The 121896-nt window shown below is 42.5% G+C and overlaps 3 protein-coding genes across 12 annotated transcripts; 2 read left to right on the top strand and 1 right to left on the bottom strand.

The window, feature by feature from the left end:
* The first annotated feature begins 12370 nt into the window (after window positions 1-12370).
* Window positions 12371-33587, top strand: LOC110502587 (atlastin-2). 4 transcript variants are annotated; one of them, XM_036960182.1, is made up of 15 exons: window positions 12371-12773; window positions 17997-18364; window positions 26800-26940; window positions 27105-27209; window positions 27396-27446; window positions 27558-27614; window positions 27729-27821; window positions 28284-28422; window positions 28617-28744; window positions 28858-28914; window positions 29031-29102; window positions 29174-29605; window positions 31741-31755; window positions 31872-32121; window positions 32344-32486. In XM_036960182.1, exons 1-14 carry the CDS (start codon window positions 12695-12697, stop codon window positions 31980-31982), a joined length of 1848 nt encoding a protein of 615 aa, XP_036816077.1. In that variant the 5' UTR covers window positions 12371-12694; the 3' UTR covers window positions 31983-32121; window positions 32344-32486. The 4 variants fall into 4 exon arrangements, with proteins under 4 accessions (XP_036816077.1, XP_036816076.1, XP_036816079.1 ...); XM_036960181.1 differs by having other exon boundaries at window positions 26797-26940; XM_036960184.1 differs by lacking the exon at window positions 31741-31755 and having other exon boundaries at window positions 26797-26940.
* Window positions 33588-39211: 5624 nt separating this feature from the next.
* On the bottom strand, window positions 39212-104804 carry LOC110502586 (equilibrative nucleoside transporter 1). 7 transcript variants are annotated; one of them, XR_005039169.1, is made up of 14 exons: window positions 104349-104803; window positions 58010-58085; window positions 56261-56342; window positions 55678-55859; window positions 49147-49286; window positions 48466-48600; window positions 48276-48373; window positions 47145-47229; window positions 46788-46873; window positions 46563-46671; window positions 46246-46331; window positions 40608-40807; window positions 40046-40319; window positions 39212-39911 (listed from the first exon to the last, which is right to left on the bottom strand). XR_005039169.1 is itself a non-coding variant. In XM_036960179.1 (14 exons), the coding sequence occupies exons 3-14, from the start codon at window positions 58036-58038 to the stop codon at window positions 40208-40210; spliced, it is 1344 nt and encodes a 447-aa protein (XP_036816074.1). In that variant the 5' UTR covers window positions 58039-58085; window positions 63937-64033; window positions 104349-104804; the 3' UTR covers window positions 39212-40207. The 7 variants fall into 7 exon arrangements, 6 of the variants coding, with proteins under 6 accessions (XP_036816074.1, XP_036816073.1, XP_021436406.2 ...); XM_036960179.1 differs by adding an exon at window positions 63937-64033 and having other exon boundaries at window positions 39212-40319; window positions 104349-104804; XM_036960178.1 differs by lacking the exon at window positions 104349-104803 and adding exons at window positions 63937-64033; window positions 70416-70557 and having other exon boundaries at window positions 39212-40319.
* Window positions 104805-115018: 10214 nt separating this feature from the next.
* Window positions 115019-119511, top strand: LOC110502585 (F-box only protein 5). The gene is made up of 5 exons (XM_021580729.2): window positions 115019-115170; window positions 116034-116692; window positions 116800-116890; window positions 118488-118685; window positions 118879-119511. Exons 2-5 carry the CDS (start codon window positions 116061-116063, stop codon window positions 119134-119136), a joined length of 1179 nt encoding a protein of 392 aa, XP_021436404.2. The 5' UTR covers window positions 115019-115170; window positions 116034-116060; the 3' UTR covers window positions 119137-119511.
* The last annotated feature ends 2385 nt before the right edge of the window (window positions 119512-121896 follow it).

The raw sequence follows: 121896 nt of genomic DNA, 5'->3' as shown, positions 1-121896 counted from the left end.
TGACAATTGTTTTTGGTGTGCCAGGACTTTTCACAGTTGAGCTCAACACTGATTGGCACATTTTTTATACTTTTGTCAAGGAAGGCCAGATGCTTGCCAGCTTCCCTTGCCTTCAATGCTATGGGCGGCAACTTGCTTGGTCATAGTCGTTTGGACCTGACAGCATCAAATAGATGTCTTACACATAGAAAGACAGAGAGGCGCTGTATTGCTTTTTCCTGTGAGATACATTCAATATCTTGTGAATTGTAGGAAAATTATGAAACACAGAGAGACAAAAGAAAAACATTATTATTTTTGTATTGGTACATTTTTGGGGAAGCCTGGCTTTCTTTGGCATCCATGAATGCACACCACTGCTGATTTCCATCTTTCTAGATAAGATAGGTGTGTTGTAACTGTTGCCAAATAATGATATAAACATATATTACTAAGAATGCAAGAGTAGGGTGACTCCCCTAGCAGGTCTCAAACCCAGGCCACCAGCACCAATGACCTAACCACTGTCCCAAAAATAGTTATCTTTAGGTCATGTGCTTATCGGGCCAGTATAGTTAGGCCCTGTCTAGAAGAAACCCTAACCCCTCCCCCCTAGGCACATGTTGAAGAATAGTGATTGTATAAATGAACATGCAGAATGTAATCATGTGTCAAATATGTCAAGTTAAAAGCACTGTGTGTGAGTATTCCTAACCTTGCCAACGTGCAAAAAGAGCTGTGAATGGATCAGTAGTTCACCATTCAAGTCCTTCATGGCTGTGGCAACAGTAACAAGGTGTAATGTAATTGTTTGGGAGGAAGAATATTTATTTGGGACTGATACAAAGAAATGTTTTTATGAAACGTGTCTAGAACATTAATATCTTATATTGTGAAAACATGACAACCATGTCCTGTGTATGTTTGATGTGACGTTGATGTAATGCTCTCCTAACCCCCAGAAAACTGATGTATTTGATACCATTCCACTGATTCCGCTCCAGCTGTTACCACAAGCCTGTCCTCCCCAATTATGGCGCCGCCAACCTCGTGTTCTTGCAACGTCCCTTAAACGTGTTTAGGACATTACTGTTGTATATTCTTAGAAAATGGTAACCACGTTGTAGATCATTTATGTTTGACAATAAGGCAATGTTCTCCTAACTTTACCACCAAAACATGCTACAAATGTTCTTAGAAGGGTTTTGCTAACATAGATAGAATGTTCCACCTAACTAACGAAAAACTGGACACTCAAACATTAGGGGAACATTATGTGTTACATTACAAAAATGTTGTTAGCTGGGTAGCTTTTCTGCACACTCATTTTCTTTTATTATTATTATTTGTATTATTAAAATCCCCCCTGGTACCCAGTAACCCATTGGGGGGTGCTGGTCTCTCTAGTGACCCTCTAAATTAACAGCGCCTGTTGCTCTCCCTGTGTGGGTCTCTCATATTTCTTTAGCCTGCTGCGACACTCTAAGAATAGAAGTAGAACAGATTAGTCCAGCCTGAGCCTCTCTCTGCTGAGGCCTTTTCCAGTTCCCTGATTTTCTTTATTTAGCCACTGACCCACTCATCATTTCTCTTTGGAACGCAGTGCAGGTCAAAGACTCATTAGCATATTAAGGCTGTATGCATGTTTTTATCATCACTGTGTCTTATGGTCAGCACTTAAAGTATTATGAGTGATATAAACCAAGAGCAAGGATTTAGGAGGAAGATATTAGCTATGAACTTACACAGACTTCACAAGAGCGCAGAGAGGGACTCCAATGAGGAAGTCAAAATTAGCACAGATGTCCTTCAGCTCTATGTGGCCCAGTTTTATAGGGGAGCCAGACCTATCTACGTAAACAGGTGCCGTTGAGCCCAGAGATACACAAAGAGATCCTTGTCTCTTCATACAGTAGATTCCCAGTAACAAATCCATTGTGATTCTAGCCTCATGTACAAGGCTTGATGGCTCTCCTGTAAGCTGACATTTTACAACGGCAGAGGAGCATGTTACACATGGGAAAAGTCCTTCAGGAGAACCAAAATGCCACATTTAATCCTGGCTCAGTTGTCCTGGCCTGTGGGTGTGTGTGTGTGTGTGTGTGTGTGTGTGTGTGTGTGTGTGTGTGTGTGTGTGTGTGTGTGTGTGTGTGTGTGTGTGTGTGTGTGTGTGTGTGTGTGTGTGTGTGTGTGTGTGTGTGTGTGTGTGCGTAGGCATATGTGTGAGTTTATCACATGTGTGTGTTTACTGTATCCTGAGAGTGTGTGTTGGTCCAGTGCCACCTGCCCGGATACCCGACCGCAGCCTTTATCTTGGGTTGAGTAAATCTTTTATAGCACTGTGAGAGGTTATTTGAGGGCAGCTGTGAATCCCACCTTGAGCCATCCGGCGGACAGTCATACCACGCCAGTCCAGCATCACTCACCAGTGAGCTCTGGTCAGGAAGTTCATTCATTTCAGAGGCAAGCCGCACAGCTGCGACTCATCTGCCAGGTTGTGGTGTGTGCAGTATGTCGCAGGTGTTGGGTTTTTCCAACTTGTGCGTTGCTTTGCAGTGTGGTATCAGAAACAAAGTAGATAAGCCACTGCAGAAGGTGCTAATGTGTAGCGTGATCCTTTTTGTTGTAATGCGGCACAAGGATTGCGACAATTACGCAAAATGTACCGTACGCCAATGTAATGAGCATCCTGTGTGCACGCAGCGTTACAGTGTGTGCGGCAATGCAGACTTTGTATGGACAGGGTCAAGCTGGGCCCTAGTGTCAAAGAGGACTACTGGAGGTAAGTGAATGGGTTGATACAGCTTTAAGGAGAAATATTCACTTCCTAATAACCCTCTGCCCAACTTTTAATGAACTCATTTATATAACTCCCATGAACCCTGGGGAGAGAGCCAAGTTCAAGCCCTGCCAATACAAACACACTATCTGACAAATTAGGCTACGAAAGCAAGTTTGTGGATGTCTGACTAGCTGAAATTAATCAAATAGAGGGTTATCTTGTGCTTGTTATTTTTATTGTGTCAGTGTTGAAGGATTATAATGCATATGTCTCACATTTTGCAAAACACTCACAGCTATTCATTACATTATGGACCTCCACTTACTGTACAGTGACTGATCATCACATTTAGCATGCCCTTCTGTGTCACCTCTCCTATTCAGAATGAATTTATGACAGAGGTTTGTCCTTGCCCTTGAAGAAATCGAGCGTGAACACGAACAATAGCCTCATAAAATTCAAGATAGTTGGGAACAGATTTTCGATATCCCAATACCATGGCATTTGGTCTAGGAACTGATAAACAAAACAACAATTGATGGATCAATTTGTTATTTTCAATATAAGCTATTATATGAAATTACCGCTACAAAAAGAACGCTCAGTATGGGGGGCATCAAACAGTCAGACCGGTGCAGACTCTGTCAGTGGAAACAGAATCAATAGAGCCTCTCTTTTGGTAGGCTACTGTCCATAGGTTGCTTTTTTTTGGCAGTCAGCTCCAAGAATGATTGTTATGTCATCACATCAGGACCTCCAAACTGTATTGTTGGGGGATTTGAAGACCTATAGTCAGTTAATAGGAAATATTGTGATCTTGGGTAAAATGTTTATTTTCAGGGCATTTTCGGCAGAAATGTTGCAGATGGGGAGATTCAAGTCCTTAGCGAGACACCATGGTAGAATGGAGGGATGTATTGCAAGAGGAAATATTAGAATGATGATTTACTGGGAAAGATGGTATTTATCTGTGGCTGTCTGAAGGTTAGAATTAATGAGTGTTGGGATAAATGCATAGCCTACACATACACTACAAGTCAAAAGTTTTAGAACACCTACTCATTCAAGGGTTTATCTTTATTTTTACTATTTTCTACATTGTAGAATAATAGTGAAGACATCAAAACTATGAAATAACACATATGGAATCATGTAGTAACCAAAAAAGTGTTAAACAAATCAAAATATATTTTATATTTGAGATTCTTCAAATAGCCACCTTTTGCGTTAATGACAGCTTTGCACACTTGATGACAGCTTTGCAAACAAATGTTAGAGGTCCTCCAATCAGAGGTGAAGGTGGGGCTGTGATTATTGTATGTTTTGTGTTTAGTTATTTATGTTTTGTGCTTTTGGTTTGATACTGTGAGCGGTGTGTGTGCTGGTCCTGGTGGTTATGGGTGCCCTTGCTTCCATGTCCACCCGGGCGTCGGGCAAGGTATTTTTTTGTGAAGAATCAACAACAAGTGGGACACAATCATGAAGTGGAACGACATTTATTGGATATTTTTAACTTTTTTAACAAATCAAAAACTGAAAAATTGGGCGTGCAAAATTATTCAGCCCCTTTACTTTCAGTGCAGCAAACTCTCTCCAGAAGTTCAGTGAGGATCTCTGAATGATCCAATGTTGACCTAAATGACTGATGATGATAAATACAATCCACCTGTGTGTAATCAGGTCTCCGTATAAATGCACCTGCACTGTGATAGTCTCAGAGGTCCGTTAAAAGCGCAGAGAGCATCATGAAGAACAAGGAACACACCAGGCAGGTCCGAGATACTGTTGTGAAGAAGTTTAAAGCCGGATTTGGATACAAAAAGATTTCCCAAGCTTTAAACATCCCAAGGAGCACTGTGCAAGCGATACTATTGAAATGGAAGGAGTATCAGACCACTGCAAATCTACCAAGACCTGGCCGTCCCTCTAAACTTTCAGCTCATACAAGGAGAAGACTGATCAGAGATGCAGCCAAGAGGCCCATGATCACTCTGGATGAACTGCAGAGATCTACAGCTGAGGTGGGAGACTCTGTCCATAGGACAACAATCAGTCGTATATTGCACAAATCTGGCCTTTATGGAAGAGTGGCAAGAAGAAAGCCATTTCTTAAAGATATCCATAAAAAGTGTTGTTTAAAGTTTGCCACAAGCCACCTGGGAGACACACCAAACATGTGGAAGAAGGTGCTCTGGTCAGATGAAACCAAAATTGAACTTTTTGGCAACAATGCAAAACGTTATGTTTGGCGTAAAAGCAACACAGCTCATCACACTGAACACACCATCCCCACTGTCAAACATAGTGGTGGCAGCATCATGGTTTGGGCCTGCTTTTCTTCAGCAGGGACAGGGAAGATGGTTAAAATTGATGGGAAGATGGATGGAGCCAAATACAGGACCATTCTGGAAGAAAACCTGCAAAAGACCTGAGACTGGGACGGAGATTTGTCTTCCAACAAGACAATGATCCAGAACATAAAGCAACATCTACAATGGAATGGTTCAAAAATAAACATATCCAGGTGTTAGAATGGCCAAGTCAAAGTCCAGACCTGAATCCAATCGAGAATCTGTGGAAAGAACTGAAAACTGCTGTTCACAAATGCTCTCCATCCAACCTCACTGAGCTCGAGCTGTTTTGCAAGGAGGAATGGGAAAAAATGTCAGTCTCTCGATGTGCAAAACTGATAGAGACATACCCCAAGCGACTTACAGCTGTAATCGCAGCAAAAGGTGGCGCTACAAAGTATTCACTTAAGGGGGCTGAATAATTTTGCACGCCCAATTTTTCAGTTTTTGATTTGTTAAAAAAGTTTGAAATATCCAATAAATGGTGTTCCACTTCATGATTGTGTCCCACTTGTTGATTTTTCACAAAAAAAATACAGTTTTATATCTTTATGTTTGAAGCCTGAAATGTGGCAAAAGGTCGCAAAGTTCAAGGGGGCCGAATACTTTCGCAAGGCACTGTATATATATATATAGACAGAGAGAGATATAGATAAATAGAGAGATATAGATAGATAGATAGATAGATAGATAGATAAACAATAGACATCATTCCATACATTTTATTTATTTTGCCATGCCATGACTTTGTTGACTTTCAAACAACTGAAGCAGAATTAGGTGAAGACCTGAACAATCTTGAGGGCCAGCTCCTGTTTTATTGTGTTTGTTCTGTTCCACAAGGAGACCATTTCCTCAATCAACGTTACTAGATGTTTACTGCTCTTATCCAAATAGTGATAGCAGGAAGCAAATTATATGAAGTGAGGTAAATAGCAGAATGCACCTCTAAACCAAAGAGTTGTATTGGTTTTTAATGTGCTTCAATGTGTACTACTGCTAACAATAATGGCTAGACAAAGATAAACCGATACAGAATCCAGTCAGCGCCATGGGCTATATACAGTATACACATTTTTCAGTAGACTATGTGATTTCCTTAGTCCCTCTATGGTAGGTCTATGATGGGTCTACAGAGCTCTCAAGTTCCCACCTCATCCTCTCTGACCTAATTTTCTCCTCTAATTGTCTAGAGAGCAGTGTGAGCAGAGGACAGTGATGTAAGTAGATCTATCAGTTTCTCTCAAGTGCACTGCGGGTACTAGCAATCCTTGGTCTACTCTTTGAAGAATACAAAATGGTTTCTTTCTCTCTCGCCCTCACCACAAACCCCACCTGCCACTGCTGCTAGAATCAATAGGCCAAGTAAAAAATATGGGTACATTTAGAGACAACTTCAGCTTTTAAGTCTTCTCTGGGTGTATATACAGAAGGAACACCTACATACTGTGGTGGTTATGCTATTAGCTGGCCAAAATTTGACTACATGAAGAGAGCAATACTGCTCATATAACCGCATGTCAGCAACAAAAGAGTGATCAAATTAAGATCCCACACTTGTAGCTTACAGTGCACTCATTTCATTCTCTCCTCTGCCTCTAAAAATGCTCTGCTAAGCCTGAAGCATTATTCAACCAAACCGAGACTTAATTTCTGTGTGGCCTGGTTTGAATGACCCAGTCTCCTTTGCAACTTCTCATTTGAGAATCACCTCCACATCTGATATTTATGAATGCGAGAAAGGCATTTGGAAACTTAAATAACTAAAGCTATCGGTGTGTAGAGTCTAAATTATTTGTATTTTTTAGGAGACTCTTCTATAGACATTAGCCTATATTAGAAATGAGGTATTTCAAATTAAAGCTAACCAAAATAAACAAATAAAGTTCAATTGTCAAAAGCAAATGCTATACCCTACATCAAATTCCTTATAAGAAGCAAACTAGTCAGCACAATTATTATTATAATTTTTTTTGGGTGTAGATCAGCTTTAATATTGCAGATAGATTGAAGCCTCTATCAATGTAATTGTTTGCATCATTTCCAATGTCCCGTATATTTTTGGGGAAATATATATACACATACAGTGCCTTCAGAATGTATTCACATCCCTTGACTTCTTTCACATTACAGACTTATTCTAAAATGGATTCAATTGTTTTTTTAAGTGAAGTTTGGGTTCACTTAGAAATTAATGTCCTTGTTTTTGAAAGAAAATACATTTTTTTGTCCATGAAAATAACGATCAGAAATAAAGTGTAGACATTGTTAATGTTCTAAATTACTATTGTAGCTGGAAATGGCAGATTTTTTATTGAATATCTACATAGGCGTACAGAGTCCCATTATCAGCAACCATTGCTCCAGATACTCAACCAGTTTTATTGCTTCTTTAATCAGAATAACAGTTTTCAGCTGTGCTAACATAATTGCAAAAGGATTTTCTAATGATCAATTAGCCTTTTAAAATGATAAACTTGGATTAGCTAACACAATGTGCCATTGGAACACAGGAGTGATGGTTGCTGATAATGGGCCTCTGTACGCCTACGTAGATATTCCATTAAAAATCAGTCGTTTCCAGCTACAATAGTCATTTACAACATTAACAATGTCTACACTGTATTGCTGATCATTTTTATGTTATTTTAATGGGCAAAAAAATGTATTTTTCTTTCAAAAACAAGGACATTTCTAAGTGACCCCAAACTTTTGAATGGTAGTGTATATACAGTGGCAAGAAAAAGTATGTGAATCTTTTGGAATTACGTGGTTTTCTGCATAAATTAGTCATAACATTTTATCTGATCTTCATCTTAGTCACAACAATAGACAAACACAGTGTGCTTATACTAATAACACACAAATTGTTGTGTTTTTCTTGTCTATATTGAATAAATTGTTTAAACATTCACAGTGTAGGTTGGAAAAAGTATGTTAATCCCTAGGCCTCGAACAAAACAGATCTCAGAAGACCTAAGACGAAGACTTATTGATTTGCATAAAACTGGAAAGGGTTACAAAAGTATCTCTAAAAGCCTTGATGTTCATCAGTCCACGGTAAGACAAATTGTCTATAAATGGAGAAAGTTCAGCACTGTTGCTATCGTCCCTAGGAGGGGCCGTCCTGCAAAGATGACTGCAAGAGCACAGAGCAGAATGTTCAATGAGGTTAAGAAGAATCCTAGAGGGTCAGCTAAACACTTACAGAAATCTCTGGAACATGCTCACATCTCTGTTGACGAGTCTACGATACATAAAACACTAAACAAGAATGGTGTTCCTAGGAGGACACCACGGAAGAAGCCACTGCTGTCCAAAAAAAAACATTGCTGCACGTCTGAAGTTCGCAAAAAAGCACATGGATGTTCCACAGCGCTTCTGGTAACATATTCTGTGGACAGATTAAACTAAAGTTGAGTTGTTTGGGAGGAACACACAACACTATGTGTGGAGAAAAAAAGGCACAGCACACCAACATCAAAACCTCATCCCAGCTGTAAAGTATGGTGGAGGGAGCATCATGGTTTGGGGCTGCTTTGCTGCCTCAGGGCTTGGAAAGCTTGATATCATCGATGGAAAAATGAATTCCCAAGTTTATCAAGACATTTTGCAAGAGAATGTAAGGCTATCTGTCAGCCAATTGAAGCTCAACAGAAGTTGGCTGGTGCAACAGGACAACGACCCAAAACACAGAAGTAAATCAACAACAGAATGGCTTCAACAGAAGAAAATACGCCTTCTGGAGTGGCCCAGTCAGAGTTCTGACCTCAACCCGATTTCCAATGCTGTGGCATGACCTCGAGAGCGGTTCACACCAAACATCCCAAGAATATTTCTAAACTGAAACAGTTTTGTAAAGATGAAAGGTCCAAAACTCCTCCTGACCATTGTGCAGGTCTGATCCGCAACTACAGAAAATGTTGAGTTTATTGCTGCCAAAGGAGGGTCAACCAGATATTAAATCCAAAGGGTCACATATTTTTTCCACCCTACACTGTGAATGTTTACAAGTTGTGTTCAATAAAGACATGAAAACATATCATTTTTAGTGTGTTATTAGTTTAACCAGACTGTGTTTGTCTATTGTTGTGACTTAGATGAAGATCAGATCAAATTGTAGGACCAATTAATGCAGAAATCCGGGTAATTCCAAAGGGTTCACATACTTTTTCTTGCCACTGTATGTGTATATATACAGTGCCTTGCGAAAGTATTCGGCCCCCTTGAACTTTGCGACCTTTTGCCACATTTCAGGCTTCAAACATAAAGATATAAAACGGTATTTTTTTGTGAAGAATCAACAACAAGTGGGACACAATCATGAAGTGGAACGACATTTATTTTATTGCACTGTGCAAGCGATAATATTGAAATGGAAGGAGTATCAGACCACTGCAAATCTACCAAGACCTGGCCGTCCCTCTAAACTTTCAGCTTATACAAGGAGAAGACTGATCAGAGATGCAGCCAAGAGGCCCATGATCACTCTGGATGAACTGCAGAGATCTACAGCTGAGGTGGGAGACTCTGTCCATAGGACAACAATCAGTCGTATATTGCACAAATCTGGCCTTTCTGGAAGAGTGGCAAGAAGAAAGCCATTTCTTAAAGATATCCATAAAAAGTGTCGTTTAAAGTTTGCCACAAGCCACCTGGGAGACACACCAAACATGTGGAAGAAGGTGCTCTGGTCAGATGAAACCAAAATTGAACTTTTTGGCAACAATGCAAAACGTTATGTTTGGCATAAAAGCAACACACCATCCCCACTGTCAAACATGGTGGTGGCAGCATCATGGTTTGGGCCTGCTTTTCTTCAGCAGGGACAGGGAAGATGGTTAAAATTGATGGGAAGATGGATGGAGCCAAATACAGGACCATTCTGGAAGAAAACCTGATGGAGTCTGCAAAAGACCTGAGACTGGGACGGAGATTTGTCTTCCAACAAGACAATGATCCAAAACATAAAGCAAAATCTACAATGGAATGGTTCAAAAATAAACATGTCCAGGTGTTAGAATGGCCAAGTCAAAGTCCAGACCTGAATCCAATCGAGAATCTGTGGAAAGAACTAAAAACTGAAAACTTTTATATCTTTATGTTTGAAGCCTGAAATGTGGCAAAAGGTCGCAAAGTTCAAGGGGGCCGAATACTTTCGCAAGGCACTGTATCTACACTATACAAGCAGTATTTAGTTAACATATATATAGATATATGAACTCAGCAAAAAGTCCCTTTTCAGGACCCTGTCTTTCAAAGATCATTTGTAAAAATCAAAATAACTTCACAGATCTTCATTGTAAAGGGTTTAAACTGTTTCCCATGCTTGTTCAATGAACCATAAACAATTAATGAACATGCACCTGTGGAACGGTCGTTAAGACACTAACAGCTTACAGATGGTAGGCAATTAAGGTCACAGTTATGAAAACTTAGGACACAAAAAGAGGCCTTTCTACTGACTATGGAAAAACACCAAAAGAAAGATGCCCAGGGTCCCTGCTCATCTGAGTGAACGTGCCTTTGGCATGCTGCAATAAATTGCAATGTCCGTACTGTGAGACGCCTAAGACAGTGCTACAGGGAGACAGGACGGACAGCTGATCGTGTAACACGTGTAACAACACCTGCACAGGATTGGTACATCCGAACATCACACCTACAGGGCAGGTACAGGATGGCAACAACAACTTCCCGAGTTACACCAGGAACGCACAATCCCTCCATCAGTGCTCAGACTGTCCGCAATAGGCTGAGAGAGGCTGGACTGAGGGCTCGTAGGCCTGTTGTAAGGCAAGTCCTCACCAGACATCACCGGCAATAACATCGCCTATGGGCACAAACCCACCGTCACTGGACCAGACAGGACTGGCAAAAAGTGCTCTTCACTGACGAGTCGCGGTTTTGTCTCACCGGGGTGATGGTCGGATTTGCGTTCATCGTCGAAGAAAATAGCATTATACTGCGACCTGTTGGATCGGAGGGTGAGGGCTAGGGCCATTCCCCCCAGAAATGTCTGGGAACTTGCAGGTGCCTTGGTGGAAGAGTGGGGTAACATCTCACAGCAAGAACTGGCAAATCTGGTGCAGTACATGAGGAGGAGATGCACTGCAGTACTTAATGCATCTGGTGGCCACACCAGATACTGACTGTTACTTTTGATTTTGACCCCCACTTTGTTCAGGGACACATTATTCAATTCCTGTTAGTCACATGTCTGTGGAACTTGTTCAGTTTATGTCTCGGTTGTTGAATCTTGTTATGTTCATACAAATATTTACACATGTTAAGTTTGCTGAAACTAAACGCAGTTGACAGTGAGAGGACGTTTCTTTTTTTGCTGAGTTTTGTACCAGTCAAACGTTTGGACGCACCTACTCATTCAAGGTTTTTATTTTTTTTAAATTATTTTCCACATTGTAGAATAATAGTGAAGACATCAAAACGTTTAACACCTTTTTGGTTACTTCATGATTCCAGGAAGAGCAGCAGCTAATGGGGATGGATCTATAATACATATAAATATGTATTATTTCATTGTTTTGATGTCTTCACTATTATTCTACAATGTAGAAAATAGTAAAAATAAAGAAAAACCCTGGAATGAGTAGGCTGTCAAAACTTTTGGCTGGTACTGTACATATTACGGACACAATCTATTTTACAGTAGTTATATTTTGTTTGTTATTACTCCTATCCTTCTGCTACCCTCACAATTGTATTGTTTTTATTTTATGGACAGCCAGGGGCACACTCCAACACTCACAGGATTTTGTGTTTAGAGTCCACAAGAGGCCGTATACTGATATATTGATAACATTAGTGGTGCGCGGGTTGACTCAACCTGCCGCAGGGCAGGCAGGTTTAGGATCATTACATATTGTGTGGACGAAGGGAAGGTGGGATGCGGCCGGGTTGAATAAAGAAAAAACAATACCTTAAAACAATCCATAAAGGTATCATTCTTGTGCATTTAAGTTTTTCTTTCGTTATTTTAGGCTATATGGCAATTGCGGAGCCTTTGAAGGCATGCAGAGGCCAAATTGAGCTCCCTACCGCGTCGCTGTGCGCCTCCCGTATTTTGTAACAAAGAGGAGGGCTCTGTATAGCTCCTTAAAAACTGGGTGGTTCGAGTCCTGAATGCTGATTGGCTGAAAGCAGTGGTATATCAGACCGTATACCACCAGTATGACGAAACATGTATTTTTACTGCTCTAATTGCATTGGTAACCAGTTTATAATAGCACTAAGGCACCTCAGGGTTTGTAGTATATAGCCAATATACCACGGTTCCCTTTCTTTACTGATGTAGTGGAGTAAAATTAGACCTAGTCAAAATATAAATAGTAAAGTCAAGTACAGATACCCCCAAAAACGACTTAAGTAGTACTTCAAAGTATTTTTACTTAGTTACTTTAAAACACTGATTGGACATCAGCCACTGATGGTGTACTGCACTGGATCTTTCTTAGGACCCTGCGGATAACCATCAGGCAACGTGAACTTCCTAAAAGAAAGCAGCGAAACGGGGTTCTTTGACGTCAGCTACGTGTGACTATTTCAATTTAAACAGGACAAGATGGCGGAGGTGAGATTGAGCGGGCTGAGTAAGAGGAATCATTTCGAACAAAACCACAAAAGACACGTCTTTGACGAAGGTAACGTTTTATATAACAAGAAAATATGGAGTTGGATATGTGCTTGAGACTGACGAACTGAAATCTACCTCGTTTGGCGTTGCTTCTCCTGAGTGTCGCAACCTCCAGTAGCCAAGCTATGTTTTTACTTTTCAGGGACCCGGCCAGTGAAAGGTGTATTGTGTAGCTTTGCTGGCTAGCTATTTCGTCCCCGCTTGTGCAGACCAGCCGTCACTCACCTCACCTGGTCTGTCATTTCAGACTGCGCGTGTTGCCCGCTGTTCCGTGGTTCAGCCCCAGACATTGGGGTACTTTTTGCATTTCATACGAGAGTTGTAATTGACATGCATCTATGGTTGTAGGGACATGTTGGCTAAATAATGTAACGTTATCGAACCAGCTGTCAGTAACAGTTTCCTTGCAGCAAGCCCTCTCGAAAACCGTTTTCTCCATAGGGTTTTCAGCGGTTAGTTTCGCTGGGGTTCAACGTTTATAAACGTCAATCACTTGCAAAGCTGTTTTCAAAAGCCCCGACTTTCCGACCTGAACATCACTGACTTTATTAAAATGTATATTTTTAACCTAGTTGTTTTTCTTGAAAAGCACCATTACCATCCGATGCAGGTAACATCAGACCAGTATAATAAAAAAGCAAATTATTTCAACTTATACTCAGCTGTGCATTGCAAGTGCTACACCAACTGATCGATTTTGTTATCATAGCTTGAGTTTTGAAATATGATCTGAGAAGAACGATATTGTCAGACCAGGCATATAGCCAATATGCTGTGATAATGTATTAGGCCTGCATGCTGCACAGAACTGAACTGTTTTAATTAGATTCATGTCAAAATTTAAGACTAGTTAAAAATAAATGTTGAATGGTAGATCTGTTTGCTTTTTGACTGCAAAAGTCCTCTACACAGGTTGGTGACCACTTGTCTGAAGGCTTGATTATGTCATACTCGAGGCACTGTTTGTTCAGATAGGAGAGGAAAGGTAGTGCCTGTTGTGCACCGCAACATCGATCACCTCGCCCTAGAGTCAAAATGTTTACACTATTGAAACGTAATTGTATAAAACCTGGATGTTTTTGAGGTATGTCTTACTGTGTTCCGACCACAGGCATGTTAATAGGATTATTTGAACACTTCCTCATACCATTGACGCCAGTATTTCTCATGTTCTCAGCATTCTTTCATTGTCCAGCAGCCAAATACACACTCCTAGTCATATGAACAACCCATGGTAGTTGCATCTTTAGATCTTCCCATTTTTAACATTTAGAAATTATATTTTCATCTCTCATGAAACAGTTGTGCGCATTGGAGAACGGTGTTTTCCCGCCAGTTGCATTTTGGAACCTTCACGCTTAGCCAGCCGTGTGCATTGCTGCCCTTTATGTTTTTAATTTTAAGCTAAATGTTTTGATCTGTTGCATCAGCCTCATTGCTTTTAAACATTCTTATTTTTTGTATACTGTGGTTGTATTAATTTGGGATCTGTCCCAGAGTCTGTTTGGAATATTTATTTCTCGAATAGAACAATATACTAAGTACAAAAGTTGACCTATTCTATATGAGGATAGTAGACTGACATAGGCTGCTGCTTTTGCTGTTCATTACTCTTGTTTGCTGACAATGTGGACAGTTCTTCTGTCTTCAATATGTGCCTCAGAAATCGAGAAGGACGCACGCCGTTGCATCACCGACGTGTCGGTCTTTACTATTAGCCTACTTCGAAGCTGTGATCACTGTGAGAATGAACCGATCACGTGACTGACATTGGCTAATAAGATTTGACATCTGAGAGAGCATGATGCTGCTTTTAGACAAGGGCCGCAAAAACGTCCTACCAGTCGACATAACAGGACAAGAAAGATGGTGATGGCACGACGCAATGCGCTGCTATGGTGATTTCAGTAAACACAGTGCAAATCAACATCCAGTAGAAAACAACGCTGCAGCAAAAGTTGAAATATTTAAAGTCTGGCGGCAAGTCCCATCTACCTTAGCGTCTGACTGCATTTACCGCCAGCCTCCACGGCATTTGCTGTCATGCTCTAATTGAAAACAATGACAACAATGACATCCCTCTTCAGGCTAGCTTGGCACAACAAGCTTTCTTTTCTTGCTAGCTAACATTTTCTAGTTATTAACTCTGCTGTTTGGGATATTAAAAGTGGGGTGTTATTAGTTTGAACTCCTTTTTGATTTAGACAACCAGGCATTCTTAAGTTATTTGTGTAAAGTTAGGGACCCTCTGGCTTTTCTTTGAATCTAATGTTCCCCTCTTGAAATAGCCAGTGACGACTTTAGTCTTCTTGCAGTGCAACTGAAACCCAGTTCAACTAGGCCTAATGTTAACTGGTCACCAAAGTAGGCTTAATATATAGAAAAGGAAAATCTTTGCCTCTCTGGTTTTGTATGCCCATTCTGTGTCCTTACGTCAGATTCCTTGATTGAAGCAAGGAGAAAACATCAGATGCGTTTTCTCTCCCCCTCTGGTGTAACGGCTGTCAACTCTATTGTAACGTGATAGATGTGTAGCCTTAACTAGATTTTCTCAGCTGTTCTAATCTATTGGTTACACATGGGGAAAATTCCTTTCAACCCTACCTAACATCTTCCTCACTGAACAGCACTCACAATCTGGCACAATTATTTGTGTACCAATGTTGATGTGTACAGAAATCAGTCAGCAGGAAAATGGAAGATTCTGAAGAGAACCCAGGTTATTTTTGACATTTCAGTAATGTGTGTCTCTTAAATCCTTTTAGCCTTGTGACATGCCACTTGTATTAGTGCAAAATACAGCTGGCTTTGTTTGTGGCAATATTTAACACTCACTGGGGCTGCACTTTGTCCTTGAGTTAAATGAGCTTCATTTTATAAGCTGTGCGTATGTATAAAATATAGCCCAAAATGTGCATGCGCCAGTTTTCACGCAAAAGTTGGCTTTTATAACAATTTAACTTGAAGTGAGAATGTGCTCACCTCACTGCAAACTTTAGACCATGCGTATGCACATCTGCTAGTGGTTGAAATATTGTATTGCGTGTTGGAAAGTAAGTATTTTGTGCAAAAGGGGGATATGATAGATTATTCATAAAAAAAAATAAAACAAGAATGCAGTTGAGCATTTACCCTCCTTGACTCCAGTCCAGAGAGGGAGTAGTCTCCTGGAGTTGGCAACAGTCCGCAGTGTCGCCAAAAAGGAGAGTGGGACTGGGGTTTTGCGTTGTATGAAATGTTCCTTTCCTCTGAAGAAAATTCCCACAGACACGTGGCTAAGTGTGTTGTCGTGGCTTTTCAAGGCTTCAGATGTAGTAAAGGGGAGAGAGCTGTTTCACATACTGAACTGAGATGTAGACCTCCACTGCCTGCATACATGGCCTGCCAATAGACCCTGATCAGGGCTGATACGATGCAACAGGAGAACTGTGGAAATATAAAAGTAATGATAAGCCTGCACATTTTTGGATACGTCTCAGTTTGCTCAAAGGTAGAGGGATTGGACTGTATTAGCCTGACCTCTAGCTTCCCTCGGCAGCACTCGCAGTAAATGGTTTCTTCCCATCAGCCCTATAGGAATTCTCAGCAGCCCAGTCCCTGTAGAGTAGTGACTGTTTTGTCTATCTCCTATGGCTCCTATAACATCATTGGCACTTCATTCTGCTGACTACAGCTACTTATTCCACTGCCTTGATAGATGCATAGAGGGGCCTAATCCTTGATCATGACTCGGTTACATTACTCGAGTCATTGGACGAAGGCGTCTTCTATAGGGGGGAGTTTTGTCAAGAGCTGCGACGCTCGGTCTAAACATTAACACACATCACTTGGGCTACTCTGCAGGTGATTAATTATCAGACTGGTGTTAATTGCTTGTCTGCCCATGTGTGGAAATACTGAGGTGTCAGGAGCTGGAGCTTTCGTCCTGACTTGTTTGTATATAAATTCAGCTTTACTGTCACTGAGGCTAAAAAACAAACTCTGTGATATGGATGTCTGTCTAGCTGTAGAATACATTCATAAAACCACTGTTAGTCTCTGGCTTATTGTTTGGTGTGATTTTAGTGTCTTTTTTTTTTTGTACAGCGTTTATCTAGCGGTCTCAAACCCACAGTGAATGCTGTCTGTTGGCAGACGAGACAGTCATTATACCAGAATCAGCAGGATGCCTCTTCGGTGTAAGCTCTGCTCCGGAGAATGCTCCACAGAATGCTGTCCTGTTCTCTCATACCTTCTGTTCGGCAAACCCTCTCCTGGCATCAGCCATAGTTCCCAGTCAGCCCACTGCTGTTCGGCAGAGGACAGCCCAGCACCCAGCGTTCAAATCTGCCTTACACCAAATCCTCACTCTGAGCTTTGGATGGGGTTGTTATTAGGTATGATGGTTTTTCTTCGTGTTCAAATCACACACGTCTTGTAAGACTGTCAGCTCTGAGGAAAATGTCAATGGGCAGATTGATGTTTTCCTTGGAGTCTTGCTTGGTGTTTCTGGTATGTTGTGAACAATACTTTCCAAAGGTCTCCTTGAAACAACTTTTTTTTTTTGTCTAATTGCGATGGCAGTTGTAGGATGCTTGTTTGCATGAGCACTAGCAGTCCCAATTACCTGTCATACCAGTTCCCAGGGTGTTGGTTTAGGTGTTTGTCTACTGTGATAATGTGACGTCTCTGATGTAGAGCGATTCCTACACGTTTCTAGAAAGGGAATGCCTTCCATTAGACACCCTTTCCGGGAAATATTGGTAAAGGTAAAACTGAAAGCTGTTTGAAATGCTTTCATTTTGTGACGTTGATCTCCCTGAGGTCATAGCCTTGATACATAAAATATACTGCGTAGTGTAGGTGGTATAGACACGGGGCCAAATATAAAGGCCTAGTACATTCATCTCACAATACCCCTGGCTTTTGTCTCCCTTTCGCCAATACGTTTCCTAATACCCAAGTGTGCCACAGGCCTGCCCTGCACAATGTACTGGCAGCATGCAACAAATACCATGGCCAGGAATTGCCATGGAATGTTCAATAATATGGAAAATGTCTTGGGGTGATTTGAAGTTCAGATGCTGGAATCCTCTAAGATAAGACTAATGACTAACTTTTTTTGAGAGGACAGACTACACTTCTCTCTGAAACCTTTCCTTGTGATGTGTAAAGTTTAAACTATGCCATGTGCACTGTTGACCTCTCCCTGCTCTTAACAGCATGAAACCTGTGTGTCCTGTTCTGTCAGGTGCAGGTGGTGTGGAGGATGTTCCTCTGTCCCTGCCAGATCGGAGGCCTCATTCCAGGATAGCGCCTCGGGCAGAGGCTGACGGCGAAACAGACGAGTGGGAACAGGCCCCAGAGCTGAGTCATGTTAAGGAGCAGCCAATTGAAGAGGAGCCTGTGGTGGGGTTGGCCGAGAAGGCTCGGCCCATCCAGATAGTCCTGGCCCACGAGGACGACCACAAATTTGAGCTGGACACTGAGGCCTTGGAGAAGCTCCTACTGCAGGAGGATGTCAGAGACCTCAATGTGGTGGTGGTGTCTGTCGCCGGGGCCTTCCGCAAGGGCAAGTCCTTCCTGCTGGACTTCATGCTCCGATACATGCTCAACCAGGTATAACCAGGTTCACACTCATACCTACAGTACATACAATTCACTGTATTTATATAGAATACTGATATTTCTGACCACGTGACCTGACCTGGAAAAAAAACTCTGGCCCTACTTCTAGATTAGGCTAAATAAACTCAGGGCAGGTCCGGTTGACGATTTTGTTAAGCAAGGACCAATTTAACAACTTTGTTGATACTGCTAGCAAGTGCTTTTAACCACAGTTCACAGCGAAAAGACAATCTATTTTCAAGTCATTAACATAACCCTGAGGGTCGTGTGAATTAAAACGTGTTATGTAACGCTGCTCACCTTTTCAGGGTAATCTCTCGGTTGTCGGTTCAATACTAACATTTGTAAAGAAGTTTGGAGATCCTGAATAAACCCTTTATTAGAGTCCTGTATTCCCAGATTAATGAGACACTTACACACCTTATTGTCTGCTGCACATAATGTCCATCTAGGGGTTTATAAAACCGCTGTAAACGGAAAGTCAGCTAATGGCTCTACATGGATATTATAAAAATAAAAATAAAATTAATTGGATTAATTTAGTGGTGTGAAATTCCTTCAGGCTCTTTACTTCCCACAAAATACATCTTCCATTCCTAGACTGCTAGATTATTGCTATCTTCATGTCATTTCACACACACTATATATAAAAAAGGATGCGGACACCCCTTTTTTAAATTAGTGGGTTCGGCTATTTCAGCCACATGCGTTGCTGACAGGTGTATAAAATCGAGCACACAGCCATGCAATCTTCATAGACATTGAAAAATATTGGCAGTAGAAGGCCTTACCGACAAGCTCACTGACTTTCAGGTGGCACTGTCATAGGATGCCAAATTTCTGCCCTGCTAGAGCTGCCCCGGTCAACTGGAAGTGCACATTTAGGAGCAACAACGGCTCAGCCGCAAAGTGGTAGACCACCGAGTGCTGAAGTGCATAGCACGTAAAAATCGGTTGTCCTCTGTTGCCGCACTGACTAGAGTTCCAAACGGCCTCTGGAAGCAACTTCAGCACAATAACTTTGTCGGGAGCTTCATGAAATGGGGGTTCCATGGCCGAGCAGCTGCACACAAGTCTAAAATCACCATGCACAATGCCAAGCTCCGGCTGGAGTGGTGTAACGCTCCCTGCCAGTGGACTCTGTAGCTGTGGAAGTGCGTTCTCTGGTTTGATGCGTCACGCTTCATCTGGCAGTCCGACAGACAAATCTGGGTTTGGCGGATGCCAGGAGAATGCTACATGCCCGACTTCATAGTGCCAATTGTAAAGTTTGGTGGATGAGGAATAATGGTCTGGGGCTGTTTTTTAAATGTATTTTATTTTTATGGTTTGGGCTAGGCCCCTTAGTTCCAGTGAAGGGAGATCTTAACGCTACAGAATACAATACCATTCTAGATTCATGCTTCCAACTTTATGCCAACAGTTTGGGAAGGCACTTCCCTGTTGCAGCATGACAATGCCCCTGTGCACAAACCCCATCGAACACCTTTAGGATGAATTGGAACGCTGACTACAAGCCAAGCTTAAACGCCCAGTATCTGTGCCCGACCTCACTAATGCTCTTGTTGCTGAATGAAAGCAAGTCTCCGTAGCAATGTTCCAACATCTAGTGGAAAGCCTTCCCAGAAAAGTGGAGGCTGTTACAGCAACAAAGGGAGGGCCAACTCTATATTGATGTCCATGATTTTGGAATGAGATGTCTGATAAGCAGGTGTCCACATACTTTTGGTGATGTAGTGTATGTCAGGGAACTTGGGAAAGGGATATTGTTATATTCTGCTCTATAAATACTTTTTTCATACTCCAGTCACCTTATCAGCTGCTACCCCTAAGCCATAAGACTGCTTAAAAATGAATAAAATGGCCACCCGGTCTATTTTAATTGATTTCTCCCCGCCCCCTTGTTTTTACACTGCTGTTACTCACTGTTAATTATTTATCCAATTTACACATACCAACATGTACAAATTATCTTGACTAACCAGTACCCCTGCATATTGACTCGGTATCGGTACCCCCACCCCCCCTCCCCCTGTTATTGATAGTTTATTTATTTTTAAATATTTTCTTGACCATTTTTTTTAAACTGCATTGTTGGTTAAGGGCTTGTAAGTAAGCATTTCACGGGAAGGTCTACACTAGTTGTATTCAGTACATGTGAAAAAACATTTGATTTGAAGCTGCCTCACACTCAATGTCACTGTAGACTCCTGCTAGATTCCCTGCCTGGGTCTGTTCATCTCAAGTCTGAGACACTGACTGAGCTGAGGACAGAAGTAAAGTCTGAAAAAACGGCTCACAGTGGGCTCAGAGGAGCAGTGATTGCTTATTGTTTCTTTGAGACGACGATGCACTCAATCTCATCCAGGGTCAGGTTTTCAGGATTGCTCTGTGTTGCACTAGTTCCAGTCCAGAATGAACCGAAAGAACTCCAGAGATCATGGAGTGTCCCCCATGTTATTCTCCAGCAGGTTATAACCTTTAGATTAATCATTTAATTTCCTCCTGGTCTCTGCACATCTGTGCTCTTTTTACGGCCTACAATTTGAACACAACCAGTCCAGTCACGTTTCCTGCTGGAGAGAGTCTGCTCTTCTGTGTGTGTGGCAGTTAGATTGACTGACTGGACTGGTTGACATACACAGAGGGAGGAGACCGAGAGACAATATAACTAAAGCTTGTTATCTAAAGTCTGCTCTTGCACACACTGTAATATCCTTGTTTAATTGCACTGTAGGATCTCTTTTTAACCCTCAAGTCAATATCTGCGGTCCTGTTGAAATCACGGGGGGTACACAATGCAAATAATCCGGGTAGGCATTTGATTACCAGTTCGGGAGTCTTATGGCTTGGGGGTTAAAACTGTTGAGAAGCCGTTTTGTCATAGACTTGGCACTCCGGTACCGCTTGCCATGCGGTAGTAGAGAGAACAGTCTTGACCATTTTTAGGGCCTTCTTCTGACACGGCCTGGTGTCGAGGTCCTGGATGGCAGGCAGCTTAGCCCCAGTGATGTTCTGGGCTGTACGCGCTACCCTCTGTAGTGCCTTACGGTCAGAGGCCGAGCAATTGCTGTACCAGGCAGTGATGCAACCATGTTCTCGATGTTGCAGCTGTAGAACCGTTTGAGGATCTCAGGACCCATGCCAAATCCTTTTTAGTTTCCTGAGGGGGAATAGGCTTTGTGGTGCCCTCTTCACGACTGTCTTGGTGTGTTTGGACCAGTCTAGTTTGTTGATGTGGACACCGAGGAACTTGAAGCTCTCAACCTACTCCACAACTGCTCCGTCGATGAGATTGGGGGCGTGCTCGGTCCTCCTTTTCCTGTAGTCCACAATCATCTCCTTAGTCTTGGTTACATTGAGGGATAGGTTGTTATTCTGGCACCACACGGCCAGGTCTCTGACTTCCTCCCTATAGTCTGGTCGTCTGATCAGGCCTACCACTGTTGTGTTGTCTGCAAACTTAATGATGGTGTTTGAGTCGTGCCTGGCCATGCAGTCGTGGGTGAACAGGGAGTACAGGAGGAGACTGAGCACGCACCCCTGGGGAGCTCCAGTGTTGAGGATCAGCATGGCAGATGCGTTGCTACCTACCCTCACCACCTGGGGTGGCCCATCAGGAAGTCCAGGATCCAGTTGCAGAGGGAGGTGTTTAGTCCCAGGATCCTTAGCTTAGTGATGCACTTCTAATTAGCATAATACAAAAATCAGTTTAACATAGTTTTTTTTAATTTTTTAATGGGTGCCCACAAGCCGCACGACTTGTCTGAAAGTAGCCCAGTACCAGTTATAAAAATATGGAAGCGTGTGTTTTCCTGATCTTTCATATCTGAGGATATTTGTAACTAAACCAAGATGGTTAATCTGTGTTTACAGTGGGAGCAAATGAAGCACTGTGGGAGCAAATTAAGCATAGTGGGCAGAACAAGTAAGGTGGGCCAAGCACGAGCTAGCACATTGTTGCGGCTGGCTTCCGGGTTGAATGCGCGCTGTGTTAAGAAGCAGTGCGGCTTGGTTGAGTTGTGTTTCGGAGGACGCATGGCTTTCGACCTTCGTCTCTCCCGAGCCCGTACGGGAGTTGTAGTGATGAGACAAGATTGTAACTAATAACAATTGGATACCACGAAATTGGGGGGGGGAAAGGGGGTAAAAATAAAAAACGGAAAAGTGGTGCGGCAATATGTATTCACCCCCTTTGTTAAATAAGATCTGGTGCAACCAATTACCTTCAGAAGTCACATAATTAATTTGATTTCACATTCACATGGTCTGTCTCTCTCAGAAAAAAACAAACGACCCTGTCTTTCAAAGAATTTGTAAAAATCCAAATATCTTAATTGTGAAGAGTTTAAACTCTGTTGCCCATGCTTGTTCAATGAATCATAAACAATTAATGAACATGCACCTGTGGAACGGTCATTAAGACCCTAACAGCTTACAGACGGTAGACAATTAAGGTCACAGTTATAAAAACTTAGGACACTGAAGAGGCCTTTCTACTGACTCTGGAAAAACACCAAAATAAATTAGGTACCCTTCCTGCAGGCTGACATGACCCTCCAGCATGACAATGCCACCACGCACAGAACGAGTAGTATGGCTGATTTTCCTGCAAGGAAGGAATGTCAGTGTTCTGCCATGGCCGTTGAGCACGTCTGGCTAGGGCCGTTCTCCCCCCCCCCCCCCCCCCCCACAGAAATGTCCGGGAACTTGCAGGGTCCTTGGTGGAAGAGTGGGGTAACATCTCACAGCAAGAACTGGCAAATCTGGTGCAGTCCATGAGGAGATTAAGCACTGCCGTACTTAATGCAGCTGGTGGCCACACCAGATACGGACTTTATTTTCCCCCCACCCCTTTGTTCAGGGACACATTATTCCATTTCTGTTAGTCACATGTCTGTGGAACTTGTTCAGTTTGTCTGTTGAATCTTATGTTCATACAAATATTTACACATGTTAAGTTTTCTGAAAATAAACGGTTGCCAGTGAGAGGATGTTTCTTTTTTTGCTGAGTTCATGTATATATCTCTGTTCTGAAAGGCCCCAGAGTCTGCAACACCACTAAGCAAGGCACACCACCAAGCAAGCGGCACCATGAAGGCCAAGGAGCTCTCCAAACAACTGGTCAGGGACAAAGTTGTGGAGAAGTACAGATCAGGGTTGGGTTATAAAAAATAAAAAAATCTAACTTTGAACAGCCCACGGAGCAACATTAAATCCATTATTCAAAAATGGAAATAATATGGCACCACAGCAACATACCAAGAGGGCCACCCACCACAACTTAGACCAGGCAAGGAGGGCATTAATCAGAGGCAACAAAGGGATCAAAGATAACCCTGATAACATGTTTGGTGTTTTCCAAAAGCCATGTGGGAGACTGCCCAAACGCATGGATGAAGGTACTCTGGCCAGATGACACACATTTAGCTTTTTGGCCATCAAGAAACTCTGTCTGGCGCAAACCCAACACCTCTCATCACCCTGAGAACACCATCCCCACAGTGAAGCATAGTGGCAGCATCATGCTGCGGGGATGTTTTTCATCGGCAGGGACTGAGAATCTGGTAAGGAATGATGGATGGCCCTAAATACAGGGAAATTCTTGAGGGGAAACCTATCAGTCTTCCGGAGACTTGAGACTGGGACGGAGGTTCACCTTCCAGTAGGACAATGACCCTAAGCAGAGTGCTAAAGCATCATCCGAGTGGTTTAACTTCTTGCGTCGAGCAATCCCGTATCCGGGAGCGTAATCATAGCCTCAAGCTCATTACCATAGCGCAACGTTAACTATTCATGAAAATCGCAAATGAAATGAAAAAATATATTGGCTCACAAGCTTAGCCTTTTGTTAACAACTGTCATCTCAGATTTTCAAAATATGCTTTTCAACCATAGCTACACAAGCATTTGTGTAAGAGTATTGATAGCTAGCATAGCATTAAGCCTAGCATTCAGCAGGCAACATTTTCACAAAAACAAGAAAAGCATTCAAATAAAATCATTTACCTTTGAAGAACTTCGGATGTTTTCAATGAGGAGACTCTCAGTTAGATAGCAAATGTTCTGTTTTTCCAAAAAGATTATTTGTGTAGGAGAAATCGCTCCGTTTTGTTCATGTTTGGCTAAGAAAAAAAAACAAATTCAGTCATTACAACGCCAAACTTTTTTTCCAAATGAACTCCATAATATCGACAAACATGGCAAACGTTGTTTAGAATCAGTCCTCAAAGTGTTTTTCACATCTATTCGATGATAGGTCATTCGTGGCAGTTGGGTTTCTCCTCTGAAGCAAATGGAAAAATACACGCAGCTGGAGATTACTCAATAATTGCAACTGAGGACACCAAGCGAGCACCTGGTAAATGTAGTCTCTTATGGTCAATCTTCCAATGATATGCCTACAAATACATCACAATGCTGCAGACACCTTGGGGAAACGACAAAGTGTAGGCTCATTCCTTGCGCATTCACAGCCATATAAGGAGACATTGGAACACAGCGCCTTCAAAATCTGGGGCATTTCCTGTTTGAAATTGCATCTTGGTTTCGCCTGTAGCATCAGTTCTGTGGCACTCACAGACAATATCTTTGCAGTTTTGGAAACGTCAGTGTTTTCTTTCCAAAGCTGTCAATTATATGCGTAGTCGAGCATTTTTTCGTGACAAAATATCTTGTTTAAAACGGGAACGTTTTTTTTTTAATCCAAAAATTAAGAGCGCCCGCTATATCGAAGAAGTTAAAGGAAAACATTTTAAATGTCTTGGAATGGCCTAGTCAAAGCCCAGACTTCAATCCAATTGAGAATCTGTGGTATGACTTAGATTGCTGTACACCAGCGGAACCCATCCAATTTGAAGGCACTGGAGCAGTTTTACCTTGAATGGGCAAAAGTCCCAGTGGCTAGATGTACGAAGCCTATAGAGACATAACCCAAGAGACTTGCAGCTGTAATTGCTGCAAAAGATGGCTCTACAAAGTATTGACTTTGGGGGGGTGAATAGTTATGCACGCTCAAGTTTTTGTCTTATTTTCTTGTGTTTCACAAAGTTTTGCATGTTGTGTAAATCAAATGATACAAACCCCTCAAAAAAATATAATTTTAATTCCAGGTTGTAAGGCAACAAAATAGGAAAAATGCCAAGGAGGGTGAATACTTTCGCAAGCCACTGTAGATTTCAAATGGATGCTTTAGCATTATAGCCTTGTGACATGGCTGGGTTACCCCTTTTGTCTGTGGTATACATCTCAGATATAGTACAGACACTTCAAAACAAACTTCCTTTTAGAATATATATATTTTTTACTTCTGTTTTTCCGTGCATGAATCTGTTATTCAATGCGTTATGTGCTAATAGCAGTGAGGCTGAATGTTTAATCAAATAGAAAATGCATACAATTATCTACTTAAAGGGGTCCTAAAATTCCAAATCTTATGTCTAAATGTTCCTTGGTCATACCATCTTAAAACAATTCAGTGTGTTAGCTTAGAAGGGGAAACACTGGGCCTCATACTCTTGTCGTACCAAGGAGCTACAGTTTTGTATAATTAGTTACTTTGTCAGTCAAATCACATTGTAAGCCTACTACTCCTGCAACATTGCAGTACTCTTCCATTTTCTACAGGGATTTGTCGGCACTTGTAGAGTAACACGCACACTTCTAATGGCCTTGTTTTCTTAACAGCAGCTGTTATCCTGTTGGTGTTCTTCAAACGTAAGTTGTTGTTTTTTGGACCGGGGGTTCAAATGAATTCCATGGAAGGCCTAGTGTCTGTATTTTTTTTAAACTTAAGACCTAGACAACCAGGTCAAATCAAATGTTATCACATGCGCCGACTACATCCGGTGTAGACCATACCGTGAAATGCTTACATACCAGCCCTTAACCAACAATGTAGTTAAATGCCTTAAGTAAGAATAACAAATAAAGAGCAGCAGTAAATAACAATAGCGGGGCTATATACAGGGGGTACCGGTACAGAGTCGATGTGCGTGGGCACAGGTGTTGAGGTAATATGTACGTGTAGGTAGTTATTAAAGTGAAGGTGAGGGGAGTTCTTTAATAATTAGTGGACTTAATTCATCAATCAATTACACGGGATGACTGTGGACACTCAGCCCTCTGTGGAATGGGTTTGACACGTTTGCCTAGACTGAACGGAGTCTGACATGTTGCATTCAGTACAGGCTGTTCTGTAAAATTACCCCGATATCTCGGGCGGACTAGTACTAAGAATGATACTAGTGTGACCTCCGGTGGTAATTTGCAAATGCATGTACTAAATTCCTTTTTATTTATTTTTATTTATAAATCTGTAGGGCTTTCACCACTACCTACATGACATACACTTTCCCACAGAAATCAATAACTTATTTATTTGAGGTTTTATACCTATGACTGTTCATGTTGTCCTCTCACAGCAGCAGGAGCAGTCAGACTCGTGGGTGGGGGGTGATGATGATCCTCTGACAGGGTTCAGCTGGAGAGGAGGCTGTGAGAGGGAGACCACAGGGATCCAGGTCTGGAGTCAAGTGTTTGTTGTCAACAAGCCAGATGGGAGCAAGGTGAACCTTACTCTGACACACAACCATTGAAATTGAGAGGAACCGTCTTAATATGTTTATGATCTTATGTCCATCTCTGCAACTCATATTGGCTGTACTTTAAGTGGATTTCCATCATGTCTTGATCATCTAAAGGTGACTTGCAGTATCCTAACCCTCGACAGGTTGCTGTTCTGTTAGTGGACACACAGGGAGCCTTTGACAGCCAGTCCACCATAAAGGACTGTGCAACAGTTTTTGCCCTGAGCACCATGACCAGCTCTGTACAGGTGAGTCTATGGGATGGACCTGCCTGTGACTGAGTTATTAGTGTTTTACTGATCATGTACTCAGAGTGCACGCACACACATTGTGCCAGTTGAGTTCCTGATTTGTTCGTTGCTGATTTGAAATGGTATGTTGTCATGAATTGGCTTATGTACAAAATATATTTAATGGTATTATTGTGTTTTCAGGTGTATAACCTGTCTCAGAATATTCAGGAGGATGACCTTCAGCATCTTCAGGTATGTTTGTCATTCCTCACCTCAATAAGAAGGTTACACATTTGTTAGTGTTTGAAAACAATGTTGGTGCTATGATGACTAACATCCATTGTCTTTACTCCATATGTTTAGCTCTTCACAGAATACGGCCGGCTTGCTTTGGAGGAAATCTATCTTAAACCCTTTCAGGTATGTTACTGTCCTGAAAATGGATATGCTTTCTTCAATATACTCAACAGTTTTGACGAGCACATTTGTCCTTTCTGAGCACTGATTCTCAGTAACCCTGTGTTTGTGTTCCAGTCACTCATGTTCCTGATCCGAGACTGGAGCTATCCATACGAACACAACTATGGACTGGAGGGAGGGAACCGCTTTCTAGAGAAGAGACTGCAGGTATGTCTGGATGAGAGAATGAGGCCTGTGAAGGAGAATTTTAAGATGGGCTGCTCTAAATTTAAACATAGTATCTAGTCCAGTGTGGCTTTTCAGGAGAGGAATTTCCATTACAGTTTTGAACAAAATTAGTTTACAATTCGTTCAAGATTTTGAATTCAATTAGTAATTTTGTTCAGTTTAGCTCTGAATGGAAGGAGACTTGCAGTATCACTTCTTAGAGGAGGATCTGGAAGTTTAGCTATCATACCACCTTATGCCATGTGTTGGGTAGCATGTAACAGCTGAGCCGTCTTATTGGGTAGCATGTAACAGCTGAGCCTTGTGTATGGAAGCGTTGACTTGTGTTATGTTTGGTATCATGTTCCAATTGGGCCAACGGCTGCTTGTGGGGTAGCATTGGACAGAAGACCAGTGTCTGTCTTGGATATTATGTAACAGCTGTGTCGATTGGTTCTGCAGGTGAAACAGAACCAGCACGAGGAGCTGCAGACCGTGAGGAAACATATCCACTCCTGCTTCTCCAACATCGGTTGCTTCCTACTGCCCCACCCTGGCCTCAAGGTGGCCACCAACCCCATGTTTGACGGAAGATTAAAAGGTGAGGCCTTGCACTACAGAGAATTATCCTTTCCACCCCTGACCCCTGTCCATATGACATCCCATCCACCTGACATTATCCCATCCTCAGTGACTCCCTGACCCTTTTCTGAAATACTGAAGTGGAGAGGAAGCTTAGTTAACCCCGGCAGGAGACCGCTCTGGGCTTTACGATGCTTCTGACTGTTTGTGTAGACATTGATGGTGACTTCAAGGAGGCGCTGGGCAATCTGGTGCCCTTACTGCTGGCTCCTGAGAACCTGGTGGAGAAGGAGATTGGAGGGGTGAAAGTGACCTGCAGAGATCTAGTGGAGTATTTTAAGGTGAGTAAGCGCTCTGCCTCTCCCATGGCGACAGGAATACTGGAAATGCCTGAAAGTATTCTAAAAATGTCTTCTCTTTACAACAAATTAATTTCTCTACATTTACTTCCCAGGCCTATATAAAGATTTATCAAGGGGAGGAGCTTCCTCATCCCAAGTCCATGTTACAGGTCTGTATTGGTTTGTTCAACATTGATGTTAATAGTTTTGAGCAAGCCTGTGGAGTCTCTTATTCTGCTCAAACCTTCAGTTTGACTTTGCTCACATTTTCTTCCATGTTACCTAGGCAACGGCTGAAGCCAACAACCTTACAGCAGTTGCTGGAGCAAAAGACATGTACAACAAAAGCATGGAGATGGTAGGTTTGTTCACCCCTAGTTTGTCAGTGTAATATTGTTTGATTTCTGAACTGTGGCGTTTTGCTGGTAGGTGTGTGGAGGGGACAAGCCCTACATCGCCCCTGCAGACCTGGAACGTTGCCACGAGGAGGTCAAGGAGTGCTCGTTGCGTCAGTTCCGCTCCGTGAAGAAGATGGGCGGAGAGGACTTCTGCAAGAAATACCAGGAGCAGCTGGCGGGTGAGCTGGATGAGGCCTACTCCAACTTCCACAAGCACAACGAGGGCAAGAACATCTTCTATGCCGCACGCACACCTGCAACGCTGTTTGTCGTCATGTTCGCCACCTACATCGTCTCAGGGCTGACCGGTTTCATCGGCATGAACACTATTGCCATGCTGGCCAACCTGGTCATGGGCGTGGCCCTCATGATGCTCTGCATGTGGGCCTATGTAAAATACTCAGGGGAGTTCAGAGATGTGGGCACCATCATAGACCTGTTGGCAGAGACACTCTGGGAACAGGTGGGTGTTTTCATGTTAAAGATAGAAGTATGGATAAGTGAATTAGAGTACTGTAAGTGTTTTTATTTAGGACGAGTGACTTTGCAGAATTCCTCGTTGTCTCCCCTGTCTGTGACGTTGATTCCCTTCCCTCAGATTCCAGATTTCTAGTGGCCCTCTAGTTCCCCATTGGCCCTGAACTCGATCTAGCTAACAAAATGGCTACATGGACTGAGTTGACCCTTGTATTTTTGTTGTTGTTGCCCTGTCTCTATTCACACATTCAGGACTCTACGCACACACATACTCCCATACAATCATATATGCTACTGCATCTCTCTGTTTAGCCTTGTCACATCACCCCCCCCTATACATATCTACCTCTAGCTGTCCAGTATCCCTGCACATTGTAAATATAGAATTGAAACTGACCCTGTGTGCAGTCGGAGAGTATTCAGACCCCTTCACTTTTTCCAGATTTTGTTACAATGCAGCCTAATTATGACATCTATTTTAAAAAATAAATAAAACATCCTCACTCTACAAACAATACCCCAATAATGTCAAAGCAAAAACGGGTTTAGAAGTTTTTAAAAAATGTATTAAAAATAAAGTATTCAGACCCTTTGCTATGGGACTTGAAATTGAGCTCAGGTGAATCCTGTTTCCATTGCTCATCCTTAATGTTTATACGACTTGATTAGCGTCCACCTGTGGTAAATTCAATTGATTGGACATGAGTTGGAAAGGGGCACACCTGTCTATTTAAGGTCCCACAGTTGGCAGTGCATGTCCGTGCCAAAACCAAGCCATGAGGTCGGTGAAATTGTCCATAGAGCTCTGAGACAGGATTGTCGAGGCACAGATCTTAAACATTGCAGCATTGAAGGTCCCTAAGAACACAGTGGCTTCCATTTATGAATGATGGAGGAAGTTTGGAACCACCAAGGCTCTTAGAGCTGGCCGCCCAGCCAAACTGAGCAATCGGGGGAGAAGGGCCTTGGTCAGAGAGGTGACCAAGAACACAATGGTCACTCTGACAGAGCTCATCTCTGGAGATGGTTGTTCTTCTGGAAGTTTTTCCTATCTCTGCAGCACTCTCAACAATCAAGCCTTTTATGGTAGTGGCCAGACGGAAGCCACTCCTGACTAAAAGGCACATGACAGCCTGCTTGGAGTTTGTCAAAAGGCACTTAAAGGACTCTGACCATGAGAAACAAGATTCTCTGCTCTGATGAAACCAAGATTGAACTCTTTGCCCTTAATGCTAAGTGTCACGTCTCGAGGAAACCAGGCACTGCTCATCACATGGCCAATACCATCCCTACGGGGAACTGTGGTGGCAGCATCATGCTGTGGGGATGTTTTTCAGCGGCAGGGACTGGGAGACTAGTCAGGATCAAAGGGGAAATGAACGGCGCGAAGTACAGCGAGTTCCTTGATGAAAACCTGCTCCAGAGTGCTCAGGACCTCAGACTGGGGCAACGGTTCACCTTCCACCAGGACAATGAACCTAAGCATACAGCCAAGACAACGCGGGAGTGGCTCAGGGCAAGTTTCTGAATGTCCTTGAGTGGCCCAACCAGAACCGGACTTGAACCTGATCTAACGTCTCTGGAAAGAACTGAAAATAGCTGTGCAGCGCCCTGACAGCCCTTGATAGGATCTGCAGAGAATGGGAGAAACTCTCCAAATACAGGTGTGCTAAGCTTGAAGCATCATACTCAAGGCTGTAATCTCTGACAACAGTGCTTCAACAAAGTACTTAAGTAAATGTGATTTCATTTTTATACATTTGCTTAAAATTCAAAACCTGTTTCTGCCTTGTCATTATGGGGTACTGTGTGTAGATTGAGGGGGGGGTGCAATTTAATCCATTTTAGAATAAGGCTGTATCGTGAAAAAATGTGGTCTGAATACTTTATGGCTTACTACTTGTTTTTATTAACTTTATTTTTGTTGTACTTTATTGGTTACTGCATTGTTGCGTTTAGAGCTTGCAAGAAAGACATTTAAGTATACTTGTGCATGTGAGGTTAACTGTCTTTCTTTACTATCCAATCAGCCTTCAGCCTGCCCTTTCCCTGTCCAATCAGCTGGTGATCTGTTTTCTTCTTTAATCTGATCTTGCTCTCCCTCTCCTCTCTGCCTCACAGAGGACTTCCAGAAAGGTGAGGTGGAGGTTTCCAATCCTGCCCATGTACCTGGTGCAGTTCAGTGTACTCTGTGTTTGGTTGTCTCTGCTGACATTGCTCTTCTCTGCTAATTCCTTACCTCCCGTCTCCAGGTGCTTTCCAAACTCTTCGAGTCGACCAAGAGTCAAATCACATGGAGCTTTTTCCTACCAGCAGCACAGAGAAAGAGACTATCCTCAAACAACAATGACAAGACTGACTAACTAGCCTTTCTGGCTAGCTGCTTGGCTCTTTATTTCCAAATGCATCTGCATTCCGCTCTTGTCATTCCTTGTGGCCTATGGGGCTGGTCTTAATTATAGGGATGCTGTCTGCCTGGTTCACCCTACATGTAGAGCGCAGGTTGGCACTCTACCTACTCTTCTGATTGTAAATACAGCATAAATTATCTTGACACTTCATAGATATTTTTTCAGTTGCATTCTTGTTTTAAACGATTGTTTTCGGTCTGCATGTTGGATGGTAAATATTCTCGCTCCTTTCTTTCGCTCCCTTTGTCCTTATTGTCATGTTCTTTTCTATTGATTTTGATTGTCATGTCCCCCTGTGCTCTCTCCTCTCCAGGTGTTGAAGCCTCTGAGTGAGCAATATATGGAGGATAACGTTAGACAGACTGTGGTCAACTCCATCAGAGCCAGTCTGACAGAACAGGTCACGCAGCACGTCAAGTCACACTGACCCCCCCCCCCTTCTCCCTGCCATCCGCTCACCCACTCAGTGTGCTAAGTCCTAGAACTGTGCAAACCAAAGTATAGCCAGCCTCGTCTGCTGTAGTGTCCTGTATTACTGCTGGCTTCTCTATCAGATCCCTTCTGTTGGGAGGTGGACAATCAGTGAGTTAAGTGGAGTTGCCAGTCTTCTCCTGCCTTTACCAAAATTGGACCCATTTCTCAAATGTGCCATTTTGTAGATGCAACCCCACCCCTACCCAGGATTTTAAATTATGAAGAGTTGTCAGTTTTGCTGGCCCGGTTTTAGTTTCTAATACTGTAATTAAACTGCTTTGGTTTCAAGGGAAATTCAGGGAAATGCAGCTCTGACGCTGTGCCTTTGGAAGCAAGCTGAACTATCTGCATGGTCATATACTGTAGCCAAGCCAGTCTGTTCCTCCCTCTCTTCTGATATTGTTTGGTTTTTAACTGTGGTGGATTTAGGAAGCATTTTAGTCTCATTGTTAAGGTACTGAACTTGCTTTAGTGTCTACCTACCAGTATTACCCACTGCATGGTATTAGGTCAACATAGCATAGTGCTAGAATAGGTCCTAGAGTTCAAGCTATTGGTTAGCGGGGAAGTATTCAGACCATTTAACTTGTTTTTCTAAAACCCACAAGTATAGTGGGAGTGATCAAAGGTATTGCAAATCTAGCATGTTTTTCTCGTAATACAGCACTGATCATTTATGCCAACACCCTAGTACAAATTCCATCCACAGCTGTCTCGCCTAGGAACGTGCCAGTTTGTACAGTCTTTTTTTTTGTTTTACAAATAAGGCATGATGTTTTTGACATTGCAACTTTATATACATTTTTCTGGTGTTATGGCTTTTTTTGGGGGGGGGGGGAAGTTGGCCTAAAAGTGACTTGTTATGGAATGTTTTGTGATTGGTCTTACATGTAAAATTGCGTATATTCTTTCTACTATACCAGTATGTATACAAACTTGAGGCTAGAGCACTTCAATTCCACCTCGGACAACGCTTTCTGGAATTTGAGTGGGCCGAATGTCTTTTTTGCATTTTAAATTCACTGTAATTTATTTTTCAATAATGAGTACATTGACCTTAATGATTAAAATCAATATACTGTTCATGACTTTTTGTTTATTGGGACAAAGGCAGATTTCACAGCAGTCCAGTTGACGTTGTCAATACACTAAGTAGGAAGCTGTGGAAGTTCAACACCAAAGTGAGGTTTACCATCGTAGAGCTTTGTTTTTGACCTACCTCCCACCCAATTTACACTGGTTTTATTGATACATAAGTAAAGAACAAATTCTTATTTACAATGATGCCCTACCCCGGGCAAACCCTAACCAGGATGACGCTGGGATAATTGTGCGCCACCCTATGGGACTCCACTCATGGCCGGTTGCGATAGACCCTGGTTCGAATCCAGGCGGTAGTGATGACTCTAGCACAGATGCAGTGCCTTGGAGTCCAAAGTTATGGTTTTTCTTTCAGTTTGCGATAGACCCCACAATTCAATCCACTGTCCCTTTTAGTGTCTGATTCTCAAACTACCACAACAGAGACTGCTTTGTATGAAACAGGGTGTGTGTGTATACAGTCAGTAGCCAGAGAGCATTGTCACAAGAAAAGAGCTGTCCTTGTCCAGGCTGGGACAATGTTAGTGACACTGCTGCACAGGGAAAGGTCTGCCCTTAATGTCAATAGTTGTGGTCTAACAAATGAATGATGCACTTGGCTCTACAATGTTAGTTTGTCTGCAGACTGGACAATTAAGGAAGTCCAAAAACACGAAGCAATGTTCTGGCATCGACTATATTCGACATTGTTTAAACTTCAATCCCTTTCCATGTCAGTGTGGGTATGCAATACCTATTAGGGCCAAGAGAGGGAGACCAAGTCGTACGTAAAAACATAATTACGGGACTGCTTCATGTTGTACAGTAACTATGGTTGACTTTAACTACATTCAAGATGAGAAGACATTGTGCTTTTGAAATGGTTCTGTTTGGATGCACACACCTGTTAATAATGCAAATTGGAGAAAAGGCTTCTTAAAGTATGAGAACCTAATTTACCACGTCAAACATGGGCACATTACAATTTTTTTATTAATAAAAACCTGACACGATCCAAGCAAATTCAACTTGTACCAACACGGTTTGAAAAGAACTACACAGAACAAACTAGGGCTTACCCCAATTAGTCAACTGTTTGGTCTAACGACATTGTTTTAGTTGAGCAGTAACAAATACACTGCTCAAAATAAAGGGAACGCTTAAACACAACGCAACTCCAAGTCAATCACACTTCTGTGAAATCAAACTGTCCACTTAGGAAGCAACACTGATTGACAAATTTCACATGCTGTTGTGCAAATGGAATAGACAACAGGTGGAAATTATAGGCAATTAGCAAGACACCCCCAATAAAGGAGTGGTTCTGCAGGTGGGGACCACAGACCACTTCTTAGTCCCTATGCTTCCTGGCTGATGTTTTGGTCACTTTTGAATGCTGATGGTGCTTTCACTCTAGTGGTAGCATGAGACGGAGTCTACAACCCACACAAGTGGCTCAGGTAGTGCAGCTCATCCAGGATGGAACGTCAATGCGAGATGTGGCAAGAAGGTTTGCTGTGTCTGTCAGCGTAGTGTCCAGAGCATGGAGGCGCTACCAGGAGACGCGTAGGAGGGCAACAACCCAGCAGCAGGACCACTACTTCCGCCTTTGTGCAAGGAGGAGCAGGAGGAGCACTGCCAGAGCCCTGCAAAAGGATCTCCAGCAGGCCACAAATGTGCATGTGTCTGCTCAAACGGTCAGAAACAGACTCCATGAGGGTGGTATGAGGGCCCGATGTCCACAGGTGGGGGTTGTGCTTACTACAGCCCAACACCGTGTAGGACGTTTGGCATTTGCCAGAGAACACCAAGATTGGCAAATTCGCCACTGGCGCCCTGTGCTCTTCACAGATGAAAGCAGGTTCACACTGAGCACATGTGACAGTCTGGAGACGCCGTGGAGAACGTTCTGCTGCATGCAATATTCTCCAGCATGACCGGTTTGGCGGTGGGTCAGTCATGGTGTGGGGTGACATTTCTTTGGGGGGCAGCACAGCTCTCCATGTGCTCGCCAGAGGTAGCCTGACTGCCATTAGGTACCGAGATGAGATCCTCAGACCCCTTGTGAGACCATATGCTGGTGCAGTTGGCCCTGGGTTCCTCCTAATGCAAGACAATGCTAGACCTCATGTGGCTGGAGTGTGTCAGCAGTTCCTGCAAGAAGAAGGCATTGATGCTATGGACTGGCCCGCCTGTTCCCCAGACCTGAATCCAATTGAGCACATCTGGGTCATCATGTCTCGCTCCATCCACCAACGCCACGTTGCACCACAGACTGTCCAGGAGTTGGCGGATGCTTTAGTCCAGGTCTGGGAGGAGATCCCTCAGGAGACCATCCGCCACCTCATCAGGAGCATGCCCAGGCGTTGTAGGGAGGTCATACAGGCACGTGGAGGCCACACACATTACTGAGCCTCATTTTGACTTTTTATCAAGGACGTTACATCAAAGTTGGATCAGCCTGTAGTGTGGTTTTCCACTTTAATTTTGAGTGTGACTCCAAATCCAGACCTCCTTGGGTTGATACATTTGATATCCATTGATAATTTTTGTGTGAGTTAGTTGTCAGCACATTCAACTATGTAAAGAAAAGTATTTAATAAAAATATTTCATTCATTCAGATCTAGGATGTGTTATTTTAGTGTTCCCTTTATTTTTTTGAGCAGTGTATATTTGCCCATCTCTGTGAACTAATCCATTGCGGAGGACTAGACAAAAGACAATTGATGCAATTGCGAAGCCTCCAGGGCCAAATCAAGCACCGTACCACATCGCCATGTGCCTCCCAAATGTGACAATGCGGAGGGCTCTGGATAGGTCCGCATTAACATGATTGGTTGACGGTAGGTGGGGGCGGTACATCCATTAGAAAACACAATCCCTTAAACAGCTCTACACTATTCCGTCAAGCACAAGAAGTATGAATGCCCGGACTTCTGCTCAGGCGGCATCAATTTAAATTTTGAATGGCCAATGCAGATAGATGCACTTTTCTACTGAATGCGGCCTCTCCCGCCAATTTGTGCACATTCATTGTTTCACACCTTCGTGTCAATTGTTTGCATTTGATTGTTAGTGTATATCAATTCCCCATTACATATTACCAGTAGTACATTTACCATTAATTCCTAATTTACAATGTTTGTTATTTTGGTTATGGTCATTTCTATTAATGCGTTCAATGTTATTATTCTAGTCTTTCTGTTATTGTCTGGGTGGACTAATTGTTTTCAAAGTGCACAACCTGTGCTACACTTGTGAGAAACAAGTTTATTTAATTTAATTTACGAGTTTCGTTAATTTAGCCATTGTCTTTTGTTTGGGGCGCTCCTGCCAGTGTTGAATAAGGACGTGCAAGCATTGAAGTAGGCCTATAGGCTAACTGGCCTGCGTGCAAATGTGAAATGTGCCCATTTGGGGATTTGATAGTATTTCTGATTGGCTTAACACACCACCACTACTGACATGTGGAGCTTCTTAAAGTAACGTTTTCTTCACCTCAAAACAGCACGTTAATGATGTCTGTTTTAACATCCATTGAGAACTACAATAGTTACTGAATGTATTTGAAATGTTTTCCTGCCCTCTCCTTTCGTTAACCTCTCAGCATGAAAGGTTAAAACGCCATGCTCCGATCCAGTGGAAACACAAGAAGTAATCAGGTAGGCCCATTTTATCAGTGCTAGACTGATTTAGGTTCCGGTAATCATTTTGGGTGCTGGCACTGTTTATAATATATCATTTGAACAGGAGCTCAAGCAGTTAAACATTTGAGGTGCTCTGGTGGGCGCCGGCTAAAATCAAGCACTGCTTATGCCATGCGCAAATAGCCAGCTGTGTCCCGATGTTACTGTCACCGGAAAATGAGGGCCCAAAATATTTTATACAATGCAGCAAGTTCGCTAGCGCAAGCTTCGGGCCTGACCCAAATTAATAGTTGATACGTTTCAGGATTTTGAAAATGAAGACGTTACTATAAAATGAAATTATTCAAGAAAATATGCATATTTAAACCATAACTGGCAAGCAGATCGGTATAAATAGTCAGATAAATTGGCATTACACATGATAAAAGTTGCTTAGAGAATAGAACAAACTGGTGTAAAGTACTACAGTAAAAATACTTTAAAGTACTTAAGTCTTTTTTGGGCTCTGTACTTTACTACCTTTCTAAAGAAAAAAGTACTTTTGCTCCATACATTTTCCCTGACACCCAAAAGTACTCGTTACATTTTTAATGCATAGCAGGAAAAGAAAATGGCCCAATTCACGCATTTACCAAGAGAGCAGAGAGCATCCCTAGTCATCCCTATTGCCTCTAATCTGGCGGACTCACTAAACACAGATGCTTCGTTTATGAATTGTGATGAATCTGGTTTCCTTAATATAATGAATTTGAAAATATTTACTTTTAATGTGTGAATATATCTAAACACAATACTTAATTTGAATAAAATAGTATTTTGCTGGGTGACTTTTACTTGAGTTAAAGTAAAGATGCCTTTAATAATAGAAAATTACCCAAGTATGAAAATGTTGTATTTTTTCCACCACTGTGAAGAAAAATATAAAACGCAACATGTAAAAAGCGTGTTGGTCTTGAGCTGAAATAAAAAGATGCAAGAAATGTTCCATATGCACAAAAATATTATTTCTCTCTAATTTTCAGCACACATTTGTTTACATCCCTGTTAGTGAGCATTTCTCCTTTGCCAAGATAAATCAACCAACTGACAGGTGTGGCATATCAATAAACTGACTATACAGAAATCATTACACAGGTGCACCTTGTGTTGGGGACAAAAGGCCACTAAAGTGTGCAGTTGTCACACAACACCATGCCACAGATGTCTCAAGTTGAGGGAGAATGCAATTGGCATGCTGACTGCAGGAATGTCCACCAGAGCTGTGGCCTGAGAGTTGAATGTTAATTTATTGACAGAGGCGGCTTAAGAGAATTTGGCAGTACATCCAACCTGCCTCTCAACCGCAGGCCCAGGACCACCACATCAGTTTTCTGATCAAACTGTGGGTTTGCACAACTGAAGAATTTCTGCACAAACTGTAGAAACCATCTCAGGGAAGCTCATCTGCATGCTTGTTGTCCTCACCAGGGTCTTGACTAGTCTGCAGTTCGGCATCATAACTGACTTCAGTGGGTAAATGCTCACCTTGAATGGCCACTGGCACACTGGAGAAGTGTGCCCTTAATGGATGAATCCCAGTTAACTGTACCGGGCAACTGGCAATGTGGTGTCGTGTAGGCGAACGGTTTGCTGATGTCAACGTTGTGAACAGAGTGCCCCATGGTGGCAGTGGGGTTATGGTATGGGCAGGCATAAGCTATGGACAATGAAAACAATTGCATTTTATCTATGGCAATTTGAATGCAGAGAGATACCTCAATGAGATCCTGAGGCCCATTGTCGTGACATTTATCAGCCACCATCACCTCGTGTTTTAACATGATCATGCACGGCCCCATGTTGCAGGGATCTGTACACAATTCCTGGAAGCTGAAAATGTCCCAGTTCTTCCATTGCCAGCATGCTCCACTTCCCGCCAATATCCAGCAACTTCACACAGCCATTGAAGAGCGGGACAACATTTCACAGGCCACAAGAAATTAGTTGAAGTACTTTATGCAAATAATAATTTAAGTAGGCCTTAGACACTCACTGTATATAAGACAAATAAAACCCAACATTTTACCACTGATCAACTCTATACGATGGTGCTATCTGCATATCTGTATTCCCAGTCGTGAAATCCATAGATTAGGGCCTAATTAATTAATTAAAATTGACTGATTTCCTTATATGACCCGACTCAGTAAAATCTTTGACATTTTTGCATGTTGTGTCGGTATTTTTGTTCATTGTAGTTCTGATGCAAAATGTTTTGATGATGAACCCGAAAAATGGCGCAAACTGACAGAACAAATGAACAGGTGAGTTTACAAAAACTCTCCTCCCCTCACGTTCACTAGCACAACGCATGTAATTAGTAGCTGCATATTTGTTGTAGCTGTGCTTAAAAATAGCTTTACATGTCAGGGCAAAGCGCTACCATAATGAGCATTTACACACGGACGTAGGCTGTTAAAACAACTTCATTGAAATGTAAAACCTATTCTAAACTAGAGGGCCCATACAACTCAATGATAACACATACTAAGACATTAGAAGCTGCACAGTTTCACAATCATTTTGCAATCCATATAAATACATGTCCTGCACCATTTACGTCTCATAGCGGCATTTTGGCCTAAGAGCTGAAATACTCCCTTGAGCTGAGAGCGCTTCTCCAGTCTTCTACCATGTTCCCTGCAGGATGAGAGACATGTTGGCAACTAGAGCACGAGATGAGAGCAGTTACATAGGCAGCTGAACTAGATTAACTTTGCATTCTTTCAAAATGGAGAGTATTATAATTCAGTGGGAAGAGCGGAAGCACATACACTCAAGCTCTGAGGCTGGCTGCATCTGAGTGGTGTAGTGTTGCTGCCGTGTGACAGTCAACACAGCAAAGTTCACCACCTCCTCCACCCCTCGTCATGCACGGCGGGTAGAGGAGCAGACAGTGTTCTGAGGGGTGGGGTGGTGTTGTGAGGACTCCAGGTCTAGATAATGATTCTGAAAACAAAGGACAAGGCAGCTCCAAGAGCCAAACCCAGAGACAGGAAGAACGCCATGATGGTCCCGGCCGTCTCCGCTTCGCGTTGTGCCACTTTCCTGTATGGAAATAGGAGGGACAAAACACATGACCAGGAGAAGAAAACAGGACTGTATACAAATGATGAACCAGTGCAATGTCTTTTTCGTCATGAGAAGACTGTGAAAGTACAGTGTTTCTCAACCTGTGTTACAGGAACCGGCAAGCTATGGTTCCCTTCTATGGAGTACCGCTTGCAAACTGACTATAATTAGTCAGCTTTCCAGCTAAGGAACCAGTCAGCAGTGCCGGTCCCTGATACAGAGGGTTGAGAACTCTGCTGTAGTTGTCACTGGCGATGGTCTTACTTTGGTCCGAAGCACATGCAGAGGCTGGCCAGGTATCCATTGCTGAAGGAGAAGAAGATAATGAAGACGATGTACCAGGCGTCGTGGGCGAACAGCACGGGCAGGTTGTTCCTGGGCTGGACATTACACAGCATAAAGAGAGGCACAAAGACCACACGGAGACCCACCATGACGGGCAGGATGACGCTGTCCTTACCGGGCTGACAGGAAAAAGAGACATCGTACATCAACACATCGTACAGATGTCAACACATCGTACAGATCCACTCCAATCTTATACTGTATACCCTGTTTAAAACAGATCACTTATGAATGTGAACCCTGATTGCAATCACCTCTCTTCATACTGAATTTTGTCAACAAGAAAGTTGCTGGTCAGGTGTGTTGAAATGTCAGGTTGCTGAGGGTTTTACACACTTCCTGTGTAGCTTCAGTAATGTAAACTGAGGGGGGGACAGTAGTGCAAGGTTATGTAGCCTGAGACAGAGCCATGCCCTGGATAAGACGGGGTCTGAAACCCACACACATTCAAATGAAAAGCTTAGACAAGGAGCCTGTGAACTCAGGGAATTCAGCAATGGCCTCCAAATGAAACCTTGAGTTAAAGAATTCAGAGCAGGCAGGAGAAATAAACAACACACTATAAACACAATTAGTTACATTATAATGAGGCCTACTATTTGCTTCAGCATGAAGTGAGGCTAATAAAACACAGCACTGTAAAAAGGGATAGTGAAAAATGTTCTCTGTGAAATCATTTAACTATTCCCCCCATGGCCAAGCTTAATTGCATTTGATTATTTCAATTGGATTGGATAGCAGTAGGGCCTGGAGAATAGAACACCACAGAGCATTGAGTGGTGTGAGGCTGACTAGGGTTCAGGGCAGGTTTTCAGATGGGCTGGAGATTAGATTAATGAGGTACTCACAGCTGGCTAAGGGATGTTCTAGGGTCAGCAATGTGTTATCAAGGCTGTATCTCAATCTAATGGTTTAGATTGTCTGGCCAAAATATGTTGAATCACGGTATAATGGTAGCCATATTGTAGTCAAAGCAATTTCCTTTAATTTAAATTAGTCAGAATCACAGGAGGTTGGTGGCACCTTAATTGGGGAGGACGGGACTGTTCTAAAGTAATCATAGGGGTCATGATGCGGAAGGGAGGGGGCGGAGGTAGAATTAAATATAAACAGAACACCATCTAGATCTCTATGGGGAAACCTCTCAGCCAATGAATTACAGACTCCAGAGCTGGGAGCTGTTACAGCCCCAGTCATGAGATCTAGTTAAAAACAGGAAGCTACTCCAAATCAATTTTTTTAATTTCACCACTCCTCAACCACCCACCTAAACCGACTTCCTTTCAGCAGTCACACAACCTCTTCATCCTAAAACCACAAGGGTTTTTTTCCAATACAAACCACTGGCCTACACAGCAAGTGTTCTGTTCCCAACCAGATTTTTCACAGAATTCTGAACGATTGATAATACATTTAATTTGTAAAAAGCTTCACACACAAGGCGCAAATATAAAATAATCCAAAAACAGACAACAAACAAAGATATATACCAGGTGACATCAGATCCAGAGGACATGAACAGAATTAGCAGAATTAGCAACTGCACGGTCTTGAGCTGTGCCATAAAAGGAGGACAGTCCTACTAGTGTCGAAGTGCATTCCACAGCCGCAGAACAGCGCAACGGATAGCCCTGTCACCCATAGTTTTTAGTTTGCTACGAGGCTGCTGAAGTTAGATGGAGGAGCAAAGGGTGCGTGTGGGGAAAAATAGTATAATGAGGTCAGACAAGTACTTGGTTGCAGAATTGTGGATACCTTGGTAGGAGTGTAGCCTATGGAGAGCCCGTGGAGTTTGGATAGCACTGGAGTGATGTGCTCGTGGGGGGTGTGGGTGAGGACACGTGCACCACAGTTCTGGAAATATTGTGTCCTGTTTCAGAGCTTGGCAGATGCGCCAACAAACAGGGTGTTTACAATAGTCCAGAAGGGATTAAATAAAGGCGTGGATGAGTCGCTCAGATGCAGGATGTAATCCCATAGGTCGTAACCTGGCAATGTTCCGTAGATGGAAAAATTTGACTTTGGTCACACTCTTGACATCAGCCTCAAACGAGAGCCGACTGTCAAATATCACACCCAGGTTGCGGACCTCACTGACACCATGCCAAAGCAGCAGCTACTCTTCCTGGGGTCCAGCTAAATTAAGGCAGGTTATACCATTTTAAAACATTACAATGCATTCCCAGATTTCACAACACACTGTGTGCCCTCAGGCCCCTACTCCACCACTACCACATATTTACAGTACTAAATCCATATGTATGTATAGTGTGTATGTGCCAATGTTTGTGTTGCGTCCCAGTCCCCGCTGTTTCATAAGGTGTTTTTTTAATCTGTTATTTTAAATCAAATTTTACTGCTTGCGTCAGTTACTTGATGTGGAATAGAGTTCCATGTAGTCATGGCTCTATGTAGTACTGTGTGCCGCCCATAGTCTGTTCTGGACTAGGGGGCTGTGAAAAGACCTCTTGTGGCATGTCTTGTGGGGTATGCATGGGTGTCCGAGCTGTGTGCCAGTAGTTTAGACAGACAGCTCGGTGCATTCAACATGTCAATACCTCTCATAAATAAAAGTAGTGATGAAGTCGATCTCTCTTCCACTTTCAGCCAGGAGAGATTGACATGCGTATTATTAATATTAGCTCTCTGTGTACATCCAAGGGCCAGCCGTGCTGCCCTGTTCTGTGCCAATTGCAATTTTCATGAGTTCTTTTTTGTGGCCCCTGCCTACAAGACTGAACAGTAGTCAAGGTGTGACAAAACTAGGGCCTGTATGACCTGCCTTGTTGATAAGAAGGCAGAGCATCACTTTATTATAGACAGATCTGGCATGGGTCCTGAGATCCTCAAAAGGTTCTACAGCTGCAACACTGGTTGCATCACTACCCGGTACGGCAATTGCTCGGCCTCTGACCGCAAGGCACTACAGAGGGTAGTGTGTACGGCCCAGTACATCACTGGGGCTAAGCTGCCTGCCATCCAGGACCTCTACACCAGGCGGTGTCAGAGGAAGGCCCTAAAAATTGTCAAAGACCCGAGCCACAGACTGTTCTCTCTACTACCGCATGGCAAGCGGTACCGGAGTGCCAAGTCTAGGACAAAATGGCTTCTCAACAGTTTTTACCCCCAAGCCATAAGACTCCTGAACAGGTAATCAAATAGCTACCCGGACTATTTGCATTGTGTTCCCCCCCCCAACCCCTCTTTTTACACTGCTGCTACTCTCTGTTTATCATATATGCATAGTCACTTTAACTATACATTCATGTACATACTACCTCAATTGGGCCGACCAACCAGTGCTCCCGCACATGGGCTAACCGGGCTATCTGCATTGTGTCCCACCTGCCAACCCCTCTTTTACACTACTGCTACTCTCTGTTCATCATATATGCATAGTCACATTATCCATATCTACATGTACATACTACCTCAGTCAGCCTGACTAACCGGTGTCTGTATGTAGCCTCACTACTTTTATAGCCTCGCTACTGTATATAGCCTGTCTTTTTACTGTTGTTTTATTTCTTTACCTACCTTTTGTTCACCTAATACCTTTTTTGCACTATTGGTTAGAGCCTGTAAGTAAGCATTTCACTGTAAGGTCTACCTACGCCTGTTGTATTCGGCGCACGTGACAAATACACTTGATTTGATTTATCCCCATCTTAGCTACTACTGCATCAATATGTTTTGACCATGACAGTTTACAAATTAGTGTTACCCAAGTAGTTTAGTCATCTCAACTTGCTCAATTTCCACCTGATTTATTACAAGATTTAGTTGAGGTCTAGGGTTTTGAGTTGAGGTTTAGGTTTAGTGAGTGTTTTGTTCCAAATACAATGCTTTTAGTTTTAGAAATATTTAGGGCTAACTTATTCCTTGCCACCCACTCTAAAACTAACTGTAGCTCTTTGTTGAGTGTTGCTGTCATTTCAGTCTCTGTAGTAGCTGACGTGTATAGTGTTGAGTCATCCGCATACATAGAAACTCTGGCTTTACTCAAAGTCAGTGGCATGTCGTTAGTAAAAATTGAAAAAAGCAAGGGGCCTAAACAGCTACCCTGGGGAATTCCTGATTCTAACTGGAATATATTAGATAAGCTTCCATTAAAGAACACCCTCTGTGTTCTGTTAGACAAATAACTCTTTATCCACATTATAGCAGCCATAACACATACGTTTTTCCAGCAGTAGACTATGATCGATAATATCAAAAGCTGCACTGAAGTCTAACAAGACAGCCCCCACAATCATTTTATCATAAATTTTTCTCAGCCAATCATCAGTCATTTGTGTATGTGCTGTGCTTGTTGAGTGTCCTTCCCTATAATCATGCTGAAATTCTGTTGTCAATTTGTTTACTGTAAAATAGCATTGCATCTGGTCAAACACAATTTTTTACAGAAGTTTACTAAGGGTTGGTAACAGGCTGATTACTTGCTGAAATAGCCAAAGGGGGCTTTACTATTCTTGGGTAGCGGAATTACTTTAGCTTCCCTCCAGACCTGAGGGCACACATTCTCTAGTAGGCTTAAATTGAAGATGTGGCAAATAGGAGTGTCAATATCGTCTGCTATTATCCTCAGTAATTTTCCATCTAGATTGTCAGACCCTGGTGGCTTGTCATTGTTGATAGACAACAATAATTTTTTCACCTCTTCCACACTGACTTTGTAGTGGCATTGGCAACATCAGTGCTTGTGGAAACAGAGCTTTTTATGTCGTCAGCATAAAAGCGAAAGCCCTGTCTGTTTCCTCAAGATGTTTCCCAGTGGCAGCATTCAGATATAAAACATTAGTAGCCCGAGGACAGAGCCTTGAGGGACTCCCTGTCAGACCACAACTGTCTGACCTACTAGGATGGCTACAAACTAGTAGCGATCAGTGAGATAGGACCTGAACCAGTACAGGACAGTGTCTGACAGGCCCCAAGAGCTTCTCCATGCGGTCCAGCAGGATGGGGTGGCTGACCCTGTTGAATACTACACAGAGGTCCAGCAGTGTGAGGATGCTGGCAGCCCCAGAGGCAGTATTCATGAGGAGTTTATTGATGACCCTTACCAGGGCAGTCTCGGTGCTGTGTCTAGCTCTGTAAATCCGACTGGAAGGGTGTCTCAGCATGATTTCACTCATACTCCCCAACAAGGTTTCCAACTATAATTCCATTCTATTCACTTTGATGGTGTGTGGAGGAGGGGTTACAACCCCTATAACGTCATGTAATCACCAGGCAGTAATCTGGATCAGATTTGGATTAACATTTTTGAGAAGTTAAGGTATTTTTAAACAAAAGTGTTATGTCATTGTATGTTATACTGTTGTATGGGAATCATTAGCCTATCCTTCTCCTCTCCCTTTTAGATTGATGAGATGCCAAGACATTCTGATCTATGGTCCAGTGAAACGTCAAAGAAGTTGGCCAAGGGGAACAATTGGTCAGGCCAGGGGGAACCATTTTAAGGGAGCACAGATGTTGAGTAGGAATCTACACCAACAAGCCTTTGTCTGTTTGAGACAGTGTCAGTGGAACTAGTGCTCAGGGCCTCAAGACTCACCCACATACACACGGCCGTCAGACTCCTTCCTGCCCAGTCCATCACGTTGAAGAGCAGGAAACACGACACAGGGATGAAGTATGTATCTGTGGCGACAAAGGGACAATAAACCGCATGGTGAATAACTGGAACCTATTTGAGCAAAATCGCAAGGGCAGATGTTTGGCATTGTCCTTGCTAGTTTATTTTTATAGAGGATGAATGCTATGAGCCTGTATGCTGGTCACTCTCTTCACACACCATTTATACAGCAAAACACAGGTGAATAAAGACTTGTGTAATCATTTACAACATAAACGCTCCCTCAGCACACTCACCCCAGGCACCTCCGTCGGCCATGGTGGATCTGACATCAACTGTGACTGCAGGAAAAATTCCGATGGTGATGGTGAACACGAAGCACACAGAGAGGGCCATTACCCAGATCTACAAACACAGGACAAAATAAGTCCAACATAAGTGGCTGGTTTTAGGCCCCCCCCACCAATTTCCTCACTTGGGAGGACCACTTAGTCGATATTATCTTTGTGCAGGTCCCTTGCCTGTTTAAAGATGGCAAACACAGATATCGTGGGCTTGGCTTCCTCCTCTGTCAGACTGACCACTGGCCTCTTCTCTGCTGGGCTGTCTGTCACACAACGCAAAAGTCTGTATGATTCCTCACATCCTCTTTTGTTGTTAGCTTTACACAGATAAGAGATGCAAAATAAGCTAATTTAAAGAAGAACTGAGAATTAAATCAAGAAACATACATAAACACGCAAACTATAGTTATTCTATAATCCAGCGAGCCCTGGGCTGAGTACACTACTACACACAAAAGGAGAAACACATTTCTCAATGGCTTCAGGTTTTATAAGCCGAGTCTTGTTACATGTCATTCCAGCTGCTGACTGTACCTTTTTTCAATAGGTTCATCTTGTTCTCCTCATCTCCGCCGGCTGGCTTGGATCCATTACTTTCCAGGTAGTACTGGAAAAACTCCTGCGAGGTAGGGAGAGACTTTAAGACAATTCAGCACATTTGCCAACCCATGTGATTTATTTATCCTTATTATACCAGGTACGTTGACTGATAACATTGTTTTTTTTTTACAGCAACAACCTGGGGAAGATTTACAGGGGGAGGAGATGAAATGAGCCAATTGGAAGCCAGGTGGCTATGATGGTATGAGTGCCAGATTGGAAATGTAACCAGGACACCGGGGTTAACATCCCTACATATTATTATCAGGTTACTGAATCTGTCCATATAGCTGAGTAGGAGGACACATTATGGATACAGGCCAGGGGGCTTTATAGTGCTACACCCTGCTAACGACTTCCCTCAGATAACCTTGTTGAGCCAATGACGACTTCCCTCAGATAACCTTGTTGAGCCAATGACGCCTTCCCTCAGATAACCTTGTTGAGCCAATGACGACTTCCCTCAGATAACCTTGTTGAGCCAATGACGACTTCCCTCAGATAACCTTGTTGAGCCAATGACGCCTTCCCTCAGATAACCTTGTTGAGCCAATGACGACTTCCCTGACAAAGTATTTTGAGGTCAGAGCATCCCATTAGGAAGACCAGATCAGTAGGGGTCAATGTTCTGTGTAGATTAGAGCAGCTATTCCCAACTGGTGGGTCGCAACCCAAATGGTTTTGAATGGGTCACAAGTTTTTTAAATGAAAAATACTCCAGTCTGAACTTAAACAACTAAAACCAGGTAGAAAGTGTGTAGAAATCATAATGATTTTATATTTTAACCTCAACTATATTTCTTGTGGTCTCAAACCAGTGAGCTTAACATTCTTCATCAAGAACATGGACAAAATTGAAGGACTGAAAATGAAAGGTGAGACTTGTTCCCTTGTCATATAATTTGTACATTTACTAGCATTAACCACAGTTTTCCAGATTGAAAAAAATAATACAAATCAACATGTTAATATTGGATTGAGGCAGACAACTTGGTTCAATTTGGGTCCCGAGGACAAAATCAGTTGAAAGCCACTGGATTAGAGTGTGTTAGTTGGAGGTTTTACCATACTGGGCAGAGCGAGGTAGGACAGGATGGCCAGGAAGATGACCACACACGCAGTGATGAAGTAGCCAAAGGCACTGTCCTGCAGGGCTGAGCCACCTACACACAGAACACAGGGTCATGACCAGGAAGTGCTTACTATCCTCATCCTGGAATAGAAGTTATAGACCTGCTGCGAGTGTTAGACATACTGGCCAGGGCACAGATCATGGAGAAGGCAGCGAAGGTTCCAGCGAGACCCTGTCCACTCATGATAGGTGCGGTGTAGGAGGCCGGCAGCATTGCAGCCAGGCCAAACAGACTGCCTTGCAGCACTGCCCCAAACGCTGGGTAAAGAGAGAGAGGGGGGAGAAAATTAAGTCAATTTAGAGAGAGAATGAGTGATTGTAGATGTTGGATAGAGGGAGTAATACATTTGAAGGCAAGAAAGGGAAAAAAACTTTATTGGAAGAAAAGGTCATGATATACTCAAAAGAGGACGATCAAGAGAGGTAGGGTTGGCACATCACAGAGACATAAAGCAAAAACAAATGAGAACATCACAAGGGTTGTTTTACATAAAACATTATTTCATTCACCCCCCCTTCCTAGTATACACAGTCTTCACAGGGGGAGTGTGCATATCAACATCAAAGCGTTCCAATTGGGTCACCCAATCCTCCCCTCTGGCGGAACCTAAACAGCCGGAGAAGCTGCTCCTCATCAGGCATCAGGATCAAACCAACAGGAGAGCAAAATGGGGGTGAGCGTATCCTGTTTTACGTCCCATTTTAAACAAGCCAACTCCATAGCAGATGGTGTGAGTGGTGAATGAGTTGTGTGTGTGTGTGAGCTTGGTGTGTTAGGTATGAGGTAGGTTGGGGTCCACTTACAATTGATGCAGATGATTTTGATGATGGTGAGAGAGAAGAAGGGGAGAGGGCCCATGTCCACTTTGACCAGCACCGCCGTCAACAGAAACACCACCAGGATCACAGACAGGCAGCCGGCGATACGCCAATTCTGAGGAATCCTGGGGGAGAGGTGAGGTAAGAGTGAGAAAGGAGGATAAAAACAGATGACATTCCTACGACTATTTAGACCGAAGCGGAGGTCATCGATGGACGACTAGGGCTGGGAATCCCCAGGGACCACACAATACTTTGGTTCCAAAACGATATGCATTGCGATTCTCACAATTCTATGTATTGTGATTCGATACTGATTTTATTGCTATTCGATGTTCCAAACATATTGCTCACCATATGTCTGCTGTAGAGGGACAAGAGAGCCATGAGAAAACCAGTTTTGATCAGTCATGGAAATAAGTGCTGAAAACAAATTGGCTCCCTATTTAAAAAGATAGAGAACAAGCTATGAAGGAAAAATAGTGGAGTTTTGGTGCAGGAACAGCCAAGTAGCGCAAAAATAATGTTGCGATTTTGTCAAAACTATACATTACTCAGGGTTGAAATGAGAGGGAGGGTTACAGGTCTTTTCCTGGATCAAAATGGGGATTAGGTGGTGGGCGTGGAGCGGCGTGGCCAATGTTGCAGTCGCAGACCAACATTTTGAGGCCCTTCTGTTGGCCGCAGTGACAAAATGATGCAGTTTAAAAGCACATTTTCTGCAATTCTACACATCTTGCCATGGGGCTAGGGTTGGCGACCCCTATTGGCAAACCTCCAAACATAAAACAAAAAAAATGAATCACAAAAAACAAGACGACTAAAAAAGGACCGCCAGCATGAGCTTGTTGGAGCTGTGGCACAAAATCAGTGTGTGTGTGTGTGTGCGTGCGTGTGTGCGTGTGTGTGTGCGTGCGCGTGTGTGTGTGTATATATGGTGCGTTTGTCCGACGCGCCAGAAATCATGAAGGCCCCAGCTGCAGAGCATGCAACTCTGCTGTCCCAAGAACTGGATAATTATTCAATGATTTGCATTTTTGCCTAATCTTCCTCTCTTTTTAGACCTAGGCTTTTATACGTTGCATGTAGGTTCTATAAATGGCTAATAATAGGCTATGGAAATAGGCCTACTGTACACCGTTTCTTTCATAAGCTTTGCTCAGCTGTAAGTTCTCTTTGGACTTTTCCCATCTTGATATTGTTTGCTCAATTTGTGATATTGTTTGACAATATTGGTAATTTAAAATAAAGCTGATGGAAAATCACCTAGAGACTGACTTTCACAATTGCTCCCATTTGAAAACTGCAACTTTAGGACAATAAACACTATTAGAATAGCGAATTTGGGAAACACTTCAACTTGTCTTCATGCTTTTGACAGAACATTTTAAATTGGTATGATTTGTTTTTTTGATTCGCAGCAAGGAGGATGCATGAATAATTTATTTTAGACTAAGCTTTGCTCAACTGTAAGGTTTTTTAAAACTACTCATTTGTTTTTTCTATTTTGCTAATGTTTGTTCTACCTTGCTCATTATTGTCAAACTTTGCTTTTGTCAAAGAATCCTCAATTTGCAGCAATTACAGCCTTGCAGACCTTTGGCATTCTAGTTGTCAATTTGTTGAGGTAATCTGAAGAGATTTCACCCCATGCTTCCTGAAGCACCTCCCACAAATTGGATTGATGGGCATTTCTTACATACCACACGGTCAAGCTGCTCCCACAACTGCTCAATAGGGTTGAGACCCGGTGACTGTGCTGGCCACTCCACTATAGACAGAATACCAACTGACTGCTTCTTCCCTAAAAAATAGTTTTTGCATAGTTTGGAACTGTGCTTTGGGTCATTGTCCTGTTGTCGGAGGAAATTAGCTCCAATTAAGCGCTGTCCACAGGGTATGGCATGGCAAAATGGAGTGATAGCCTTCCATCTTCAAGATCCCTTTTACCCTGTACATACAGTGGGGAGAACAAGTATTTGATACACTGCCAATTTTGCGGGTTTTCCTACTTACAAAGCATGTAGAGGTCTGTAATTTTTATCATAGGTACACTTCAACTGTGAGAGACGGAATCTAAAACAAAAATCCAGAAAATCACATTGTATGATTTTTAATTCATTTGCATTTTATTGCATGACATAAGTATTTGATCACCTACCAACCAGTAAGAATTTTGGCTCTCACAGACCTGTTAGTTTTTCTTTAAGAAGCACTCCTGTTCTCCACTCATTACCTGTATTATCTGCACCTATTTGAACTCGTTACCTGTATAAAAGACACCTGTCCACAGACTCAAACAGACTCCAACCTCTCCACAATGACCAAGACCAGAGAGCTGTGTAAGGACATCAGGGATAAAATTGTAGACCTGCACAAAGCTGGGACGGGCTACAGAACAATAGGCAAGCAGCTTGGTAAGAAGGCAACAACTGTTGGCGCAATTATTAGAAAATGGAAGAAGGTCAAGTTGACGGTCAATCACCCTCGGTCTGGGGCTCCATGCAAGATATCACCTCGTGGGACATCAATGATCATGAGGAAGGTGAGGGATCAGCCCAGAACTACACGGCAGGACCTGGTCAATGACCTGAAGAGAGCTGGGACCACAGTCTCAAAGAAAACCATTAGTAACACACTACGCCGTCATGGATTAAAATCCTGCAGCGCACGCAAGGTCCCCCTGCTCAAGCCAGCGCATGTCCAGGCCCGTCTGAAGTTTGCCAATGACCATCTGGATGATCCAGAAGAGGAATGGGAGAAGGTCATGTGGTCTGATGAGACAAAAATAGAGCTTTTTGGTCGAAACTCCACTCGCCGTGTTTGGAGGAAGAAGAAGGATGAGTACAACCCCAAGAACACCATCGCAACCGTGAAGCATGGAGGTGGAAACATCATTCTTTGGGGATGCTTTTCTGCAAAGGGGACAGGACGACTGCGCCGTATTGAGGGGAGCATGGATGGGGCCATGTATCGCAAGATATTGGCCAACAACCGCCTTCCCTCAGTAAGAGAATTGAAGATGGGTCGTGGCTGGGTCTTCCAGCATGACAACGACCCGAAACACACAGCCAGGGCAACTAAGGAGTGGCTCCGTAAGAAGCATCTCAAGGTCCTGGAGTGGCCTAGCCAGTCTCCAGACCTGAACCCAATAGAAAATCTTTGGAGGGAGCTGAAAGTCCGTATTGCCCAGCGACAGCCCCGAAACCTGAATGATCTGTAGAATGTCTGTATGGAGCAGTGGGCCAAAATTGCTGCAGTGTGTGCAAACCTGGTCAAGAACTACAGGAAACGTATGATCTCTGTAATTGCAAACAAAGGTTTCTGTACCAAATATTAAGTTCTGCTTTTCTGATGTATCAAATACTTATGTCATGCAATAAAATGAAAATGATTTACTTAAAAATCATACTATGTGATTTTCTGGATTTTTGTTTTAGATTCCGTCTCTCACAGTTGAAGTGTGCCTATGATAAAAAAATACAGACCTCTACATGCTTTGTAAGTAGGAAAACCTGCAAAATCGGCAGTGTATCAAATACTTGTTCTCCCCACTGTATCTCCCACTTTACCACCACCAATGCACCCCCGGACCATCACATTGCCTCCACCATGCTTGACAGATGGCTTCAAGCACTCCTCCAGCATCTTTTCATTTTTCTGTGTCTTACGAATATTATTCTTTGTGATCTGAACACCTCAAACTTAGATTTGTCTGTCCATAACACTTTTTTCTAATCTTCCTCCATCTAGTGTTTGTTCTGTTGCCCATCTTAATCTTTTATTTTTATGGGCCAGTCTGAGATATGGCTTTATCTTTGCAACTCTGCCTAGAAGGCCAGCATCCCAGAGTCGCCTCTTCACTGTTGATGTTGAGACTGGTGTTTTGCAGGCACTATTTAATGAAGCTGCCAGTTGAGGACTTGTGAGGCGTCTATTTCCCAGACTAGACACTCTAATGTACTTGTCCTCTTGCTCAGCTGTGCACCGGGGCCTCCCACTCCTCTTTCTATTCTGGTTAGAGACAGTTTGCTCTGTTCTGTGAAGAGAGTAGTACACAGCATTGTACCAGATCTTCAGTTTCTTTGCCATTTCTCGCATGGAATAGCCTTCATTTCTCAGAATAAGAATAGACTGACGAGTTTCGGGAGAAAGTTTTGTTTTTTGCCATTTTGAGCCTGTAATCGAACCCACAAATGCTGATGCTCCAAATACTCAACTAGTCCAAAGAAGGACAGTTTTTCAACTGTGCTAACATAATTGCAAAAGGGTTTTCTAATGATCAATTAGCTTTTTACTGATAAACTGATAAAACTAGATTAGCTAACACAACATGACATTAGAACACAGGAGTGATGGTACAGACAGTACCAGCCAAAAGTTCAGACACCTAGTCATTCCACGGTTTTTCTTGAAAACTATGAAAAAACCCATATGGAATCAGTAGTAAACAAAAGTGTTCAACAAATTAAAATATATTTAAATTTGAGATTCTTCAAAGTAGCCACCCTTTGCCTTGATGACAGCTTTGCACACACTTGGCATTCTCTCAACCAGCTTCATGAGGTATTCACCTGCAATGCATTTCAATAAACAGGTGTGCCTTGTTAAAAGAACATTTGTGGAATTTCTTTCCTTCTTAATGTGTTTGAGCCAAATAGTTGTGTTGTGACAAGGTAGGGGTGGTATACAGAAGATATCCCTATTTGATAAAAGACCAAGTCCATATTATGGCAAGAACAGCTCAAATAAGCAAAGAGAAACATCCATTACTTTAAGACATGAAGGTCAGTCAATCCGTAACATTTCAAGAACTTCGAAAGTTTCTTCAAGTGCAGTCGCAAAAACCATCAAGCGCTATGATGAAACTGGCTCTCATGAGGACCGCCACAGGAAAGGAAGACCCAGAGTTACCTCTGCTGCAGATGATAAGTTCATTAGAGTTACCAGCCTCAGAAATTGCAGACCAAATAAATTATTCAGAGTTCATGTAACATACACATCTCAACATCAACTTTTCAGAGGAGACTGCATGATTCAAGCCTTCATGGTTGAAGTGGCAAAGAAACCACTACTAAAAGGACACCAATAATAAGAAGAGACTTGCTTGGGCCAAGAAACACAGGCAATGGAGATTAAACTGATGGAAATCTGTGATTTTTGGTACCAACCGCCATGTCTTTGTGAGACACAGAGTAGGTGAACGGATGATCCCTGCATGTGTAGTTCCCACCATGAAGCATGGAGGAGGTGTGATGGTGCTTTGCTGGTGACACTGTCTGATTGATTTAGAATTCAAGGCATACTTAACCAGCATGGCTACCACAGCATTCTGCAGCGATACGCCATCCCATTTGGTTTGCACTTAGGACTATCATTTGTTTTAACACAGGACAATGACCCAACAAATCAAAATCAAATCAAATCAAATGTATTTCTATAGCCCTTCGTACATCAGCTGATATCTCAAAGTGCTGTACAGAACCCCAGCCTAAAACCCCAAACAGCAAGCAATGCAGGTGTAGAAGTACAGTGGCTAGGAAAAACTCCCTAGAAAGGTCAAAACCTAGGAAGAAAGAGAGGAACCAGGCTATGAGGGGTGGCCAGTCCTCTTCTGGCTGTGCCGGGTAGAGATTATAACAGAACATGGCCAAGATGTTCAAAGATGTTTAAGATGTTCAACACAGCTCCATGCTGTGTAAGGGCTATTTCACCATGAAGGAGAGTGATTGAGTGATTCATCAGATGACCTGGAATCCACAATCACCCGACCTCAACCCAATTAAGATGGTTTGGGATGGGTTGGACCGCAGAGTGAAGGAAAAGCAGCCAACAAGTGCTCAGAATATGTGGGAACTCCTTCAAGACTGTTGGAAAAACATTCCAGGTGAAGCTGGTTGAGAGAATGCCAAGAGTGTGCAAAGATATCACCATGGCTAATTTGAAGAATCTCAAATGTATTTTGATTTGTTTAACAATTTTTTGGTTACTACATGATTCCATGTGTTATTTCATAGTTTTGATGTAATCACTATTATTCTACAATGTAGAAAATAGTCAAATAAAGAAAAACCCTTGAATGAGTAGGTGTGTCCAAACTTTTGACTGGTACTGTATATAGGTCCATTATATTTTCCACATACTATATCTGGTTTTAGTGATTTTAAGATAATACTGAACCTTTTACATCCCAAAAATGATACTGTCTGGACATAAGCTCTGCCGCCAAATACTTTGGCGGCCCATACAAGACTTTTCATGCAGACAAAAACCTTGATTAGCAGAGATAAGTTAGGTTTACATGAGGCACCATTCAGGGTTAGGGTGAGAATTATGGTTGTTTAGGGGACTGTGAGGAAAATGCATTGAGTGAGGATAAGGGGACATGTAAACAGGCAGGGATTGAGGATAAGAGTGGGGTATCAATTCAATGTGCTTTTAAGATGAATGAGGTGTGGTTTGAAGTGAGTCCTGGAGGTTACAGTATGTTATAGTGACCATTAGTTCTAACTATACCTCTGGTGGATGAAGGAGTTGAGGCAGGTGAAGATGAGCAGGGGCACCATGGCGCACAGGGTCATCACGTTGTTGAACTTGGACTCTAGGATGCTCCTCGTGTCTCCCTCCACCACTGTGGTGTTGGCTGTCAGAATGGCTGAGCCCTCAACGGCCGGGTCCTTCAGTCGGTTGGTGAAGTACTAAAGAGAAGCAACAGGGTAAAGGAGAGAGAGACTTGGGGGTCGGCTCGTGACCAAAACTAATGAGAGTCAATGTTTTCATAATGCTAGCCTGCTGTCCAGGGCCAGTGCAGGGATTAAGGATATTGCTAAAAGTTTGAACTCCCCCTGCGAAGAACCAGGGGTTTGTAGCTGTTTACAAAAGTGGCCTCAATAAACATGTACTCCCTCGAGGCAGCTCCAGAAGCTCCCTTTGGTTAGAGTAGGTGTATTATTTAAGACCAGTTCTATTACCCTTTTAAAGGAATAGGAACTCAGTCTGTGTACCTTAACAGCATATTGTTCTACTAGACTACAGCTCCAAGTCTGATTTCTCATGGTTATCATTAGGAAACAGTTGTAGAAGAATGAAGAACAGTTACCATGGTTGCAGTCATGAAGAAATTCCATGGCAGGAGGGTTCCCAAGCCAAGGATGAAAAAAATGATCCACACTGCATTATATCTGACAAAAACAAATTTACACCAGTAATGTTAGTACAGTGGGGCAAAAAAGTATTTAGTCAGCCACCAATTGTGCAAGTTCTCCCACTTAAAAAGATGAGAGAGGCCTGTAATTTTCATCCTAGGTACACTTCAACTATGACAGAAAAAATGAGAAAAAAAATCCAGAAAATCACATTGTAGGATTTTTAATGAATTTATTTGCAAATTATGGTGGAAAATAAGTATTTGGTCAATAAAAAAAGTTTATCTCAATACTTTGTTATATACCCTTTGTTGGCAATGACAAGAGGTCAAATGTTTTCTGTAATTCTTCACAAGGTTTTCACTCACTGTTGCTGGTATTTTGGCCCATTCCTCCATGCAGATCTCCTCTAGAGCAGTGATGTTTTGGGGCTGTTGCTGGGCAACACAGACTTTTAACTCCCTCCAAAGATTTTCTATGGGGTTGAGATCTGGAGACTGGCTAGGCCCCTCCAGGACCTTGAAATGCTTCTTACGAAGCCACTCTTTCGTTGCCCGGGCGGTGTGTTTGGGATCATTGTCATGCTGAAAGACCCAGCCACGTTTCATCTTCAATGCCCTTGCTGATGGAAGGATGTTTTCACTCAAAATCTCACGATACATGGCCCCATTCATTCTTTCCTTTACACGGATCAGTCGTCCTGGTCCCTTTGCAGAAAAACAGCCCCAAAGCATGATGTTTCCACCCCCATGCTTCACAGTAGGTATGGTGTTCTTTGGATGCAACTTAGCATTCTTTGTCCTCCAAACATGACGAGTTGAGTTTTTACCAAAAAGTTATATTTTGGTTTCTTCTGACCATATGACATTCTCCCAATCTTCTTCTGGATCATCCAAATGCTCTCTAGCAAACTTCAGACGGGCCTGGACATGTACTGGCTTAAGCAGGGGGACACATCTGGCACTGCAGGATTTGAGTCCCTGGCGGCGTAGTGTGTTACTGATGGTGTGGTTCTGGGATTTTTGTTCACCGTTCTTGTGATCATTTTGACCCCACGGGGTGAGATCTTGCGTGGAGCCCCAGATCGAGGGAGATTATCAGTGGTCTTGTATGTCTTCCATTTCCTAATAATTGCTCCCACAGTTGATTTCTTCAAACCAAGCTGCTTACCTATTGCAGATTCAGTCTTCCCAGCCTAGTGCAAGTCTACAATTTTGTATCTGATGTCCTTTGACAGCTCTTTGGTCTTGGCCATAGTGGAGTTTGGAGTGTGACTGTGAGGTTGTGACAGGTGTCTTTTATACTGATAACAAGTTCAAACAGGTGCCATTAATACAGGTAACGAGTGGAGGACAGAGGTGCCTCTTAAATAAGAAGTTACAGGTCTGTGAGAGCCAGAAATCTTGCTTGTTTGTAGGTGACCAAATACTTATTTTCCACCATAATTTGCAAAAAAATTCATTTAAAGTCCTTCAATGTGATTTTCTGGATTTTTTTTTCTCATTTTGTCTGTCATCGTTGAAGTGTACCTATGATGAAAATTACAGGCCTCTCTCATCTTTTTAAGTGGGAGAACTTGCACAATTGGTGGCTGACTAAATACTTTTTTGCCCCACTCTATATGTATAGCAGTTGTATCCATAAAATACATATCATTGAATGATTGCAGGCAGAAGCTAAATGTTCTAAGTCAGTGCACTCACTTGTCCCGTGGAGCGTTGGTGGCCGTCATTTTCCTGAAGCAGGAACCAACTGTTTAGTCAAAATGTGGCACGGATTCTGAAAACGAGACATTTTCATAAATTAGCCTAGTATTTTTAGAGGCCCCTTCCTAAAGCAACGATATTCAAGCAAAACAGGATAAAGTTCAGGAGAATGAAATCAACCTGTTTTTTCCCCTGGTGATCTATATTTTTTTATTTAATAAAATCTAACAAAATGCATTGTTATATTTTCATAACTTTTCCACATCGTATCTCTAATAATTGATTTACATTCCACAGGTTCATCACCAGCCAGTTACAATTCAATTTCCTGTCTAACTATTGTAGTTTGCCTAAGGGATACTAAGGAAAACCCTACAGATTCAGCAGGCATTTGTTCTCAAATATCTGTTTATGATTAGGCTACTTTAAAAAGAAAAATGTATGACCAAATAGACAGAAGCGCATGTCACCAATATGACATTTCAGACAAACATCTATTTCTATTTTCTACCAACTACATTTGTAACCTAAAGATAAACCAAGTCCTTGCTTACCAGGAAAATGGTCTTAATTTAAGATAAGCAGCATATGTAGGCAACAATAGAAATGCCAGTGGTTATAACAGCTGACATTATACCAAACCACAAAGTAGCCTATGCAGCTCCAGCATTTCATATGATAAAAAAAAGCCAGAAGACGACCTTCAAAACCTTATCAAGCACAATACTGTCATCAACAAACTAAAACATTGTAGCCAAATATGCACATAACTCAAATGTATCATACAAGTCAGCCACAGATTCAGTGTACTGTAATCAGCACTATTTTCTTCTGAGAAACATTTATTTTGAATTACACTTGGTTAGAGAAGTGCAGGGTTAGCCTAAATCGAAGATTTGATTTACTGAAAGGGTGGAACTATGAACAGAATTTAATTTTATACATGGAAGAAAAACCTGGTTAAGAGATGGTCTCCAAATAACATCCAAACGTCCTTCCTTGATTCCCTCTTAAACAAAAAGCCCAAGTTCACTGTACACACAGATGGCTGTGCAGAACTCCAAGCATCCCAACAGCCCAAACAGGTTTAGGCTATCTCACAATGGATCTCATAAGCATTGCCATAAGTTATGGATACCATCAAGGAACAGACTAAGCCTCTTTTAGATGAAAATGTGCCTAATAGATAATGGAGTTGTCATGAGGAAATGGTCATGGGAATGCACTGTCATTGGTTAAGAGTATTGAATGCAGCTCATTGTGAGTGTTCTACACTGGACAGTATTTTAGAATGTCTCACTGGGATCACATGGGAACCCACAATCCACTGGACTGTGTGTAATGTAAGCTATACATGTGAGCATACTTATTGTTAGGGACCATTGTAGAGGAAGACAAACACAGTAATGGGTCTGCTGCTGCGTTTCATTATGATGTTACCAAGTGGATTCTCATCGTGTGCTTGGTTCTCAGAGAATGTGGTCTCCAAGGTTGTGAACAGTACAGCGGTGCACACTAGATTTTTATTTTGGCTCTTATTTTGCTTAACCCCTAGAGTCAAAATTGAATTAGCATAATAAAAACATCCACCTAATGTTTAAGCTGTTTGTTGCATGGTCTGCATCTCAATCCACCACGTCCACTGATGCTAGCCATCCCCACTTGTGGGAAAAGGTGGCAGAGCTAAAGCAGTGTTTGTAAGACCATGAGACATCCTGAAAAATCTGTCTTCTCATGAATGTCTGGCCTACAAAACACTATATTTTTGTTCAAATGCAACAATTTCAAAGATTTTACTAAGTTACAGTTCATATCAAATTCAGTCCATTTAAATTTATTAATTAGGTGTAGCCTAGTGGTTAGAGCGTTGGACTAGTAACCGGAAGGTTGCAAGTTCAAACCCCCGAGCTGACAAGGTACAAATCTGCCGTTCTGCCCACTGTTCCTAGGCCGTCATTGAAAATAAGAATTTGTTCTTAACTGACTTGCCTAGTTAAATAAAGGTAAAATAAAAAATGTCACATGACTGGGAATACAGATATCTTACAAAAAAAGGCAGGGGCGTTGATCAGAAAAACAGTCAGTATCTGGTGTGACCACCATTTGTCTCATGCAGCGCGACACATCTCCTTCGCATATAGTTGATCAGGTTGTTGATTGCGGTCTGAGCCAATGACACTTCATTGGTGCCACTCAAAAGAATATATGTGAAAATGATTTCCAAGATGTGTACTTTCCGTTTTTTTGTACTCAATACCTTGTTTAAAATCACTTGCGCTGCTCGTGCATTGACGTCCACAATGTAGGGGGGAAGGTTCTAAGGGATATGCAAGATGGTGATGGACTGATATCAGCCAATTAAAACAAGCGGTTGTTTCGTTCGCTTCTGCCATAGACTTCCAGTCAAGTTCCACTCTGAGGCTCTGTGAAAACAGATGGTTCGACAGAGAGCCGCCTGGTGGACAACATTACTATTGCAGTGGAAATTGGGCTTTATGACTAACATTTTACCCTTATGTCAAGTTGTAAAACTCATAAGCCAATCATAACTACTTCTGGCCCTAAGGCAAATACGGACTGACAACTGTTGAGATTAGAAGTTGCTTTGCCCTTGTAGTCACCCTATAAATCTAAAGCCGTCCCATTACCATCATTCCCAAGAGATCAGACAGTAGTGAGAAAGCATTTTGAAGTAGTGCAGCGGTCAGCCTTTACGTTAGGATAGAATGGGGTCTATATGATCTTGATTACACCACCAAATCCAAATTGAAGTGGACATAAGGGCATTGTACTGGAATAGCTCTGTGACTTACATTCCCAGACTGTGTTCTCTGGCTATAGCGTATGGGTCATATGACAAGATGATAAGAACCGCGCTCTTCACCATTTCCCAGAAGTTTATATAGTACTCTTATCACGTGGCGACTGTCATAACTTCATCAAGATTTTAAAAGACATGCTCAGGAACTTGTGTGCAACTCTAGCAAGATGCACACACAGCAGAGCCAGAAAGCAATGACGTGGTGCACATGTCATTCGGGGACCACTTTTGGCTCGTGAGCGCTACTTTCAAAACTACTGCCTAGAAAGTATACAAAAGTACCGGTTAATCTCTTTAAGGGAAAAATCAATACTACTCCTAAGAGAAATGGTCCTATCCAAAATTATCAAAACATTCCTGCAAAGTAGCAACAGATACCTCTTCAAAGAATATTAAATCATCCCCCGTGCATTGGATAAAAAAGGTGTAGCAACAGTATCAATGTTTTTCCACATGGTGCAAGTCATCCCTCTGATTTGTGAGCAGTTTGCGAGCAGTTCTGCTCAGGGGATAAATCTGGTGGAACTATCAGAGCTTCCCCTGCCTTCACCCCACTACCCAAACTGCCTTCACCCCACTACCCAACTTTGGTGACAGGACACACTCCCGCTCACCAACGGACTGACAACTGTTGAGATTAGAAGTTGCTTTGCCCTTGTAGTCACCCTATAAAAAAAGACATGCTCAGGAACTTGTGTGCAACTCTAGCAAGATGCGCACACAGCAGAGCCAGAAAGCAACGCTCCACGGGACATGCTCTGCAAGCATGTACTTCAACCCTTTACAATCCTGTTTAAACAGCCAAATGGTGCACACTCACATTTATCATCCAAAATCAATTTCCTTCCTTTCCAGGGATCTGGTTGCTGAATCTGAAATGGGGTGGATCATCATGTAAAAAACAATGTGGGTTCTCGGAATAGTCTGAGGGCTGGGTATGAGGGTTGGTTTATAACAGTCACGGCTGGGCCTGTAATAGTCTGAGGGCTGGGTATGAGGGTTGGTTTATAACAGTCACGGCTGGGCCTGTAATAGCCTGAGGGCTGGGTATGAGGGTTAGTTTATAACAGTCACGGCTGGGCCTGTAATAGCCTGAGGGCTGGGTATGAGGGTTGGTTTATAACAGTCACGGCTGGGCCTGTAATAGTCTGAGGGCTGGGTATGAGGGTTGGTTTATAACAGTCACGGCTGGGCCTGTAATAGTCTGAGGGCTGGGTATGAGGGTTGGTTTATAACAGTCACGGCTGGGCCTGTAATAGTCTGAGGGCTGGGTATGAGGGTTGGTTTATAACAGTCACGGCTGGGCCTGTAATAGTCTGAGGGCTGGGTATGAGGGTTGGTTTATAACAGTCACGGCTGGGCCTGTAATAGTCTGAGGGCTGGGTATGAGGGTTGGTTTATAACAGTCACGGCTGGGCCTGTAATAGTCTGAGGGCTGGGTATGAGGGTTGGTTTATAACAGTCACGGCTGGGCCTGTAATAGTCTGAGGGCTGGGTATGAGGGTTGGTTTATAACAGTCACGGCTGGGCCTGTAATAGTCTGAGGGCTGGGTATGAGGGTTGGTTTATAACAGTCACGGCTGGGCCTGTAATAGTCTGAGGCCTGGGTATGATGGTTGGTTTATAACAGTCACGGCTGGGCCTGTAATAGCCTGAGGGCTGGGTATGAGGGTTGGTTTATAAAAGTCACGGCTGGGCCTGTAATAGTCTGAGGGCTGGGTATGAGGGTTGGTTTATAACAGTCACGGCTGAGCCTGTAATAGCCTGAGGGCTGGGTATGAGGGTTGGTTTATAACAGTCACGGCTGGGCCTGTAATAGCCTGAGGGCTGGGTATGAGGGTTGGTTTATAACAGTCACGGCTGGGCCTGTAATAGCCTGAGGGCTGGGTATGAGGGTTGGTTTATAACAGTCACGGCTGGGCCTGTAATAGTCTGAGGGCTGGGTATGAGGGTTGGTTTATAACAGTCACGGCTGGGCCTGTAATAGTCTGAGGGCTGGGTATGAGGGTTGGTTTATAACAGTCACGGCTAGGCCTGTAATAGCCTGAGGGCTGGGTATGAGGGTTGGTTTATAACAGTCACGGCTGGGCCTGTAATAGCCTGAGGGCTGGTTTATAACAGTCACGGCTGGGCCTGTAATAGCCTGAGGGCTGGGTATGAGGGTTGGTTTATAACAGTCACGGCTGGGCCTGTAATACCCTGAGGGCTGGGTATGAGGGTTGGTTTATAACAGTCACGGCTGGGCGTGTAATAGCCTGAGGGCTGGGTATGAGGGTTGGTTTATAACAGTCACGGCTGGCTGGGCCTGTAATAGGAGACTGGTACATACGGTACTGTGGAGTGTCTGTGGGTTGCTCATGCAACCAACACACAGCCAGTCACCCTGACAGGCAGCACCTCCAAACATCGAGCCCCTTTATTATGACAGTTGGCTAGGAGTGGTGTGAACATAAAAATCCTATTGATGGCGAGTTCCCAGTAAACTCCCCATTGCTAGTTTCTCTCCTGCTTCGGATGGGGTACTTTGGAAATAAAAGCCTGGGCGAAATATATATTCAGTTCATCAGTTCCACATGACTGAAATAGCATTTAAATCAGCACAGCAGGCCTAGGTAACACAGTTGGAAGTGTTAGATACTTTGACAGACAAAGGCGTGGAGATGAACCCAAGTCTTTGGTCTTTGGCTGAGAGAACAGAGAACATGTTATGAGAAAGCCAGGGAGAAAAAGGAATACTAAAAGTTGGCATGTGTGTATAGTGCAGTTAAATTCAGCTTTGTGCAGATAATTCAGAAGCATGTGATAGTATCAGTGTTCTTTCCCACCTGGACTATAGACACAAAAGCCATTACTGAACTGAAGCTCTTCAAATCCAACTTTATTTTCATAAGCATTTAGGACCGATAGGAAACCTGATGGCATTATTTTCATACCTGGAGGATACTCAACGTTTAACAGCTCATAACCATGCAAAAATACATTATTTAAGCTCAATCCCTTTTGATAAATGTATCCTTTGTATACTACCTAAACTGACAACATATTAAACCTACTAGTTGATATTCTGGTTAATTATAGACTTCAAAAGGTTGGTGGCAGTTACCTCTGAAGAGTGGAAGGCAGGTGAGCAGTGCACTGTGGTGCCTAACCAAAGCAATGTCCTTTCCTTTGGCCACAGACAGGAGAACTGAAAAGAAAAGCTGCTCACAGAAAAGGAATACCAGGGTCACCAATGGCATTGATTTCAATTACCCTCCCTTTTTGCTACCAATTATTTCCTGCCCCTAAAAAAAATACTAATTGAGCAATGCTACTCTATTTAGCTAAATGTTGAAATAAAAATTAACTGTGTGGCACTCTTTTGTCTGTGAAGCCATTTCACGCAGGAGTGAAACGCTGTTGCTGTCTGTTTTAGCTCACTCAGTTTAGCTGCAGTTCATCAGCTGCTCATTGGCAGTTCTTGCTACAACAAAGAAGCCATTCTTGTGCTCCACAGCCAGGACTGTCAGGATGACACAGAAATAGCACTGACACATGTGAACGACAGCACGCACAACGACAAGCGAGGAAACACTGGGCTAACCATGCTTCTATTGTTAGCCATGCTATTAGAACAGGGTTTCCCCAAACTTGGTCCTGGGGGCACGTTTTGGCTTTTGCCTTAGCACTAGACAGCCGACTCAAACAATCAAAGGTTGATGATGAGTTGGTTATTTGAATCAGCTGTGTAGTGTTAGGGCAAGAACCAAAACGTGCACGGGCGGGAGCATGATGACCGAGTTTGGGAAACCCTGCTATAGAAGACTTGGCTATGGTCTATAGACAACTCTTTTGGGAATCATTTAAAGTAATGTTTGTCATGATCAATACACAATTATAAACTGGGTGGTTCGAGCCCTGAATGCAGATTGGCTAACGGTCATGTTATATCAGACATATACCACGGGTATGACAAAACATTTATTTTTACTGTTCTAATTGCATTACTAACGAGTTTATAATAGCAATAAGGCACTTCTGGGGTTTGCTAAGGGCTGCGTCGTGCTTAAGAACCACCCTTAACCGTGGTATATTGGCCATATACCACACCCCCACACTTTGCGACCTTTTGCCACATTTCAGGCTTCAAACATAAAGATATAAAACTGTATTTTTTTGTGAATAATCAACAACAAGTGGGACACAATCATGAAGTGGAACAACATTTATTGGATATTTCAAACTTTTTTAACAAATCAAAAACTGAAAAATTGGGTGTGCAAAATTATTCAGCCCCCTTAAGTTAATACTTTGTAGCGCCACCTTTTGCTGCGATTACAGCTGTAAGTCGCTTGGGGTATGTCTCTATCAGTTTTGCACATCGAGAGACTGACATTTTTTCCCATTCCTCCTTGCAAAACAGCTCGAGCTCAGTGAGGTTGGATGGAGAGCATTTGTGAACAGCAGTTTTCAGTTCTTTCCACAGATTCTCGATTGGATTCAGGTCTGGACTTTGACTTGGCCATTCTAACACCTGGATATGTTTATTTTTTAACCATTCCATTGTAGATTTTGCTTTATGTTTTGGATCATTGTCTTGTTGGAAGACAAATCTCCGTCCCAGTCTCAGGTCTTTTGCAGACTCCATCAGGTTTTCTTCCAGAATGGTCCTGTATTTGGCTCCATCCATCTTCCCATCAATTTTAACCATCTTCCCTGTCCCTGCTGAAGAAAAGCAGGCCCAAACCATGATGCTGCCACCACCATGTTTGACAGTGGAGATAGTGTGTTCAGGGTGATGAGCTGTGTTGCTTTTACGCCAAACATAACGTTTTGCATTGTTGCCAAAAAGTTCAATTTTGGTTTCATCTGACCAGAGCACCTTCTTCCACATGTTTGGTGTGTCTCCCAGGTGGCTTGTGGCAATCTTTAAACAACACTTTTTATGGATATCTTTAAGAAATGGCTTTCTTCTTGCCACTCTTCCATAAAGGCCAGATTTGTGCAATATACGACTGATTGTTGTCCTATGGACAGAGTCTCCCACCTCAGCTGTAGATCTCTGCAGTTCATCCAGAGTGATCATGGGCCTCTTGGCTGCATCTCTGATCAGTCTTCTCCTTGTATGAGCTGAAAGTTTAGAGGGACGGCCAGGTCTTGGTAGATTTGCAGTGGTCTGATACTCCTTCCATTTCAATATTATCGCTTGCACAGTGCTCCTTGGGATGTTTAAAGCTTGGGAAATCTTTTTGTATCCAAATCCGGCTTTAAACTTCTTCACAACAGTATCTCGGACCTGCCTGGTGTGTTCCTTGTTCTTCATGATGCTCTCTGCGCTTTTAACGGACCTCTGAGACTATCACAGTGCAGGTGCATTTATACGGAGACTTTATTACACACAGGTGGATTGTATTTATCATCATTAGTCATTTAGGTCAACATTGGATCATTCAGAGATCCTCACTGAACTTCTGGAGAGAGTTTGCTGCACTGAAAGTAAAGGGGCTGAATAATTTTGCACGCCCAATTTTTCAGTTTTTGATTTGTTAAAAAGGTTTGAAATATCCAATAAATGTCGTTCCACTTCATCATTGTGTCCCACTTGTTGTTGATTCTTCACAAAAAAATACAGTTTTATATCTTTATGTTTGAAGCCTGAAATGTGGCAAAAGGTCGCAAAGTTCAAGGGGGCCGAATACTTTCGCAAGGCACTGTATCTACACTATACAAGCAGTATTTAGTTAACATAAATCTCCCCTTTTTATGGTGTTATTTAAGTTACGCTTGTATGTGTTGTTTTTCTCTTCCCTTTCAGAAATAGAGTACATTTAGCTGACCAGCTCACAGGAAGGACAGGAAGAGGAGAGGAGTTGTCTGGTTGTTTTGACCTCCCTCATTGTACCTTTCTTTTCACACACGTCAGTTCCGTTTAAATTCAGTCAATTCATAAAGTAATTTGTTTATAAAGTCTTAGGATAGCATTCATTATTAGTGTTACATAGATTTCTGAATTGACAGAATTGAAACTCATACAACGGAGAATTCACAGATGCTCTTGTTGGTCTCTTACAAGACTAAAGGTGAATACATTTATTTCATTTAAAACCACTTGAAAACCAGGGTGTTGAAACTGTTTGCTAAGTTATGTTCCATCGACTGGTCCATGACGTCCAGGGGCCATTTGTTTGTTTTAGCTGTGTTATGGCTACACATTTTATTTTTTTCAGCGACAGAGAGACACACACACACACACACACACACCTCTTCGTACCTCAGATCCAGTGCCCTGCCCTCTCTCTCTTTATGGCCATGTCTGAAGTTCCCATACTACGTCTAGGCTTTATGAGTAGTCCCTGTATCGGTCTGCAGTTGTGCCAAAAATACATGCTCTTGTTGTTCTGTTACAGGTTACACATACATTTATTTTTACACGCACATACACAACACACATACTTGTCATGTTCTTTCCTGTACTTGAATACTTATTAAATTATGTTTTCATAGTCAGTTGTTTCAGTTGTTTATTCATATCTCATTTAGACTTAATCTGCTTATTTCTTCCCTACACCTTTGCAGATCTAAAACAAGATGAAAGTAAAAACACATTCTCTTAATAATTCGTTTTTTCCCCACCTGTATTTTGTCAGGCCAGTGAACATGGTGGTAAACTGTACTATTTATATGGACCCTAGGTTACCTAGGTTACCCTTTCCCTTTGTTATCATACTAACTGTATGTCTTATAACCTTAATTAGTGCTCCCGCTCACCTGGTGTACCATGCCAGGTGTGTATAATACTGACGTTAATGGGAGAGGGAAGGGGTTAAGGTGTGGTCTTTACTCCCACATTTCACTTAAATATAACTTCCAAATGAAGAGAGACAATGACACAAAGTAATCTGGGAAAAAAATTCAATTTTATGGACAACGGTGGATGGTTCTTAAAATAACCTTTGTGTTAGGGCACTCTTAAAAGAGCAGTTTCACTCCACGGCATACTGCCATGGGACTTCACCTGCTGGTGATGACAAGTAGGTGGTCAGCTTCTCCATCACCTGGAGTGCCTGTCTGGGGGCGTTGTTGGCACCTGCCCTGGTGACATCAGGTAGGTGACCATTTGGCGTGCCCATCTCCATCCGGAGCAACTCCTGGAATGACCTCCGCAGGTAGTTATAGAGAACACATGTGGCCTTCACGCAGGCATTGACATTTGAGGGGCTGAGACCAAGCACTCACCAATACATTCTCCACCGGGCTGCCAGAATCCCAAAGGCGCATTCAACAACTAACCTTGCCCTGGACAGTCGTTTGTTAAAGATCCTTAAAGGCTTTGGCAATGGCAACTGGTCTCCAGCGTAGGGCCTCATGAGGTTGGGCCTTAAAGGGAAGGCCTCGTCGCAGACGAAGAAATGGGGAACAGGTCCCAGGTCTTCAGCTCCAGGGAGTGATGCAGGTGGTGGAATCTCCAGGATGCCATCATGAAGTTCCTGGCCGAAGGCAGAGTCCCGGAGGGTCCCACCATCACTTCCCTTGCCGTAAGCACCAACAACACAGAAATGGCATCTGCAACAGCCAAGAGTACAACTTAATATGTACCGTTGTTGTAGAATTGCGAGCCTGAATTACTACATGTTTCCCGTCAATGGAGCCAAGACCGTTGGGGAAATTCCACCTCTCCAGGAACTCAGCAGCGATGGCCCACCAGTCTTCCTCCTTGGTGACAGGCATGTATTCACCAACCAGACAGTCTAAAATGGCTTGCGCCACAGAGGAGACAATGCCTGCCACCGTGGACCGTCCAACTCGGAAGCTGAATCCAATGGTCCTGTAGGAGTCCCCTGTTGCCAAGAATCTAAAATATAATTCCAAATAATGATCAATATTGTGTGTAACTTGAATTCCACCCACATATGATATGTACTCATATAGCTACCACATTACTGTTTATTATGCTCTACTAATTATATTGTAATACTCATCAACCATCATTAACAATGCCTTGAAACAGTACAATTCAGTCTATGACTATATCATTAAACTGTAGCTCAGGCCAACTCTACTCTTAGAAAGAGTGGTACTATCTACTTAAAAGGGTTCTCCGGCTGTCCCCATAGTAGAACCCTTTTTGGTGCCAGGTAGAACCCTTTTGGTTCCAAGTAGAACTCTATTGGGTTCCATGTATAACCTATTCCCCAAAGGGTTATACCTGGAACCAAAAAGGGTTATCCTATGTGGAAAGCAGAAGGACACTTTTGGAACCTTTTTCTCTAAGAGTGTATGTGAGTCCAATAAGAATGTAATGAATGACTAACTGTCTTGAACAACAATGGGTCCTGGAGAAGACTAGCCTACCTTCATCAGGGCTTTCTTTTCATTTGGTAACATTGAATAATTAAAAAAGGATTATAAACCAACTTCTGGAAAAGTTATAGTCCTAATGAACATTCTGTAAAAGTACATCTGATGTCAATAAGGACTATTAACTAGAGCCCTTTAGCTAGCTAGGTTGCACATAAAAACAATGTATCCAATATCAATCAATTATGGTATCAAAGGCTTTAAAAATGTACTTGAATGTAGCTTACCGGAGACAAATCGCCAGGCGTTCAACGGCTGGTGGACTCCCGAAGTTGGTATCCACCCGGGCGATCCTGGCTCCAACCATCTGGAGCAGATGATCGAACTGGCTTTGGTCCAGACGAAAGTAACGTCGGAATTCCTCTCCAAACAGTCAAAGCTCTTGAATGAGACGGTGGAACTCCCCTGCCTGCTTTCAGGACTTTAATCATATCTGGACCCAAACAGACCTGCGCTTTTGGCGGGGCTGGTCCCGGTCCAACAGCGCGATCAAGACCACCTTCCTCAACGTTGGTCTCATTGTTGAAAGAGCCTACTCTGCTATCTTGACTGCATTTTGGTGGGAAATTATATTATAGGCTCTCATAATTAATTTGTGGATGTCATCGAATAAATAATATACTTGGCAAATAAATGAATAAAACATGTAAAGAGACTGTACAGTCTAACTGTTTTTATTATGTTATCCCACATGTTTTTACTGGATATGTGTGCAACAAAAATTCAACATTCACATTTTGCTACTTTCTGTCAAGTAAGTCTACACATACAATTTGATGCATACGTTCGATAAATCCAGCGTATGCACCACACAGAACGCACTACAACTGCCCTGCAACGCAATGCTGAAAGGCAAACGTTCATTGGAAATGAATGTACTCCTGGTGTATCGAAACGCAAAGCACAGTTGGTGTGTTCGAAGCGTAAAAGCTGGCACTAAATTGAAATCCAAATCACGACGAAGAGTTTCCTCCAACAAACATAAGCGTTTGTCAGCACCAAGGCGCAGAAAAAAAGGTATAAAAACCCGAACAAAATTACAATGTAAGAGAATGTTTCAGCTAACCGTTGCTAACCGTTGCCATCACTCATTCGTAAACAATAAATTGTAGCCTAATCGGACGCTATACAAGTTACTGCAATATTTTACTCATTTGTAAACTATTCTACAACTGAGCTATGAATGTATAAGTAGTTTTCAACAAAATGTTAAACAGTTCAATTCTATTTCTACTGGAACAATACCTTAGCGCGAGAAGAAGAGTACCAGTAGTCTGTCCTCAACCCGGTCAAAATTCAGGATGTAGTGAGGAGCCGCACATGCATCCCCCCAACTCGTGACATGCAGCTGCACTGATTGATGGCAGAGTGGTTCCCAAACTTTTTTTAAAAGAAACTTAGTCAGGTTTTCCTCTCGTCGTGTCAGTCATTGCAGACCCAAGAGTGCTATTTATAACTTGTCAGAAATGTCCAGTTTAATTTGCCCATGCCAGCTAACGTTTTTTTAGGCCATTGATTTAGTTGTAATGTTTGAGCCACTCATATCACATGAGCACACAAGACATGGCTAAATGTGTAGAATTACAGGACATTTGCTTTAAAACTGCACAATATTGTCTAAATTGACACAGATATTTCAAACTTAAAAGTAATAAAGAAGACTTCTACAATGCAGTCACCGAGAGATTCACCCTGAAAGACGGATGAATGGGCAGAAGGTAGCCTAAAGTTAGTGGTTAAGGGTGGCCAATAACCAAAAGGTTGCAGGTTCAAATCCCAGAGTCGGCTAGGTGAAAAATCTCAATGTGCCCTGGAGCGAGGCACTTAACCCTAATTGCTCCGGTAAGTCTCTCTGGATAAGAGCATCTGCTAAATGACTAAAATGTAAAGCAATGGACTTCATTTACAAGTTAAAGGGAAATTCTCCCACTTTTCAACATCATATTCATTATCCCCAGGACAATAACAGGTTCTACATATGTGAAAACGGACGTTTCAATGATCTGTAGTTAAAAATTAAAAATGTCCTAAAAAAATGCGTATTTTTTACATCATAGGGTAGGATTAAAAAGTAAGAAATACTGTGATTTTCTATATCTGCAGTTTCTAGCCAGAGGGAGGGTATTTTCTTGCTCCCCATGTCACTGTGAATTTCATGAAGTTGAAAATCACTTTTTTTTGTTTTAACTTTTGATGATGTCATCGGGTAGAACTTTCTAACTTTATATTTCTTTCTACAAAATCTAGTCATGCGCCGCTTTCACATATGTAGACACTGGCGTTGTGCTGTAGATAATGAAAATGAGCTGGTAAAGTTGCCCTTTAAGGCAGGTCTAAATGCCTTTTTTTAGGGTTAGACTACTGTTGAATGAACATGAGAAGAACAGTGCTGTTGTCCATTCAGGACCATATAGTTAACCTGTAGGCTATCAGATGAGCGGCCACTGAAGTATGTGTAAAATGAGTAAGCTCAAGTAAGCTGTTCTAATTGAAATCGGCCTTCATCACATTGGGGAGATGTCGAGGTCAGTGAAACCCTTGGTGAGGACCAACGGCCTTGCAGTTTTATTCACTATGTCCACATCTATGTTTATGCTAGAGAGCGAGCAAAAGTATTTGTGGTTGAACAAACAGACTTATCATTCCTCTTTATCCAAATAAGAAAGGCACAATCACAAATGGCAAATGTGAAACCATCTGCTTCGATGGAGTCCTCGCCAAAAACCTGAGAGTGTTGAACTGCCATAGTACAAGCTTGGCTGAGCATGCACAGGATCTACACGAACTAAATCACTCTATTTTATGTCTTGATAGTGGATGATGTTTAATCATTGCCCATTATCCAGCAATCAAACGAGTTGAAGAAAGAATGAACGATGAAAGACCTCCCATTGGGACAGTTTACACAAAACTACATGGAGTGCAGAGTATAGGGCCCCCACACTCAACTGGCGGACCATGGTCCGGAACCGGACCCAGAAGGGGTCAATGTGGACCACAGGTCCCGACTACAAGTTTTTTTTTGTGTGTGAGGGGGGGGGGGGGGGGATCTCGGTCGGAATTCAATCTCTGGTATCATATAAACACACACAGGACATGGGAACATTTGTACAATTGCAGAAAATTAGCTTTAAAACAGAAAATAAAATAAAACGCCCCATGGCAATATGTGTAGAATTGCAGAAAATTCACTTTCAAACTGCTAAAATGTCTGCCAACAAGAGGGTTGTGTAAAACATGGGTTGTGAGGTGGGGGTTTGTTACTATGGCAATAAATTACAATAATATTGAGTACCCTGGTGTAGGGTATGTCCAATAACATTATCTCATTACATAAAACATTTTTTCTTGTTCTCCAGTTGCATCAAGTTTCGCGTGGACTTGGGTTGATGGGTATCACTATGTTGGGTTTGTGTGTGTCACAAATTCTACATTTCATGTCTGATTGATTTGATTGGCAGCAACACATACAGTTGAAGTCGGAAGTTTACATACACCTTAGCCAAATACATTTAAACTCAGTTTTTCACAATTCCTGACATTTAATCCTAGTAAACATTCCCTGTCTTAGGTCAGTTAGGATCACAACTTTATTTTAAGAATGTGAAATTTCAGAATAATAGTAGAGAGAATGATTTATTTCAGCTTTTATTTCTTTCATCACATTCCCAGTGGATCAGAAGTTTACATACACTCATTTAGTATTTGGTAGCAATGCCTTTAAATTGTTTAACTTGGGTCAAACATTTCGGGTAGCCTTCCACAAGCTTCCCAATAAGTTGGGTGAATTTTGGCCCATTCCTCCTGACAGCGCTGGTGTAACTGAGTCAGGTTTGTAGACCTCCTTGCTCACACACGCCTTCTCAGTTCTGCCACATATTTTCTATAGGATTGAGGTCAGGGCTTTGTGATGGCCACTCCAATACCTTGACTTTGTTGTCCTTAAGCCATTTTGCCACAACTTTGGAAGTGTGCTTGGGGTAATTGTCCATTTGGAAGACCCATTTGCGACCAAGCTTTAACTTGGTTTAACTTAACTGATGTCTTGAGATGTTGCTTCAATATAGCCACGTAATCTATTTTGTGATGTTCACCAGTCCCTCCTGCAGCAAAGCACCCCCACAACATGATGCTACCAACCCTGTGCTTCACGGTTGGGATGGTGTTCTTCGCCTTGCAAGCGTCCCCATTTTTCCTACAAACCTATCTATGGTCATTATGGCCAAACAGTTCTATTTTTTGTTTCAACAGACCAGAGGACATTTCTCCAAAAAGTACGATGTTTGTCCCCATGTGCAGTTGCAAACCGTAGTCTGGCTTTTTTATGGCGGTTTTGGAGCAGTGGCTTCTTCCTTGCCGAGCGGCCTTTCGGGTTATGTCGATATAGGACTTGTTTTACGGTGGATATAGATACTTTTGTATCCGTTTCCTCCAGCATCTTCACAAGGTCCTTTGCCGTTGTTCTGGGATTGGTTTGCACTTTTCGCACCAAAGTACATTCATCTCTAGGAGATCGACCGCGTCTCCTTCCTGAGCGGTATGACGGCTGCGTGGTCCCATGGTGTTTATACTTGCATACTATTGTTTGTACAGATGAACGCGGTACCTTCAGGCGTTTGGAAATTGCTCCCAAGGATGAACCAGACGTGTGGAGGTCTACAATTTGTTTTCTGAGGTCTTGGCTGATTTATTTTGATTTTACCATGATGTCAAGCAAAGAGGCACTGAGTTTGAAGGTAGGCTTTGAAATACATCCACAGGTACACCTCCAATTGACTCAAATGATGTCAATTAGCCTATCAGAAGCTTCTAAAGCCATGACATAATTTTCTGGAATTTTCCAAACTGTTTAAATGCACAGTCAACTTAGTGTATGTAAACTTCTGACCCACTGGAATTGTGATACAGTGAATTATAAGTGAAATAATCTGTCTGTAAACAATTGTTGTAAAAATGACTTGTGTCATGCACAATGTAGATGTCCTAACCGACTTGCCAAAACTATAGTTTGTTAACAAAACATTTGTGGAGTGGTTGAAAAACTAGTTTTAATGACTCCAACCTTAGTGTATGTAAACTTCCGACTTCAACTGTACATCTGTGTCAGTCGATCACGAGACCATGAAATAAAGTGACACATACAATGCATTCGGAGTATTCAGACCCCTTAACTTTTTCTAAATTTTCTTACGTTATAGCCCGGAGTTTTTCCCCTCATGAATCTACACACAATATTCCATAATGACAAAGCAAAAACAGATTTTTAGAACTGTTTGCAAATGTATTAAAAATAAAAAACGATCACATTTACATAAGTATTCAGACCCTTTACTCAGTACTTTGTTAAAGCACCTTTGGCAGCAATCGAGTCTTAGGTATGACGTTATGAGCTTGGCACACCTGTATTTGGGGAGTTTTTCCCCATTCTTCTCTGCAGATCCTCTCAAGCTCTGCCAGGTTAGATGGGGAGCATCGCTGCACAGCTATTTTCAGGTCTCTCCAGAGATGTTCGATGGGGTTCAAGTCCGGACTCTTGCTGGGCCACTCAAGGACATTCAGAGACTTGCCCCGAAGCCACTCTTGCGTTGTCTTGGCTGTGCTTAGGGTCATTGTCCTGTTGGAAGGTGAACCTTCACCCCAGTGAGGTCCTGAGAGCTCTGGAGCAGGTTTTCATCAAGGATCTCTTTACTTTGCTCTGTTCATCTTTCCCTCAATCCTGACTAGTCTCCCAGTCCCTGCCACTGCAAAACATCCCCACATCATGATGCTGCCACCACCATGCTTTACCGTAGGGATGGTGCCAGGTTTCCTCCAAGACGTGACGCTTGGCATTCAGGCCAAAGAGTTCAATCTTGGTTTCATCAGACCAGAGAATCTTGTTTCTCATGGTCTGAGAGTCTCTTTAAGTGCCTTTTGGCAAACTCCAAGCGGGCTGTCATGTGCCTTTTACTGAGGAGTGGCTTCCGTCTGGGCATAAAGGCCTACCATAAAGGCCTGATTGGTGGTGCTGCAGAGATGATTGTCCTTCTGGAAGGTTCACCTATCTCCACGAGTGACCATCGGGTTCTTCGTTACCTCCCTGACCAAGACCCTTCTCCCCAGATTGCTCAGTTTGGCCGGGCGGCTAGCTCTAGGAAGAGTCTCGGTGGTTCCAAACTTATTCCATTTAAGAATGAAGGAGGCCACTGTGTTCTTGGGGACCGTCAATGCTACAGAAATGTTGTGGTACCTTTCCCCAGATCTGTGCCTTGACACAATCCTGTCTCGGAGCGCTTCGGACAATTATTTCGCCCTCGTGGCTTGGTTTTTGCTCTGACATGCACTGTCAACTGTGGGACCTTATATAGACAGGTATCTGCCTTTCCAAATCATGTCCAATCAATTGAATTGACCACAGGTGGACTCCAATCAAGCTGTAGAAACATCTCAAGAATGATCAATGGAAACAGGATGCACCGGAGCTCACTTTCGAGTCTCATAGCAAAGGGTCTGAATACTTATGTAAATAAGGTATCTGTTTTTTTATTTTTAATACATTTGCAAACATGTCTAAACCTGTTTTCGCTCAGTCATTATGGGGTAGTGTGTAGATTGATGAGGGGAAAAAATTATTTAATCCATTTCAGAATAAAGCTGTAATGTAACAAAATGAGGAAAAAGTATAGGACTGAATACTTTCCAAATGCACTGAAGCTTTGAGTCTAAATGTAGCACTCTGACTGACCTTTTCTTTGGACAACACTATAAAGCATTACTCTAAGTGTTGTTTTCCAAATACTCTCTAGATTGTCTGCTGTGGATGTTAAATTTGTATGTTTGAATGGAATTGGCTGAAGCATTGTTTATGTTCGGCTTTGACAGTATGCATCTGGATATGCTGAGCGTGAGACTGTTGTTTGCTCTTATGTTCCAACTGCATTCACCCACACCCTGTCTAGTCTAAAATAAGGCTGCTGGGGTTTGGACACAGACCATCGGAGGAGTTGTAGTCTGGCAACTTCCACTCAATACACACCCCAGATCCCAAACCCATGAAGGAGTTGGGCTGGCTGATGGATACTCCAAAACCAGTCCTCTAAATGGTACGTCGTCGCCCAACACCATATTACACTTTATAGAAGTAGACCTGATTACATTCATGAAACAAGCACAAAATGAAGATTTTTGTCTCATATAATATTTGTCTCTGTCACGCCAACCTCGGCCACGTGTTTTTTTTATTTCCTCCAGGAGCAAAAACTCACTCCGCACACAGAGCAGAACAGCTCTGACTGTATTTTTCCAGGGCCGTAGTACAGGAAAGAGTGGCAGGGTTAGACCTGTGGTGGTTGTCTACATTTGTACATCTTGTCCTGCCACCCCCTTTCCATTTATTCCATTACTCGACCAGTCAACAAACTGTATTCTGGTCAGTAACCCCATCTTATATTCAATCATGATGTGTCAAGATGTTTGTTTACCAAAATTGGTTTGAATTCTGGCTGATGTCATCTACCCATTTTAGTAACGACAGGCAATAATATGCAAATACGAAAGTAAACATGTCTATTCTATAACTGTTGAATTTGTGGCACAAAAATAAATAAAAAACATTCACAAAAAAGGGTGGAAGTGGTGTTTTTGACCAAATACTGGAATTATTATTTTTTATTATGAAAATGTATGTGCTCACTACTGTAAGTCGCTCTGGATAAGTGACTAAAATGTAAATATAAAAATTTAAGACTGAGAACCGAAACAAATTCCAGGGGAAAGCCTTTTTAACTCTTAGTTGAGAGAGCTCTGAACCCCATGTAGGATTAGAGGCTTTGTGGGGAGCAAAGCACAGAGTACGGGATACATGCTCACAATAATGCGATTTTTGTGGATAGCCAGAATAATATAATCATTTTATTTAAAACATTTACAAGCTTTGCAAGAAGAACGAATTCCCTAACAATCCTGTTTAAATCCTGACACATCTAAAATCAGTATGTGAAAAGTACCTCATTCCGAATTTACTTCACTCGCGCTGAAGAGGGAGGCTCGCTCACATGCGCAGATCAAATTCACAGATGGAACGCTGATTAAGATGTTTACACGTCCTAATAATTTGAAAGCTCAGAAAAGGTGTTTTAAATCGGCATATGCTTACTTCGATTTTGGCCTTACACTGATTAAAATAAAGAGAGTAAGGTGTTTAAATAACTATTGCATAATCTGCCATAATCAGTTTATTATCAAATTATTACTGTGCATGTAAACATACTCAGTGTCACCAACACTGTGATTAACCTATGAACTGCTAAAGAAGTTTAAACAAAGACAGCACTAGGCAACCTGGTCTCAGAGCATTTTGTATTATTCTGTACGGAAATCTGAGACACTTCATTTAGTATGATACGTTATATTGCATATGGTATGTATTCATTTTTTTATTTGAATTTTCGATTTGACCTTTTATTTAAAGGCCTATGAACAGTGGGTTAACTGCCTTGTTCAGGGGCAGAACGACAGATTTTTACCACGTTAGCTCGGGGATTCAATCTAGCAACCTTTCGGCTACTAGTCTAACCACTAGGCTACCTGCCGCCCCAATGGATGTCCATCACCCATTTCGTATGATATGTTACGAATTACAATTCATATAATATGTAACGAATTTGCTAAACGTACAATGTGTTACAAATTTACTAAACATGCTATATGTTATGACGTTGCAAAACGTATAATATGTCACAAATTATAGCTTGCAAATGGTAGCTAGGGTAAGGGTTAAGGTTAGGGTTAGGGGAAAGGTTAGCTAACATGCTAAGTTGTTGCAAAGTAGCTAAAAAGTAGTAAGTAGCTGAAAAGTTGCTAAAATGCTAAAGTTGTCTGTGAACAGATTTGAACTCGCAACCTTTGGTTCGCTAGATGTTCGCGTTATATGCACACCCATCAGTCCCGACCAACCATCCTACTTTTAGTTTTTGCCTTAAGTAACCATATGTCTTATACAGTTGGAAGTCGGGAGTTTACATACACCTTACCCAAATACATTTAAACTCAGTTCTTCACAAATCCTGACATTTAATCCTAGTAAAAATTCCCTATCTAAGGTCAGTTAGGATCACCACTTTTATTTTAAGGATGTGAAATGTCAGAATAATAGTAGAGCGAATTTTTTATTTCAGCTTTTATTTCTTTCATTACATTCCCAGTAGGTCAGAAGTTCACATACACTCAATTAGTATTTGGTAGCGTTGCCTTTAAATTGTTTAACTTGGGTCAAACGTTTTGGGTAGCCTTCCACAAGCTTCCCACAATAAGTTGGGTGAATTTTGGCCCATTCCTCCTGACAGAGCTGGTGTAACTGAGTCAGGTTTGTAGACCTCCTTGCTCGCACATGCTTTTTTCAGTTGTTATGCCGACAAATCTTCTATAGGATTGAGGTCAGAGCTTTGTGATGGCCACTCCAATACCTTGACTTTGTTGTCCTTAAGCCATTTTGCCACAACTTTGGAAGTATGCTTGGGGTCATTGCCCATTTGGAAGACCCATTTGCGACCAAGCTTTAACTTCCTGACTGATGTCTTGAGATGTTGCTTCAATATATCCACATAATTTTACTTCCTCTTGATGCCATCTATTTTGTGAAGTGCACCAGTCCCTCCTGTAGCAAAGCACCCCCACAACATGATGCTGCCACCCCCGTGCTTCACAGTTGAGATGGATTTCTTCGGCTTGCAAGCCTCCCCCTTTTCCCTCCAAACATAAGGATGGTCATTATGGCCAAACATTTCTATTTTTGTTTCATCAGACCAGAGGACATTTCTCCAAAAAGTACGATATTTGTCCCCATGTGCAGTTGCAAACCGTAGTCTTTTTTATGGCAGTTTGCTGAGTGGCCTTTCAGGTTATGTCGATATAGGACTCATTTTACTGTGGATATAGATACTTTTGTACCCGTTTCCTTCAGCATCGTCACAAGGTCCTTTGCTGTTGTTCTGGGATTGATTTGCACTTTTCGCACCATAGTACAGTCATCTCCAGGAGACAGAATGCGTATCCTTCCTGAGCGGTATGACGGCTGTGTGGTCCCATGGTGTACATACTATTTTTTGTACAGATGAACGTGGAAAAATGACTTGTGTCATGCACAAAGTAGATGTCCTAACCGACTTGCCAAAACCATAGTTTGTTAACAAGAAATTTGTGGAGTGGTTGAAAAACAAGTTTTAATGACTCCAAACATATCAAACGTAACACATCGTACCACTTTGAGTGTCCTGGATTTGCATTTACAATGTTACGTCTAATCTATGAAACCAGGCTGCTAGGGGTCTCAGTTGGGCAAATGATGAATTTCTTCCATTTTATTCCTGTGACTCTTTCATACTCTTGCCTGTCATTTTCCCCGTTAACGTTATGACCACGGAAATGTTTGTAATGACCTGTCAAACACACCCCGGTAATGGCTGAAATGGGCTCAATGTGATACATTGGCTTTCTGAATTTGACAGCTTTGCATACTCTTGGCATTCTCTCAACCAGCATCACCTGGAATGCTCGTCTTGAAGGAGTTCCCTCATATGCTGAGCACTTGTTGGCTGCTTTTCCTTCACTCTGCGGTCTGACTCATCCCAAACATCTCAATTTGGTTGAGGTCGGTTGATTGTGGAGGCCAGGTCATCTGATGCAGCACTCCATCACTTTCCTTCTTGGTAAAATAGCCCTTACACAGCCTGGAGGTTTGTTGGGTCATTGTCCTGCAAACCAGATGGAGTGGCGTATTGCTGCAGAATGCTGTGGTAGCCATGCTGGTTAAGTGTGCTTTGAATTCTAAATAAATCACAGATGGTGTCACCAGCGAAGCACCCCCACACTATAACACCTCCTTCTCCATGCTTTACGGTGAGAAATACACATGCGGAGATCATCCGTTCACCCAGACCTTGTCTCACAAAGACACAGTGGTTGGAACCAAAAATCTCCAATTTGGACTCCAGACCAAAGGATCAATTTCCACCTGTCTAATGTCCATTGCTCGTGTTTCTTGGCCCAAGCAAGTCTCTTCTTATTATTGGTGTCCTTTTAGTAGTGGTTTCAAACAGTCTCATCTGAACAGTTGATGTTGAGATGTGTCTGTTATTTGTACTCTGTGAAGCATTTATTTGGACTGCAATTTCTGAGGCTGGAAACTCTAATGAACTTATCCTCTGCAGCAGAGGTAACTCTGGGTCTTCCATTCCTGTGGCGGTCCTCATGAGAGCCAGTTTCATCATAGCGCTTGATGGTTTTTGCAACTGCACTTGAAGAAACGTTCAAAGTTTTTGAAATGTTACGGATCGACTGACCTTCATGTCTTAAAGTAATGATGGACTGTCGTTTCTCTCTGCTTATTTGAGCTGTTCTTACCATAATATGGACTTGGTATTTTACCAAATAGGGCTATCTTCTGTATACCACCCCTACCTTGTCACAACACAACTGATTGGCTCAAAACGCATTAAGGTAAGAAGTTACACAAATTACATTTTAAGAAGGCACACCTGTTAATTGAAATGCATTCCAGGTGACTACCTCATGAAGCTTGTTGAGAGAATGTCAAGAGTGTGCAAAGCTGTCACCGAGGCAAAGGGTGGCAACTTTGAAAAATCTGAAATATAAAATATATTTTGATTTGTTGAACACTTTTGGTTACTACATGATTCCATATGCGTTATTTCAGTTTTGATGTCTTCACTATTATTCTACAATGTAGAAAATAGTAAAAATCAAGCAACACCCTTGAATGAGTAGGTGTTCTAAAACTTTGGGCCGGTAGTGTATGTAGTAGAGAAATAATGTTATATGATGTACTGTTTTATCTTTTAATTTATATGTAATGTAAGCGTTGTATGTTTGGACCCCAAGAACAGTAGCTGCTGTCTTGGCAGAATCTAATGGGGATCCCTAATAAGTACAAATATAAATAAATACAACATTTGGGGGGTTTCTCCCATTCTTCTCTGCATATCCTCTCAATCTCTGTCAGGTTGGATGCTCCGTTAATCTTTCCCTCGATCCTGACAAGTCTCCCAGTTCCTGCCGCTGAAAAACATCCCCACATGCTGTCACCACCATGCTTCACCGTAGGAATGGTGCTATGTTTCCTCCAGACGTGACGCTTGACATTCAGGCCAAAGAGTTCAATCTAGGTTTCATCAGACCAGAGAATCTTGTTTCTCATGGTCTGAGAGTCTTTAGGTGCCTTTTGGCAAAGTCCAAGCGGGCTGTCATGTGACTTTTACAGAGGAGTAGCTTCAGTCTGGCCACTCATCTCCCTTGACCAAGGCCCTCCTCCCCCGATTGCTCAGTTTGGCTGGGCATCCAACTCTATAGGAAGAGTCTTGGTGGTTCTAAACTTCTTCTTTAAGATCTTGGGGATCTTCATGCTGCAGACAGTTTTTGGTACTCTTCCCCAGATCTGTGCCTTGACACAATCCTGTCTCGAGGCTCTACCAACAATTATTTCGACCTCATGGGTTGGTTTTTGCTCTGACATGAACTGTCAACTGTGGGACCTTTCATAGACCGGTGTGTCCAATCAATGTAATTTACCACAGGTGGACTTCAATCAAGGGTGATCAATGGAAACAGGATGCACCTGAGCTCAATTCCGAGTCTCATAGCAAAGGGTTTGAATACTTATGCAAATAAGTTATTTCTGTTTTGAATTTATAAATTTGCAAACTCCAACTTGCGTGCTACAGAAACACTGCTAACCAAACAGTGCTAGGTGCCTGCACACTTGCATTAAAGGATAACTAAACCCTACATTTCTTCGATTTTTCACAGACCTCAAAAGTGGTCTCCTAATGTGGTTTAAGCATTGTTATGGACTTAGAACATACAATTTTGTTGTTTTTCTGATTTAAAAAGCGTGACTGAGAGTGTATTACCTGTATTAAAAATTTAAAATTAACTTTAATCTGTTTTAATGGTAGGCTTACTATTAGCCTACTTACACAGTACAGCTTGGGTTGGCCTGACTGTGAAATACCAATATGGGATTCATCATTTTTGATATATCAATGTTTCTCATAGAATATTTCACTCAGGGTGCCTTTCCTTTGCCTGGTGGGGCGCATGGACATTTTTGGGATTTTTTTGGGGGAAAAATGTGAGTATACCCAGTTCTCCAGACCACTACACATCTGCCTGAAGGCATGTTGATATCTGTGAGTGTGCTCTCTATGCAGTGCTAATTTCATCAACAAAAACAGTGACTAAAATAAAATGACCTATTTTTTAGTGGCAAATGATGAAACTATAAGTGACTAAATAGACTCAGGAAAAACTATAACTAAACAAAAACATTTTTTTATTTCAGTTTAACACTATAACTAAACTTTTTTTTTTTTTTTTTCAGTTTAACGAGACAAATTTATCTCTGTGACCGAAATCTGACTTAGTGGGCTGGACAAGTTTTTTGAGAGATTGAGAGCTTTTCAGTGATAAGCACCAATAATATTAGCAGCACAGATGCGCAATGCAGTTCTGTTCAGCAGTGGGAAGGATGGGCACACAGCCTACATGAGCTGGTGAGCTGCAGGGCACTTTTCTAGACTCCCTTGAGCAGGCTGTCTTTGAATTTCTAGTCTTTCACTACCGCCCCACTTTCCCCACTGCATTTCATAGCCAGGTTCTGTAGCCAAAGTAGCCAAGTCTTCCTCTTTTCCTCTAAAAAAAACGTATTGATTCTAGCCCTCACCGTTCAAAAGATATGACCCGCAACACTGGCACTACGTTTTTTTCTTTCTATCGTGCATTGGTGGCCCGCATTTTACATTTATAAAGCGTTCTAAAACTAGTCTACTTGCGGACCAGACCGTTAACCATTTGTTTAGGCTACACCTTGTTCAGTCATGTTATCTCATTAGCTAGCTATAGCTAACAACCTGGGCGTGTTCAGCAGGACGCGACGCTTTGGACTATTCAGATAGAAACATGCTATGTAGAACAAACATGCTTCTCTGACATGTTGAGTAAGGAATAACGTTGGCTCTATTCATGTAATGCAACTGAACGTGGCCCTGGTAACATTACCAGTAGCCAATATACAAACATTTGGTTACACAGAAAGAAAGAGGGTAACCAAACAATTTATTTTAAACAATTCCCCTTGCCACTACATTATATATGTATGGGTGAATAACTTTATTTTGAGTTAATGTAGACCCAGTGACTCAGACTTGACCACTTGGACCAGATCTTGAGCACTGGGACTAGGACTTCAGCCATAGGGACTCCTGACTTGACTCGGGACTCGACTACGTCACTGGGCAAAAGAGTCATTAGCTCCTGTTCAAAGTCATTAACCCCCGTTCTAGTTTTGGACACCAATGTGGCTGTGGGACGTTGATGAAGGGACCGAGTGATGGAAGTGCAACCCATACTACTTTGCAGGACCATCTTGTGATTGTAGCCTCTCTCTCTCTCGCTCTCGTTTGTTTTGAATGTAATGTGTGTATCTGTGTAGGCTGAATTAGGGATTTACATGGCCAGGTAATTGTTATATGTTTATATTTCTGCTGTTTGGAAAAAAAATAGGATTAATTAGTAGGACATGGAAGTCAGTGATTGTTTGCTATAGGTTAATGAGGCAATACATTACAGATGACTAAAATGAAAGGGCATTTAGTTGACAAAAATGGCCCACTGTTTTCGTCATTTTGACAATGACTAGACTAAATCATTATTTGAATGACTAAAATGTGACTAAGACTTAATGATATTTTTGCCAAAATGACTAAGACTAAAAAAGAGTGCCAAAATGAACATGGTCTCTATGTGACATACCTGGCACAGGAATGGAGCTTCGGAAAGAAGTCATCACTAGGGCTGCCCTATGACACTGACGAAATTGCATCACCATATGCTTGGTTAGTAAATCTGAACAGCCCCCATCTCTGTTCTGGTCTTACACAGATCTTAACTGCTTCTTCTTCTGTGAATTTTGTATGGCGGTTGGCAACCATTACTGCCACTGGACTGGAGTGTGGACCAGAGACAGTGAAGGTATAAATTCTACCCAATAATCTCGTCTCCCTAAGGAAACAAAATACATAATTAAATACTACATCCCATGAAGATTTCCCCAGCAGTTCACTTCATCCTGGCTCTTCAACCCCATTACTCCTCAAATCTAATAACAAAGAACAGTGGTTAAAAATAAGTGGCAAGAGTTGTGGAACAGGGAGAGTAAAGGAAGACACTTGTATAAGATCCAGGAAAAGGTGGGGGCAGGGAGCTCCCTTTCTCTCACATATTTCTGCCACTGAAATAGAACATGTTCCAATGTCTCCATCTCCTCCTGACAATCACACCTCCCAGTCGAATGTTTCCCCACCACTTTCAATGTACTATATAGCCTTGTGTGTCCCAGTCTCAGCCTTGGGACTACACATTCCTCCCTTCTCTCTCAGTCTGAGGACCTCCCCGCCCCCACCTTTTCCTGGATCTTATACAAGTGTCTTCCTTTACTCTCCCTGTTCCACAAAACTTGCCACTTATTTTTAACCACTGTTCTTATTGATCCCTTGGCTTCTGCTTTACTGATTGACAATTCCATCTCAACATTAGGATGTTTAAGAGCCTGCTTGGCAATAATATCCACTTCCTCATTCCCCTCTACTGTCACATGAACTGGTACCCAGAGGAATATCACAAATACCCCCATCTGTTTCACCCTATACAAACACTGCAAAAACTCATACAATACTGTACATCCTGTCTGGTCTGAGACACATGAATTTAAGCTCATCAGTGCTGCACAGCTGCCAACAACTCCATTCTGTAAACAGGCAAATTATCCGTTTCTCTTTTTGTCACTGCCACCTTAAACTCAGGAACACTAAACGCTGCTCCTGTTCTCCCTGTTTGTTTCTGTTAATATATTCAAGAAAGCATAGTATTGTGTTCTTAAATGTTCACTTACAACTGAATCTACTCCTTCCTCAACATCCCTTACCCTCTCAAGCAACCCTAGATCTATCACTGGTTGAGGGAGAAACCAATGTGGGATAGCAGGAAGATCTACAGAGGGGCTAAACTTCCTCCCAAACAACCCCATCTCTCTCGCCATGCAATTGCCTATCCACCCAAAGCTTGTATTCAGATATTGTTTATGATCCCAGCACTCTAGGTGCACCTTTTTTGTAGGATGTGTAACCTTATGTCCTTGTAGATTTACCCAATATGTAATGGCTAGCTGTTGTCTTCTTAACCTTAACGGCATCTCTCCCAACCCTACCTGCATTGCTGCCACCGGGGAGGTCCTGAGTGCTCCACAACATATTCTTAGGACTTGGGCCTGGATAACATCAAGCTTTTGTAAAGATGTCTGAGCTGCTGATCCATATGCTATACTTCCAGAATCCATTGATGACCTCAACAGCACTATATATATATATATATATATAACTTCAACACCATTCTATCTGCCCCCCACTCCATTCCTGACAAGCAACGCGTCACATTTAATATTTTCTTTCCTTTGAGAACAACTCTGTTAATATGCTCCGCCCATGTCATTCGAGTGTCAAACCAGACCCCCAGGAACCTAAATCCTCCCACTATCTCCAGATTCCTTCCATACAACTTCAAGTATATTTCCTCCACAACCTTCCTTCTAGAAAACTGAAAACTTGAAGCCCCACCTGAGGAACCACTGCTCTACTTCACTAATCGCTTCTTGAACTCTTCTTGCTCTATGGGTAATATTTCTCCCTCTCTTCCACAGCGCTCCATCATCCGCAAATAATGACCTATCAGGTCTCACCTGAGAGAATACATCGTCAATCATAATGGAGAACAACTAAGGACTAATGACACTTCCCTGGGGGGTACCATTATCCACCTCATAGCTTTCTGATAGAGCTCCCCACCCTCACTTGTATTGATCGCCCAAAAATAAAATAATTTATCTGGTTAAAAACCCTTCCTCCAACCCCCATGTTATCCAGCTTGATAAGTAGGCCTTCCTTCCACATCACATCAAAATGGCTACCACCACCTCCTTATTTGCCTATGCCTTCCGTATGACTGACTCAAGGCACAGTACAGGATCCTTGCCTTTCCTGAACCCACTTTGATCTGGTGACATTAGTCCTCTTCTCTCCAGAAAGTAAGTCTGCCTTTCCATTATCATTCTTTCCATTAATGTACATACGTGAGATGTCAACGCTATCGGCCTATAGCTTAAAGGACTAGTAGGGTCTTTCCCAGGTTTCCATATCGGCACCACTACCACCTGCATCCAACTTCCAGGCAGTTTCCCTTCCTGCCACACCTTATTGTAAAGGTCCAATACTTTCCCCATTGCTGTGTCACTGAGATTAACCATCATGATGTAACATATCTCATCCTTCCCAGGAGATGTTACCCCAGCTTTAGCTGATGCTCTTTTTATCTCAATGTATCCCCCACCATCATTCTCTGATCAAGGACTCCCGGATGTTCTCCTCTGACCCTCTCTCTCCCAAGCTGCCTCTCTTCTGTCAGATTATTTGAGCTGTGCACCTTCACAAAGGCCTGGGCTAACATCTCTGCCTTCTCCATATCTCTCATTGCAACAATCTCCCCACTTTTCAGCACAGGGAGATCCAAATCATCCTCCTAATCATCCCCCTCCCACAGGAGTGGTCCTGCCTATGTTTCCACAGAACCGGCTACAATACTCAGCTGTCCTTGTGATCCTCCTTACTACTGCTTGTGCTTGTTTATTCTGAACCAGGTGCTGGTAATTATGGGACCGTTTCAACATTCTGAATGTTCTTATTCTTCACGGCACCTCTACACTCCACCGGAGGACTGCATTACTCTTTCTCCCCCCTGTACCCATAGGAATCACATGCCTTGCACTTGAGATCTTGAGATCAAAATAAGATCCAGAGCAGATTAATTTTCAGTTACTGGGTCAATCCTGGTCCCCCCGCCTTCATTAAGACTCACAAGCCCTTTCTCACCTAGTTGTTCCTCCAACACAGTTCCATTTACATCAGTCCATAACCCTCCCAAGAGCATACTATGGGGATTAAAATCCCTACACCACATTACCAGTCTCCTATCTTGACCTTCTACATTCCCAAGGGCCAGCAACTCCATTCTCTTACACGGGTTGTAAAAATTCCCTATTACTATATTCCCCCCTCCCAACCACACCTCTACCACTACATACTCCCTCTCCCACACACCTATATGGGATCCCCCACTTTATAAAGGTAGCACCACCTCCTCCTCCTGCCACCTTATCTCTACGGACTGCTTCATAACCTTGTAATACAAAATCTAGAGTAGGTTTTAGCCATGTCTCCTGGAGACATATCACACCAGGTTTGGCTGGTAACTCCTCAAGAAACCGTTTGAACTCTTGCCCATTAGCCATCAAACCTCTGGCATTCCATTGAAGGATTAACACCATAAAAAAGGCAAATTAACCAATACATGATTCCTGGCTGGACTGATTCTCAGTCTTATTGTGGTCATCCTGTACATTTTTACATGTCAGTCCTGTGAGCCCAAGATACCGCACTGCCTGCTCCACTATGGTCTTAATCTTCTTAGTCCTCGGTTGTAATTTTTCTGTGTAATTGATTGTTGGTGTCACAAATGTAACAACCTTCCTCATGTCTTCTACCAGTCTTGTGTTCGCCACCATTCTGCTCCCTCCATCACACCCAACCTGCATCTCAATCTGTCCTGGAATACCTGCTCTTCTAGGTGCCCAGATTTGTTAATGCGTTAAATACCTTCCCTGCATACGAGATGTTACGCTCACTCCTTACCTGCTGCACTTCCACCTGTCTTTTCATCACTGACTTACATTAATCTGATTTATTTATTGAATCAACTAACTATGTTTAATTGTTTACCCAATTTAAATTAATCATGTAACAATTAAGTCATTAGGATTTGGGGCACCACAGTAGAAGTTGTTTATAGAGTTACCATCTCCTGAATTCAACTGTAAAATATGTATGTATGTGTGTTATATAGCGATAACTTATTAATCATTACCTCATATGTCTCATTCTGAACATCGCAGACCACTTGAATCCGCAAGAACCCCAGCCTTTTCTGATTATTCAGTTCTACACAAATTTATTTAATTATTTATTTACTAACTAACTAAATAATAACACAGAATACACTTACACACTTACATGAGACAAAAGTCCCTAGTGGACTGACAAGATATGACGGCTTATTACACAGAGATGAAAAGGGGGGGAAAATAGATAGGGAGAAAGGGACATTTATCGTACATTTGGTAAAGACGCTCACAGTAACCATATACCTTGCACATGAACCACCGCCCACTTGGGTAAGAAATGCAATGTATTTACTTAGATGTCTATCTGTTGTCTCTCTGTTGAAACTACTTTGGGGAATGGCTCGATGGGTGTAAGGCTCTGGTTGTCCACCAAAGGTCACAATGTCCTTCTTCTTAGTTATGGTCTTGTAGTGTAGTGTTCAAATAGAACAGATACTCAGCGATTGTCTTCGATGGGATTTTTTTCCTTCCCTCCTCGTGTAGTTAGTCAACGTTCTAAATCCCTTCACAGGTCTCGTGAGTTTTTCTTCACCTCGTGTTGAGTTTCAGAGTTTCCAACATTTTCTACGTGTAGTCACAGCTTCACGTCTGCTGGTCTGAATATGTTCATTCTTAGCGAGTCTTTTTAAGCTCTGGTCGAAAATGGCGGTTCCATTACACTGACACACTCTTCTGACCTCATTTGGGGTGTGGCTTAGTTAATGTGCAAGGGACATGAAAACAATGGTCCCGTTAGAAAACTAAAATCACATTGCTAACAAAAATAGTTTAATCGTTCTTCATATTGTATTAACATCATATTGGATGTAAATTTAACAGCCAAAGGGGGTTTCCTTCCTAAGTTACAGTATATGGTTCATACAGTACAGTTAATAACATCACAAAATGAAAAGCAATATGACATGATTATTCTTTAGATCACCACTGACCATTCTTTACATTTCTACCTTAAAAATATTGTTCCAATATTAACTTTTTGGGACGTAATAGTTTTGGCAGCAAAAGTTTTCTGGAGGACAAAGGCATTCTTTGGTTGGTACTGAAGAGCAGGAGAGGGTTTTCTGCTGCATAAGATTTACGATTGGCGTGAGGTGTCATAAAACCGGCCCAGCCACCCGTCCGTCTTCTCTCCTCTGGGAAAGGGGTCTGGCTGTCAGCCATTTGCCAAGTTAATCTGAGGCCATGGATCCTCGACCAGGAGAGTCATGACATCACTGAACAACCCCCATACGCTACACTATGGGCACCCCCACAGTTACAGCACTTTAACTGGACCCCAACCCCGTCGGCCATCTCCTTTTGCCTTTACACACCGCCGCCACATGCCCAAATATTTGACAGTTATAGCAACGCTGTCACACCCTGACCATAGTTTACTTTGTATATTTCTATGTTTTGGTTGGTCAGGGTGTGAGCTGAGTGGGCATTCTATGTTTCATTGTCTAGTTTGTCTATTTCTATGTCTGGCCTGATATGGTTCTCAATCAGAGGCAGGTGTTAGTCATTGTCTCTGATTGGGAACCATATTTAGGTAGCCTGGGTTTCACTGTGTGTTTGTGGGTGATTGTTCCTGTCTCTGTGTTGTTCACCAGATAGGGCTGTTTCGGTTTTCGTTACGTTCATTATGTTCTTTGTTTTGTAGCGTTTGTATCGATTAGTGTTTTACGTTTGTTTATTAAACATGGATCGCAATCTACACGCCGCATTTTGGTCCGACTCTCCTTCCATTACAGAAAACCGTGACAGAATCACCCACCACAACAGGACCAAGCGGTGTGGTAACGGGAGACAGCAAAGGCAGCAGCAGGAGCAGCGTGACAAGAATTTCTGGACTTGGGAGGAAATCCTCGACGGGTGAGGACCCTGGGCTAAACCAGGGGAATGTAGCCGCCCCAAGGAGCAACAAAAGGAGGAATGGACATGGGAGGAGGAATTATTCGGAGAAGGACCCTGGGATCAGCCTGGAGAATATCGCCGCCCCAAGGAAGAACTGGAGGCGGCGAGAGCTGAGAGGCGCTGGTATGAGGAGGCAGCGCGGCGACGCGGATGGAAGCCTGAGAGTCTGCCCCAAAAATGTCTTGGGGGGGGGGGCTCACAGGGATGATGGCTACGCCAGGTAGGAGACCTGGGCAAACTCCCTGTGCTTACCGGGGGGCTAGAGAGACCGGGCAGGCACCGTGTTATGCTGTGGTGCGCACGGTGTCTCCAGTGCGGGTGCATAGCCCAGTGCGGTACATTCCAGCTCCGCGTATCGGCCGGGCTAGAGTGAGCGTCGAGCCAAGTGCCATGAAGCCGGCTCTACGCATCTGGTCCCCAGTGCGTCTCCTTGGGCCGGCTTACATGGCACCAGCCTTGCGCTCGGTGTCTCCGGTTCGCCTGCATAGCCCAGTGCGGGCTATTCCACCTCGCCGCACTGGCAGGGCGACCGTGAGCATTCAACCAGGTAAGGTTGGGCAAGCTCGGTGCTCAAGAGCTCCAGTGCGCCTGCACTGTCCGGTCTTTCCAGTACCACCTCCACACCCCAGCCCTCCGGTAGCAGGTCCCCGCACCAGGCTTCCTGTGCGTGTCCTCGGCCATGTACCACCAGTGCCAGCACCATGCATCAGGCCTACAGTGCGCCTCGCCTGTCCAGCGCTGCCAGAGCCTTCCTCCTCTCCAGCGCTGTCGGAGTCTCCCGCCTGTCTAGCGCTGTTAGAGCCTTCCTCCTCTACAGCGCTGCCGGAGTCTCCCGCCTGTTCAGAACTGCCAGTCTGCAAGGAGCCGTCAGTCTGCATAGAGCTGCCAGTGTGCATAGAGCTGCCAGTGTGCATAGAGCTGCCAGTCTGCAAGGAGCTGCCAGTCTGCATAGAGCTGCCAGTCTGCAAGGAGCTGCCAGTCTGCAAGGAGCTGCCAGTCTGCAAGGAGCCGCCAGAGCTGCCAGTCTGCAGGATGCCGCCAAAGCTGCCAGTCTGCAAGGAGCCGCCAGAGCTGCCAGTCTGCATGGAGCCGCCAGAGCTGCCAGTCTGCATGGAGCCGCCAGAGCTGCCAGTCTGCATGGAGCCGCCAGAGCTGCCAGTCTGCATGGAGCAGCCAGAGCCGCCAGTCAGCATGGAGCAGCCAGGGCCGCCAGTCAGCATGGAGCAGCCAGGGCCGCCAGTCAGCATGGAGCAGCCAGAGCCGCCAGTCAGCATGGAGCAGCCAGAGCCGCCAGTCAGCATGGAGCAGCCAGAGCCGCCAGTCAGCATGGAGCAGCCAGAGCCGCCAGTCAGCATGGAGCAGCCAGAGCTGCCAGTCAGCATGGAGCAGCCAGAGCCGCCAGTCAGCATGGAGCAGCCAGAGCAGCCAGTCTGCATGGAGCAGCCAGAGCTGCCAGTCAGCATGGAGCAGCCAGTCAACCAGACTCTTCCAGATCTGCCAGTCAACCAGACTCTTCCAGATCTGCCAGTCAACCAGACTCTTCCAGATCTGCCAGTCAACCAGACTCTTCCAGATCTGCCAGTCAGCCAGGGGCCGCCAGTCAGCCAGGAGCAGCCGCCCCTCTGTCCCGAGCAGCTGCCCCTCTGTCCAGGGCTTCCCCTCTGTCCAGAGCTTCCGCCCCTCTGTCCCGAGCTGCCGCACCTCTGTCCATTGAGAAGAGTTGCCATGGTGAGGAGGCCACGGAAGAGGACAAGGTGGGGGAAGACTAAGGTGAAGTGGGGGCCACGTCCAGCACCAGAGCCGCCACCGCGGACAGATGCCCACCCAGACCCTCCCCTATTGGTTCAGGTTTTGCGGCCGGAGTCCGCACCTTGGCGGGGGGGGGGGGGGTGTACTGTCACACCCTGACCATAGTTTACTTTGTATATTTCTATGTTTTGGTTGGTCAGGGTGTGAGCTGAGTGGGCATTCTGTTTCATTGTCTAGTTTGTCTATTTCTATGTCTGGCCTGATATGGTTCTCAATCAGAGGCAGGTGTTAGTCATTGTCTCTGATTGGGAACCATATTTAGGTAGCCTGGGTTTCACTGTGTTTGTGGGTGATTGTTCCTGTCTCTGTTGTTCACCAGATAGGGCTGTTTCGGTTTTCGTTACGTTCATTATGTTCTTTGTTTTGTAGTGTTTGTATCGATTCGTGTTTTACGTTTGTTTATTAAACATGGATCGCAATCTACACGCCGCATTTTGGTCCGACTCTCCTTCCATTACAGAAAACCGTGACAAACGCAATGGTTTCGGAACACACACTACTATTCAAAAGTTTGGGGTCACTTAGAAATGTCCTTGTTTTTGAAGGAAAAGCACCTTTTTTTTGTCCATTAAAATATCAAATTGATCAGAAATACAGTGTAGACATTGTTAATTTTGTAAATTACTATTGTAGCTGGAAACAGCAGATTTTCTTTTTATGGAATATTATTATTACACTTTGGATGGTGAATCATTATACCCAACACATCCCTGAGTACCACTATTCATATGTTCAATCATGGTGGTGGCTGCATCATGTTATGGGTATGCTTGCCGGCAAGAACAAGGGAGTTACTTTTTATAAAAAGAAGAGTAATAGAGCTAATTTTGCACATGCAAAATCCTAGAGGAAAACCTGGTTCAGTCTGCATTCCAACAGACACTGGGAGACAAATTCACCTTTCAGCAGGACAATAACCTAAAACACATTGCCAAATATACACTGGAGTTGCTTACCAAGACAACATTTAATGTTCCTGAGTGGCCTAGTTAGTTTTCACATACACTTGAAGTCGGAAGTTTACATACAGTTAGGTTGGAGTCATTAGAACTCCTTTTTCAACCACTCCACAAATTTCTTGTTAACAAACTATAGCTTGGCAAGTCAGTTAGGACATCTACTTTGTGCATGACAAGTATTTTTTCCAACAATTGTTTACGGACAGATTATGACTTATTATTCACTGTATCACAATTCCAGTGGGTCAGAAGTTTACATACACTAAGTTGACTGTGCCTTTAAACAGCTTGGAAAATTCCAGAAAATGATGTCATGGCTTTAGAAGCTTCTGATAGGCTAATTGACATAATTTTAGTCAATTGTAGTTGCACTTGTGGATGTATTTCAAGGGCTACCTTCAAACTCAGTGCCTCTTTGCTTGATATCATGGGAAAATCAAAAAGAAATCAGCCAAGACTTCAAAATAAACCACCACAAGAGTCTGGTTCATCCTTGGGAGCAATTTCCAAATGCCTGAAGGTACCGCGTTCATCTGTACAAACAATAGTACGCAAGTTTAAAACCATGGGACCACGCAGCCATCATACTGCTCAGGAAGGAGATGCGTTCTGTCTCCTAGAGATGAAACAAAAATAGACCTGTTTGGCCATAATGACCATAGTTATGTTTGGAGGAAAAAGGGGGATGCTTGCAAGCCGAAGAACACCATTCCAACCGTGAAGCACGGAGGTGGCAGCATCATGTTGTGGGGGTGCTTAGCTGCAGGAGGGTCTGGTGCACTTCACAAAATAGATGGCATCATGAGGCAGGAAAATGATATGGATATATTGAAGCAACATCTCAAGACGTCAGTAAGTTAAAATTGGTCGCAAATGGGTCTTCCGAATGGACAATGACCTCAAGCATACTTCCAAAGTTGTGTCAAAATGGCTTAAGGACAACAAAGTCAAGGTATTGGAGTGGCCATCACAAAGCCCTGACCTCAATCCTATAGAAGATTTGTGGGCAGAACTAAAAAAGCGTGTGCAAGCAAGGAAGCCTAATCTGACTCATTTACACCAGCTCTGTCAGGAGGAATGGGCCAAAATTCACCCAACTTATTTTGGGAAGCTTGTGGAAGGCTACCCGAAATGTTTGACCCAAGTTAAACAATTTAAAAGCAAAGCAACCAAATACTAATTGAGTGTATGTAAATTTCTGACCCACTGGGAATGTGATGAAAGAAATAAAAGCTGAAATAAATCATCCTCTCTACTATTATTCTGACATTAAAACATTCTTAAAATAAAGTGGTGATCCAAACTGACCTAAAACAGGGAATTTTTACTAGGATTAAATGTCAGAAATTGTGAAAAACTGAGTTTAAATGTATTTGGCTAAGGTGTATTTAAACTTCCGACTTCAACTGTATATTATTTTGTATATGTAAAGACAAGATTAAATCAAGAATAGTCTGAGCGACAATATTAGCCTATCAGTTGTTTATTATGCTGTGGGGCAAAAAAGTATTTAGTCCGCCACCAATTGTGCAAGTTCTCCCACTTAAAAAGATGAGAGGCCTGTAATTTTCATCATAGGTACACTTCAACTATGACAGACAAAATTAGATTTTTTTTCTCCAGAAAATCACATTGTAGGATTTTTTATGAATTTATTTGCAAATTATGGTGGAAAATAAGTATTTGGTCAATATCAAAAGTTTATCTCAATACTTTGTTATATACCCTTTGTTGGCAATGACAGAGGTCACACGTTTTCTGTAAGTCTTCACAAGGTTTTCATGCACTTGCTGGTATTTTGGCCCATTCCTCCATGCAGATCTCCTCTAGAGCAGTGATGTTTTGGGGCTGTTGCTGGGCAACAGGGACTTTCAACTCCCTCCAAAGATTTTCTATGGGGTTGAGATCTGGAGACTGGCTAGGCCCCTCCAGGACCTTGAAATGCTTCATACGAAGCCACTCCTTCGTTGCGGTGTGTTTGGGATCATTGTCATGCTGAAAGACCCAGCCACATTTCATCTTCACTGCCCTTGTTGATGGAAGGAGGTTTTCACTCAAAATCTCACGATACATGGCCCCATTCATTCTTTCCTTTACACGGATCAGTCATCCTGGTCCCTTTGCAGAAAAACAGCCCCAAAGCATGATGTTTCCACCCCCATGCTTCACAGTAGGTATGGTGTTCTTTGGATGCAACTTAGCATTCTTTGTCCTCCAAACACGACGAGTTGAGTTTTTACAAAAAAAGTTATATTTTGATTTCATCTGACCATATAACATTCTCCCAATCTTCTTCTGGATCATCCAAATGCTCTCTAGCAAACTTCAGATGTACTGGCTTACGCAGGGGGACACGTCTGGCACTGCAGGATTTGAGTCCCTGGCGGCGTAGTGTGTTACTGATGGTAGGCTTTGTTACTTTAGTCCCAGCTCTCTGCAGGTCATTCACTAGGTCCCCCCGTGAAGTTCTGGGATTTTTGCTCACCGTTCTTGTGATCATTTTGACCCCACGGGGTGAGATCTTGCGTGGAGCCCTAGATCGAGGGAGATTATCAGTGGTCTTGTATGTCTTCCATTTCCTAATAATTGCTCCAACAGTTGATTTCTTCAAACCAAGCTGCTTACCTATTGCAGATTCAGTCTTCCCAGCCTGGTGCAGGTCTACAATTTTGTTTCTGGTGTCCTTTGACAGCTCTTTGGTATTGGCCATAGTGGAGTTTGGAGTGTGACTGTTTGAGGTTGTGGACAGGTGTCTTTTATACTGATAACAAGTTCAAACAGGTGCCATTAATACAGGTAACAAGTGGAGGACAGAGGAGCCTCTTAAAGAAGAAGTTACAGGTCTGCGAGAGCCAGAAATGTTGCTTGTTTGTAGGTGACCAAATACTTATTTTCCACCATAATTTGCAAATAAATTCATTACAAATCCTACAATGAGATTTTCTGGATTTCTTTTCTCCTTTTGTCTGTCATAGTTGAAGTGTACCTATGATGAAAATTACAGGCCTCTCATCTTTTTAAGTGGGAGAACTTCCACAATTGGTGGCTGACTAAATACTTTTTTGCCCACTGTATGTTTAAACCCAGACAGCTTTTAGGGAAACACTTGTGACCTTCTCTCGTTGGGTTAAGCCACAGAAGAAGAGTAGCCAGCAGTTAAAGCTTACATTTTTCTGTGTCGCTAGGCCTACTCTGTCCGTGGTGGAAAGGTAGGCCAAACATTTGAAAGTACCACGCTCAGATTCCTAATGTCAGATTCCTAATTATTTGCAAACAAGGCACACTGATTTGGCATTGGACAAATATGATAAAATGTGTTCATCCCTCTGCCTGTAATTTCGGTAATTTGTGGGGTATTAAAAAATATTCTGCTAATATGTAAAATGACGTATGTTTATAAATTATTTCTAAAAAGGCCCTTTTTTCTCGTATCTGCAAATACAATGATAGATTAATTCAATTCCTTCACTATAAAGGAGATATTTCCACCCCTACTCTTTCCACGGTGGTCTGTGAAACCACTATCAATCTTCCTGCGCTCCTGATGGGCCGTCCCCAGGTGGTGAGGGTAGGAAACAACATCTCCACTTTTCTGATCCTCAACACTGGGGCCCCACAAGGGTGCGTGCTCAGCCCCCACCTGTACTCCCTATTCACCCATGACTGTGTGGCCATGCACCCCTCCAACTCAATCATCAAGTTTGCAGACACAACAGTAGTAGGCTTGATTAAGACTACAGGGAGGAGGTGAGGGCTCTCGGAGTGTGATGTCAGGAAAATAACCTCTCGCTCAACGTCAACAAAACAAAGGAGATGATCGTGGACTTCAGGAAACAGCAGAGGGAGTACCCACCTATCCACATTGACAGAACAGCACTAGAGAAGGTTCCTCTGTGTATATATCACTGACAAACTGAAATGGTCCACCCACACAGACAGTGTGGTGAAGAAGGCGCAACAGCACCTCTTCAACCTCAGGAGGCTGAAGAAATTTGTCTTGTCACCAAAAGCGCTCACAAACTTTTACAGATGCACAATCGAGACCATCCTGTCGGGCTGTAGCACCGCCTGGTACGGTAACTGCTCCAGGACACCTACAGCACCTGATGTCACAGGAAGACCATAAAGATCAAAGGACAAAAACATCCCGAGCCACTGCCTGTTCACCCCGCTATCATCCAGAAGGTGAGGTCAGTACAGGTGCATCAAAGCAGGGACCGAGAGACTGAAAAACAGCTTCTATCTCAAGGCCATCAGACTGTTAAACAGCCACCCCTAACATTGAGTGGCTGCTGCCAACATACTGACTCAACTCCAGCCACTTTAATAATGTAAAAATTGATGAAAAATGTATCACTAGCCACTTTAAACAATGCCACTTAATATAATGTTTACATACCCTACATTACTCATCTTGTATGTATATACTGTACTCTATACCATCTACTGCATCTTGCCATCTTGATGTAATACATGTATGTATCACTAGCCACTTTAAACAATGCCACTTTTATATGTTTACATACCCTACATTACTCATCTCATATGTATATACTGTACTCGATACCATCTACTGCATCTTGCCTATGCTGTTCTGTACCATCACTCATTCATATATTTTTATGTGCATATTCTTCATTCCTTTACACTTGTGTGTATAAGGTTGTTGTGAAATTGTTAGGTTAGATTACTCGTTGGTTATTACTGCATTGTCGGAACTAGAAGCAGAAGCATTTCGCTACACTAGCATTAACATCTGCTAACCATGTGTATGTGACAAATAAAATTTGATTTGATTTGACTATGCATAGATTATAAACAGAGAGTAGCAGCAGCGTAAAAGAGGAGTCTGGGTCGCCCTTTGATTAGCTGTTCAGGAGTCTTATGGCTTGGGGGAAAAAGCTGTTTAGAAGCCTCTTGGACCTAGATTTGTCGCTCTGGTACCACTTGCCGTGAAGTATCAGAGAGAAGCTGTTGGGGGTAGAAGCTGTTTAGAAGCCTCTTAGACCTAGACTTGGCGCTTGCTGTGCAGTAGCAGAGCGAACAGTCTACGACTAGGGTGGCTGGAGTCTTTGACAATTTTTAGGGCCTTCCTCTGACCCCGGCTGATATGGAGGTCCTGGATGGCAGGAAGCTTGGCCTCTGATGTACTGGGCCGTTCGCACTAGCCTCTGTAGTGCCTTGCGGTCGGAAGCCGAGCAGTTGCCATACCAGGCAGGATGCTCTTGATGGTGCAGCTGTAGAACCTTTTGAGGATCTGAGGACCCATGTCAAATCTTTTCAGTCTCCTGAGGAGGAATATGTTTTGTCGTGCACTCTTCACGACTGTCTTGGTGTGCTTGGACCATGTTAGTTTGTTGGTAATGTGGACACCAAGGAACTTGAAGCTCTCAACCTGCTCCACTGCAGCCCCGTCGATGAGAAGGGGGGCGTGCTCGGTCCTCTTTTTCCTGTAGTCCACAATCCTCTCCTTTTGTTAGATATTGTTAGATATTACTTGTTATGAATTTGCTGCACTGTCGGAACAGGAAGCACAAGCATTTTGCTACACTCGCAATAACATCTGCTAACCATGTGTATGTGACCAATAAAATGTGATTGGATTTGATGCTTACAAGACGAAGAACAGTTTCTAAAATGGCATATCTAGTCATGTTCTCTGCTATCCACCTTATGTTAGAAATTATTATTTTGGGTTTAGGGGAGGGTCACTTGCTTTTTTTCAAGCATTCAGGGAAGGTTTAGGTAAAAAATATTTTGCTGAAGGGAGTGCCATCTGTGATGGAACATTTTATGTTGGTGCTTTTCTATTTACCAATTTCTGTGTTCAAGCAAGTGACTGATCAAGCAAGTGACGAATCCTCACTATCAGTGTCTACAATTTGGCAGTATGCCCAGAACCTTGTGTAGAGAAAGTCATATCTTATTTTCAAGGTCTCAACTTAGAGAGAAGAACTCTCGTGAGGTATTGGTCTGTCACATGCATGATCCAGTATTGGTCGGTCACATGAATTAAGCAAACGTTAATGATTGATTTATTATGAATAAGCTAAATTATGCAATTATGACTTGTCTGCAGTATATAAGAGAACTGACAGATCTTCAATATGGTGCATCAAGTTTGTTGGAACCTCTCCAGCATGCTGACAATAAACAATGATTCATTTAAGACTGACTTCGAGTGTCCCTGTGTAAAAATGTCCACAACACATCCATTTTCATTTCAGAGAAAAATCATAAGGAAGAGAAACATTTTGACAATGTAACATAATGTCACTCAAACACACATGGTATCAATACAGAAAGCATCTGCTGAGTTTATATGACCATGCCAAGATTGTATTGCACAAACTCAAAACTTCTACATTCACTTATTTTCCTGAAACTGGGTGAAATGACAAGGGTGTGGTCCATATTAAGCAAGCAAAACATTGTGCTCAGCAGAGGAAAATAACTACACCACCAACGTGGAAACTCAATGTGAGCAAGACACAGGAGCTGACCGTGGCCTACAGGAAAAGCCGGGCCGAATAGACCCCCATTAACATAGACAGGGCTGTAGTGGAGCGGGTCGAGAGCTTCAAGTTCCTTGGTGTCCACATCACCAACAAACTATCATGATCCAAACACACCAAGACAGTCTTGAAGATGACACGACAAAACCCTTTCCACCTCAGGAGACTGAAAAGATTTGGTATGTGTCCCCAAATCCTCAAAATGTTCTCCAGCTGCACCATCGAGAGCATCCTGACCGGTTGCATCACCGCCTGGTATGGTAACTGCTCAGCCTCCAACCGCAAGGCACTACAGAGGGTAGAGGTCGACCGATTATGATTTTTCAACGCCGATACCGATAATTGGAGGACCAAAAAAGCCGATACCGATTTTTTTACATTTATTTGTAATAATGACAATTACAACAATATTGAATGAACACTTATTTTAACTTAATATAATACATCAATAAAATCAATTTAGCCTCAAGTAAATAATGAAACATGTTCAATTTGGTTTAAATAATGCAAAAACAAAGTGTTGGAGAAGAAAGTAAAAGTGCAATATGTTTCATGTAAAATATGTGCCATGTAAGAAAGCTAACGTTTCAGTTCCTTGCTCAAAACATGAGAACATATGAAAGCTGGTGGTTCCTTTTAACATGAGTCTTCAATATTCCCAGGTAAGAAGTTTTAGGTTGTAGTTATTATAGGAATTATAGGACTATTTCCCTCTATACCATTTGTATTTCATTAACCTTTGACTATTAGATGTTCTTATAGGCACTTTAGTATTGCCAGTGTAACAGTATTCCTTTCGTCCTTCTCCTCGCTCCTCCCTGGGCTCGAACCAGCAACACAACGACAACAGCCACCATCGAAGCAGCATTACCCATGCAGAGCAAGGGGAACAACTACTAGAAGGCTCAGAGCGAGTGACGTTTGAAACGCTATTAGCGCGCGCTAACTAGCTAGCCATTTCACTTCGGTTACACCAGCCTAATCTCGGGAGTTGATAGGCTTGAAGCCATAAACAGCGCAATGCTTGACGCACAAGGAAGAGCTGCTGGCAAAATGCACGAATGTGCTGTTTGAATTCATGTTTACGCGCCTGCTTCTGCCTACCACCGCTCAGTCAGATACTTGTATGCTCAGTCAGATTATATGCAACGCAGGACACGCTAGATAATATCTAGTTTTATCATCAACCATGTGTAGTTAAGTAGTGATTATGATTGATTGTTTTTTTATAAGATAAGTTTAATGCTAGCTAGCAACTTACCTTGGCTTACTGCATTTGCGTAACAGGCAGTCTCCTTGTGGAGTGCAACGAGAGAGAGGCAGGTCGTTATTTGCTTTGGACTAGTTAACTGTAAGGTTGCAAGATTGGATCCCCCGAGCTGACAAGGTGAAAATCTGTCGTTCTGCCCCTGAAAGAGGCAGTTAACCCACCGTTCCTAGGCAGTCATTGAAATAAAGAATGTGTTCTTAACTGACTTCCCTAGTTAAATAAAGGTATAAAAATAAAATAAAAATTGTCAAATCGCCGCCCAAAAATACAGATTTCCGATTGTTATGAAAACTTGAAATCGGCCCTGATTAATCGGCCATTCCGATGAATCGGTCGACCTCTAACAGAGGGTAGTGAGTACGGCCCAGTACATCACTGAGGCCAAGCTTCCTGCCGTCCAGGACCTATATAACAGGCGGTGTCCTAGGAAAGACCATCAAATTGTCAAAGACTCCTGTCACCCAAGTCATAGACTGTTTTCGCTGCTACCGCACAGCAAGCGGTACCCGGAGCACCCAAAAGGCTCCTTAACAGCTTCTACCCCCAAGCCATAAGACTGCTGAACAATTAATCAAATGGCCACCAGACTATTTACATTGACCCCAAATAAAGTTTGATTTGAATATTCAAGCGGCAGTGACATTTTCATGTGTTCTCATACATGGTACATTACACCTATTTTTGTTGAATAGAGGTGGCGACTTAGTTAATTATTTCACCACCCTAAGATGCTTAAGGATTCGACTGGAGCTTACAGTGCATTCGGAAAATATTCAGAACCCTTGACTTTTTCCACATTTTGTAGACAAGTTCCTGAATGTCCTTGAGTGGCCGAGCCAAAGCCCAGACTTGAACCCGATTGAACATCTCTGGAGAGACCTGAAAATAGCTGTGCAGCGACACTCCCCATCCAACGTGACAGAGCTTGAGAAGATATGCAGAGAAGAATGGGATAAACTCCCCAAATGCAGGTGTACCAAGCTTGTAGCGTCATACTCAAGAGCACTCAAGGCTGTAATTGCTGCCAAAGCTGCTTCAACAAAGTATTGAGTAAAGGGTCTGAATAATAATGTAAATACTATTATTATTTATTTTTTTACAAACCCGCTTTTGCTTTGTCATTATTGGGTATTGTGTGTAGATTGATGGGAAAACAATTTAATACATTTTATAATAATGCTGTAACGTAACAAAATGTGGAAAAGTCAAGGGGTCTGAATACTTTCCAAATGCATTGTATTTCCTGACTTTTCTCTCCATCCACTAAGTAAGAGGGTCTGCAGTGCCAGGTGGGACACAGGGTGAAAAAAATGCCATTACTCAGGAATTTTGAAAGATCATTGTTTCTCAACCGTGAATTTCTTGGCTGTCCACCACAGCATACGTAAGAGGATAGTGAGTTTTAACCACCCTTAGGCAAACACTCAAATACCTCAGCAGACCCTCCCTGGCAGTGTGGCTGTGATAAAGGGATGATTTTGTGAAGCAGTCAGAAGTTGGCAGCTTGCTCAGTAGGGTAGTCCCTTAGCTGACTACTGCACAGCTAGACCATGGAATGTGCCTACATAACAAGCTGATACCAAAGGCACCTGGTCGGCGAGAGGTCAAGACTGTAATTCAAACCTGAAAATATCCGACTTAATTAAAACCTATGACACCCCTACCCTCGTCTGAGGGCTTATTGAACCAATTGTTTTTCAGTCAATTCTATCCCTTTCCGTTTTCAAGGAATATGACGAATAACTGCAATTGATTACAATTTTGCAATATCTAAATATCACAAAATCTAGCCCACAAAGACAATAAATATCAGATGGTAATAAACTGCATACATTAAAACCAGGCTGAGCCCTGGCAGTATGTGCATTTTCTATCTGAAAAACAACCTCAAGCTTTGGGTCTTCTTGGGTATGACGCTACAAGCTTGGCACACCTGCATTTGGGGAGTTTGTCCCGATGCCACTCCTGCGTTATCTTGGCTGTGTGCTTAGGGTTGTTGTCCTGTTAGAAGGTGAACCTGTAGCCATTGTGTTCTTGAGGACCTTCAATGCTGCCAAAATATTTTGGTACCATTCCCCAGATCTGTGCCTCGACACAATCCGGTTTCGGAGCCCTATGGAAAATTCCTTCAATCTCATGGCTTGGTGTTTGCTCTGACATGCACTGTCAACTGTGCAACCTTATATAAACAGGTGTGTGCCTTTCCAAATCATGTCCAGTCAATTGAATTTACCACAGATCGACTCCAATCAAGTTGTAGAAACATCTCAAGGATGTTCACTGGAAACAGGATGCACCTGAGCTCAATTTCGAGTCTCATAGCAAAGGGTCTGAATACTTACGTAAATAAGGAATTTCTGTGTATTATTTTGAATATATTTGCTAAAGTTTCAACAAAAACTGTTTTCACTTTGTCATTATGGGGTATTGTGTGTAGATTGCTGAATATTTGTATTTATTTAATCAATTTTAGAATAAGGCTGTAACGTAACAAAATGTGGAAAAAGTCAGGGGGTCTGAATACTTTCCAAAAGCCCTGGACATCATATAAAATATATAATATTTGTACTGTGTACTTGAGCTTGTGTCCTCAAAAGTGACTACACCTCAGCAATTTATAACTAGAGTATGAAGCATTACTAGCTATTGTTTATGGTCCTCTCATAATAAATCATTTATTTTGGGGATTACGTAGATTACAATTTAGATTAAATATAGTTACATTAAATTAAAGGCAGTGAGGTACTTTGTGTTATTTAGGATGTTGCAGCTGAACATTTAGAAATGGCAGCATCCTGATCCCCAGGACTGCTGATATAACATACAGCTGAGAATGCTATCTCACTACAGATTACTTTGAGCAAATGCTTATCAGAGAGAAGCACATTATAAAAGATGGAGAGGTTTGAGTCAATAGGAAATGTCTACAGTCATGCTCATGGAGATCCTATTAAATTACTAGAGAGGACATGTCATAAACCCTCAAAGTTCCAGAATGGGGTGGAAATGGCAGCCATGTTGGCCAGGGAGAAATCCACACCAGTCCAATTGGAATTAATGGCAGTAGAGACATAATACTGATTATATGGTCGTGTTACTATGTCATGTATTCTATAGGGGATATTTTGTTAACTCTCGTTCTCCCACTGTAAAGATCCCCCCCCCCCCCACACACACACACACACACACAGTATGGGAATGTGTCATTGGGTTGTGTGGCCTCTATGCAAAGTTTTGTTTAAAATAATACAATATCCTACAGCTAACCAAACATGATTCCTGTCTCTCGCTCTCTCTCACACACACACACACACACACGTGAAATCCTAAATTATAGGTTTACTAATGCTTACTAAGGTAACGGTGCATTCGCATGTCATTTCGAGGTAGCGCAGTGCATTGTAGTTACCATTAGAATTTTAGCTATAAACATTTGCTATTTGTGATCTAGGCTAATCCGCGCAGTTTACATGCATTGTGTTTGGTAAATTCGTTTGTTAAAATAATTTAATCCCAAAAACTGTGCATCCAAATTATTAGAAGTTTCTCTGACAAACGCTTGGCTACATCATTCGGATTCTACTCATATCCTCTCCCCAATTAGACTCTTAAGAGCTTTTGGCATGTGCAGTTTCAGAGTTCGTTATGTGAGTAAAACGATTTACTTACATGAAATGTGGTGGGATGTTATAACAGTCAAACGCGCTCAATTTTCGCCACATACAGTTGGTGGGTGTTATTCTTTTGACCCAACAGACTTGCTCCAGTTGTCGACTCGAGTCATTTGTCCCCAAAAAACTTGCAAACTGGGTCTGCATTCATTCCTAAAGCGGTATGGTGGTGGCGGCGCGGGCACATGCAAATAAGCAGGGGACCCGGATGTTCCAAATTCCACCAGAAATAGGGATTTTTACAAATCCAGGATTTAAATAATTTTGCCTACCTACTATAAGAATTTGCATCATAATAACATGTACTGAAGTTTATTGGCTTCCAATGGAACGTTAGCCTACACAGATGTGGTATTGAACACTATCCATTCTGATGATAAGCATCCTAATAACGGGAAAACAAAGCCAGAGCAAACTCAATGTTTGAAGCAAACGTCCCTGTGGACACTGGCGGATTTAGCATTAGACAGAATATGCAATTGCCGTAGGCCTCATCAAGGGGCACATGAGCTGGGCATTAAAAAAAACATTAAATCAACACTTTTGTGTTTGTTTTACTCATTTCTCCGCTTGAGCCAGAAATGTTACACATTTGTTTATATACCTGTTAGTGGGCATTTATCCTTTGCATTTATCCTTTGCCAAGATAATCCATCCACCTGACAGGTGTGGCATAACAAGAAGTTGATTAAACAGCATCATCATTACACAGGTGCACCTTGTGCTGGGGGACAATAAAAGGCCACTCTAAAATGTGCAGTTTTGTCACACAACACAATGCCATGTCTCAAGTTTTGAGGGAGCATGCAATTGGCATGCTGACTGCAGGAATGTCCACCAGAGCTGTTGCCAGAGAATTGAATGTTAATTTCTCTACCATAAGCCGCCTCCAACATCGTTTTAGAGAATTTGGCAGTATGTACAACAGGCTGATGGAGTGCTGCATCAGGTAACCTGGCCTCCATAATCACCCGACCTCAACCAAATTGAGATGGTTTGGGTTGAGTTGGACCACAGAGGGAAGGAAAAGCAGCCAACAAGTGCTAAGCATATGTCGGAACTCCTTCAAGACTGTTGGAAAAGTATTCCAGGTGAAGCTGGTTGAGAGAATGCCAAGAGTGTGCAAAGCTGCCATCAAGGAACAGGGTGGCTGCTTTGAAGGATCTCAAATATACACTTTCATTTGATTTGTTTAACACTTTTTGGTTTCTACATGATTCCATATGTGACTGGTACTGCATTTAATGTAGCATAATGGATGTTTAAATTTTCCTCCTTGTTCATTTCACTCTCCATTACTGACATGACTCAGTACCTCCCAAATAGGAAGCCACATAACACACTGACACTGGGGGAAACTCACAAAAGTCTGACATAAAGATCCACTTGAGGGGCTATTTTGGTGGGCCTTGTTTATTTCCCTCTCCTATACAACTATGCTAGTCCATCAAGAATATCTAAGCAACTGCGACAGCGTCACGTTGTCCTGTTTTAATAGCAGTCACTCAGCCAACCCTAACAGTAGTGACATCTAGGGTAGCAGGTGTGACCTCTAATTATATTGTTTATGCATTATAAATTAATGCAGGCTCATGCAGTCAAGGGCAAGGAATTCCAGAGGAGATAACTAGTTTTGTCTTGCTACTGAGCTGATGTGTAAATACCACATGAACTTCTCCATCAAGCAACAGTTGTTTTGTTTGAGTAGGCCTATGTGGACTGAAGTTTTTGAACTACCTTACCCTACTATGCATTGTGACAAGAATGTAGAAGCACTTGTGAAATCCTCTTTAAATAAATGTTTTATTGTGGATTGCAAGTAAATCCCATTTCTTTGATAACTTTATGGTTTTGAAAAAAGTTTAAAATGTTTTTTTTTCCATTCACATAAGAATTGGATGATGAGTCAATCGAGTCTAGAATACATATGAGGAACTTGGTCATTTCTCCTTGTCAGACCTTCCTCCCCAGAACACCACTCCCTAGTCATGTCTCACCCTTCCTCCTTAATCCTCACCCTATTGGTGAGATTGACTGATGCACGGGTGAGAGAGGTGAGGCAAATGGGTGATACCTGACCAATGCAGGGGTGAGGGTTGAAGAGGAGGAGTGACACTTGACCAGTGCAGGTTTGAGACTTGACTAGGGGAGGGGTGACGTCTGACTGGGAGGAATGACAACATTTATATGTATTCTATAATCCAGACCTCATGTCTGCCTCATTCAACAAGTCATTCTGTTGTGTATGGGAGGTTGTGAAGTTTCAATTAAATACTTTTTTGAAACAGTACTTCTGTTTCCAGATAAGTTTTGCAGCTGTCTACTTCCTCTGTCTCCCTCTCTCACCTCTGGCTAAAAATACCACAACATGGGTGTGACATGACCGCCCAAATGGCCAGATGGTTTTTGGCTCTGGTTGTGTGGGCGCCAAACTCCCCTCTGAAAGACCCCAAATCCTGGTAATCTATGGTGACATTACAGTCCCTGGCCTGACCCATATAAAGACATTCCTTAAAATTCTCTTGAATAATTAGCACATAATTTAACTTTGCAGGAGATTAACTTTTTTTTCTGAAACATGTGTGATGGAAGCCCTGCAGCCAGAAGTTATTTAATCCACTGGAATACCCTAGTCTTGTATGAAGAATTTTAGCAACCTGGGGGGCAGACAGTGAAATATGATTTTAAACCAAAGCCAAAACCAAAGAGCTCAATCTTGGTTTCATCAGACCAGAGAATCTTGTTACTCATAGTCTGAGAGTCTTTTGGTGCCTTTTGGCAAACTCCAAGCGGGCTGTCATGTGCCTTTTACTGAGCAGTGGCTTCCATCTGGGCACTACCATAAAGACCTGATTGGTGGAGTGCTGCAGATATGGTTGTCCATCTGGATGTTTCTCCCATCTCCACAGAGAAAATCTAGAGCTCTGTCAGAGTGACTATCGGGTTCTTGGTCACCTCCCTGACCAAGGCCCTTATCTCCTGGTTGCTCAGTTTGGCCAGGCGGCTAGCTCTGGGAAGAGCCTTGGTGGTTCCAAACTTCTTCCATTTAAGAATGATGGAGGCCAATGTGTTTTTTTCGGGACCTTCAATGCTGCAGACATTTTTTGGTACCCTTCCCTAGATCTGTTCTTCGACACAATCCGGTCTCAGCGCTCTACAGACAATTCCTTTGACCTCATGGCTTGGTGTTTGCTCTGACATGAAATGTCAATTGTGGAACATTATATAGACAGACAGGTGTGTGCCTTTCCAAATCATGTCCAATCAGTTCAATTTACCACAGGTAGACTCCAATCAAGTTGTAGAATCATCTCAAGGATGATCAATGGAAACAGGATGCACCGGAGCTCGATTTGAGTCTCACATAGCAAAGGGTCTCAATACTTGTGTAAATAAGGTATAAAAAACTGTTTTTGCTTTGTCATTATGGGGTATTGTGTCTAGATTGCTGAGAATATTTTTTTATTTAATCCATTTTAGAATAAGGCTGTAAAGTAACCAAAATGTGTAAAAAGTCAAGGGATCTGAATACTTTCCGAAGGCACTGTATGCTGTATGAAACTGTTACTAGTAACACATTACTCAATCTGTAAGTAGGCATATTCAATTAACTGCAAAGTTAGATGGATGTTTCCTCCCATCTTCTGGTCAAACAGGGGATTGGTCTCGGGTTTCTTTCTATAAACCAAGGGTTTCCATGGAGGGCCAAGTGTGCTGGTTGTTGATTTCACCTTTCAATTTGTGTCCAATTAAGACCTATACAACCAGGTGAGGGGAGTACCTAACTAATCAGTGACCTTAATTCATTAATTAGGTACAATGGAGTGAAAACCCGCAGACACTCGGCCCTCCATGGAACGAGTTTGACACATAAATAGTAAACACAACAGTCAAAGTGGTCAGTAGGACAGTCCTGTGCAGCGACACATTAATGTTTTGATATTTTGGTGAAGTTTTATACAGATTACATTTTAACACAATGCAATACTATACTACTGATAAATGTTTGTTTTGGCTACATGTATTTGTTTACTTATGGTAATCTACATTTTGAGAATGAAAATAGTCTGCTACTTTTTTTTTTTACCTTTAGTTAACCAGGTAGGCCAGTTGAGAACAAGTTCTCATGTACAACTGCGACCTGGCCAAGATAAAGCAAAGCAGTGCGACAAAAACAACAACACAGAGTTACACATAAACAAACTACGCATGTGCGTGCGAAAAGCAACATGTCAGTGCCCTTGAGCATGAAAAATTATAATAAAAACAACGCTCTGTCTTTGGTGATGGCTAGCTAGCTAGCTCGGATAGGGGAACATCCAGACATAAATGTGAATGGAAAATAGTCGTTATGGTAGGGTGACCAGACATCACCACAAACAAACAAAGTTACGCTCGTTTGAGATACTAGGTAATGATGTTATAATGTCACAATTTATTATATAGATAGATGCTCTGCTTTATAAGGTTTTAAGTAGGTTATGCTAGCTAATGGGAATATGTTAACCAAAGTATTTTATCTAATAATGTACTATTTATTATTAAAGATTGGAGAAGGAGAAGGAAAAATTAAGGGAGTAAAAATAGTGAAGTGAGAATAGTGTGGAAGAGTGAGGTGGAAAGGTAAAGAGAAGGAAAGGAAGAAAGAGCAGGAAGACGAGTGAAGAAAAGAGGAGGAGAAGAAAAAGTTAAGAGAGTTAGAAGAGTGACACAAAGAGAGTGAAGAAGAGCAGACAGAGGAGGTACAATGGCTCTTTTCAAGAAATGGAAATGCCATTTTAATGACAACATGATGAGATAATTTCCATTTATACGCTCAGTTCAAGACGATAGAATGGTTAACTGCACCCTTTGTAATTCCTCTTTTTCAATTGGCAGCGGGGGAAGAACGGCAGTGGCAGAACATCAACAGACGAAAAAGCATAAAGCCTATCTGATTGGCCGTGTTGGTATGCCCTCTGTCACCACATTCTTCAAGAAGGTAGAGCCTTCCCAAGAAGAATATGATTTAGCTGTGCAGGAGGGTGTCTTTGCATACCACACTATGCGACACAATCATAGTTACTGATCTATGGACTGCACAGCACAACTGACATGAAAGCTTTATGAGCCAAAGTTTACATGTGCTAGGACAAAATGTGAAGCCATAGTGAGTAACGTGTTAGCACCATGGGCAACTATTTTGGTAACACAGGACCTAGACCAGGTTGAATTTGTGTCCCTGTCCATTGATGCGTCCAATCATGGACATGTAACGCTGCTGCCAATAGTAGTCAGATATTGTAAGATATATGGTGGCAACACATCTGTGGAAACAAAACTGCATGATTTTGTTGAAGGAGATTGCAGCTGAGGTCCTGGTGGTCATCCAAAAATGTAAACTGCAAAACAAAGTCGTGGCATTCTCTGCCAACAACACAAATACCAACTTTGGAGGACTGAATAGGCTGGGGAGGGTCAATGTCCATACCAAAGTTAAAAATGCTCTGCAGCGGGAGGTGTTTGGCTTAGGTTGTCCTGCCCACATCATTCATAACACGGCCAGAACAGCTTTGGATATGATTCCCCTTGATGTTGAGTACCTGCTCACAAAGATATTTGGAAATTTTCACCGTCAGAGTAGAAAGACAGAAGAGCTTTTGTGAGTTTGTTGGCCAGGAGTACCATAACATTTTAGGACACAGCAATGTTCGCTGGCTGTCCATGCTCCCTGCTCTAGAAAGAGTGCTGAAAAGGTATGTGCCATTGAAATCCTTTTTTCTTTCTGAAGACAAATGCCCTGTTGTCCTGTGAGCAATGTTCGAAGATCCACTGACTAAACTTTGTCTGGCCTTTGTCCATGGAAACTTGACCATATTCAGTGACATGATCAAGATGCTTGAATGCCAGGACCGCTGTGCTGTGGAGTCAGCTGCAATTCTGAGAAACATTGAGGCAAAATTGACTGCAAGATGTGATGACAACTTCATTCCAGTTTTGGTCAGAGGACTTCTGAGAGAGCTAGAGGGAAATGGAGCAATGTCTAAAGAGAGCTTTCTCAAAACATCCCAATCATTCTTTACTACGGCTGTGAACTACTTGCAAGCATGGGGAAAGCACACAGATCATCTAAAATATTTACATGGTCTCCTTTTAAAAAGGCAATCTCAGCGTGAAGAGATCCAGAAGGCAGCAGGCACACTGCAGGAAAAATGCCCCAATGTGACCATCAATGAGGATGCATTGTTTGACGAGGTTACTGGCCTGCAAGAGTTCCTAAAGGGGGGGATCGCTTGAAGAATGGAAAACATCTGAGACACCGCTTAGTCAGAGATGGAGCACGGTGGAGACACCGCTTAGTCAGAGATGGAGCACGGTGGTTACCCACTTCAAAGAGAACGACATCCCACACACTAACCTGGTTAGATTAGTGTCTGTTGTCATGTGCTTACCTGGAAGTCATGTGCTTACCAGTCGAGAGAGTGTTCTCCCAAATGAATGATATATGGACAGCAGCAAGAAATGGGTTCACTGTTCCTACCATCAAGGCCACGCTTATTGTGAAGACAAACTTCAACCTCCCTTGCTAGGAGTTCATGGAGAAGCTGGCCAAAGAAAGAGCAATCCTGGAGAAGATACATTCTTCTGAGAAATATATAGATTAGATTGGTACAAGCATATTATGTAGTTACCAATCACATCATCTTCTTATTTCTTTATTATGTTAAGTATTTCACATATACTATTGTCTGTTTTTTCTGTTTTGCTCATGTTCTCTTCTGCTCTTAGTCTACCCAGACTATCAGGACCACTGAATGGCTGTTCAGATTGGACAGTTCTGTCTTGTCTGTAGTGTTTCTGTAGTATAGTTGTTTTCTCTGTCTATCACAATGTGCCTATTAGACTAAATACATGAAACCGGAATTGTCCCCCTTTTTTATTTCATAGATAATAACAATGTATATTTTAATTATATATTGACTGCCGAACTGGAAATGTCCCCGGTTTTAATTTCAGAAATCTGGTCACCTTATGTTATATTCGACACAACTGCATCTACAAACTATCCAAAAGGCTTCAGAACATCATACCGCTTCAATTAGCTGTCGTTGTGCTGCGTTAACGTTAGCTAGCATGATAAAATGCAAAACAAATCAACAAATGATAGTCATATTTTTCCAATGTTGAATTGAGCCTTTAATGCAAACCATTGTTTAGTGTGGCTTTTACACAAGCTGTCAAAATGCACTTAGAGAACGTGTATGGCCGATCCATAATTTTCTGGAATTTTCCAAGCTGTTTAAAGTCACAGTCAGCTCAGTATATGTAAAATTCTGACCCACTGGAATGGATACAGTGAATAATAATAAGTGAAATAATCTGTAAACAATTGTTGGAAAAATGACTTGTGTCATGCACAAAGTAGATGTCCTAACCGACTTGCCAAAACTATTTTGTTAACAAGAAATTTGTGGAGTGGTTGAAAAAATGAGTTTTAATGACTCCAACCTAAGTGTATGTAAACTTCTGACTTCAACTATATGTCTATAGGCAGCAGCCTCTGATTTGCTGGAGATGGCTGTTTAACAGTCAGTGTTGTATGATAGAATACAATACAGTATATACATGTGAAATGGGTGATGCAATATGTAAACACAATTTAAAAGTGACTAAGATACTGTAGAATAGTGTGGAGTGCAGTTTATACTACATATGAGATGAGCAATGCTAGATACTCAACATTATTACAGTGGCTAGTGATCCATTTCTAAAAGTGGCCAGTGATTCCAAATCTATGTCTATAGGCAGCTGCCCCTGATGTGCTAGAGATGGCTGTTTAGCAATCTGATGGTCTTGAGATAGAAGCTGTTTTTAATTATATAGGTCCCCGCTTTGATGCAACTGTACTGACATTGCCTTCTCAATAATGAGGGGGGAACATGCAGTGGCTCGGGTGGTTGATGACCTTGATTATCACTTTGGCCTTCCTTTGGCATCGGGTGCTGTGGGTGTCCAGGAGGGTGGGAAATTGCCCCCGGTAATGCGTTGGGCAGACCGCACCACCCTCTGGAGAGCTTTGCGGATGTGGGCGGTGCAGTTGCCGTACCAGGTGGTGATACAGCCTGACAGGATGCTCTCAATTGTGCATCTGTAAATGTTAGTGAAGGTTTTAGGTTTTAAGTTTAAAAAAATGTAGCCTCCTGAGGTTGAAGAGGCGCTGTTGTGCCTTCTTCACCACACTGCCTGCGTGGGTGGACCATCTCAGTTTGTCAGTGATGTGTACGCCAAGGAACTTGAAGCTTTCCACCTTCTCCACTGCAGTCCCATCGATGTGGACAGGGGGGTGCTCCCTCTGCTGTTTCCTGAAGTCCACGATCATCTCCTTAGTTTTGTTGACGTTGAGTGAAGTTATTTTCCTGGGACCACACTCCCAGAGCCCTCACCTCCTCCCAGTAGGCTGTCTCATCGTTGGTAATCAAGCCTACTACTGTTGTGTTGTCTGCAAACTTGATGATTGAGTTGGAGGCGTGCTTGTCCACGCAGTCATGGGTGAACAGAGAGTTCAGGAGGGGGCTGAGCACACACCCTTGTGGAGCCCTAGTGTTGAGGATCAGCGAAGAGGAGGTGTTGTTTCCTACCTTCCTCACATGGGGGTGACCCGTCAGGAAGTCCAGGACCTAGTTGCACGGGACGGGGTTCAGGCCCAGGGCCTCGAGCTTGATGATGAGCTTGGAGGGTACTATGATGTTGAATGCTGAGCTATAGTCAATGAACAGCATTCGGGCCTCCCGTGTGGCGTAGTGGTCTAAGGCACTGCATCGCAGTGCTAGCTGTGCCACTAGAGATTCTGGGTTTGAGTCCAGGCTCTGTTGCAGCCGGCCGCAACCGGGAGGCCCATGGGACGGCGCACAATTGGCCCAGAGTCATCCGGGTTAGGGAGGGTTTGGCCGTGCTCTAGCAACTCCTGTGGCGGGCCGGGGCGCAGTGCACGCTGAAATGGTCACCAGGTGCACGGTGTTTCCTCCGACACATTGGTGAGCATGGCTTCCTGGTTGGATGGGAGGACGCATGGCTCTCGACCTTCGCCTCTCGCGAGTCCGTACGGGAGTTCCAGTGATGAGTCAAGATTGTAACTACTACCAATTGGATACCACAAAATTTGGGAGAAAAAAGGGGTGAAAATAACAACAACAAAAAAAAACAAAAAAAAATTAACAACATTCTTTTACTGTATGCCTCTTGTTCAGATGGGACAGGGCAGTGTGCAGTGTGGTGGCGATTGCATTGTCTTTGGATCTAGTGGGGCAGTAAGCAAATTGAAGAGGGTGTAGGGTGGCAGGTAAGGTGGAGCTGATATGATCCTTGACTAGTCTCTCAAAGCACTTCATGATGACGGAGGTGAGTGCTAATGATAGTCATTTAGTTCAGTTACATTTTCCTTCTTAGGTACAGGGACAATGGTGGCCATCTTGAAGAATGTATGGAAAACAGACTGGGATAGGGAGAGATTGAATATATCTGTGAACACACCAGCCAGCTGGTCTGCACATGCTCTGAGGACACGGCTAGGGATACCGTCTGGGCCGGCAGCCTTGCGAGGGTTAACACGCTTAAATGTCTTACTTACATCGACCACGGAGAAGGGGAGCCCACAGACCTTGATAGGGGGTTGCATTGATGGCACTGTATTATCTTCAAAGCGAGTGAAGAGGGTGTTTAGCCTGTCCGGAAGCAAGACGTTGGTGTCTGCGACGTGGATGGTTTTCCCTTTATAATCCGTGATTGTCTGTAGACCCGTCTTGTGTCTGAGCCTTTGAACTGGGACTTGCGGTGGTTCGCGCTTTCAGTTTTGCGCGAATGCTCCCATGTTTCTTTGCCCAAAGCAAGTCTCTTCTTCTTATTGGTGTCCCTTAGTAGTGTTTTATTTTGCAGTAATTTGACCATAAAGGCCTGATTCAAACAGTCTTCTCTGTTACTTGAACTCCGTGAAGCATTTATTTGGGCTGCAATTTCTGAGGCTGGTAACTCTAATGAACTTATCCTCTGCAGCAGAAGTAACTCTGGGTTTTCTGCTGGGCCCTTGAATGAGTAGGTGTGTCCAAACTTTTGACCTGTACTTTATATATAAAAAAACATGTTTTATCTCAGTAATGTTGTGAAGAGGTTCATTTGCAGAATGAGAGGCATCTCTGGGTCTTCCATTCCTGTGGCAGTCCTCATGAGAGCCAGTTTCATCATAGCGTTTGATGGTTTTTGCGACTGCACTTGAAGAAACTTTAAAAGTTCCTGAAATTTTCCAGATTGATTGACCTTCACGTCTTAAAGTAATGATGGACTGGTCTAATAGGGATATCTTCTGTATACTTTTTTGATTAATTCATGATTCCATATGTGTTATTTAATTGTTTTGATGTCTTCGCTGTTATTCTACTGTTATTCTACAATGTAGTGTAATAGTGTAATAGTGTATTTCTAACAAAAAATTAAAAACATTGCACCAATATTTTAACGAATCACCTCTACCTCGGTGTATTTCTATTGTATTTGCAAAGAAAGATAACTGGTACATGTTTGAAATGGTCGGAAAAAATGTAGTGGGACTTATGCGGTTTAAGCTCTGACGTTATACGTCCGTTTGCGCTTTTCTGTTCTCCCATTGGTTCCCCGGTTTAAAGGTAACTTCCCTCATTGGTTTGTGACATTTTGGATACGGATTTCAAAGGTGCAGCGAACTGGCGCTTTTTCCATATTTTCCTCATTCAAGTATCAAGAAAGTTTCCGAACCCAGTCTAGCTGCTAATGTCGGTGGCAGACCAGAAATAGGTGAAGTTACCTTAAAGGTATGCAATATTTTTCTTACCTCAATCAACAACTGTGTTGTTAAATTGTTTGATAGGCTAATAGCTATTACTCATTTCATTTGATTCAGGCTAGTTACGCAAAACGTTTGACGTTTATTTGAGAAAGCAGATCCTTCTAGCAATGATGACCCTAGTTTTGTTACAATGTTAGCTAGCTAACGCTACTCGCTTGCCTACATAGTTAGTTAGCTGCTTGACTAACTAGCGGTAGCTAGCCATACCTGGCCTAGCTATGTCACTGTAGTTATCTAACGTTAGTTAACTGTGTACGTAACTTAAGGCAGTTGTACGATTTGCAATAGTTGGCTAACTACATGTATATTTTTGACCTCGTTATAGTTACAGATTTTTGTTTTAAATCCATTTAAGTTCGCGGGTCAAAATTAGACTAGTTAGCATTACCAATGCCATTGGCTATCCTATGAATATAGCTAACGTGGAAACGACTATAACTATTAAAATGATTTAATACGTTATGGTACGTTAAATGCTTATTTTGTACTAAATTACTATGCAAATTACTAACATTAGTTAGTTGGCTATTGTGATATCAAAGACCTTAATGCCAAATTAGTTGGCTACCTAGCTATGCTACAAAGTAAATTTGGGGGGAAAATGAAGGCGCACTATGGAGATATTGCAGCTAGTTAGCAACTTCTTGATAACTAAGTGTATGTTATATTGGTTTAACGTTAATGTTATGTTTTAGAATTTAGCTAAATCGAGTAACTGAGTGGGGCAATACACTAGATTGAAACTTATGTACTGTAGCTAGCTAGTTTGGCGCGTTTTGATTGTGAGATGGAACTGACTAATGCAGTGTATCTTCTCTTCTGGCTCAGGGATACAGTTTGTGAAGTCAATGAAAAATGAAGTGTCAGTCCAACAACAATGAACTCCGGTTTGCATGCGACATGGAGAAACATGTCACATACAAGGAGTCAGGCCTCTTAACCTCACCACTCATGGGATGCATCCAATTAGTAGTCAAACAACTTTCTCCAGGTGTCACCTCTGCCAACATTTGCCTCAACGATGATGTGCAAGGTGTTCACAATAAGGAGAACAACCAATATGACCGTATCCTTGACGAGGTGAACCTAGGCTGTGAAGCATTCGAGGACAGCGGTTACCTGTCTTTACAGAACAGCCAGATGGAGGACTTTTATAATGTTAAGGAACAAAGGAAGTCTCTAGGACTGGAGATATTCTCCCCATGTCCTCCAGTTGCTGATTGTCACAAGGCTAAGCACTCTGCCTCTCAACTCCCAATACTGAAGTTTCAACATGCCATATGCCAAGAACTCACCAATAGCTTCAAGAGGACCCAGAGCTATGACTGGACTGTCATTAGCTGGCTAGCAGAGGGCTCTGGCCTTGAAAGGGTTATTGGTGGGAACATGGGCCTTGAGTTTATGGATGTTTTAAAAGCGCTGCTGGAGAGGGACATGAAGCACATCCTAACCAGGATCCTGTGTCTTCTTGATGTTGACTTGATAAGGTAAACATTTGACCTTTACTGCTCTTATGATTTTATAGAGGTTTTTCAACGTGAAAATGGTTTTTGTACTCATCATATATTCATGGTGGTTTTTGTTTTCTTCACAGCTGTAGAAAAGTGAGCAAGAGCTGGAGAAAAATAATCTGCCAAGACAAGTCTGCACTCCGTAAATGTGACCAGGCTGAACAGAGACTACAGGTAAGTGCTAACATTTTAAATGGATGTCATGTGTATCAGGTAGAGGTTGACCGATTATGATTTTTCAACACCGATACAGATTATTGGAGGACCAAAGAAAAAGCAGATAATGATTAATTGGTCGATTTTTTTTTTTTAATTTTTTTTTTATATATATTTGTAATAATGACAATTACAACAATACTGAATGAACACTTATTTTAACTTAAAATAATATATCAATAAAATCAATTTAGTTTCAAATAAATAATGAAACATGTTCAATTTGGTTTAAATAATGCAAAAAAAAAACAGTGTTGGAGAAAGTTAAAGTGAAATGTGTGCCTCATAAAAAAAAAGCTACGGTTTAAGTTCCTTGCTCAGAACATGTGAACATACGAAAGCTGGTGGTTCCTTTTATTAACATGAGTCTTCAATGTTCCCAGGTAAGAAGTTTTGGTTATTATAGGACTATTTCTCTCTATACCATTTGTATTTCATATACCTTTGACTATTGGATGTTTAGTATTGCCAGCCTACTCTCGGGAGTTGATAGGCTTGAAGTCATAAACGGTGCAATGCTTGAATCACAGCGAAGAGCTGCTGTTTGAATGAATGCTTACAAGCCTGCTGCTGCCTGTCATAGACTTAACAAAACTTTTATTCTTTCAGTGAAATACGGAACCATTCTGTATTTTATCTAACGGGTGGCATCCCTAAGTCTAAATATTGCTGTTACATTGCACAACCTTCAATGTTATGTCATGATTATATAAAATTCTGGCAAATTAATTACGGTCTTTGTTAGGAAGAACTGGTCTTCACACCGTTCGCAACGAGCCAGGCGGCCCAAACTGCTGCATATACCCTGACTGCTTGCACGGAACGCAATAGAAGTAACACAATTTCCCTAGTTAAAATAAATTCTTGGTAGCAGGCAATATTAACTAAATACGCAGGTTTAAAAATATACTTGTGTATTGATTTTAAGAAAGACATTGGTGTTTATGGTTAGGTACACATTGGTGCAACGACGGTGCTTTTTTTCGCGAATGTGCTTGTTAAATCACCTGTTTGGCAAAGTAGGCTGTGATTCAATGATAAATTAACAGGCACCGCATCGGTTATATGCAACGCAGGACAAGCTAGATAAACTAGTATTATCATCAACCATGTGTAGTTAACTAGTGATTATGTTAAGATTGTTTGTTTTTTATAAGATGCGTTTAATGCTAGCTAGCACCTTACCGTGGCTCCTTGCTGCACTTGCATCAGGTAGTCAGCCTGCCACGCAGTCTCCTCGTGGAGTGCAATGTAATCGGCCATAATCGGTGTCCAAAAAGGCCGATTACCGACTGTTATGAAAACTTGAAGTCGGCCCTAATTAATTGGCCATTACGATTAATTGGTCGACCTCTAATATCAGGTGTCAATGCTTTCAATTCACATTGACTGTTTCGATTTTTAAGCTTGCAGAGGTTCCCAACTTTGCTGATATGTTTGATATTTACATTTATTTAGAGACCCTTTGAAGTACTGCAATCTTAATTGCCTAACCATAGGGTAATCCACTGCATGAGTATTGTATGCTAAATAGCAGTGTCCTTTTTTGTTATAGGACTCAAGAATCCCCGTAGGACTGGAGAATGTGGGTTTTTTGACGAGAGACACCACCCTGTCCAGGGTTGTATTGTCCTGTATGCAGAGAGTAGCTTCAACCCCTATCCAGAAGTCTACCAAGAGGATGCTCTCCCAGAGAGCATGCACGCAGGCGCCATACTGCTCCCACCAATCTCGCTTCAGAGAATACCAAGAGGTGAGGGTTCCTCTATTCACTTTGCATATGAAGGTTCAGAGGACATGATGGTGCTCAGTGTGTGTGTACTTATTGGGTTGGTCACCTTCCAATCAGTTCCAAAAAAGTAATTGACATTATGTTCATGTTACCAATGATACATATTGTGAGTTATACTCTGTAGCCTTATACATTGTTTGGTTGTGTTCTCTAGGCTGCCAGTTTGCTGAAGCAGCACGAGTCGCTGAAGCCCTGTAAGCGCTGCGGCTCTCCAGCCAAGCACAATGCAGACGCAATGAGGGCCACCTGTACCCGCTTTAGTTGTGCCTTTGACTTCTGCACCCAGTGCCAGGGCCCCTTCCACGGCTCCTCAACCTGCTGCACCCGGCTGACATGGCGGCCTAGCAGCTCCACAGCCACCCCCATCCTCATTGGCAGCGCTCGCAGCAAGAGGAACGTCAGGCGCCTGTGAGATGAACGCAGCCTGGGATAAGACCCAATCGCTCACCTTTTAAAACTAACCATTTTTATGGAATATTTGTTTTATTCATAGCCCTTTTAGCCCACTACCGCCTCCGCCGAAGACCAAAGGTATCTTGGATATTGGAATACTCTGCATTAGAGTAGACTGTATTCTGAGGCAATCAAGTGATTCCAGTTGTCTGACAATGTCGTCAGAAAGCGACAATTGTACTGGAAGCCCCAAAAAAGAACATCCCACTGGATGCAGAGGAATTTTTCCTAGACTTGTATTTTACTTGATGAAATGTCCTTGTCGTATATTTGTACATATTTTAAATGTGAGATATGTAAATATTTATATTGTTTAAATAAATGCCTCTTGGGATTTAAGAACTGATCTTTTATTTTTCAAAGCCACATACTACCAGAAACCATGTAATACGTACCAACTTTCTTTCAGAATTTATCAAGAAGAACACATGTTACAATGCCAATAAGGGTATGAAAGTTACATCATACTTCCAGGGTCAGTTCCCAGATTTTTTTTTTCAAGGGGCTTGACAATTATATCTTAATTTGTGAAAACACAGCTGTTTAAAAATATATGTATACAATATATTTGTGTATTAGTTTACTTCTGCCAGATACTTTTAAGTTATTGTGCTGAAGACCATTGTGCTATGTATTTGTCCATTGAAGACTATTCCAAAAGTTAAACTACAAAGCTACTTCCTGGAAAATGACATCACTGTCATAGCTTGTTTGCCACTTGCTTCGAAAGCTGTAACAACTAGTGAAACTAAGCCATTCAGCCATTAGATGGTGCCATAGTGTAGCTCTAAAAACCTCCTGGCTCACAATCTGGAAAGATGAAGGAATTTAGAAGACAACATATAGCTGAAAACAGCCAATATTTACACACACTTAATGGTGATTTAAAGATTCACGCTTACAATACCGGTATTTTCCAAAACAAAAGTACATTCAATGTGTAGGCTTATCTGAAAAGTAAGGTCTTCTACAGCTGGATGATTCAGTTCAGTGACGGAGTAGCTTGAGGTCGATGGTACAGCCAGGGAGGGAGAAACAGTCCGATAGGCAGGCACAGAGCTCTTTATCAGGCACCTCCGTTTCTGTCCTCTGTAGGTCGGCTGGAACAGATCCACCACCGAAAGTGTAGCACCCACCTATTAGGGGCATTTCAATTCATAATTGTGATTGTTATTTAACTAGGCAAGTCAGTTAAGTTCAAATTCTTACTTACAATGAATGATGGCCTACCCCGGCCAGACCTGGACGATGCTGGGCCAATTGTGCACCCGCCCTATGGGACTCCCAATCACAGCCAGATGTGATACAGCCTGGATTTGAACAAGGTACTGTAGTGATGCCTCTTGCACTGAGATGCAGTGCCTTAGACCACTGCACCACTCAGGATATGTAACTTGTTCAATTAAAATGTCTGGGTAGTACAGTTTCTCCCCAGTCTGACTGTGAAATTAGTTTCATAGGCTCCATTTCCTGGTTGAAATAATCAGTTGTGCACAGAATATTCCTGTGAAATGAGAAGGGACAAGAAATATAATGCGTCATGAAGAGAGGTTGTTTTCTGGGTATGTTTTAGAGGCTCAAATTTAGGTGGCAAGCCTACATATCTTTCAATAGTGATTAGTGATGCCAATCTACATGTTTTTTAATGCCGATTAGTGATGCCGAATACAATATGTGACCACATGAAACATGTTTTCTGTGCATTAAAAGCATTTTGCTGTCATTTAAAAGGGTTGCCATTGTTTTTCTCCTGCAGACCCAAAACATCAGTGTTTTTTCCAATTAGCTTCCCCCTCAGTGTGCGTCTGCCCCTTCCATCAGTGTCTGGCCACAGTTGTGTCAGCTCCCTCTGTGCACCTCTATCCTGGGGCTGCACTCTTTAGCTGCCTGCTACACAAAATGTCAATGTCCAGTTGACTGTTCTATCACTGTCCCTAAATGTCCTGCCAGCTGTGGTGACAAGTAGCTATTTTTGTGACTTCCCCCTCCTGCTCTGGCCAACGACAACAGTGGAGGAACTAAATGTAGCACTCCCACCTCTCAACCGCCCCCTGCTTATTTCTTCCACTAATTTATTGGAGGGTATGGGCAAAGCAGAATAAAATCATTCATATATGTAGAGTATACAAACAAGAAAATAAGATGCCCAAGGTTACCACTGTATCTGTTTGCTATGAGTCAAACATGGCTGTTGATTGGGATTTTCTGATTATGTTTACTCTTTCTCACATACACAGATGCATTCTTATTCTAATCTAGATAGTTTCTTAACATGAGTAAAGCCATGCAAATTTAATTAAATGTTTAACGGATGCCCCAAATGCCATCATCTTTCAGGACACTGCATTTGACTGTGTATGTATCAGATGGCCTTTTGCTCTCAGTACACCAGATAATTGATCTCTTAGCTGCCCTTTCCAGGACAGAGAACCACATGGGTCATTCATTACTCTGATTTATTGAACTCCAGCGACACTGGGACACTTCTCCAAATGAAAGCTCATAATTGAAGTAATTAGACTTTCACACAATCAGGTGTTTTCCTATCATTTACCATCCCTGTTTACGTCAACAGTGGAATTGTGTATGAGTCATACAAGGCTTGTAACTAGTAACTACAGTAACTTACTTTCACTGACCTGATTCGGACAATTTTCTGATATTAGCCTTTTTTCTGCCACAACAAAACAGAACATTTCCATGATTGTGTTTGTCAACA

The sequence above is a fragment of the Oncorhynchus mykiss genome, chromosome 23 (assembly GCF_013265735.2).
Source record: "Oncorhynchus mykiss isolate Arlee chromosome 23, USDA_OmykA_1.1, whole genome shotgun sequence".
Taxonomy (NCBI): Eukaryota; Metazoa; Chordata; class Actinopteri; order Salmoniformes; family Salmonidae; genus Oncorhynchus; species Oncorhynchus mykiss.
The sequence above is the reverse complement of the archived record's forward strand: the minus strand, read 5'-3'. Positions and strand labels throughout refer to the sequence as shown.

Bases quoted from the DNA above. Each gene is read 5' to 3' on its own strand.
- LOC110502587 (XM_036960181.1), top strand. From the start codon at position 12,695: ATGGCGGAGGTGAGATTGAGCGGGCTGAGTAAGAGGAATCATTTCGAA. The intron at 27,447-27,557 runs GTATGTTTGTCA...CCATATGTTTAG, and splicing joins ATGACCTTCAGCATCTTCAG to CTCTTCACAGAATACGGCCG. The intron at 28,915-29,030 runs GTCTGTATTGGT...CATGTTACCTAG, and splicing joins ATCCCAAGTCCATGTTACAG to GCAACGGCTGAAGCCAACAA.
- LOC110502586 (XM_036960179.1), bottom strand. From the start codon at position 58,038: ATGACGGCCACCAACGCTCCACGGGACAA. The intron at 55,860-56,260 runs GTAACTGTTCTT...GCTTCTCTTTAG, and splicing joins TCTTCATGACTGCAACCATG to TACTTCACCAACCGACTGAA. The intron at 40,808-46,245 runs GTGAGTCTTGAG...TTTTCCTGTCAG, and splicing joins TGACGGCCGTGTGTATGTGG to CCCGGTAAGGACAGCGTCAT.
- LOC110502585 (XM_021580729.2), top strand. From the start codon at position 116,061: ATGAAGTGTCAGTCCAACAACAATGAACTCCGGTTTGCATGCGACATG. The intron at 116,693-116,799 runs GTAAACATTTGA...TTTTCTTCACAG, and splicing joins CTTGATGTTGACTTGATAAG to CTGTAGAAAAGTGAGCAAGA. The intron at 118,686-118,878 runs GTGAGGGTTCCT...TGTGTTCTCTAG, and splicing joins GCTTCAGAGAATACCAAGAG to GCTGCCAGTTTGCTGAAGCA.